We start from the raw sequence: 117,156 nt of genomic DNA, 5'->3' as shown, positions 1-117,156 counted from the left end.
CTGTTGCTTTGTCATAAACTTGCCTATTGAAATTTACAAATTGTATGCTGTATTTTTTTGTGTTTGTTTTATTTCGTGTGAAATACTTTTTGCTTGGAAGCTCCATTAAAATAATAAGTTATATTACAATTATAAAAAGAAATACTTTGTAAAAGGCATATTAATAACATATACATATCAGGAAGTATGAATGTACATATTTAAGAAATACTTTGTACAAGGCATAGACTTATAGAGCGCTTTTCACAAACCCAAGGACACTTTACAAAGGGGGCACACAAAACCATACTAATAAATAACACAGAGGAGAAACTATAGCTAAGTAATTAAAAGAGTAATGTGTAGGAAGAGTCAGCTGAGATCATAGGCCTTGATGAACAGGTGGTGTTTGAGGTGTTTTTTGAAAATGTCCAGGGATGAAGCATTTCTTATTTCAGGAGGGAGAGTTCCAGGGGAACATATACAGGCATATTAAGAACATATACAGTATATACAGTATAAGATATATTTTTGTGTGAGAAGGTGTCGTATGAATATCTATTTAAAAGTCTTATGGCCTGGGGGAAAAAACTGTTCCTCAGTCTGCTGGTGAGAGTCCTGGGGGTCCTGTATCTTCTACCAGAGGGCAAGAGTGAGAGCAGGCTGTTGAGGGGGTGTGTGATGTCCTTAATGACCCTCAGGGACTTCCTGAGGCACCGCTGGGTGTACAGCTCCTGCAGGCTGGGCAGCTCGCACCTGGTGATGTGTTGGGTGTGTGTCACTCAGTAAGCCATCAGTCATATTGTGTTGACCTGGAGTAAAATACTGATACAATTCTTTATTCTACTGGGCTTGGCCCGTTGAAATGGCTCCAACAGTTGGGTACAAAGAGGCAAGTAAGCGTTACAGCTAAAATCTAATAACTAATTTCTTCATCTACTATGAAAATCACTGTTCTATACTTTTTTTGCATTGTGCTTTATGAACCTAACATACTACACATGCATGTATCAAATACTAGAAATTAGGCATTAACGCAACTTGCAATTTTTAGGTTGTAGCGGGTTCTGTTTCAAAGCTAGCGTGAAGATACTGGTATCATATGAAACTAACTAGAAAATCTAAGGAATCCATTAGTACCAACCGTGTCATACTATCTTGTCGCAAACGAAGCACAATAACGCTCCAAACGTACGTTCAATTTTAGTGAGGAAAAACTGTCATGGCCATTTTCAAAGGCCTTGAAAGGTTCTATGGGTACCCACGAGTCTCCCCTTTACAGACATGCCCACTTTATGATAATCACATGCAGTTTGGGGCAAGTCATAGTCAAGTCAGCACACTGATACACTGACAGCTGTTGTTGTCTGTTGGGCTTCAGTTTGCCATGTTATGATTTGAGCATATTCTTTTATGCTAAATGCAGTACCTGTGAGGGTTTCTGGACAATAGTTTTCATTGGTTTGTGTTGTTAATTGATTTCCAATAATAAATATATACATACATTTGCATAAAGCAGCATATTTGCCCACCCCCATGTTGATAAGAGTGTTACTTACTTGACAAATCTCCCTTTAAGGTACATTTTGAACAGATAAAAATGTGTGACTAATTTGTGATTAATCGTAATTAACTACGGACAATCATGCGATTAATTGGGATTCAATATTTCAGTCGATTGACAGCCCTACTAGAGTAGTAGTAGTAGAATAGTAGTAGTGGTATATTATGTGGAAAACTACAATTTCTCAGCTCTCAGCTGAGCATAAGCTGTGATACATCAGCTCGTTCATTTGTCTGTCACCCAGTGACACTGCTGAGTGGACTCTTTTGACAGATTGATCCATCAAACCACTGTGCTTTGTCCTTTTCAAAACCAAGTCGTTATTCTCAAAGGGGTGCCTCATTCATCCCAACATGATTGTGAACAAAAAATCAGTTAACAATTAAAATAAATCTTGTCACAATTCAATTTCAATAAACCTGAAAAACTGAAAATTACATTGCAGAACATAAGAAAATTGATGATCAAAACTTAAGTATTTATTAACACTGACATCACAAAACATTTCTATAAGGATAGAGTATGTCATCTCCATTAGAGTGTTAAACTGGCTCAGTATTTTTAAAATCACATTGTTATAAATGAAAAACAATCTCAAATCTGTCTTGTTGTTAAAAGAAAAACACACCGTTACACAGTAGTGGTTAGTACTGAAAAAGAAAATAAAGGATCAATATGCACTGTCAAAGCAATTTCCCATGTTTCACAGTAACTCGGGTCGTTGTTGTTGACCGGGGTTGGTAGTCCTCAGAAGTAACATGTTTCCATGGTAACTGGGGACTAAAGTTCTTTGAAGGATTGAGGATTTACATAATGCCCCTGAACACATGCAAGATGATAAACCTGCCCAAGAGCAAGGTAGAAACCGAGGGTATGTGACCAGGCACTGTCCATAGTTTAGTTCATAGTTTAGTTTTCACTTTCACTCCAAGTCGTAGTTATCATATGACAGCCGCTCCAAATGTGTGATACTATCTGAAATAAAATCACAAAAAAGAGAGAAACAATTAATAGTTGCATAATTAAGGAATTTAGCATTTAACACAGAGATTGGTAGTAAATATCTTACCCAGCACCCACTGCTCAGACAGGATCCTGCATCCCTCTGGTCTCCTGCCACCGTACTTCCCGATGCAGATACCCGCCTGCCGCACGGTTTTGCAGACTGTTCCTCCACAGAGCTGGATCAGCTCCAGCAGACTCTGAGTGGGTGGCTGGGAGTGCTGGGACACAAACATGGCTGGCTGGCCTTGGAACAGGTCCTGCTGATGCTCCCCGGCAGACAGGTGCCTCTGGAGACGACAGATCTGGGAGGAGAAACTTGACAGTTAACGACCGGTTCAGAGAGGTACAATCAGGACACGGCGATGCAGGTGGTGTTTTTCTCTGTTCAAGAAAAACACCAGAAAAAATGACAACACCTCAACATGCTTCCTTAAAAGATCATCTGAAAACTGCTTTTTAAAACAAACACATGATAACGTTTGCCTAGTCACAGTTTCCAGAATAGTTTAGCATTTTGGAAAATGCACCTTTTTTTTTACTTTCTTGAAAAACGTAGAAGAAGGTCCGCACACTGTAGTGTGACTGTAGTCTTCTACTGGTCCAGCACCGGCCTACTACGGTTTTGGATGTGCGCGACCACCTTACATTGTTTGTCGTATCTTTTTTACTTTCTTGCCTGAAGTTGATTGATGCCACTCTTATGTCTGTACGCTAAATACTGCCTGAAGTTGGTCAGCTTAGCTTAGCATAAGGACTCAAAACTGTCCAAAGGTTAAAAAATTACCCCACAAGCACCTCTAAAGCTCACTAATTAAAACACTGTGTCTCATTTGTTTAATCTGTACTAAAAACACAGTGTACAGTAGAAACAGTAATTTGCTGTTTTATGTGCCAGACTATTTCTTGGCCAGAACCAGTTGCTGAGCAACCAGCAGAGACACCAAGAAGGTATACTGGTCCAAGAATGAATTCAGTTAAATCATCTTTTTTTTCTATTAAGTCATTGTAGTTTCAAGTCAAGTTAAAATTTCCAGTTACAACATTCAGAATCAGTTAAACCCACTCAGATGTTTTCATTTCCTCTGATTATACACCTACAGTCAGGGTTGAAGCTGAACGCTGGAAATTACATAATTACCAAACTATGAATGAATAACAATAGGCATTTTTCTCTGCAGACATTTTGACATGTCATAGTAGGAAAAGCACAGGTGTTACCAATAAGATTAATGATAGCTCATTCAAGTATCCCAGACAGTGTGAGGATGAGCCAGCATGCACAATGCCAGGACCCTGGAACTGAAGCAGCTGAATGGAAATTCAGCCATCATCAATTCTATTATTTACACCTGTGCTTTTCCTGCTGCGACTTGTCAAAATGTCCTGTCAAAATGTCCTGTCAAAATGTCCTGTCAAAATGTCCTTCTGTAAAAAAAGGCCTGTGATAATGGTCAAAAAAATCTCCCCCTACCAGTGCAACAAAGGGAGAGTGAGGGAGCTGTCAGTCCAGTGCAGTACAGTATATACACGGCCACACAGAAGAGGTCTAATCAGGCAACACAAGTGAAAACACCTGTGTGAACAAGTATTAATCCATATATTAAATATTTATCAGCATGTGTTGCTATGGAACATACATTACACATTATACATTACACGCTTCATGGTGTTTTTGAAACAAAATGTTGGATATGATCATAATGCCAAACACCAGGGTGGGGTAACTGGAATAAGATTATAAAGTGTAGCAGCCCATGTGACCTTTAAGATTTCTTTACATTGTAATTACTGTAACATATGTATATTCATTTCTGTTTTAATTACCATGTTTTTTTTATTTACATGCATAATCATTTGATGGTATACTGTATTTGCTGCCAAGACTGACCATTTTATTAATATGTAATGTTTGTTATAATTGGAAAACCCCAATAAAAATATTGTTTGAAAAGGGTGTGAAGGGACTTTAAGAACTTACTGAACTTACTAAGTGAATTATGAGTTGAGTCAACCTCTTGCTAACCTCGTCAAAACAAGTTTGTTTTGAGACATTGTTGGGTTATTGGCATATTTCCCAGCATTCATCGTGTGTTTGGGTTTTCAAGGTACTTTTCTCTCTTGTAGTTCATCAAGGTTTGAAATGGAAACCCTCACATGTTTCATGGATGTGTCTCATGTGAGTCACAGGTCTTTTCTCTCATAAACATTACAATAATACCAACCGTGGTGATATCATCAACCTGCAGGACACTAACCTGGCACATTTACACCATATTGATATTGATTAATGTGTGCTGTCTCTAAAAATTACGTATGCACATTAACCCAGAAGAAGCACATTAGCAAGTCATCACAGCCACAAATTTGAAACTGTGATTCAATACTGAAACTGGCCTGAAGGTGGCTGCTAGAGATGCAGCAGAAGCTGTGTGAATTTGGCTTTGAGGCACATGAAAAACAGCCACTACAGCAAGATTAAATGCACCATTAAAGCCAATTTAAATAGCACGTAAACTTGAGTAAACGTTTCAAGTAATTGCTGAGGTTACTACATTTTACTACAGTAGAATAACAAACTTTGAACAAACTATTCAGCACTATTTTAGTTAACTTACAACTTTAAGGCAGCCTCATATTTTTAAATTGAATTAACTACAAATCCCATCAGATTCACATTAATTAAGACAACTCCTCGCTCCCTGTTAAACTCTAAGTGGCATTAAAGGGAGCTACAATGACATCTCATGTGCCCGCTTTCATTTCGGCAGCCCACATTGTTAATAAGAGGATTGTCAGCACTGTCTGAGTAAATGAGCGCATGTGAATCTCTTTGAGGTTGTGTTTCTTTTTGGGTTTGTTGATTGACGCTCTGAGCTCTCACTGTGGGCCCGCTATGTATCCAGCAGGGGTCAGCTGCTAAACTGAAGGGGACAATCTGCTCTATTCTGAAGTTGAATGCCAGGAAACAAGCTTTAAGGCTTTCGGTCTTTTGTCAATGTTCACACAGGTTTCACTTTACGTCAAGTAATCATGGAGTGGTCAGAGGGTTGAGAGACAGGGTCAGGTTAAGATTAACCCACATTGTGCACTTTAAAGGGAATGATTGAAGGCTATATGTAAGGTCTATAGTGGGAGAGACAGTCCAACACAAAAGGGAAACATGAAAAAGAGCTAAAGAAAAAAATGCTTACATAAGAAGTACCTAGTACAGTAGACGAATAGGATACTATATTAAAAGGTCTTATTGATAACATTTTTGTGTAGACAAATATTCTTTTTCAAATTATACATCCACAGAGCTTTTAGAAAAGTACAGAATAAAAGTATGGCTTTTCCTGAAAAAAAAAAGAATATTATGACTGTGAATTAATAATTTAAAAAATGTTTCTGGGTCCAAAATTAATGTTTTGTTTATATTTGTGGAAGATATCCGACGTTTGGTTCCCACTTCTAACAAGGCTTGTGAGCCAATAGTAAAAGCGTTGGTATCACGTGGTATCTCTGGGTCGTCAGTTAGTGTGGAAAAAACGGATAAATGACTGAGATTGATGGTAAGTGCCTGGCAACGACTTGTTGTGAAGTAATTGCAATGGAACGTGGGAGGGAGAATGCGACATCTAGTGGCTGAATGTTATCAATATTATCAATAGCACCTTTAAGCCTCAGGAAACCCAGTGTAAATAACCACACAGACATGGACGTGGTGTCACCAAACAAATTGTCAACGTTGAGTACTTTGACATTTACTTTCTGCGGTTTGTTCAACAGCAGTTTGGATTTGCATAAATTTAATCTCATATCGAGTATACTGATGCATTAAAGATACATTTTTCATGACCCACATCCCTGAATTAAATATTCGTCTGTAAACTAGCAGCAAGCTGAAGCCTGGTTGTTGCATGTGTCAAAATCACAGCGCTGAATTTTTCAAATCTCTAGAGGACGGGTCATAGAGATGCCAGTGGTAACAAGCTTTCTCCGATAAACACTTGAAATTGTTACAACATGGATAAGTTGCATTGTAAAGTGCCAACAGAAATCTATTTATTCTTCACATGGGAAATGCTGCCTCCTTACTCTGACAAACCCAGTCAATATCTTTGCAGCCACCAATTTACAGTTACATTTTTTCTTGTTGTGCACAACGAGTCTGCAGAGAGACATACAGCTTGTGCAGCTCCGTAACAACCAATACCAGGCAGGAATAAATTAACAGCCACGTATAACGAGAGACAGCGTGTGCTAGATAGTTCAGCAGAAGTCACATTGTGTGCTCGTAGCATGAAAGCACGTTTAGTGTGTGGGATATTCCCTCCCCTGTGTGTTCAATAACTGTTGCCTTTTAAGTTTGAGTGATTCAGCCTGAACACCTGAAAAAAGTCGATGTTTTTGCAATGACGACAAGTCCTTCCTCTTTGGTAATGTGCCTTAAATATGTTGCATTTCCCTTATACAGTAACTATTACATCAGCCTACTTCCTACAATTCTGTTCTATCCAAATGCGGAGGGCAAATCTAAGGCTTTCCTGTCAAAGAATGAAAAATGGTGCAGTTGAACACTAAATTGTGGATATGCCTAGGTGAACCGACTATTCACTACACAATATAAAGCTCAGCTTATCAAGAATGATTTTGCAGACTGTTAAAGATGGACCAAGGTCTGTCTGTTTTTCAAAGATTTTACTGTTAGAGGGAGTAAAGACACTGAATCAATAGGAGAGCGTCTTTGATGGAGGCACATTCCTGCAGTGTAAGACAAAACATCCTCCTATGTCAATGCCTTTCCTGCGCTACACACCTGCACTCTGTCCCCCACTGTGACAAGATAGCCGTCAGACAGACTTCAGCAAAACCTTTTTTCAGGTTGGAATAATGCTGCAATTACGAGAAAAGACCCCACTCTTTCCATTTGTGTCTTACAGGATAATCATTATAAAACGTACAAGTTGTGTATGGTTGTATCATTATATGTTATGGGGAGCCAGTCCCCTAGTTTTCTAGAGAATCTAACCCAGGTGTGATTCACACAAAACTATTGTTCTTTAAGCCACAGAAAAACAAATAACTCACTCAAGCATGTTTTTCACAGAGGATATCTGAAAATGCTCCAGTCTTTTTAACAACATCAGAGCATGCCAAAAAATGACAATGCTGCCTTTAATAGGTCTGGGAAACGTCCAATCTTTTTTGAGAATCTAAATTAGTATTCAGTCTGATCATTTATAGTATTTACAGTTACGCACACACTTAAAATTAAACGCAAAATAGTTACTCTGAGTGGGATGACATTTTGTCGTGCTATTTCAAGCTAGTGTAGATATGAACGTTTGGGACAGGATATAGAAAAACACCCACAACTTGCCCACATAACCAAAAGCTGACAAAAATCTACAATTTAACAAGCTAGCCTACACTTAAAAAAAATGTTTTCTTGTAAGAGAGAACAAAGAAAGTGATCTGAATGGGTATGAGCAAATAAGGCTTCATTATACTTATGACTCAGGGAGAGATCTGCCAAGTACATTTCATCTGAATTGTGCATAAATCTACCCTGAAGCAGAGGCAAATAAAAAAGGCATGACTATTTTGCGGTCAGAGGTCATCAAGTGGCAACTTAAGCTTGTACCAATAACAAATTATATGAGACTTTATGGACCCTGAGACCCAAAGGAAAATCTGGGAATTTTGGATTGTTTTATAACATTGTGAACTTGTAAAGTAAACAAAAAAAAAAAAAAGGAGAGGGAAATCAGTAGATTTCAGTGGATTTTGCTTTTAGCATCTGCTAAGAACAAAGTAGGAAAACACGTGGAAACAATAAGAGTCATGTCATTAAAAGAAGGCTTCTTCCTTTGAATCTCCCATTCAAAGATGCAAGCGTGTTTGTCGTAGGCCGGGAAACATTTTTCAATGAATGGGATGTACGCTGCTACTATCACAGCTGCATCCTGGGTAGCTGTTCAACTAAAGAAGAAAAAAACATGTGGGTATTACAGAGGATATAGTGAAACGTGTGTAGTTTAGTGCATCTGCTCCGTGCGTACTGAAAGGAATCTCCACTTCGTTGCTCTTCACAGTGACTGGTTACAGTGAGGGAGGGGGGGAGTGGTTTAAACTCACAGTTAGCTAATCAGAGAGGCCAGGGCAGCTCAAACAAGTGGTTGGGGGCTCGATGAAAAGCGAGCACATGCAGTCTGGCACCGGTAACCTAAAGGGAATGACACACTACCTCTAATTCCTGATGGCTTATTCTCCTCTTACAACTTAGAAGTGATTAAAAGGAATCTGCAGAAACCTGAAGAGGATTGTTTACACTTGGATGCTGCCGGGGAAAGACATCCAGGCACTGAGAGAAGATTAAGGCCAACCTAAAAACTTTATTTTAAGGTAAATAACTCTACTATGAAGATGCTGAATGTGCTAGTTTTAAGTTTCTGCCTTGGTCTGGGGACAGGATACAGTGCTTTAGGTAAGAGACAATATCAGATCCAAAACGGGCCGTGCAGCTACACCTTTCTGCTGCCTGAGCAGGAAAACTGCCAAACGCAGAGCAGCAACTATCCGGTTCAAGAGGATGGACCTGTGGACAACGAGGAGTCGGCTCAGAGGCTGGAACAACTGGAGATCATCATGGAGAACAACACACAGTGGCTGCTTAAGGTAAAGTTGTGTCAAGCCCATATGATATCACATCAATACATGAGACTGTGAGTGATAGTTTCAGAGGAAAAGAGGATATTTAGGTATCTGAGACAGACCTTTATGATGTGTAAGAGAACAAAATGTGCTGAAGAGCTACACTGTCTCAAAACAGGTGTCACTGGAGACATCAATACATCCTTTCCAATTGTCTGGAAAGGAAAGAAGGTATCATTTTTAAGAAAATCAAACACCTAGTGAGGAGCATAAGGATAATTTTGATTTTTTTTGGATGATAATTAGATTGAGGATGTGAAACATCAGCAAATTTTAATATCCAGGATTGTTCTTACTCACAAAAATTAAAGGATAACAGCTGCTTTTGTTTTCATGCCATGAGCAGATGATTCAGGCTCATACTAAACCACAAACTCGTTCTTAAGTGCCACACTAACATGAGTAAGGCTTCGCCAATACCACAAAATAAAATAGTGATAAAACTGCTCCATTAAACAAGAGACATGACAAAATCAATTTAAAACAAGAAAAGGTTTACATCAACGACAACAATTTTGTCTAAATGTGTGGTTATGTCATAGTTGTAACACATAAAAAAAAAACACGGCATTACCAGCATTTTTGTTTTTAAAAAAAGCTCTTTTCTCTTCTTTGGGAATCTATCCTCATTTAGCAGACGTGGAACATAAAAACATAACAAATGTGCTGAGTTTCTGTGAGACACTTTCATTCAGTGCAAAGGGACATAATGGGTTTGATGGCTCACAAAGACTCAACACAGGTGTCCACACGAGGGACACATACTTCCCTTTCAGCTTGCTGAGCCATTACTTGTGCGAGTGAAAGAAGTGAACGGCCTCTTGTCTAATTCCCTCTCTTCTCCCTCTTCAGAGTGTGGTTACTGATCAGAACTATACAAGACGAGCCAGACAAGACGAGAACGCAGCACAGCTTGATCACACAATCCCTGTCTCGTAACATAAAACAGGCTCTGATCTGTTCCACAGGAGAGCTCAGAGGGCACAGAGGCTCAAGTGCTGCTTCAGAAATCAAAGCCCGCTCGCAACACCAGTGAACACTTCACAAAGTCCGACGGCACATAGGTTATTTCTTACAAACAAAGAAGCATTGCTGATTAATGATGTGTCACCTAAGATTTTGTTGTATCAACATACTTACTTAATCTTCTGTTGTGTGACTTCCCCAAATTGATTTGCGTGAGAAGATAAATATAGGAGAAGAAATCTCAGCTACTGTGAGGTGTGATGGTTAAAGTTTTACAACACAAATGTTCTTTCCTAAAATTCACTTACTTTGCCATAAAGAACTGATTTGCAAGAACTATAACACCCAAATATAATACATATTCTCACTATTAAATATTATACCTAACTGTATTAACAAAGTGGAAGAATTAGACTTTGTAAACGTCTATCAGGAGGCGTAGGTGCTACGGACATTACTAGCTTTGTGACCCTGAAAAAATATGTGAAAAAAAAGCTGGTAAGTGTGGTAGAGAGGTGAGGAGTTCCACAGCTTCATCATCACAGATAAAAAAAAAAAAGACACATTTCTCCTGCAGCTAGACAGTAAAAGAAAAAAAAAAACACTGCAGTAACTGTAAGCCTTCTACCTTGAGTGCAACCTTAATTAATTTAAAATTATATATGGGAGTGTTCAAATAATGAAATTCTACTTTTGATTAAAAGGCGCATTGGGTAAAATGTACCCACTCCATGTTGTGAAAGGTTTCAGCTCCCCAGGACCCTGAAGAGTAACAGGCAGGTAAAGGAAACAGAGGCATTGATGGATGGATGGATGGATGATATATAACTTTACTTATTCAGGGAAGTGCCTCACTGAGGTTATAAACCTCTTTTACAGGAGTGGCTTGATGGATGGAAGAGGTTATTGTTAATAATTTGAGAAAACAACTAAGCGCCACTTAATTTAGAGCAACCAGACTGTCACTTAAAAGCCTAAATAGCTTCACACTGCTGTCTAGTGGCAGTTCAACAAGCCTATGGTTCGGTTTGTATTGCGGTTTTTGGGTCACGGTTTCAGTTTGTTTTGCACATTAGGGAGAAGAAAAATATAACCATTTCCAATTTGTTTGATCTCCAAACTATATAAATAGATACTGTAGATTGATTGATAGTAATCAATGGTATTTCTATATTATATGAAACCAAAACACAGATTTTATACTTGAAATAAGGCGGGCTACTTAATGGTAAAGTAGGCCTTTGTTCAGATAATTGCCTCTTCTATGTCTCCGGCACCTCATCAAATAATTAGCAGGCCTGTATTTAATAGTGGTGCAACGGCTCGGTTTTGCATCCCCACTGCGGCTACATAAACATATTCAGGATGTCTACAGAAAGTATTCTTCATACGATCCACAAGCATGCTTCTTCTGCGCTTTATGTTGAAAAAACTTTTCCAAATCAGTACACAGTAGAGACTTCCATCAGGCGTGATTTAGGTATTTAAAACAGTCACTTGATTTCTCAAATTCCTATTCACGCCGCACCGGCTGATGACATCTGAGGAAAACAATTTGTTGCGGAACACAGTCATCCCTTACTGACGCCTTTGAGGCGCACGGACTAAACAACTGATTTGATCATCGACTGTAAATGGGACATCCTGCCAACATTTCAAATGACAGCCTTCCACCTACCACACATCCCTTTGTGTCTCCAAGAACATAAACAAAGTGGACGTCATGAGAGGAAGACAAACAAAATTAGCACTAATTGCAGATGTTACTGGTATTTTCCATAAGAAAAAAATAATAATAGAATTGGCTATTTGGGGCTGCATTGCTGACTGATGAGTAAACAACAAAAGTGATTATGCAAACTTACTGTAGATATTCAACGGACGCCGGTTTCCAGTTGCACACGCACATGTCACACTGTCATGAAGGATGTAACTCCTCACTCAACACTTCCATCCTGTTTACGAGTCGTGTGACCTGATTGCCACTCAGGAACACAACGCAGGAAATAACTTAATGATTGGTCTCGGTCTAAATATGGCAATACTGTAAGGTAGATAAGGACACATCTCGTAAAGATGAAACATTGACCTTTTCCCACTCTGAGGGCATCGATGCTCATTGTATTATTCCTATGAGTAAGAGGTTTGATATGGTCAAGGATACATCAGAAATGGAAATGTTTTTAACATCTTGAGTCAAGATGATCTAAAAAAATAAAATAAAAATGAATAAACTCAAGCTTCTTATTTGCTAAGAAAACATTACAATCTCGTACTTTGCACATTTTGACCTTTAGGACGAAACAATGATTTTTTTATGTTTCAATTCAAAGAAGCTTCTAAAATATTTGAAACTATATAATAAAAACAATTTAAAATACTTTGTCGTGTGACAGTTCTGTTCAACATCATCCCTATAACTCTCCTTGACTAACGGAAAAAGATGCTTCATCATAAATCTCTAATAAAGCATCATCAATCTATCTCCGAAATAGGTTGTTAAATGCATATTCTCAATCAGTAATAGCATAAAAGTAGAGGAAAATTGATGGCAATACAGATTTTTCAAATCACCAAATCACCATCGTTGCCAGAATATTATGTGGAGACCATGTGATGATGTGTGAGTCAGACAGAAGGGAAAATGGTAAACTACAGTATTCCAACAAGATCATAAGGTTGGTGTGTAATACAACAATGTTATATACAAAGTTTCTACCATACATATTAAGATCAGAAACTTTGAACACATTTTTTCTTAACTTCATGGCTACACATCATAGTCTGTATATAAGAAGTAGACATGCTCACTGTGACGTCACCCATTGGTTTGAGGACTACAGTTATGAAGCCTTGAGTTTGGAATTTTTTTTTTTTTAGGCGACCAAAAAGGTTATAATTAACTTTCATGAACTAAAAACACACTGTGAAAGGGTTAAAGTTGGGAGTTTAAACTCCCAGTCCGGACAATGCCGTAGTAGCGATCTGTCAATCACAAGGTAGCCACGCCCTAAAGCATACCCTGCTTTATGCTCTATTTGACTCTAAATGGGACCATAATTTACTAAATGAATATCATGCTGTATTGAAGAAGACTTTAAACTAGCGATTGAGACCATAAACTCATGTTTACAATGTTTAATGAGGTAATAAATCAAGTGAGAAGTAGGGTCATTTTCTAATTGACTTCTATACAATCAGACTTCTTTTTGCAACCAGAGGAGTCGCCCCCTGCTGGCTGTTAGAAAGAATGCAAGTTTAAGGCACTTCGTATTGGCTCTACTTTTTCAGACATGGAAGTTGCCGCCTGCTACACACCCGATAATAATACACAGTTTGTCTTTTATCATACAGTAAACTGTCAATACTTCACTCTCAATGGTGTCAACTGCACTCCAGTCAGTGTCAATGAACACTCAAAAGAAGTCCTTGAAACAACACGGTGAATCTGAACAAGAAAAAAAAAAACAAGTGACGACAAGGACGGAGGTTGCTCAAGAGCGCAAGCAAGAAACAGAGCTGCTCTGTGTCCAACAGTACAGAAGCAGACTGTAATGAGCAGCACCCAGCTGTTAATCTGTGAACTACCCTATGAGTGCAATACAGGATTGTGGATGCACAACAAAACCACTGGTTAATGATACTATTCAATGACTCTTAAAAACTGTCTCAAGCTAATTGTCTTTCTTCTGTGCTGCAGCTGGAGAACTACATACAGGACAGCATGAAGCAGGACATGGTCCAAATCCAACAGACTGCTGTACACAATCACACGGCTACCATGATTGAAATCGGAACAAACCTGCTGAGTCAAACCGCAGAGCAAACAAGGAAACTGACCAATGTGGAGGCACAGGTGAGGCTGTACTGCTCGCTATGTTAAACATATAGAAGTACACAACACTAAAAAGTGCACACATGCTCTGCAAAAGAACAGAGAATGTCAAAACTGTTTACATATAAGCATAATAGGGTTCCTAACAGGATAACATGCTAATGAAAATGTGGTGCAAGTTGTTTTTTAATGACATGAATACATTAACATACTTGCTTTCCATTCAAAGATGCAAGCCTAAGCAGTGTGATACACTGCATTAAATAATGTAAAAAGAAAATAAGCAGAGGGGAAAACAGGCATAACTGCGTCAGTTTATTATTGTGGCTACACGTCAATGACCTTATGTGAGCCAACTGTACAGCATTTCCTGTTATTAGCACACTCGTATTCCCACAGAAAGGGTCTATCAGTTTGTCACAATCAGACATCCGTCTGTTCAAAGGCATCAACAGCTCCATTGGAGACACATAGCTCGGATCCATGTAAACAACCTGCTTTTTGCTGAGTTCAGTTCCTCCGAACTGGGAAATTAGAGGCAAGGTCCCCAACCCCAGAGTTTAGTTCAATACGTCGGCCTGTGGAAATAGGTGGATTTTGAACGTTTCCCTTGTTCAGGTACGTCTGCTGTATTGGAATTTGGTCGTTGTTTCCTGTCATGGTTTTTCCATTTCGCAAATGGCTGTTTGTTCACTCCAGAAGTGCAAACAGGGCTGGTATTAAACTTGATCCACTACTAGAAGACATAACTTATTATCCAAATCATTTTGAGAAAATGCATTTTAGGATTGTTATGTCATTTAGGATTTTCATACACGTTATTCATTGCTCCTTTGCCATATGTTCTCATATGTTACATGCTTTTTTACTTTCTTTTTTCTGCTGCAAGTCATGTTGTTATTTGCATACTGTATTAAACATTGAAATGGGGAAATGTCAGATGCATCTGCATGATTTCAAAGTAAAATGGCAAAAGTAGAACACAACCTGTTTGCAGTTATGAGTTAAACTTGGGACCACGCTGTGTTTTGTGGAGAAACAATTATGGCATAATTGGAGGATCTAGAGCCCTTCTTGAAGCTAATGTGAAGTACAAAGCATTTAGTTCATAGTTAAAAACATTTAAAAATCTTCTGATAGATGAATGGACGATTTCACAAGCTATCTCTTGGACACAGCCCAACTGAACTGCTTCTCTTGTTCTTTTGTTTTCAGGTAATTCGTCACACAACTCGACTTGAGCGTCAACTTCTTGAAAATTCCTTGTCAACCAACACGTTGGAAAAACAACTAATCATCCAAACAAATGACATCAGCAAGCTGAATGACAAAAACAGGTGAGGACATCACGTGTCATAAAGTCACAGATAACACTCATTTTCAGCATCACCGACGGTACAGCTTCGTGCTAATGTGGTAAGCAAAGCTGCTGAACTTGTTGCCTGCTTCTCCTCAGCTTTCTGGAGAAAAAGGTGGACGAGTTGGCGGAGCAGAGGCAGGTGGAGCTGAAGATGCTGCGAGATGAAAAAGACCAGCTTCAGACTCTGATACTGAGGCAGACAGCCATCATAGGCGAGTTGGAGCAGCAGCTGCTCAAAGTCTCCTCCAACAACACCGTACTGCAGCGTCAGCAGCAGGAGCTACTAGACACCGTGAACAACCTCATTCACACCATCTCTGCTGGGTCAGCGCGGGGTGAGTTTGCACTTCAAGTCAACATAATCTCATTGATGCACTATTAAGTTTTATATTTGTAAAACATATCCACGCTTGGGTGATGCCAGTCTGCTGTAGTCACTGGAAATCAATCTAACACCTGCACAAACTAATCCAATCAAATGGCCCTGCAACAAATACAACCTATGTTTCATTTCTGTGTGTGTGGTTGTTCTGTCGTATTGGATTGCACAAAAGAAAGGCCACCTAACTTTAATTACCACATGCCTCACTGTAAAAACACTGAAGCAATGAATGTGACCTTTTTTCTTCTCAGAAGATGTGAACTTATCAAAGGAGGACGGTGAAATGCCAGGTACAATAGTGTGGTGTCAAATTAACAAGGCTGATTTCCTCTGCAGAGAGCAAAACTGTCATGATGCAGGACACTCCTACCACGTTCATGGACTGTGCTGCTGTCTTCAAGTCAGGAAACACCCAAAGTGGAGTCTACACTCTCACATTACCCAACACTACAATAGAGGTTAAGGTAAAGTAAGCCTGTTTAATTGATTCACACTGAGCATGCACTGACCCACCAACACTTGCACAACCTTGTGAATCACACCTCTGGAAGTGCTCAGTAAACAGTGTAGTTCAATTAAAACCTTCTCAGACTTTATTAATGATGTGGATGCTTGAGCTGAAACTGTGATCTCCTTAGAAACTTGTCAGCGAACAAGACTTCAATTCTGTATCGCTTCCCTGGCTGCAACCTAACATTTGTTTTGACCAAACTCAAATAAGACGGCATTGTCAAATTATAAATGAGCATGGATTCTTTACAGAGCATTAATCTTGAATTATTAATTGCAGCAACTCCTTTTTCCCTTGTGTTTGAAGGCTTTCTGTGACATGGAGACAGAAGGAGGTGGGTGGACAGTACTACAAAAACGCTTTGACGGCCATGTTGACTTTCACCGTACGTGGCAGGAGTACAAAAAGGTAAAAGCTATCAAGAAGAAATTCCTCCCTTAAAAAAATACAACCTAGGCTACGGTTTCCATTCTGAATGCACAATACAGTGAGCAGATTTGGTTGTGGCCATCGACTGAAAGCGATTTAAAAGGCCTGGTGGTGATTCTGCTCTGTTAGAAGCAACTACAAACACAGAGATCCTAAGTGATCACCATTCATGAAAATAATGCCAGCTGGGCATCACCAACATTTGGAAATCACTATAATTTGCCACCTTTCAAGCACCAGTTCAATCACAGCACATCTTATACTTCTGATTCCCAAAAATAGACCAGCATTGCCAATGCCGAGTAGGAGATAAATGGGCCGACACTGTGCCAAAAAGAATCTTAAGTCCCTACAGAGCAATCATGACAGAGGAAAGCATTCATGCCATTTCCTTTATCCCTACCACAATGCAAGCTCACTTTAAACTGGCATACTTCCTTATTAATATCTCATTGTGAATGTGAATATTTGTGGTTGCTGTGCGTAACTGCTGAAAGTATTTGAAGTAGGGCTGTCAATCTATTCAAATATTTAAACGTGATTAATTGCATGATTGTCCATAGTTAATCGCGATTAATCGCAAATTAATCACACTTTTTTATCTGTTCAAAATGGATCTTAAAGGGAGATTTGTCAAGTATTTAATACTCTTATTAACATGGGAGTGGGCAAATATGCTTGATTTATGCAAATAAATGTATATATTTATTATTAGAAATCAATTAACAACACAAAACAATGACAAATATTGTCCAGAAACCCTCACAGGTACTGCGTTTAGCATAAAAAATATGCTCAAATCATAACTCAAACTGCAGCCCAACAGGCAACAACAGCTGTCAGTGTGTCAGTGTGCTTACTTGATATGACTTGCCCCAAACTGCATGTGATTATCATAAAGTGGGCATGTCTGTAAAGGGGGGACTCGTGGGTACCCATAGAACCCATTTTCATCGACATGTCATGAGATCAGAGGTCAAGGGACCCCTTTGAAAATGGCCATCCCAGTTTTTCCTACTATTATGACATGGTTGGTACCATTGGATTCCTTAGGTTTTCTAGTTTCAAATGATGTCAGGATCTTCACTCTAGCTTTAAAACTGAGCCCGCTACAACCTAACAAACTGAGTTGCGTTTATAAGTTAAAGAAATTAGTGGTGTTAAAACGAATTTGCGTTAACGCGTTATTATTGTGTTAACTTTCACAGCCCTGATTTGAAGTATTCTGATGAAATATTACAGTTCCAGGGAAAATAACTTTCAGTGTAATAGCCAATAAATGTACATGGTGGTCCTCTGTCTGTTTGCTGTTTTGCAAATGGAAAAAAGCAACCTACAAGCCCCTCCTGCAGGGGTTTAACAAGGTTTAATTACATTTCTTTTCTGTCTTTTCAGGGGTTTGGAGACCCTTCGGGTGAATTCTGGTTAGGAAATGAATTTGTCTCCAGACTGACAATTCAACAGTCCTACAAACTGAGGATCCAGCTGAGCGACTGGGAGGGAAACTCTGAATTCTCACAATATGACCAATTTTCTCTCAACAATGAAGCACAAAATTACAGGTACGTTGTACTGACAACATCAAAGAAACAAGTGTGTCACATGCTTGGTGGCAATTACTGAACATTTTGTTTAATTTTTGTTAAGCCAATATTTTATTATTTAGTTATTAAGGGCAAAGAAGCCCACCAGCAAATAACACTTCTCTCTTACAACAGTGCTTTTTGAAGTCTGTAATCTTGAACACAAACCGAAAACTGGTGCCAATTTTCAAGGAGCACAACTAAAGCACAGCCTCGAAACTCAAAGCCTTGCAATTATTATGAAGAGATTAACAACTAACTATGTTAGTGATATCATACAGCGGTGCATCCTTGAGCAAATAAAAAGCATCTCTGAAGCACCAACTTTAGAAGAACTCACATGTAGTGTAATGGCCATCTATTTCATTCATGAATATCTTCCCAAAGCTAAAAGCATAATGGCTGTAATTATCTTATCATACAAATTTTTTACTAGCCTGGATCTGAATAATCACCCACATCTGGGTTTTTTAAGCAATTCAAATAAATTGAATAATGAAGTGAAACGATTCAGTCTGATCATCAGACTAATTCTCCACAGTTGGTTCATTGACAGTGAAGATGAGACCACGCTAATGGACACATGGGCAGTGCTTGTGGGGATTTTCCACTGAATTTGCTCTGGTTGTTAACTCCGAGCACTAATGTGCAAGAAGGATTAATTCTACACTCTTGATTGATAATTTATTCTGACACAGTGACCCTGCCTGGAACGCATCACGCATATATTTATCTCCTGAAATCTACTTTAAAAAAAAAAAACAGCTCACAACTGCTGACCTCCTACTTTTATTTAAAAGCAAAACACATTATAGAAATTCCTCTGGATGGTGGTTCTTTGCTGTATACGATATCTACTTCCTCATACTGACGTACTGGCGTCAGCCCAAAGAAAATGTAATAAAACAGGTCAGTGTTTGAAAAATAGGAAATACATTAAATGTCTTGGATTTCAAACATTCGGTCTGCACTTCTTGGCAATAACACAACCGTCAGAAGTATTTTACTTCCTTTGAATTTGACAAACAGACCTTGAAATGCTCCAATTCAACAGTTCTTTTCAGGTCTTAAGTCTACTTGACTATGACCAATCTCCAGTTAGTTGGCTCAGTAATTCCAAATAACTCCTACAAAGAAACTGCACAACTGCACAACGCAAATCCTTAATTTGGCAAAAAAATTAAAATAGCATGACAACATATGAAATCACCAAGCTGCTTGTGAAAATCACAAAGAGGACAAAACTGTGATGCAAATAGCACACACTTTAATCCTTATTATAGATCCAGCACTAGTGACGCCGCGACCTGAACTGTACAAGTGAGTTGGACGTTGCCTTTTGAGGAACAGCAATCACAGACTTCCTCCTCCTCTTCCTTCATTTTTCCTTTTCCATCCTACAGGATACACCTTAAAGGCTTCGGTGGAACAGCAGGCAAAATAAGCAGCATCGGGCAGCCAGGAAGTGATTTCAGTACAAAGGATGCAGACAACGACAAATGTGTTTGCAAATGTTCACAACTGACAACAGGAGGTGAGAAACACATTTTTGTAAATAACTTCTGGATATTAGTGTGCTCGTCAGGCAAATACGATAATCACGTAGATTTGTGATGCCACTTGTTGTGGAACAAATTCCCACCCACCCAACTCTTGGCACTTACCCTAAAAATCTTCAAGAGCATTTTAAGGGCTCCCGGACTTTTGTAGCCAGGTCAAAGAGCACAATTAGCTCAGAGTTAATCACTGATCAACTCATTGGGGAATTCAGCCCCTACAATGGCTGACATTAATAGCCTGGGAACAGAGCTGTTCCCTCTCTCCTCTCGTAGCTTAAAGGTCCTCCTCCATTCCCTTGAAAGTGACTCCGCTGCCAGAAGTTTGTCTCCCTCTGTATCGGGGTCTGCCAAGTGAGCATGAAAGCATGAAAACTCTAACCCTCTCTCTTTTTTCCCATGAGGGGTCTCTCACTGGGGACTCCATATGCACATTATGCACAATCATGACTGGGTGGCACTGACCCAGTAAAAAGTGTAAAGCAGGATCTGCCGTTACAAATATGAAGCTACTAAATCTGTATAAAACCATATAAATTATGCAAAACCATATTACGAGCCCAGTTATTACTGCGGAACAAAACACAAAATCCAGAGTCTTAAACATATAGACCAAGATACCATCCAGTCTCTTCCCAGCACACACTGATGAAAACTTAAAACTGGGACCTAAAACAAAAGGGGTGTGTCCAAGATAAGTGTCAGTCTCTATGACAACATCTCCACATAAGAGCAGTAGCAATTTTACTGTCACATCCAGTTAGATGCTGCCAAACGTGAAACGCCTGCCTTGACACCATGAAACGTACAGACGAGTGTGTACAGACACTTTTTAACAAGGAGCTTCTCTGCTCATATGGAGTAAATGGTACAGCTTGTTCACCTCAAACGTTCAGGTTTTACAGGAGTATAGGCAGTCTCCAGATGGCACCGTTTACAAAGCCTGCACATATATACAGTTTTAATTTAGTTAGAGTTCTAGTGTGTGACGATGGTTGTGTATAAATGGACTGAAAACCACCACAAGATGACATAAAGATGGTTTAATTTTGAAAGGAGCTTTACAGTTTGTAATATTCGCTTTTATTCAATAGCTTTGCCATGTGACCATGAAACATTTACACACATCGGGTCACACGTGTGGAACAGTGAAAGTTTTCAGTCCACCAAACTAGCACTTTCTTAAAGGACCAATGTGTAACAATTAGGGGGATAATTACTATTAACTAATAATCTATTGGCAGAAATGGAATATAATATTAAGTATTAGTATTGAGTTGTGTTTTCGTTAGCTCAGAATGAGCCATTTATGAACCGGCCGTCATGTTTGTACAGTAACTCAGAATGGACAAACCACTGTGTTAACTTTTCCTGCTTGGGCCGGAGTCGATAACGTTACTCGCTCTCGCTTCACTCAGTCGCCGGGAAACAAGACTCAGGAAACCTCTGTTGGTCTTGAGGAGCTGCAGCATTTATTTCTGCACAAACTGCAACTTCCACTGTACATTCACTTGATATTCTCAAAGCTAAACTAACTCTGTCTTCTGCTCCACTGCACACATTCGCCGCCGCTGTCTCTCTCTTGCTTCACCACTCACCTTCCACATCCGCACACACTCTACATACTGGCTCTGCTATTCTCAAAATGACCTACGCTACTCTTACAACAGCTCTAGATAGGGCCATTCATGTCTTAACGCCGGCCACCGTAGCAATCCTACATGCTTGGCACGCGGGAGAGGCTTCAGTCTGCAACCTCACCGCTAGATGCCACCAGGTGTTACACATTGTCCCTTTAAAACAGGCAACTATACCATACTGTAGAAAAGAGAGCAAACACCACCCCTGTCCTACACAGAGTTGCATGCATTATCCTCTTTGACAACATTACATCTAAATTTAAGTTTGTTTTCATGTTCTAGGTTGGTGGTTTGATGCCTGTGGTCCGTCCAATTTGAACGGGATGTATTACCAGCAAGGCCAAAACTCAAATCGCTTCAATGGCATCAAATGGTACTACTGGAAAGGCTCGGGCTACTCACTGAAGTCCACTACAATGATGATCAGACCAGCAGACTTCTCGGGTTCCCTTTGAACTGTCTCTCTCAGATTAAACAGTGGGAAAAGGAAATTCTGCACGACAAACAGCAACAAACAACAAAACCAAAAATAAAAAGTATCAAGGGAACCAAAGCACTTTTTTTTATTTTTACATACCTTTGGAAAGACATATTTTGTGCATGTTTATGTGTTTAATAGTTTGAATCAAATGGGTTGTTGCAAGAAATTGTGAAATATGGACTGTCAAAATGGCAAATATCTATACTGAAGTACTTATAACTGTGGAATACTGTATGTATAGATAACTATAGGTATAGTGATTACATTGAGATTAATCTAATTTCTTTAAAGATTTTAATTTAGTTCAAACATCCATTTAACTATGTTTTGAATAATAGCTGCCTATGTCATTGGGAAAAAGAGACTATGGTACAACAAGCAGGTAAACAACTGGCTCAAAGGGATTGCTATGTTTCTGCTGAATGCCTAAAATGTAAATGAAAATGTAAAAATGCCACAGAAAATGTTTCTCTTAAGATAACCGTGTTTTTCTCCTGAGAATGTATGTACATTTGTTGTTTAATTTATATGTAGATTTTAAGTTTGATATTTAACACAATTATATATGATGGAGATTTGTTACAGATCTTAGAGTCCTATCTAGTTAACGATTTCATTGCACAAACACTAAGAGGAAAATAATTCTGCAGTACCTTCCAACACACTTTAGGGAATGTATTTTTTTTATTTATGTAATGTTTCTTTTAAAGCTTCAACAAGCTAAATTTATGAGAAAGTTGTACAAGTGAGGTAGCTGAATCTCTTACAAGTAAACACTGGCTTTAGATTTTCTCAAAGTGTTTGACTGTAATGCTCTACCAGCTGTTATATACCTGAAGTTGAATATTGAACACTAAGGAAAAGAGACGTAAGCCTAAACTCGAAAGTCATTTTCCACAATAGTCCTGCTCTATACTATAACAATGAATAGCCTGGTGAATGCACAATTGCCAGATCACTACAACTTTTTCAACAATGTTTTATAATTTCAAGTACAAAATAAAAATTCTAAATGCTCAAAAGTTTCATTTTTTATTGTTGCTTTTATAAAGGACCAATATGTAATATACAGTTTTTACTGTAATAAATCATTAAATGACCATGATATGTCATCAGAGATTAAGGAAACATGCTTGGTGCTCTGGCTTCTCCGACAACAATGCTACAGCCAGTATGTTCTCCTTTGACATTTACATTCCAGTCCTGAAAGTCTGTTTTTGTTTTGGCCGGTGTGATCCCATCCACTGCCCATTTCAACACCTCGTTGACACATATGAAACAAATTGGCACGCGAACACAGCCTTCTGCAGCTATGGAAGCAAGCAATCAAACTGGACCAACAGAGATAACGTTAACGTTAGATTCTACTGACCTGAGAGGCTAACATATGTCTAGAAGGTAACCCTCAAATTGCGAAAAACGTGCGCTAACTGCCATCAGTCACACCGGAGGAGCGGACAGGCCACGGCTCCAATGTTTTGAATTTGGACTACAGTACCCATTTTAAAACCCAAGCTGTCAGTCCTACATATTGGTCCTTTAAGGTGACTAATCAGTTTAACTACTCATTCAGATTTAATCCCCAAATCTTCAGAAGAGCGATATGGGCATAGCTAATAGTGGGCAACATGGAAAGAATCATTTATAAGTTTATGTAATTTTAATGTGAGATATTGATATATGTTGTGACAGTCAATTTGGGCTTGTTTAAGAATAAAATAGCCACATGGGAATGTATTGTTTTTTGGCAAATTCAACAAATTAAGTACCTGACAAATCAAGGAACATTACTTCATCAGATTAATATAAAGATCAGTCCAATATAGCCATAAAGGAGTCCTGAACATTGATTTGTAACATTTCCCGTAATGGTCTAATGCAAGGGTATAAAGGCGTAGTTACAGTAGAACCATCATGGTCACAAAAGTTAATATGGCAAGACTGCTTCACACATTAGCCTCATGTGACAAGTCAGTCTTTTAATCTTACTGCCAATTCACTGAGGTCATGCATCATTATTTGAATTGAGGTATATCATTTTATTACATTTATTTATCCACGATAGTCTCATTGAGATGTGAATACAATTTCACTGTGAAAACTGTCTGTTTAGACAGTAGTTTCTATTACTGATAAAACTGAAGGCAACATCGCGCTCCACAGGGCACAGGAACTGGATAAAAGAGGCAAGCATGTGTTTTGCCAAACGCTGGATGCGTCCGTAAGTGTAACGGAATGACAAACGGCCATGGGGACTTAAAAAATATTTTGTCTGTCGCAACAAAAGCCATCATGCAATTTCAAGAGGAAATGTGTTGACATTTGTCTGCATCAAGACCCCACGTCTTCCCTCGCAGTGGCAGGGGCGGACAGTGATTCATGAATGACGAGTTCAGGAAGAGGCAACATTCACAGTTCACACAGGATGCTTCAGGAAAAACAAGCCAACTGAAAATGGATGACTGGCAATAAAAATTAGCAGGTTTCCGTCCAACTTCCTTGGCTTTGGTTTTACGAGCCTTTATTAGTTTTGAGTGTCAAAAAGGGGCGTTGCGAAGATGATTTATATTGTATATAGAAAATGATTTATATAGAGGAAAATAATTATAAAATTGAAAAAATAAAACATGAATGTAGCATTTCTGTTAAAGTATATTTGTGCAGCTCTAATGAAAGCTTTTACTAAATAGCCGGATCACATTATTAAAATGAATATATTCAGTATATTCAGTACATATACAGTATATAGGCAAAGGCATAAACTACCTTACTTACTATCTGTTAATTTAATGTTGCTCAATATTAACGAGTATTGAAATATAGGGCCATTAAAATAACAATAAAAAATATCTGATTGTTTGCACAAATGGGAAACATAATGAAGTTTACAGTGACATTTAAAGCTTTGTTTATATTCGCGTGAGGCACCGTGGCGCGGGTCGCGATTTACGAGCATGCACGAAATCATTTAAGCTCAACACATTGTTCTTTGCAATTTTCGCCAAAACGCCAGAGTGCATACAAACAAATTATTCTGTGAAGAAGCAAGAAGTGAACACTCATGAACATACTTTAACACCTTTCTACAATCCCTGTAAGGAAAAGCGTCAAGTATTAAATGTGTTATAATGATATGAAGGTTGAAAGGTTTAACATCCTGTAAAATAGAGATCTCCTGCTTTTAAAGCATTTAAAAAAATAATTGTCCGTCTTTCGAATTCATTATTTTACTTCTTAATTTAAGTTAGTTGCTTTTATCTTACTATGGTAATCATGTCTGAAAAGCTCCTGCTGGCAAGGCTGTGGAGAGGTAGGAACACTTATGTACCTGTTGTGGCATTGCCCACCAGTGTGGAGCTTTTGGAGTAGGGTCATTTCTTTTTTTTTTTTTGGGGTGATTTTTAAGCATTTGCTGATAGGACAGTGGATAGAGTGTTGGAAAGGGGGAGAGAGAGAAATGACATGCAGAAAGGACCACAGGCCGGATTCGAACCCGGGTCCACCGCTGCTAGGACTGAGCCTTGGCAATACATGGGCGCTCGCTCTACCGACTGAGCTAACCAGCCGCCCGAGTAGGGTCATTTTAAGATTATCTTCTATTCTGGATGTGAAAATACCCCAATGTCTTTTAGTCTGCCTCCTTGGCACAAGGGTAGAAAATTTAAAGTCAAAGCTCACGCACCGCATCATAGCATTGGCTTTTTTGTCAGTTAAATTATTATTATGATGAATTGGAAAATTCTCATCTGTTGTGTCCTGTTTGATTTTGTATTGTACATGGTGTTGTACACTATTGTTTATGCTTTAGCGTTGTCTAACAGTACGTATATGTAGTGTGTCAGCATTTTGTCCCTTGAAAAATAATTCAGAGGTGCAGGACTAAGCACTTTTACAATTTGCGGAGCCTTCACGCTTTATGCACAATGCGTGATTGCGCACCCTCACGCCAGGAACACTACAGCGAGCTTAAACCCCGCTTAATGCTGGTAGTGCTTGTGTGGTGAACACTTTTATTATTCCTACTAGACTAGTGTTGGTACTCACCTGTGCTGCACGAAATTGGTCTGAAAGTTCATATGGTTCCTCTGGAATCCACTGCCTTTGCTCCAAACACCACAGGATCTACTCAGGAAAAACAAAAATACAAGATAGTTCAACACTTCATCATCATTTTAAATAATATCATGTAATGGCTTTGTTCGGAACATATATGAACTACATACCCATTCAAAAGATAGGATCCAGCAGCCACGAGCTATGCCCAACAGAATATTGAGAGTCCGCCGGTGACTCCCAGACACTACGTGAGTTGTGCTCTCACAAACCCGGTCAACGATTGAAAAACCACCCAGTGTCGTCACCACCTGAACCAATGTGTGCTGCTTCCTACAAAAGGTGAGTAGAGTTGAAAGCATCAAACACAAATGATTATGAGAGACATATTTTTTACCACTTTACCGCTTTCCCACTAGTGCATTAAAAGTGTTGTGAGCAATCTGTAGCTGGTGACATTTATCTTAAGACAGTTTTACATGTTAGTACTTACTCAGTGGGCAAGCTCGTCATGACCAACGTTCTCATAGCCTGAAACAATGATGAATACACAAAATATATGACAGGGATAAAACATTTTCTTAACCAATTTTTTCTTTACTTAAAGGTCCAGTGTGTAGGATCTGGTGGTATCTAGCGGTGAGGTTGCAGATTGCAACTTCCAACTGAAGCTTCTCCCGTGTGCCAAGTATGTTGGAGATCTACAGTGGCTGACGTGAAAACGTGAATGGCTCTAGAGCCAGTTGTTGTAAGAGTAGCGTAGGTTATTTGGAGCAGAGCCAGTGCGTAGCGTGTGTGTGTGTACAAGGGAAGTGAGTGGTGAAGCAAGAGCGAGAGAGCGGCGGCGATGGTAGTGAGTAACATTATCGACTCCTGCCCAAAACAAGGTGGGCTACTGTAGAAACATGGCAGTGCAACATAGCGGCCTCCCTGAAGACCACCCGCTCCCTATGTAGATATAAACATCTCCTTCTAAGCTGACGAAAACACGATTATTTTCAGGTGATTATACACTAATGAAAACATACTTTGCATTTCTGCCAATAGATCCCCCTAAATGTTAGACACTGTTGCTTTAAATGGTCATGGAGACTTGTATAAACTAATACTGTGTACACTTTGTGTAATAGTAATTACACAAAGTGTAGAAGTGAAATCAAATCAAACAATTATACAATTTGTTCTTGATGATAAATTAGTGAAGGTCTGTGTTCAATGCTTTCACACCTATTTTACTTTTGGGAAGTAGTTCTCATAGTGCATTCAAGGACACATTGTATTGTGTCACAATATCCACATATTTGGCACACAATTAAATATAAGTGGAGCAGCTACAGAGCACAGATTTGGCTTGATTTGTTTCTTGGCGTATGTTTGTAAGAGCAAAAGTAACAGAAAATAGGAGAGAAATCTGTGTCTCTATATAGAACAAACCAACACTATAATGTAGCCAATAATGCAGTATATATATATAAATAAAAAATGTCTCAAAAGACACTGGGAAATATAATGCATTTATGTTTCTTTTTTGGTGTAAGTACTGTGAGCTGATACAGCCCTGAACAGGTAAAATGATCATTATTTAACAGCCAGACAGGCCGTGCACTTTCAATAACCCTGCCGGATATATAGCTGCGTAGAGACCGAAGAGGAAATCAAACACCAAGGCCATGAGTGGAGAAAAACATACTCAGAGCCACTGAAGCGGAACTGTAAATTTGTAACCTGACGACTGCGCTCCATCCAGCCTCGTACTTTGGCCCCATTGCAGCGAGCTATCATCGACACAAACACCTGAGCAGCAGTTACAAACAGGACCACCGGGCCCTTTCCTGTCACTCTCTGATATCTGGTCCCCCAGCTGGAAGTCAGGGGTTAAGGCCTGCTGCACACAGTGGTGCCAAAACGGTGCGACGGTCCCTCCCACACCGGTCACACATCACATTATCCCCGATAAGCAAGTTGTGAAGTCATTGCGTTGGTAACCATTACCCCATGACTGCTACTCCTCAGACAGAAGTTTTCTTCAAGTGAAAATGTTTTGATTCAACTTTGTTAAAGATCTCTTCTAAACACTTCAGCACTTCCAAAAGGTGGTGAGAAAACTCGTTTTGAGGTCTTTCAAAGTCAGTCAAACAACTCAAAACATGGGCAGCTATTCTAAAGGTCTTTGGCTTATCTTATGCAGTGGACATGTTCTGGCAGCAGCACAATAAAACAGGCACTGACGAATGAGTTGCACATAATGAGCCTCTGACAAAGAGCTGGTGTGAACTGCAGCACGGCCTCTGAGCATAAGCTCTCCCAGCACAAATGAAGGAAATTCTTCACTGTATGAGTGGGCCTCCTTGATGGCTGCTACTCGGCGCAAAATGAAAACCAGGCTATTCAGAAAATCAAAGAGAGATGAGGTCTCTGCAAAGACCGAGGTCAACTGAAGCTGTGAGAGCCAATTACAAATAGCAGATAACCACTTGTCACAACTGAAGAGCACTGAACGTAAACATTGACTGAATACCATGGGCACATACAGTAGCTCATATCAGTTAACATGTTTTGTGAACACACTCAAAGCCACTTCTTCTGGCTCTCGGCTATTATTGAAATAATCTTACACTTGAAAGGATTTATAAAAAAAACACTTTGAGTTTACCTTCAAACCAAAGTTCATCAGAAGTTTAGGGACTCCAATAGTTTGCTTAAGTTGATACATTTATAGAAATCATAATGAGGGTGAGAGAATTAATCAGTGCCGGCTTAAGGTATAGGCCATATAGGTGGTCGCCTAGGGCGCCACCTACTGCTGGTCGCCCTCAAAAAATTTAAAAAAATGCGGGTGGGCGCCTTTCCTCATTTTCTGCATTGAGGTAACAAAAGAGCAAATAAATAAATACAGAAGGAAATACACTTTTACACCTGCACCTCTCTTTCTCACACTTTTTCATCTGCCCGTTTGCACGTATTTGTTAATAAAAGTGTAATTTGTAGTGAAACTGACTAAACACTTTTAAGCCAACAATATCAGGGACCAATTGTTTATTTATATAAAAATAAAATACAGTTATTTATGAATTTCCCTAGGGCACCAAAAGGGCTAGAGCCGGCCCTGGGATTAACAGTAGAGAGTAGGGGTGTAAAGCACAAGTTTCATCTTGATACAATATTATATTCACTCTTTGGATAACAATATGATATTATATTGATTCTTTGGATAACAGTACGATATTTGCTGATATCACAAAGTCAACAATTTCGTATAGATTCAATTCAGGAGCCTGTGATCGATATGAGACGATGCCATATGCCTATTTAACACAATCAGTTACATTTATATAGAGCTGCAACTAATGATTATTTTCATTATCAATTAATCTGTCAATTATTTTCTTGATTAATCGATTAGTTGTTTGGTTTTGAAATGTCAGAAAATGGTGAAAAATGTTTATCAGGGTTCCCCAAAGCCCACAATGACGTCCTCAAATGTCTTGCTTTGTCCACAACTCAAAGATATTCAGTTTACTGTCACAGAGGAGTAAAGAAACCAGAAGATATTCACATTTAAGAAGCTGGAATCAGAGAAGTTTGACTTTTTTTCTTAAATAATTACTCAAACTGATTAATCGATTATCAAAAAAGTTGGCGATTAATTTAATAATTGACAACTAATCGTTTAATTGTTGCAGCTCTACATTTATATAAACTCACAAAAAGCAAACTAAAATATGAGTTGACAATTTCATTACTAGGCTCTGTAGGAAGGAGGGGTGCTTGGATGGAAATGGTGACACAGATGTGCTATGGAAATTTCAAAATAAAAGTGTCTCTGAAAGATGCTAAAAACGAACAAAATGAGCCTAAATTATTCTGTTAATATTTGAAATAATTACATGTAATCTGATGATATTTTGAGTTTTTCAAAGTTACTTTTTTTTTTGTCTAACAGTCTCAACGGCAAAAGTACGTTTGCTCTGTATTCACCCAAAGTCAAACAAATTCATCATTGCTTTCCATCTGCACATACAAAGATTGGTGAGCCATGCAGGTGTGACCTCCAAGATCTTGATGAATGTGTTTATCAATACTGCCTCACATTTAAACATTAATCTACTACCAACATCTTTACAGAACTAAGAGAACAACTACAACCACCTCTGTAATCAGGCTACAATAAAGTCAACCCATAACAGATCCCTGGGGGAAGATGACGTCATGTTTGGCTTTTTTCAGCGACAGCTTGTTGAGGTTACCAGCGTAACGAAAACAGAGCCCAGGTGCATTTCACAGGCAAGGAAGTTGTACGCTACCATCACAGAGGCAAAACACAGGAAACCCTCAGGACCAGACAGAACCTCTTGACTAGATGCGTCAAACGCCTGCAACTATGGAAGTGTGTGACCTTATGGAGGAAACACTCAAAAAGGAATGATACACACACACACTACTGATGTTTCGTTTACTTCCTCAACTTCCGATATTACAGAAAACCATGAATGTCAGCAATTGTGTCATATTCTGCAGCTGCAATATTTGGATGATAAATAAAGGACAAACTCAAGTAAATAAAGAGTGTGAAGAACAGAGAGAAAATGCATCAAAGTCAACTGCAATTTAGCTGGTACCAAAGCACAACGGTGGACAGAGGAAGTATATAAATTAGCAAATGGGAGAATGTCATTTTTAGTTTTTAGGAAAACTTAAAAAAAAAAAAAAGTCTTCAAATTTCAATCTTCACAATTTACACTCAATATTAAAAACAATCAAGGCGTCTTCTTACCTTTGTTTTGTTAACCGTGTTCTGAAGACTCAAGCTGGCTTGCTTATTGTGATTTTCTTCTTCGTCTTCAGAGGGGATCTCTGTTAAACCAGCTGCAACTGTACGTGCATTTCCTCTACCTACAGTTGAAAACAAGACAAACAATTGAAAACAGTGTGGGGGGATGTCACTCAAGCTATCATACAGCGGGCAATGTTTTTATAGCGTGTGTGTGTGTGAATTCATGCGAGTGCATCTCTTATCTCTCCATTTACACCGGGGTGAAAACAGTCCCATTAAATTGTAAATTGCAACATTTTTAATTGGATTACTACAACCTCACTACTACCAGATAAGTAACTGTTCAAATTATAAATCAAATACACTCAAATCAATCATTATTTTAAAGAATAAAGATGTAGACTCAAATATTCACGTGTCATATATTGTTCAAGATAAACACATTTTCAATAAATGTTATGTCCTTTGCTCAATTAGACAGGTTGTTTAATACACAATATAACATTAAATCTAAGTTATTCATGTTTTCTGATACTATAAGCTTATTTTACATCAGTCATATTTTTAAAAAGAAGTCTTAAATTTCAATTATGATCCGTTGAGAAACATAGTCAGTGCTTATTTTCCATCTCTAACTGTCCAGTTCAAAGCTACTTCTGTTCAGGATGTTGGGGGACTCAGGCCTCAGCATACTTTGGGTGAGATGTGAGGTACACACCCTGGACAGCTCGTCAGTCTATCACATACTGACAAACAAATGCACATCTTGTATGTCTTCTGATTTTTCGGGAAAACACAGAGACATAGGAGAAACTCAAACTCTTTCTTACATCAAATTTGTGATCTAAATTACAAATTCAGTCTTCAAAAGACAAACAAACACAGAATATTGTGAGAATATTCATATGAAAAGGCCTCATTTATTTACATTGAAGTTATTTCTTTATTCTTCTCTTGAAAATGGGACATAAATAAACATTCACCTAGCTGGATTGAATCAGTATTCCTTGAAAGAATAATTATGTTGCAAACCTTTTGAAACCACATGCATGACCCAGGGATTACAGACAATTTTAACCTCCACTATTGTGAAAGGTCAAACACCATTGGTAACATTTTATTTTGTTCAGTTCATAATGATGAAGATAATAGAGGAAATGTGTTATTAATATACACTCTCTAGCCTTACTACTCACTTTCCAAGGTATGAGAAACATTGACAGAGTTTTGCTGCAGCTCCGATATTGTGTTAGCCTCTGTTGACATTGTTGGTTGTACTGATGTAGATGCTCTTCTCTGTCTCACTGCCTCACTTGTAGTTGAGCTGGTGCTTGTAAATGGCAACGTGCTTTGTCTTCGCCTTTTTACCGCGAGTGTTACATCGGCACTTGGACTCTCCAATGCAGGCAGAGATTCTTTAACATCCTGTTGTGGATGACTTTGAGGCTCATTGCTTGCATCAGACTGCTGATTTTTTTCCAGTATCTTCTTCTTTTTACTGTTAGTTTCAGATCCAATGCTTTCACTTCTTCTTAGTTTTCTCTTCTTCGGGACAGAGTCCAACACAAAAGGAATCTGAATGTCTCTCTCAAAAGGTAGATTAGGCAAAGGAGGTCTTTTTGATCTAGGGAGGTGGTTAGCTGGGGAGAAATAGTCCTCAAACACATTATCGTCTCCATCAGTGGAACATGAGGCAACATTTTTAGGGTCTCTGGATACAGTGAGAGATTGTACCGAGCTAGAACGTGACGGTCTGGCTCGTTTGGGTATTTTCTGTAATGATTTAACAGTTTTTTTTGTCAGTTCAACTGCAGCGTCACCTAATTTGGCTGGTGACGAGAGGCAGCTAGAAGAGTTCGCAGCGTCAGAACAAAAATGGGTCTTAGTCTCTGAAAAGGATTTAGCTGCTTTAATTTTTCCCTTTCCCTTTTCAGTTTTGTTAGGTGATGGACTTGATGATTTTATCTGTGAACGCCTTCTTTCTTTATGAAAGTCCTTGCCCTTATCAGATCTCCTATCCTCGCAGAGACTTTCTGATAAACCTACGGATTTGTGTTTCTCTGCCTTTTTTTTTCTGACTGAGGTCTTTCTTGACTTCTTTTGTCCAGTCCCTTCTTCTTCGTCCTTGAAGTCAAGACATTTCACAAGACTCGCAGGACTTGAAATACATTTTGGCACATCGTGGCAGAGTGAGAGCCGTGGCCTTTTGGAATCTTTCCTGTGGCGTTGTTCGTCATGGTCAGTGACATCAATATGTGTTCTCCCTTCTTCCTTGTCAGGTGAGTAAGCAGGTTCGGCGACAGAAACACTGGAATCATCATCCGACTGGTCATCTATATATATAAAGAAAGAAAATTAATAATTAAGGGGTTTTGCGCATCGTTTAGCCACTTTCTGTTCATTGTTTTTGTTTGCCAGTGTGTTTAGCTGGATTTGTAACGGCTCTCAATGGCCCTCACTATATAAAACCACAAGCAGCTACCTCCACTTCACATTGTTCTTCATTTCACAAATGCAGAAACCTGAAGTTAACAAGAGGCTGGTGAGGAACTGCTCTCATAGCAAGTTAAAGAGGCCACGCGCAGAAACCCTTTGGCGCCGCTACTCTATGTTTCAAAGTGTTTTTATTGTAATTTTACCGTTTTCAAACATTCACCTCATTATTTCACGAGCTTGAGCAAAAACAAATACGTAGGAGGATGATGTACACCACAAGAGCAGAGATACGACTTCAAGAAGCACTTGCCAAGGTACAAGTGCTATCTTGGATTTCAACACGTGGCTTCATTTTGTTGCAGCTACTGGAAACATGTTTGTAATGCATATTCAAAAATATGTAGCCACTTTGAAAACAAACTAGACATCTTTATATCATATTAACTATTGCAATACAAATCAAATATGGTATCAGGAAGTCCCCAGCATTCCCCTCCCTATATTTAGAAACTGATCTTGGGGGTAAGGAAAGACAAAAACCACAATACTATTTTCCTGAACAGTAACACCAAAATGTTCTTACACATTAGTTTGAAGACGCTTGGTGTGCTCCCAAGAGAAGGCTTCAGGCCAGTGGGTGAGCAGGATTCAACCATTTGTGAAGCTGAAAGACAGTGACATATATGTGAATTTCTGGTGTTTTGACCTTGTCAGTACATCAGCCTGTACACTGCCGCGCATACCTGTGGGTGAGAGGTTTTCCCGTTTCTCTTTCATGTCTTTCAAACGTTGTGCCATATAAGCGGATCTTTTCAAAGCAGGGCTGTAGACTATTCCATTCTCCTCATCAATAATGATGGGCGACACATCCGTAACTGTGGGTAAAAACAAATCAATGGATGTAGTCGTTTTTCCATTTAACAATTGTTTTTGAAAAGTTTCTAAAAATGTAATAATCTCTTACCGAGAGGTTGTTTTGGAGCGAGGTCTTTCATCATCTTGTCTAATTTTTTCCTCATGCGTCTGTCGTTTTCAGGTGTCCTCTCTGGAGAATCTTTTGGCTGCATGCAACGATGCTACGTGAATCAAACACAAAAACACGTTTTGAATAGGAAGTAAATAAATGCACGTTTGTATACTTTTAAGGTCATTTCACTTATACTTGTTTTTGAAACTGTTCACATTCATTTATATATTTATTACTTCTCATTACACACATACATTTTCTACATCCCTGTTTACATTAGTTTATTAATTTTGCAATTACTGTCAACCACAAATACTCATTTTATTTTATATTTTAAATGTTATATTGTATTCCTACATTTTAACTTCTGCATTATTTTTTATGTCTTAGATTTTCATTTTTACTTGTGTGTTTTTCCTTTTCATACAAACATTAAATGAGCATTGTTGGAGAGAGCCTGAGATCTAAGATTTTCGTTGCCAACGACTGCTTCTCTGTCATTGTTGTGCATATGACAATAAAGAACTTGAAACTTGAAGATCAAAATCACTTAAATTCGCAGCTATGAAATATCACAAATTTTAGGATTTATTTTTAGAGGCTCGCGAGGTGATTAGTTGAGAGGAGCAAAATAATAATAAAATAATAGCTTACATTCACAAGCTGTTTGTCTACATACATACTTGTCCCAGTAAATTCAATTTGATAGATAATTTATCAATAAAACACTAACTTCCTTTAGTGCAAAATATCAAGGAAAGTGAGACTACATTTTGCACAGTGTGACAGTGAAGTGTAAAAAGAGGTGGAATAGAATAAAAACACTGAAGAAAAGACCTCAGTGACCCAAAATCAGCACAAAGTATGGCTTGACAAACAGTGGTCCAACATTGATTTACAATGACGGCTTAAACTGTGACACCAACATAAACATCCCATATAAATCTGACTCTACTCACTCTCTTGTTCTTCAACACAGGATTGCTGTCATCATTAAAGGCTGGAAACAACTCCTCATCCACACGCACACCATCATCGTGACATCTGGAGTCATTTCACCAAAAATAAGCCACATTAAGATTCAAGTAATGACTGACAATAGCATCTTGTAACAACTTGTGACAATACAATAAAAAATATCATAGAATTGTTGAAGTTAAAAAGTATACAACTCTCAGTGTTATTCTTACCTGCCTACCCAGAGAACAGAGACAAGCCTTACATCCCTTTTCTTGGCTTTCCTCCATGTAGCTGGGTGACCGTTGTTGAAGACTACATGTGTGACTTGTTTATTGAATGCTTTTGATACCTGTAAAAGAAAGGGCATTTAGGTTTTGCAAAGTATACATATTTAATGTCTGTAAATACAGTCAAAGGTGTACAATATAGTGCTAATGTGTCTATGTGCCCTGGGGTCTCACCTGAGCTCCCATTTCCAGCAGCTGCTGAACGAATGGTTTAGAATAGTTTGCTGTTTTGTCTGATGACCACACATCAACATAGGCAACGACATCTGCAGACACATTGAACATACATTTACACCATAAGCCATAATGTTCAGCTTAGATTAACTGCAGTGAAACTAAGATGATGTACAATACCTTTAAGAACTGAGCAGTTGTTGCTTGTGGTCATTACTGGTCTCTTTAGCTTCACCTAAACAAAATCAATAAAGACGTTTTTTGAGTTGGAAGATCAGCTTTCACAATGAAGCACAGGGATTTTACTCGCTGTGACCCCCCTGGTCCATAGTGCTGATTAAACCAATCAGGGCAACAATGCAAAAAAAACTGACAGTCAATTAATACCAAGATCAGGGCTGCAACTCAGGATTATTTTCACTTTCATTATATATTTAATCAACTGAATAATTAATCCTACAAGTGTAAAAAGTAATGACAATACCCAAAAGTTACCACAGCCAAAAATGACACTCTTGACATTGTCTGACCATCAGGCAAAAATAGTAATATTTTTCTAAGGTTATCATATCGTGACATTTGTGAAACTGTATTTTTTGCCTCAGAAGGGTGAATATACTTTATGTCAATGTACCAATCACTTATTGACTAATCATATAAAACCAATGAAGACACAAGTTTCTGATTTAAAGCTGTGCTGCCACATCAACATGTAATGCCACAGCACTGGAAATTGGCAGTCTAGTCTTTAGTACTAGTCTAGTCTCAACTTGTACTGGTCTAGTCTAGACTTGTACTAGTCTAGTCTCTACTTGTACTAGTCTAGTCTCTACTTGTACTAGTCTAGTCTCTACTTGTACTAGTCTAGTCTTTACTTATACTAGTCTAGTCTCTACTTGTACTAGTCTAGTCTTTACTTGTACTAGTCTAGTCTCTACTTGTACTAGTCTAGTCTTTACTTATACTAGTCTAGTCTCTACTTGTACTAGTCTAGTCTCTACTTGTACTAGTCTAGTCTCTACTTGTACTAGTCTAGTCTTTACTTATACTAGTCTAGTCTCTACTTGTACTAGTCTAGTCTTTACTTGTACTAGTCTAGTCTCTACTTGTACTAGTCTTTAGTCTCTACTTGAACTAGTTTAGTCTCTACTTGTAGTAGTCTAGTACACTAGTATAGTCTCTTCTTGTACTAGTCTAGTACACTAGTATAGTCTCTACTTGTACTAGTCTAGTCTCTACTTGTACTAGTCTAGTCTCTACTTGTACTAGTCTAGTCTCTACTTGTACTAGTCTAGTCACTACTTGTACTAGTCTAGTACTAGTCTAGTCTAGTCACTAGTCTAGTCTCTACTTGTACTAGTCTAGTCTCTACTTGTACTAGTCTAGTACTAGTCTAGTCTCTACTTGTACTAGTCTAGTCTCTACTTGTACTAGTCTAGTCTCTACTTGTACTAGTCTAGTACTAGTCTAGTCTCTACTTGTACTAGTCTAGTCTCTACTTGTACTAGTCTAGTACTAGTCTAGTCTCTACTTGTACTAGTCTAGTCTCTACTTGTACTAGTCTAGTCTCTACTTGTACTAGTCTAGTCTCTACTTGTACTAGTCTAGTACTAGTCTAGTCTCTACTTGTACTAGTCTAGTCTCTACTTGTACTAGTCTAGTACTAGTCTAGTCTCTACTTGTACTAGTCTAGTCACTAGTCTTGTCTCTACTTGTACTAGTCTAGTACACTAGTCTAGTCTGTACTTGTACTAGTCTAGTCTCTACTTGTACTAGTCTAATCTCTAGGGGGTCCATACGACATGTGTCTACCGAGCTGACCTCTAGCTACCTGCATTATTAAATCACATTACCTCTGTATTGTGGTCCATTGTAGATCCAATCACTTAGTGTTAACATTTGCTAACTAAACAACCTAATGATAGCCAGCTAACTTAACGTTATCTACTATATATGTATGTATATAGCTATATGACGTCAACGCTACATGTTTGAACACTAACAGATGTCTAACTCTATTGCCATGGTAACAAGGCTAACTAACGTTCTGTTGCTAACCTAGAGAACTAACTACCTTAGTAACGCATTCTCAGCATTTACTCAGGCGTGGCTAACTCGAGTTAACACTTCCGTAATATGCTGACACACGTATTACACATATTGTTAACTCTTGGCAGTACAAAGGTTATGAATACAGATAGTTTTTAGTTTTAATTAAACTTACTTTATGCGACAGGAAGGTTTAAACTGCGTAGATTACAACATTTACCTAACTACGGAGCACATAGTTCGCGCGTGCAGTTTGTATTGCAATGCATTCTGGGATAAGCGTCGTCATTTGCTGATAGCCTATCAGTGACAGGTAAACAAACGTCACTTCCTGCAAAGGGAACAAGGTAGCATCTCCCTGAGAAGTGCCCTAAGAAGTCTACTTTAAACTTAGACCGTGAACTAATGAACCTTTTTAGAAGTGTTAGTGTTACTTCTTTGGTCTCTTTTGACCATCACTACTCTACTTTGTAAGAATGACTTAATTTACAGTCAAAAGTGGTGGAAAAATAGTTATATTATATATAAAATAAAATATTATATTTGGTTGCTATGATTACAGTGACAAAGACAGTAATGCATTTTTTTTCTTATTAATTTAATTTAAATTCACAAGTGTTCCACATTCACAAGTGTAAATTTACCCCCAAAAAAAGCCTAACTTCTTTGTATTTATGAAAGAAATGGAATTATATCTGTCAACAATTTCTTCCTCACAAAACAAAAAAGCAATGAAAACAATGAATGTATGCAATATCTTTCAAGTTTTTAAGTGAAATTATTGTCATACTCTCGCGTGGTCTTTCTTTTTTCTTTTTTTTTTCTTTTATGTTGGTTTTGTTTCATTTCTGCACACAAAATCATGCTAATAAATAAAACAGAGGAGAAACTATAGCTAAGTAATCAAAAATATCTAGATCAATCAAAGGCTCATAGGACAAAAGATGGTGTTTAGCCTATATTTTTCATGTTCAACAACCTTCTGTCACATATTTAAACCAAAGTCAAACCCATGTAAATGTTTTTCAGGTGACGTTTCACATGCAAATTCCAGAGCTGGTGTAGGACTATATCTCAACAAGCTACCCTCACTGAGGCTGTGCAAGCTCAAGCAGACACGACTGTCCTGGAATGAGGTTGAACTGGTTGACTATGGTAGCAAGGTCTACCATACAGACATTTTCAAATAACCTTTTAAAATTCTTTGGTTTTCAGGTGCAATTCATGTTTTTAAAAACAACAAGTTAGGTTGATGTGAACCATAAAACAGCCTAGTGTTCATTGGTCGTCCTTGTACCTGTTACCTCAAAGTATTTCATAAACGAAGGCCTACCTCTTATTGTTTTTGCAGACACAGACTGCCTCAGACAATGCAATAGCCTATGCATTTGACATTTGTCTTTACAGGTTGGATAGCTACATTATTTTGGAGAATAATGCATTTGACATAGCCCTGTAGTTTAAAACTATATACAGCATATGGTAGTCCCACTAATTTGATTATTAAACCAGGCACATATACATGAATACATTGACCTACAGTCTCAAAGAGTAGATGCACAGTCATACACTGTATATAAGTATGTAATAATAATGTATAAATCACAAAATAGCCCATGAAATAAGGAATAATCCCACAACGTTATTCATTATTCATATTCAACATTAATTATTATTAGCTATTCTCAGACGGATATCACTGATTGTTGTGTGTAGAGGTGTGTGTGTATGTGTGTGTGTGTGTGTGTGTGTGCGTGTGTGTGTGTGTGTGTGTGTACAGTAGTGCAGCAGCAGTGTTGTCCCGGGTACTGAAACAGGGAGAGATGGAGACAGACAGACAGAAGAACATGTCAGTCTGCCGCGCTGTGCTGCGTTGCAAAACTTCAAAACTTTGAATATTTCTTACCGAAACTTTGAAGCCCAAAAAATGGTATTCGAGACAGCTCTACACAGCCATAAGCAAGCATTTGGGTTACGTAGATAGACAATGGTATGTAATCTTTATATATACAGGTCATGGAAGATATTTGAGAGCTTCTCCATATCCATCCTTCCCTGTGCCAAAATAGTACACAATTTCATATACATTGAAAGCCAAGTGTAAACCCATTTTATGTTATTTGTATATTTATTTAACTTATCTAAATCAAATTAATAATTTAACGATATTATAAACTATTACATTTTAAATCTATGAGTCACATTAATCACAAAAATTGCACCTTGTGTTTTTCTTCACTGTAGAAGCTCAAACATCTATTTCACAGCACAAATGCCATCAATACAAAATAAGTAATAAAATGTAAGAAATACAACAGCAGCACTTTACAAAAACCAACATATAGGAAAGTCTCTTAATAGTTTTTTGGTCCACCACAAGCCTCGAGGACAGCTTCGGCCTCTGAGGAATGGAGGGGATGAACACCTTTATCCCTTTTGTTGGTGTTTTGATGATTGTGGTGGGTCAGCAGCTCTCTAAAGTCACAGTTTAATTGACGTCCAACGGGGCACACACGTTTGATCAGTTCCTGTTAGTATAAAATGGTCAAATATGTTGATTTTCTTGTATACTTACTGCAAAAAAAAAGCGGTATACTGTATACAAGTAGTATGAAGCATCTAATTGGGACGCAGCAACCGATTAGTTGGAAATGATACATTCTTTTGAAACAGTTTTTTTTTTTTACATCAATGCGCTCCTTACTTCTTCTACTGCAGAATAAGATAAACCAACATTGTAGGTTACTGCACACGTCACTTCAAACCACTGACAAAAATGTTGCACTTTAAAGCACTGCCAAAACTATTGTCATTAAAGGTAGAACAAACAGCAGAAGTAAGTCCTACAACTGTACAGTTTATGTGACTATATCCTACTACAGCAGTATCCTTCAGGTTGTGTATATATATATATATAAAGTCAAACAGAGTCGCTCCTGCAGCTGACAGGCACGGAGATGTGGGACACTTCCATGTGCACAGTGGACATGGGGAAATGCTCACACTCTTCCTCTAGTGAGCTACAGCGGCAGTGCAGGAGCACCTCTCTCACCTCCTGCCGAAAGTTGGAGTTGAGGAAGCCGTAGATGATGGGGTTGATGCAAGTGGAGGACATGGCCAGCAGGTGGCAGAGGGAGAACAGCAGGTTGTGGTGGCAAATGGGCAAAGCCTCCTGGTTCCAGTCTGACACCACGTTGAAAATGGTGAGTGGCAGCCAGCAGAGAGCGAAGGCTGTTATGAGGGCGACCAGCATGATGTTAATGCGGCGGCTGTGGGCCATGCGTTGGCTCTCCGGGGTCCTGGCCCGGTCCAGCATGTCTTTTCGGTGGCGAAGGCGCACAAAAACTCTAACATAACAGAGCAGGACCAACATTAGTGGACCGCAGTACTGGAACAGCAGGAGCCACGTGGTGAAAGCGAGCCTGTGCTGCTGGGATGGCCATTGCTCTAGACAGGCCTCCATATGTGGAGAGGTGGGGACATAAGAGAAGAGGGTGCGGTATGAATTTGGATGAGATGAGTTTTTGTATGTGTAGGAGACAGGTTGAGATGGAGATACATTGAGATAAGCCTGAGGAGAGGCTTGGTGATAGAGTGCAGACTGGGGCAGGAGTACATTGGCGTAGGGCTCACTTGTGAGGAGCTGAAAGGCCAAGAAAGGTGAGGAGGTGAAGCAGGCCAGAATCCAGATGAGAACGACCACCACGTAGGCCTGAGGAATGCTTGGTTTCCATCCAGCGGGGTTAATGATGAGCTGATGTCTTTCCATAGCGATAAACACCAGAGACAGCACAGACACAGTCACAGACACACACTGGATGAACGGCACCAGCCGGCACAACAGCGACCCAAACACCCAATGGTCCATTAGCGTGTATATGACAGTGAAGGGGAGGCAGAAGACACACACCAGGATGTCAGAGAACGACAGGTTGCAGATGAAAATGCCGGTGACATTGACTTTTTCCCTGCGACGGGCGATGATGCAGATGAGGCCGATGTTCCCCACCAGCCCCAGCACCATTGTCATGCTGTACCAGACGACTAGGCACGCTGTGAGAACAGAAGACATGGGGCACTGCTCATCGTGACCGAGAACAGCGAGGTCTGAGAGGAGCTGGGTGTTATTCCCCAACCACTCCTGCACAGACTCGTAAGTAGTCCTTCCCTCCTCCCATGGTAGGGAACGTGGAGAGGTGGAGCTGTTGAAGGGCAGAGGCAGAGCTGTCGTCGACGGAGAAGACTGGCTCTCATTACCACTCAAGGACATCTCACCAGGACTTCAGTGTCGCCAGCCCCCAGGATCAAACTGTCCATCCCAGCCCTCTTAAAACAGGCATCTGAGACAAAAGAGACAGAAAGCACAGAGAGGAGACAGAAAAAGAAACAGTAATCACTTGCAAGCAATCCCTCTTAATGGTCAAAGGATTTGTTCATGTGGAAGTAATATTGTTGTTTTGAGAGAAGCAGAGAGTGAAGGAAAGGCAAGAAGTGGATCCTGTGGCTGAGGAGGAATAAAGCTTGGGAAAGATGCTATGTGTGAGGACTTCTTTCTATTTAAGTCACAGTGAGATTAGGTTCAAGAAAGCATTGTCATTAAAACATGCCCTTATGTTCTATCTTTAACCGTGCTAGTGGCGTGGCTGTTGTGGTGGCAATGTCAGTTTTACCACCCGGTTGCGGACTGTTATCAGGCCATTAAATAGGCGTTATCGGTTGCTATAAGCACCGTAGATGTGGGTCAATAGGGGCTGTTGAGACAACACTGGTTTATCTCAACAGCCGTTTAATGGATTGCCATGGAATTGTATTTTATTAGTTATTCATGGTTGCCAGAGGATGAATTGTAAACATTGTAAACATGAGTTTATGGTCTCAATTGCTAGTTTCAAGTCTTCTTAACTGCAGCATGATGTTCATTTAGTAAAGTATGGTCCCATTTACAGTCAAATAAACCATAAAGCAGGGGATGCTGTAAAGTCTTGTATACTTGTAGTTGGTCTAATTTTGTGTGTTTCTTGTCCACAAAATACATCAATGCAATAATGTCACACGCCGTAACGAGGTAGATTATTAGACACTTTCAACTTTTTACGCAGTTTATAATGTGTCAAATGTGATTATAATGTACACAAGGTAATTTTTTTGCTATAGTTTTAGTATTTTGTACTGAGCAATACTGCAGTTGCACAGAGTAGTTTCAGTTCTTGGTCTTAACAATAATTCTCTTTCTCTTCTTCTTTACACATCTTAAGATCTCAGACTTGTCAGTTCTCCACCCACAAATGAATCCTCCAGTCAGGTTTCAACACTGAACATAATAGCTTAATGACAATAAAATTGCTATGCATACATTTTGAGCGGTTATGTATGTTCAAGTGAAAGGGCACGACATTGTCACAATCCTAAAAATGGATTGGAGCTCTCTCCCCTGAAACCTCTCCCGTGTGCTGTGAAAACCAGCATCGCGAAGAAAATGAGCCTGTCATTTTCCATTAACGGCACACACACACTTAGCTATCAGTCACTTCACACTGCATCATTACTAACCTACTCTGTCAGTGTGTTGAGTGAGCTGCAGGCAGGGTGCTACAGCATTGATCATCCTTTGTTCAGGGAAGGGAGGCAAGTGCAATGTCACCAGTAACCAGATGTAACAAACAGCTGTAACAGAGCGGAGGGACCACAAACACCAGCAGGAGAAAAGGGAGAAATGTCCCTTTAATAAGCATTATGTTGCAATGATGTGACACTGTAAGATGCACATCCAGTGAGTAGGCGTGTAGTTATATGATTGTTCTCTTTCCAAAGCAATAATCTCTGCAGGATAAATAACACCGTGACCTGGCACCGCTCTGTCCATCATATTCTTCTTTTCTGCCTCAGAGAAGTGTCCTCCATCTCTGAGAAAAAAGTGACAGTGTCTCTGACAGTGAAATGAGAGACTAGCTGACTGTCATTTTTCCTTGAACCAGACTCACCTCTCTTTTGTGTTTTTCTGAGAGCAGTCGTGATGGGTAACAATGCATTTCCATTTATTCACCTACACTGTCAGCAATGTCTCTGTGGTAGCTTTTGATTTTGCCACACTGCATGACAATTTCACTTACTCTTTATTTGCCAAAGATTCTCTGTAGCAATACCATGCCATGTTAAGATGCATCTCACACAAGTTTCCTTGTAAAATATGTTTTTGTTTTAGGTTTGGAAACTTCATGAGTAGAATATAAAGGTCTGTACTGTAGGTACAGTATGAGCAATCCTGGAGCGTGTGACAAGAGGATTTGCTGGTAATGAATTCAACAATTATACTATAAATAAACATGTGAAAATGCAAATCACAAGGAGACAGCTTGCACATATGTGCTTGACAGAGAATCAAAGAGAAAACCTCTAAATCCCCTTCTGTGCTGTCACTGGTTGAAATCTATTCATATAAAATGGGTATTTTAAAAGATGCTTCCTGTATTATAAATAAAATCCCCCTTTTTGTTATAGCTTTACAGCAACCCACCAGTTAAGATGACCACTTACTGGAATATTCAGAATCAATTTTCTCTCCTCCTGCCTGTGGAGGAGCAGGATAACAGGCGCTGTATTGTGCTCAACCTGACATGATGACCCAAGCCTCATTATTGCTGGGAGTATCAAGAATTGTGGGTGATACCTCCCAAGACATTACGACTATGAATACAGTCATGAGATGGGACTTCCACACAGTGTGAAATGTTAATGCATGCATTTCCATCTTTTTTTCTCTCAGTTTTCCTGCTGAAATTGGATGCATATTCGCAGAGATGCCATCTGTAGACTGCTATTTCAAAAAACATTTGCAATGGTAGAAAAATACAGAACACCTGCATATCTGTGGACACTCATCTACAAGCTGACAACATGCTGTATCATTAATTTTATAACTGATAACTAATAAAAGGCAGACTTTCCCTGACAAAGATCATTATTGTGTGTATAAAATAAAGCACTCACGTGGTGGGTTGTCTCTGTGATGCAAAGGGGACAGAGGAAACGATGCTCTGACCAGGTGTGAATCCACAGAGAGGAGAGTTGGAGAAGGAGCTGAACATCACAACCACCCAGAATGTTTCTGTCATAGACAACAGGCTGAGGGGAGCACCACCGCCGTTATTATTAGGCTGTTAGAGTCCTTTGGGTGCCAGAGACCCTCTGCCTGCTGGGCTCTGCTGTCACGCAGTGGTGGTTTTATTCAATTACATGCTGGAAATGACACAAGTGCTGTTACAGAAACACGAAGCAGGCAAGAAGAAAACAGCCGGAGAAGTTTTTTTTAGGTTTTATCTTTATTGCCGGGGACATTTAAAACATGACAAGCAGGTTGATTAGTGTGTGTTTACTGGTAATTTATTGTATGTGCACATCCTGAACTAGTTGATGAAATATGAAACATAAAAACAACCAGTTTGGACATCAGTTGTCATGAACAAGTATAGGGGTCAATTTGTGGTGAGTTCAGATGGGGTTACACTCTTTGGTCTTGTCTGACTTCATCACCATCTTGGCAGAGCAGGCCTCCTTATTTACAACCAGCTCACAGTCGTCAGGAACGTCTACTGTGTTCGCATCAGGGATCCTGAGAGATAAAAAGAAAAAAATGAAAAGTAAAACCAAACAATCTGCTTAAAATGGCTTTGCACAAATTAGGGACTGTAGACAAATTATAAGGGATGGATAGAGGGTCAGAAAAGGGGCCGGGTATTGATATTATTTGTTATCATGCATGACAGGTGTTGGTTTAATTATAATAGACATATGATGAACATAAGGTTTCCAATAATTTTCATACATTCCTTAGAGAGCTTGAAAATAAAAGGTGTAATGTGATAAATCAAATCGTGAAAATCTTACTTGCTACAGCAGCTCAAGCCCTCCGTCGTACAAGAGCAATCCATGCAGTCTCTGACCCAATCAGCGCCAAAGTCATGCTGCTTTCCATCCTTATCCACACACCCTGTATGTAAAGAAATACAACCACGGTTCAGAGGAGCTGTTGAGCCACTTGTCACGCTCTGATAGGCAGTGGCCGATTGGGTGTGAGTGTGTATCGATGTGTGTATAGGTGTGGTTTTGATGACTTTTGAGTCAGCTGGCAGGTGTTAAACAAACACACAGCAGCTGGATGATGCATGATGGAAATGGACTCACCTTTTGGAGGGTTGTTCAGATCTTTCATCACCATCTCCTGGAAGTAGCAGTCAGAGTGACACAGGACAACCAGTCCCAGCAGACACACAAACACATGGAGAGAAGCCTGAAAGAGAAAAGACATCTTTAAACATGGTGTATATTTTACAGTCTCTGTAGTCAGTACATTTATGCACTCATCATCCTTTTAAGATCTTCTAAACATTGAAAAGAAATAAGTAGCTTTTATTCATGCCTCTTTTGTCTCATAATGGTCACACAAACAACACCCATCCCTTTTATGTGAACAAGTCTAAAAGCTCTAAAAGGAAGAAAATGAAGGTCTTTGCACGTACAGTATGTTAAGTGATTAGTCATTGCTCCAAATGGTCCAGTTTTACACAAAAGGGCACTTTTCTGTTTACATTTTCAATGCAAAATACATTTCGTCTGCAGCATACTGCATGTAAAAATAATGTAATTTAGTCTGCAGAACATAGATTTGTAAGGATTCACAGTTTACATTAAGTAAGACTAATTAGTCTTTAAGGCGAGACACTACAGGTAAAAACATGGTTTTTCATGCACTGGTAAATTTTGAGATTTTGGGCTATTTTGCTTCCATAATGTCTTCTTTCAGATTAGTGGAAAGAAAACAACTAAAATACACATTTAGGTGCTTATTTTACTACACTTTGTCTATTTACGTTTGTAGATTTCTCCTAAATTCACCCAAGGGTAACATTAGATAATGCCTCATTTGCATATTTAAACATAACATTTCAGAAAACGTAATATTAAAAATAATTCATAAATGTAAATAATGAACTGGGGAAGTTTCATGGAGGTATCACCTGGAGTGTCTCCCCTTAAATTATTTTGCACCTTCTCTGCAGTATTTGTGTAATAATCTTAATCATTATGTGAAGAGGAATCACCATTGACATTATTTACTAATGCACCACTTCTGTTGTTGATCTTACTTGCTGATTTATCTTTTACCACCACCACAACTACTACTATAAACAATAACAATAATATTAATAATAATATAATAAATGGTGCAGTGGAACTAAAATTGAATCCTGTAGGAATTTGAAGGTAATAAAGCTTAACTGCACTCTTATAAAGTACACTCTGACAGCAATGATGTCTTTAAAGTCTAATGTATTCATATCTACATTTATGTAGCACTTTGTTTAATTAAAAAAAGAAAGTCAATCACAATTCAAGACCCGAGTCTATAAATATAAGACTGTGTCTTTATTCCCAAGCTCTACATGTTCATAGCTCTCCTAATTTAAAAGTGTAAAATACGTACCATCCTCAGATGTGACGGAAGCTGATGTGTGTGAGAACTCTCTAATGGAGGCTTTATATTAAGGTGTGTACCGCTGCGTATCTGTATTGATAAGATTTGAATAGTGATGTGATCATCATCAAATATTTGTTTAAAGGTGGGGAAGAGTAGCAGGTAGGTAGGTTATGTTAACATTAAAGCCACACCTCAATGAATCATTCCATTTTCACCACGATAGATACTGTATGTCGTTTTTACAAACTCACAAGAAATCTGGATTTCTAATAATGTTTAAAATTGATTTTATTCAACAAATGCAAAACGAAAAACATTAGTTAAAAAGCAGCCAAGGAAACAGTCTAAAATATAAACACTGTTTTCCTCATCTGTAAACTTTTATTGCTGAGCCAAAAGGCAGAGATAGATTACTTGCATTGCAAATAAAGCCACAAATTGTAAACAATTATTAGTTTGGATCAACCATGACGTAGTAAACAATATACTTTTTGAAATTTATTATCCAAAAAGCCATTCTTTGTACTGTGCAACAGAGGGAAAACTCTGGACAATAACACTTTGACAAAATCCATCTCCATACATTTCTATACTCACATAATTAACAATCTATAAAAAAAAGAAACAAAGTATCAAATTAGGATAAAGAAAAATTAGGCTAAAAAATTGAACATTGCAATAAATGTTCAGATATTTGGTTGAGTGGTGACATTATCAAATACAACAAAGCTGTAGAGTTCACTTTATAAAGTGTAAATAAAAAGAAAAACAGTGACTGAGAGAGAGCTCTTTCAGTAGAGAACAGGAAGTGTTTTCTAAAGAAGCAGTTGCTCCTTTGGTAGTAGTTACCAAACAGGTGTCAAATCTACTTTGCAGCAAAACAACGTGTAAACTGTCACCAAGATGACACACAAAAAGTGACAACTACGGTATCAACCTGCATCACAGCTGAGTGAAGCCTGATCAGGTTTCTACTGTAGATGTTAAGTGAGACTAACAACCCAAACAACCAGTGAACCTTAAACATCCCCGAAGTGGAACGATAAAAGTGATAAAATCAAAGACAAATAAATCTCCAAGAAAAGTATCCGTACCTGCAGCTCTTAATGTAGGCCCCATAATAACCCACATTTCTTTGTTTTACCTGTCAGCATTGTGCAATTAAATTTAAAGGAATTGTTCAACATTTTGGGTAAGAAGCTTATTTGCTTTCTCATCTAATTTTCAGCAAGAAAGCAACTGAGCATATTTCTCAAAAATCTATTCCTTTAAGCATGAGATTAGTTGACGAAATAAAAATCCTTCATTTATACAAATGAGGGAGAAAAAACTCCCACATAATAAACTTAAAACCATCCAAAGATAAGAAGCCCCATCTCAAGTAAAAAGTTTCTCATTCAGGCTTTAGTGTTACAGTCCATGCGTGTTGCAGCTGCTGATCTTTGAAGCGTACTCTTCTATCCAATCAGACTCTTCATGAAGGCCGGTTTGCTGAAGGGCCAGTGATACTGGTTGGGGACGGGCCCGTTCACATTGCACTCAAAGAAGGAGAACATTGGGAACCAAATGCGCGCCCTCCGGCTGTGCTGGTAGGCACGGGTGTTGGCTAAGGTGTGGTAGTAGAGGAAGAGGCGGGTGGTGATGTAGAAGGCGATGAACACGTCGATGGAGTAGTGCTCGTGAGCCGCCAAGATGAAGAAAATCCCAAACAGGTTTAACACCCAGGAGATGGTGTGGATCAGATTCCAGGTCCGTGGAGTGTCTGAAAGGAATCATTAAAAGGATAAATATAGTGATAAATATGTTTTTCTTATTGTCAACAAATCTCATGAAAAGACCAAAACCAACAGTGAATTGTTCCCACTAACAAGTATTATTTGTGTCCGTCCTGCTGCTGTAAATACTGACTTGTGCAGCAAATGTGTATTAATCCATGACTGAAAGTAGTCCCCAACAAATGCTCTATTTAGTCACTAGAAATTACAGTGTGCAGCATATCCAAAGTCTGATACAGCTAATTCTTCTGTGTCATCCAAAAACACATCAGTGAGCCACATTGTTCCTCTGTTATGATGAACATGGGTGCTCCTTAGTACACCAAATGTGCATTAATCTGCAGCTGAAAATAGTCCCAAACAAATGCACTATTTACTCTTGTTTGCATAATATTTGCTAAAATCTACAGTGCCCAGCTGTTTATGGAAATTACTGAGCCTGTTTTTAAGCCTTCGCGCTGGCGACAGCCGAGGCATTTGGGATTGTCCATCTGTCCCATCCTGTGAATGCAATATCTCAAGAACACGTGGAGGGAATTTCTTGAAATTTGGCACAAATGTCCATTTGGACTCAAGGATGAACTATTTAGATTTTGGTGGTCAAAGTTCACTGTGAACTCACGTCCGTCCCATTCTCGTGAACATGATATCTCAGGAACACCTAGAGGAAGTTTCTTCAATTTGGCACAAACATCCACTTATATTCAAGGATGAACTGATTAGATTTTGGAGGTCAAAGGTCACTGTGACCTCACAAAACACATTTTTGGCCATAAGTCAAGAATTCATCTGCTAATTATGACAATTTCACACACATGTCTAACATGATAAAATGATGAAGTGATGACATTTTGGACAGACATGGATGTAAACTGCAACTTGACTGGTTGTCGGAGGCATACAACCGTGAGGCGGTAATTCTACTTTAAAAATGAAACCATACATTAGTGAACAATTTTTAAAGATTTCTTCCAAAATGGAACCAATGGAATTGGGTCTGAGAGCTGCAGACAGAAGAGGGAAGTCAGAAAGTCTCGAGAAACGGACTAAAACATTATTGGTTTTGATCTTTTCATGGGATTTGTTGACAATAAGAAAGAAAATAGCACAATGTCAGCTTTATCCTTTGACAAATATCACACACACATTCTGCAGTTGAAGGCAAACAATAGTATTTACACTCACATTCAGTCACAAAAAAGTTGAGCAATGTGATGACAACAGTGTGTCCACTGAACATGTAGTCTCCACACGTTTGGACGCCAGTCAGAGTCATCCCAAACCCACTCCAGATCAGCAGCGCCCTCTGTATCTTTCCCCAGGAATCACCGTACGTCTGAGGAAACAAAAGACACTCGTAATCAGTCACGCTGTGAATCACAGTGGCAGCTGTTCATCAGTTATCAGATGGGAATGCTGAGTCAAGAATAAACTGCAAGGCTGCCAACGGCAACAAGAATTGCAGGCTGCTCCAGAGCTCAAAATGACAAACTTTATCTAATCTGCACATAATCACATGAGTCCTTCCCACCTTACTGGCACACTTGAGATGCTGCCCAGGCACAGAGAGCGAGGTGACAAACATGGTGCAGCAACGAAGCAAAAACACAGTTCCCATCAAAGAACACAGCCGTCTGAAGAGAATGGACCTGAAATAGAGACAAACATCCACAATTCATTCTTTCATAACCTCCATGCATTCTGATAAACCATGTATTTTTGCTGTGATGTTGATGACGGGGGACTACCTGTGTTTGTGGAGGAGCAGGATCAACAGAAACATGTAACACAGGATGAGGCCACAGGCTTCAGCCATCGCAAAAGCCCATGGGATTCTGGGAACACTGTCAGAGTACAAAAACATGTGTATCAGCGTGCAGATTAGATATGAGTGCAGGAGAGTATGAGTGTACATGAACTATGGAGTCTGCTCAACATGCATTTATACCTGTCCAGGAATATATCAGGCAGTGGTGGGTACGTCCTCATGTCAGGGACACGCTCATGCACGATGACCATGACAAAAGATGTGAATCCAAACACTAAAAACACATACATGGAGCTCATGATCGTCTTCCACACCTCCGGGTCCAATCTGCCAGCCAGGTGCTGCCTGTACCTCCCGTTGGAGTGTGTGTGAAATACTGCAGCTCCTGAGCTGAATCCAGATCGGTCACCGCTCCTCAGCCTCAGCTCAGTCCCGTTACACAAGCGATCACCTCCGTTATACCTCCTGTCGGCTCCATCACGGCTCCACTCGCCCCCTGCGGCGTCCAGCGAGAGCCTGTCTGTAGGCCGGAGACCCAACTCCTCCAGCTGGGCCTGGTTCTGTCTCTGGAGCCGGCAGAGGGCTATGGTCAGCCTCTTGATGTCTCCCAGCACGGTGAGGCCCAGTGGAGGCCGACGCAGGTCGGCCTCGGTCAGAGAGAGCAGGCTGGGGCCGTCCAGGCGGTGCTTGGCGCACAGTAACTCCACATACTCCCCAAAACCTTGCTCCTTCAGCCATTGGGCCACCTGCTTACAGCTCCAGGTGCTCACTCTGTCCTCTGGTGTCGCCATGCCCCTGCAGATACAGACAGGTATAGTATTAGGTCATGTAGAGCTGGAAGAAGATGGAAATCACTTCTTTCTCCACTTTTCACCTCTTGATTTCATCACTGTCTTTATAAGTCCTGTTGTTTGAATGTAAAACTGCCTGAAAGTTACCTATATGCAAATTGTATGTGGTACTATACAATTTGCATTCTATCGATCACAACCATTTGCCCCAGGGCCACGACTAATGATTGTTGAGTCCAAGATGACATCTTTAAATACCTTGTTTTATTAAAAAAGAAAACTGTTTACACGGTGATATAAAACAGAGAAAAGCAGAGCAACTCATCACACTGAAAGAGCAGGAACAACCACATTTCTGGCATTTTTGCTTGAAAAAGGAGCAAACATTTAATCAGTTATCGAGATGGTTGCCGATTAATTTTCTGTCAATCAACTAATCAATGAATTGACTAATCGTTTCAGCTCTAAAATGACCTATACTGTCATTTGTGTGTAACTTATTTACTCACAGCCACCGTGTGTATCTTCAAACTCCCTGTATACAGTACTAGTATACAACTAAACAACAGCATACATCCACAAAGGATTTGAGTTATTTCTTCAACAGGCTGCAACAAATGATTATTTTCATTATTGATTGGTCTGTCAGTTATCTTTAAAAACTAATTGAGTAATAATCATTTAGTCAAAATGATCACAATTTCCTAGAGCCCAAACTGATGTCTTCATCCAACAGTCCTTAAACTAAAAAGTATAAAATCTTCAATATTGAAAGGATTGTCAGGAAATATATCTGCAAGTATTTTGATAATCAATTAATAATTTTAGTCATTTTCAAGCCAAAACTCCTAGCAATCTATTGTTTAAGCTTCTAAAACGTGCTTGTTTGTGCCATTATTTGACGTTGTTATTACATCCCTGACAATGACTGTCAGTGTTAAGAATGCACTGACATCCTGATCCACATAAAGCCGGCCTGACTCACAACCAAAACAGGAATCCAACCTAACCTGAGTGTGAACATCCTACCATAGGTGTCATTTCATAATAAACAAAAAACAGTGAGTCACTAACCATCCACAAAACAAGCAGTGTGAGTAAGTTCCTCTCCCACAGACAGACAGACTCAGGTGCTGATCGAACACTCTTCTTTGCTCTGTCTTTTCCTCGTTTTTGCCCTTTGACCCTCCGATAAGCTCGCCACAGCGCTGCTCTCCCCGTCCTCCTCACTGCTCCAAAGGTCTGAGAGGCTCAACCAACACGACTGTCAAGTGCTGAACGTGAGCGATAGTCTACAAACATGCTGACTGGACAGCAGATATAGACTTAAAATTACCCAAGTAAGCAGCAGTAGGTTTATAGGGAGGTATTAAGAACTACGATGAGATATCAATAAATGCTCATACAAAAGGAGCCAGTATTTTCATAGCATGGTTAGTATTTAAACAGTTACAGTAATTGAGTGAACAGAATTAAAGACTAGGTCTCGTCTGTGATTACTTTCTACATCTGAGAACTGTATTCAATTTTAGGGCAGCAAATAATGATTATTTTCTCAATGAATCGATTATTCATTCGGTCTGTAAAACCTAAGGATCACAATATCCTAGACCCAGAGGTGATGTCTTTAAATTGCATTTTATTTTCCAACCAACTGTCCAAAACCTCAAAATATTCAGTTTACTTCAGATAAGCAGATAATCCTCATTAGAGCTGAAATGATCAGTTGATTAATCGATTACCAGATGGTTAAAAAACTATTCTGATCATCGATTAAACCATTTATTCGAGTGAAAATGTCAAATATTTGATGGTTTCAGCTTTTCCAAAGTGAGAATCTGCTGTTTTTTGTTGTCTTGTTTTAAATTAAACTGATTAATAGATGAATAAAAAATTCAAAAGAGCAGATTAATCGATCATTTTTAGTCCTGATCCTCATATTTTAAAAGATGGAACCATCAATGAATAATTACTTCAACAATTTTCTGTTTATCGACTAAATCAATTAACTGTTTATGCTTTATTCAAAGTATTGTCAGTATTGTGATACAAGACCAAAACTATAAGCTGAAATGTTAACACTATAATATTATCATACATCTTAAACATTGTATTACAGTCAAAGATTTAGATATGAGTTAAGTTTTATTGTAACTTATTTGAATGTATTTAAGTTGTTTCTCTTGTCATTCCCACATTACTAATTTTTTCTGAGTGTCATCCTTAGTCACACCAAAGATGACATCACATGATTGATGGCAAAACACTGGAAATTACATTTTGTCAATAACCTCCCAATGATCATCACACCAATTAAAGTTATACCATCCATTATGCAGATCATATAGTGGCTGGCTGCCAGTGAGGAGTCCCTACGCCTAACAGGACAATCAAATCCAGCTAATCAGCTGATCAATATTAAATATTTACACGTCTGAAACCTAAAGCAACTCACCTGGGTAGCTGCTGCTTCGTTCCCTCAGAGAGAAACAGGTTATTTTTAACTGGCCTCTAGATTTTACTGGCAACATCCTGCAGCTTCTCTGGGCCGAGGCTTTACTTGGGGATTCATAAGTGCTGTGTCAGCTAGTTTGGCTGGCTTACAGTGACACACAGCTGTGAGAGAGAGAAAGCCCTTCAGTGTGTGTGTGTGTGTGAGAGACACTGTTTGACAAAGGGCTCATAGTCTGATCACCACAGGACCATAAAGCCACTAGGCTGCTACATTTCAGCATTATTTCAACTCTGAGCCATTAAATCACATTTCTATGGTGGTGTGGAAAAGTTTCAACACTATTTTCTACACATAAACAAGAAGTAGAGGGGCACATGTGGACAAAAACAACTCACATGAAGTACATTTAGTAGTTTAAAACTTACTTTAAAGGATGATATGAAAGAGCAGTTGCCTTTCTTACCATAAATCCACTGTCACTGTGCTGGCAGTGGGCGTAGATGAGCTGTCTGTCTGGGGTGTTTCATGGTCAACATGCTTCTGACAACTAGGCAACACCTAACAGGAAGAGACCATGATAAACAACACCAGTAAAGAAGAGCTGGTGGGCTCATGTAGTGCTGCTGGTGAAAGCACACTGACATCTGCTGGACATGTTCGGGTAAAACTAGGATCTGTTTACAGGTTTCTCTAGATTTAAAGAAGAAAAAAAAGTGGATTTCATGAACTATTTGGTTTGAAATTGAAAGCACAAACAGAAGCAGTGATTTTCAAACCCGTTATGTAATTATAACCACATTTCCATGAGTGAGTGAGAGTCTGTGCCAAACTGCTTCCACCTGTTTACGTCAGTCAGAGGCTGCAGAAACCAGAGCATAGGCAGCAGACAGCAGCGTGATTTAGTTTTAGGGGAATAACAGAGTTCATTACACCTTATAATCTTAGAAATGGCAGACAGACAACCAATCTCTGAGGTGAGAGGTGAAGAGCAGAGAAACGTCAGCGACACAGACCCAGAAGAGGAGGAAAAGTGCACAAAGGATCCAAAGTGGGAGATCCCGTCTCTCCAGGAGCTGGAGGAGGTTTTACATTCAGCTCCACGCTCCTGTCGCCACGGAGATGAGGTGTGGCCCAACCTGTATCTGGGGGACATGTGAGTCTCTTATCTCTCTCTTAATCCTCAATTAAGTTCATCTATATATGTGTCTGAATTGTGCATCAAATGTTGTAATGTGTGTCAGGTTCATGTCTCACGACAAGCTCGGGCTCTGGCAGCTGGGCATCACTCATGTGCTGAACGCAGCGCACGGGAAACTGTGCTGTAAGGGCAGCGATGATTTTTACGGAACCACGGTGAAATACTACGGCGTCCCGGCAAGTGACCTGCCGACATTTGACCTTTCACCTTTTTTCTACCCTGCTGCTGAGTTCATCCACCAGGCGCTGACGTCAGGAGGTACCCTTAAGCTGCCACATTAATGTTTTCAGAAGTGACATATCTGTATTTTCAGTGTCTTTGTTTGTGTCTTTTATGATGTCCAGCAATGAAAAGCATAGAACGACTTTAGCTCCCTTTATGTGCAATTTATTGGCAAACCTTAGTGACGTTTTGACCACAAGCTCGTCTTCAGACTTAATGTTTCATAAATTCATTAAGTCTGAAGAAGAGCTTGTGCTCAAGATGTCACTAACTAAGATGTGCCAATAAATTGCACTTAAAGGGAGCTAAAGTGTGCGGACCTTCTCCTATGTTTTTCATTGCTGTCTTCTACTGGTCCAGCACCGGCCTTCCATTGTTTGTTTTATGATGTCCAGGAAAGCTGCTTGTGCACTGTGCTGTGGGCGTGAGTCGCTCGGCTGCGTTGGTCCTAGCCTACCTGATGATTCACCACCACCTCAGTCTTCTGTCCTCTACGCGCTGTGTGCAACAGAAACGCTGGATTTTCCCAAACAGAGGCTTCCAGCGACAGCTTATAGCCCTGGACCGAAAACTGCGGGACGTAGAAGGGTTGAATGAGCCATAATAAAACAAAGCGAGGACTAATAAATGCATGGAATTGTCCTCCCTTAGTCTGCAGAGGTCAACGTCCTCATTCACACCAAGCAAGGCTGTCTCCATTTGTACCATTTACTGCATGTATACAGTTCAACTGTGTCCACCCGTCCCCTCCCTTGCCCTCTCCTAATGTGACCTCAGCGGTGACAGAGGAAGTCCCTGTCTGTCTTTTTCCTGCTTGACCTTTTGACATCCGTGAACAGAACAATCAATGCAACAGCAATGTTAAATAACTCTACATCCACTCAAGAGAGGACTCTCTGAACACAGAGAGCTAATTTTAGGAGTCAAGCGGCATTCAAACAGCCACCTGCTGTCGTCTCTCACTGAGCTGCAGACTCTGGTGGTGGCGAGAGGACGGACGGTGGACACAGACAGACAGTTTGTTGGAGGAGCTCTCTGTGTCGGAGAATGTCAGGAAGCAACCAGCTACCGGACCTGGTTGTCATTAAAGAACTGGAGCTCATCTTGGATTCCTGCACGCTGGATCTCACACCAGTGGATGAAGTCTGGCCCAACCTGTACATAGGAAATCTGTAAGTGTCTTGTGTTTGTAGAGTCTGTTGCAGAGACCTTCATGAGCTCTGCAAGAGAGAAATGTATCTGTTTTATTAGCTTGTTAAAGTACAGAACCTGTGTAACCTCTTTATCCCCTCGTTCGTCTCTCTTTTATGTTTTTTAGGGCCGTGGCACAGAACAGAAAGAAATTACAGAAGCTCGGCATCACTCACGTCCTGAACGCAGCGCACTCCAAGCAGGGCAGCATCGGTGACCAGAGTTTTTACGGGAACACCTGCGTGTACTTTGGCATCCCAGCAGAGGATTCAGCACGCTTTGACCTCAGCCAGTACTTAAAAGCTGCAGCTGACTTCATACATAAAGCCCTGAAGAGCAAAGATGGTACAGTATAAGAATGTGACACCCATCGTCTAATTTATGTTTTAGCTGTTTTTATATTTTCTGTTTCCTCTCTCATTCTCCATCCTGCTCTACAGGGAAAGTGCTGGTGCACTGCATCATGGGCATGAGTCGATCGGCCACTTTGGTCCTGGCTTACTTCATGTTACGACAGCGTCTCCCACTCAGAGACGCTCTGAGGCGCGTCGTCCAAAAACGAGCCATTTACCCCAACAGGAACTTCCTGTCTCTCCTCCTCAAGCTGGATGAACAGCTGACATTCAAACGGAGATTGTGTCCTCTCCTCTGACATCTCTCTTTTCACCTCCTCTAAACCTTCTTCATCACATTAGACCTCTCTCTCTTTCCATGTGTTACACTCCACTCTAATCAGTATGCACAATATCTGTAAATAATACTATCAGAATGGGTATGATGTAGTCAGAGGTGTGAGTTTGACGGTGGTGAACATTTAAAGTCCAGCTTTTTATTCCTAAGGTTGTCCACTTTTCATTCAGCAACGGTCATATTTTGTAAATATCTCAGTGTTCTATGTCATATCTGTATTCAACTGTTACCAGTCTGTGCTTTGTAAATATAGCTTTATCACTTGTTGTGAATATCCATTAAAGACATTTTATGATATTTCCTATTTCACCTCATTTTTCTCGCAAGCCAATCAGAGCAGACTGGGTTTTTTCGGGAGGGGTCTCAAAGAGACAGCCGCTAAAATGGAGCGTTTCAGGCAGAGGCTGAACACAAGTATATTCAGACAGACAGTATGAGAAAAATAATGTGTTTTTTGAACATTAAAGCTTTTTTACATGTTCTAATAAACACCCAAAATACAAGTATGAACCCGGAAATGAGCATGATATGTCACCTTTAAACCAGAGAATTTTTCTTTCAGCCAAATTGTATTCCATTAACAAACACGTCTTCTCTGATCGACTCTTTTAACTATTTTCATTTGAGATCTTACTAACTATTGCCATACCATTCTGATGAAAACAAGAATTAGATTGATATATATATTATTAAAATTACATTTTCACAAAAAAAACTTTGATAAAGCAAATAATTAGACATATTTTAAACTGATAAGCCAAAGTGGGATAATATATTTTGACTGACCAAAACATAAAAGACTACAATAAAAAATAATGTAATTAATTGAGTTTTAAATGAATAACATTAAAGAAATAACAAAAGAAATGTGGCTTGAAGATTTCTCTCAACCTGCAGCTGACGTCACGTTAACTGTCACTTTAAAATGCAATGAGTATAACTTACATTTTTGATGTATGGTAAATATTTCAGTATGATGTAAACAACAAATGCAGCTGAAGTTAACACCTCACTGGTGAATGTTATTCACGTCCTCGATCATATTTCTTAAAGGAGCATAGCAGCAGGCGTTACTCTGCAACACAGAGACTCATACAGCACAGCGATGTATCACATAACAGCCGGCGGTCATGGAAACTAAGCAAGTGAGCTAATGTTAAAGTTCACATTGTTGTCCATAAGAATGACACTACAGGCGTGTAGTCAAAATGGGTTAAATGGGTTTTAAAGTGCTTGAACTGCTGATACATTCTGCAGGATGTTCTGCCACTAATGAGTGTATGATTACAGAGTTATAAAAGGAAACAGTCATGTGTGGTTGTGAGTGTTTATAGCGAAATAAGAGCGAGCACAGTAGGAGAAGCACTGCCTTGAAGTGAGGTAAATTCATACGGGATAATTCAGAGTGGAAACAGGTTAGTTTAAAGATCTTTAGGGACTGTAATCTCTGGATTTACCACTGAATTGCATGCCTTAAGGTTTCTAAGAAAAGGTCTAGTAGCTATGTGCTTTTTGTGTGTGCCAGTATGTCTCTTAGGGATCCGCCGTATGAACCTCCTTCTGTCTCAGAGCTGCAGGAGTTCTTGCTGGCAGACAGACGACCTACAGGACACGTCAATCAAGTCTGGCCTAACCTTTTCATTGGCAACGAGTAGGTTTTCATGCACGCATACGTCTACATGAACATCCTTCACTCACACAGGAGTGAATGTGTGATTGTGTTTCAGGGTGACGGCTCGTGACAAGGACGCTCTCCACAGTCTGGGCATAACTCACATTGTAAATGCTGCTCACCGACCCCCCAACCCCGGCCCCGGCCCCTTTTTCTGCGTCAACACCGGCCCGCGTTTCTACAGGGACATGACGGTGGATTATTACGGGGTGGAGGCTAATGACGCAATAGAGTTCATGCTTAGTCCTTTCTTTTACCCGACAGCACGATACATCAGAGCTGCACTGGCCACGGGAGGCAAGTCAGACACACTGACATCATCTTAGTGTGTGTGGTCGGATTTAATCAGAGTGGCCACTTTATTAGGTACACCTGTACAATCTAATGCAATACAATACAACTCTTCTGCCATTAAGTCTAATTTTATGATGCCTATAATGTTCTTTATAATGAGTATAATGAGTTCATTGTTTGTTAACAGTAAAATAACTATTAACTATGTTTAATTAACTATCAATTTACTATTTATTAATGATGGTTATTATAAAGTGTTACCGTTCTTTTTTTTTGTAATTTCAGTCATTAGTGATGATGTTGTGTTGGACTGCATTATACTGAGAGGTGTTTCTAATATTCTGCCCCCCTCACGTATGTAGGAAGGACAAAAAGTAAGAAACATCTCTCAATATAATGTAGTCCAGTATAACAACACTTTTCACTATGATCTCAGTAATTGAATTGAATTTACACATTTCCGAAAACACAAACTGAACATTATGAGCTTTGTAAAGATAGATGTTACTGTTATATTGAATTGCACTAGATTGTGCAGGTGTACCTAATGAAGTGCATATTTTTCTGCATACCTGGTGCTGAAGGTAACAGCGAATGTCCCCTTGTCCCAGGACGGGTGTTTGTCCATTGTCTGATGGGCGTGAGCCGTTCTGCCACATTGGTGCTGGCCTTCCTGATGATTGTTGAAGGCCTGAAGCTGCAGGAGGCGGTGGCCGCCGTCAGACCGCACAGAGACATATGTCCCAACTCAGGCTTCCTGCTGCAGCTCCGCAGCCTCGACAAGAGCCTGGAGAGGGAGAGGAGGAGGCGACGACAGGCCCAAACACTGTAAAGACACACACAGACACACACAACGCCATACACATCAACATATGCACACAGACACACACATGTTTATTGCTGCAGAGGTCACTCCCAGGAGGAGGCCATGCCACCCCTGACAGAGCTGAGGCAAATTCTCTGGAAGGACAGGAAGCCAGTGGCGCCTGTCAATCAAGTCTGGCCCAATCTGTACATCGGAGATGAGTGAGTAGAAGTATCCCAACCAGCAGCTTGAAATGTTGTGAAAAGATATTAGAATGAATCAGGTTGTGTGTGATGGGTGTCTGCAGGTCTGTGGCGCGAGATAAAACCACACTCTCGTCTCTGGGTGTGACTCACATACTGAATGCTGCAGCAGGTCGGCACCGGATCAACACGGGTCAAGAGTTCTACAGTGGCCTTGAAGTGGAATACCACGGTGTTGAAGCTGCAGACCATCCGGAGTTCAACCTCCGACCTTTCTTCAGCCCGGCTGCACAGTTCATAGACAGAGCTCTGAAGAAAAATGGTCAGTGTGCAAATAGAAGCCAATTCATAATGTGAACAAGCTTAGTTCCTGCTTTAGTTGTGGGTATACTAACTTATTTAAAGGTTAACTTCTGTATTTTTCAACCTGGACCCTATTTTCCCATGTTTTATGTAATTTATTGTAATTGTAATTCATTTTTTCACTACAAATTTAATAGATTTTCTGCCAACTTTAGTTCGTTAAATTTGTCAGATAAAATTTTGGTAAATAAAATAAAGATATAAGCAAATAAATAATAAATAAAAAATAATTTAAATTGAAAGCCAGCAATTATCATTAACTCCATGTTAGCTGTCAAATAATCTATAAGGGTATGTATAGTTTGAATGCATCAGACAGCTGTACCAATTTTGTAGAGTTTTTGTGCAGTAGACCCTTTTCACAGACATTTTGACATGTAACAGCAGGAGAAGCACAGGTGTAAATAATACTATTAATGATGGTTGAATTCCATTTAGCTGCTTCAGTTTCAGATGACTTCATGGTTTACTGGGACACTTGAATGGAACAGAGTCATCTTTAACGTCATTAGAAACATCTGTGCTTCTCCTACTTTGAGGCTACCAAGGCCGATGACAAATTTGACTAATTATTTAGTAAAAGTTATCAACTCTACTAACCCATGCATCTTCCAGGGAAGGTGTTTGTGCACTGTGCCATGGGCATCAGCCGCTCTGGAGCGCTGGTTCTTGCGTATCTGTTGATCTGCCAGGGCCTGTCGTTGGTGGAGGCCATCATTGCCGTGCGTCTGAACCGAGACATCGGACCCAACTCTGGGTTTCTGGAGCAGCTGAGGCAGCTGGAGCTGAGCCTCGGTCCACAGAGCAGACAGATCACAGAGGAGGAGCACGCCGACGCTGACACATCATGACGGAGCATTGCCCTTTGACCCTTGATTCCACATTTTCTGTAACAATCAAATCTGATGAATAGAAATGTCATCTGTGTGTCATCTCAGTCTCACATATTATCAGTAGAATATAACAGCTAAATTCTTGAAATTTCATGTCTCCAGAAATAACTCTCCTCACACCTGTCCATACATTCTTCTTATAACGACGACAATGCAACATGCCACTCTTACTAAACTAAGTTTTATGGCTTTGTTTCTCATGATTCAGTGTGTCTATTTACCATACAGGCTCATGGAAAGTAATCTCTGTCTCATTAGTTCACATTAGAGGAATCAGATCACATTATGAAGGCTGTGAGAAAGGATTTGTGTGTGTGTGTGTGTGTGTGTGTGTGTGTGTGTGTGTGTCACGTTGTGGAGGTCAGGTGTTGTAGCCCAGCAGCCTAAAAATATCATGTTAAACACAGAGCCAGAGAGAGCAGCTACCATTCCTGATCTGTATTTCAGCCTTCATGCTTACTGCAGAGGGAGGTCTCTGTTGACACACACACACACACACGGTTCACACATGTCCACTGAGGAAACGTTGAAACGCTGCTGGTCTGCGATCCTGCTCAGGAACGGATTTAAAGCTTTAAACAGTTACAAGAAAGAGGTAAGAGTAATTTCCTTCTACCATAGTACTTTATCATAACAACCAGCCTGTAGAGTAGGAGAACACTGAACAAGCTATCAGTGTATTTTTCTCTTTAAACAGCGAGTATCATGAGTAGATCATCACACCTGAAGTGATCATCAACACTGTTTTACTCCAAACCTCTCAATCTGAGAATGATGTACATTAAAGGTCTGATGGAAAAAAGGAGCATGAAAGTGCAGCAGAAATGTACAATTAAACTTTGGAGGATCTATTTATATTTGTAAATGGACATTAGTTGATATAAATGAGGAGTAAACTGAGAGATTCATGAAAGAAAAGTTCAAAGTTGAATCCATTAATTAAAAAGCTCAAAATAGAAATGACAATTTAATAGGGATTTATGAAAATAAATCTAAATAATATTTTTTTTCAAAATCAAAGAAATTAATATGAATTAAAACAGATTAATTATTAACATGTACATTTGTCGATTAATTTTACAATAGATTTCTTAATAAGTAAAATAGATTTTGACAATTTGTATTTTGTTTTATCATCTGGTTCCCCATTACTCATGTACTGTTTCATCTATTATTACTATTTCAAATCTATTTTTATTTAAGTGATAAAACGGTACTGATCTTTAAAATAACTCTGCCTCTCACTTGAACTTGTTTGTCGTGGCAACAAATAAGTCATGACATCTGTTCTACTTATGTCCAACAGCTGATAAGTGAAGTTTTGCCCCCAGAGCACCATATAAGTGACAACAGAAGGGTTGAATGGAAATGTATGTGTGATACCAATTAAAATGAATTCCCTTTACAAAAAATATTTTAAACTTTAGTGTAATTTCAGCTATTTATTCCCTCTATTGTCACGCTGGTTTACAAGTTATGTATCTAAGAAAAATTTAATTTTAATACGTTCAATTCAACATATACATATGGTATTGTTTTATTTATTTATGTATAAATCCCTAATAAATTAATATATGCATAAATCAATTAATTTATCAATTATTTTAAGAATTAAATATAAGTCAATGAAATGCATTATAAACATTGGATAGCTCCCTACAACCTCCATACATCTGCCATAGGTAGGTGGCATACTGTATAGGGCTGCAATTAACAATTATTTTCATTATTGATTAATCTGCCGATTATTTTCTTGATTGATTGTTCGATCTATAAAATGGCAGAACACAGTGAAAACGTTTCTTCTGACTAATACGAGTCCAAAACCCAAATAAATCCAGTTTAATGTCAAAAAGAAAACCAGTGCAGGTGTTCACTTTGAACTTTGAGACTTGAACCAGTGAATTTTTGGAATTATGGTTTATAACGATTAATCATAGAAATAGTTGCCGATTCATTTTCTATTGATTGACTAATCGATTAATTGACAAATGGTTGCAGCTCTAAGACTCTAGCCTATATCAAAATATCAAAGGTGTATAATAATGACAATAATAATTTGTAATAATAATACTTAATCTTGCATCGTAACAGCTTAAGATGCAGAAAACAAAAAATGTTCTGTGTGTGTGTTTTCTGGGGCAGCAGAGGTGAGCTATGTCCTCCGGTGTAGTGAAGTCCAGAAGCAGGAACCCGTACACAGCGGTGCAGGTGGACCCAGACAGTGACTACATCACACCCGGAACATTAGACCTGGAGCAGCTGTTCTGGACCGGCACCGGGGCCGAGTATGCACATGTCAACCAGGTCTGGCCCAATGTCTACATCGGGGACGAGTGAGTAAATGCACACAGAGATGGTTCTGATGGGTTCTAATGACACCTTCATTCATACTGAGTCTGTGTGTTAACAGGAAGACAGCTCTGGAGCGGCCCGGCCTGAGGGATCTGGGTATTACACATGTCCTTAATGCAGCAGAGGGGAAGTGGAACAATGTGCTGACTGGCGTTGAGTACTACACTGACATGGACATCCAGTACTACGGTGTGGAGGCTGATGACAAACCCACCTTCAACATCTCCCAGTACTTCTGCTGTGCAACCCAGTTCATCCACGAGGCCCTCAGTCACCCGCAGAGTAAGTCCTGGAAGAAATCAAAACTTTTAATGGAGATAATTCTCTGGAGAAGAAGCTTGTATGTTTCATTATGTTTCTAATGACTCCATCTATCTTCTATCATTTTGTTTTCTAGACAAGGTGCTGGTGCACTGTGTGATGGGTCGGAGCAGGTCAGCGACCCTGGTCTTGGCGTACCTGATGATGGAACGCGGGTTAACCGTGGTGGATGCTGCTGAGCATGTGCGACAGCGGCGCTGCATCCTGCCCAACCACGGCTTCCTGAAACAGCTCAGAGCCCTGGACATCACGCTACAAGAGGAGAGGCTGAGACAGAAAAGAGAGATGCAACACCAATAGTTCACAATAGATAAATAATACGCATCTGTTTACTACTTCCATTTGTCTTCTGAATCCATCTCAGGCATACAAAAATGTTCTTTATGTTTCTCTAACTATTGTATCATTAAATTGTTTTGTTTTTCACAGCTGTGTCATGTCAGTCTCAGAGTTCAAATGTAAAATTGAAGCATGGGTGCTTAGTGATGATTCAATAGAGTGTGTGTATACTCTGAGTGTATGAACTAGGGCTGTGTATTGTGCAAGAATCTGGCGATACGATATGTATCATGATACAGAGGTTACGATTCATTATATTGCGATATAGTAAGCAAGATGATATATTGCGATTTTTTAAAAACAAATTTTAAGAAAACTTTCATAGTATTAAGAACACACCATATATGCATAAAATCTGAGTAAAAAAAGTTGACTTGCTGTAGATCTCATACTAAGAATTATTTTTGATAAAAAAATTAAAAAAACTTTGAGGGATTAAAAAAAAATCTAATTAAATACTCAAACAGAAAAATGAATAAGCAAAAAGATCATCGTTGTACAGTTTATTCTTGAATTTTAGGCATCGCAGTCAAGCACAGAGATGGGCAACTTGAGTGCAACTGAGACCAGGAATACATCGTACCTTAAGGCTTTTTGGTGCATTTTAACATAAAAAAAACACCTATTTAACACAGGGACAATGCTATCAGATATCAGTTTCAAAACAACTCTCGTAGTATTCAGAAAACCTACTTCTTGCTCATCATCATGAAATTTGATCCATATTCAGAATAATTGTGTTCAAGTATTCAGTGTTGCGTAGACCACAAACTCAGGTTAATACAGATGGTTTGAAATGTTTGACCCCATATCACAAGTGTGGCCTGTGCCTGAATTTAGCTGTTCTGCATTTGTTTCCCCCATTTCTTTAATATCTTGGCAATAAAAATATCAAGATCTGATTATGTGAAAATGTATATTTCTATTCCATTAACATCTGATTTAGCAAAGCGGACGGTCCAAAAGTTTGTTTACATATTCTGTCTGGTGAAAAAGTCAGTTTTAATACCCACTGTATTCCTTTGACAGAGAACATTAAAATGTAATATGTTTCTATCTTGCATGCATTTTAGAGATGTTGTATGTCCATTTCCACCCACACAAGCCACCAGTTGCCCATCACTGGTCTAGTTTGCAAGTTTCCCTGCAGATTTTGTAACATTGACAGAGAAAGGAAGGAAAAAAGGCACTCGTTACTGGAAGCACCTGCCCAAAAAACAAACTTCCACGATGGTGAAGTTGAAGGTAACTTCTGAACATCACTGACACAGTGAAGCTGACATTTAACATCACAGGCCTCAGTGGGCAGAGGCTTTAACACAATTAAAAAGTGTGCACTTAAAAAGAAAAACATTTGGTTTCATAACTGGCCTGTTAAATTAAATCTAGACAAGTATAAACTCATGATCTAGAATAATTAATGTTTAAAAAAAATAAAAGTCAAAAACAAATCACTACTGCATATTTCAGTGCAGTATCCAGAACCTCTATTGACTGATATTTTATTCATTATTCTTCTGTGTATAATGTGTCCTTCCGTTGTGGAGTTAACTTCTGGTGCTTTGACTCGGTCTCCAAGGGGAAGAAACAACAGACTTGTGTGATGTCAACACGAGCGCTCGCAGCTTGCAGAGTCTGATGGGCGTCAGTGTAGCCGGATGTTGGCAGTGTCAAAGCCAAAAAAAAACATTTAGAAACAAAAACAACTGTACATGAAAACAAGATTTCCCATTAAGATCCTTTGTATAAATTAAAATAATCACATCCGTGATTTTATCATGATTCCTTTAGGTCATTTATGTATAAACAAATCTTCTTGGCTCTTGGCTGGAGGCACCCAACTAACAATTGGAAGGAAGTTATGAGCGGATTAATTGAAAAACAACATGGACGGGTGGCTGATAGTATTTGTAGAAATTAGTGGAAGTTATGGGAGTTGCAGCTGAGTATGAGGTTTCAGACGGAAGGACATGTTGTCCGGGAATCCCTCAGTTGAAGTTGGGTTTTTCTGGGAAGGTGCAACCTGCTCGTCTGATGATGACGTTGGCGGCGTGGTGTGCCGCCTTCACGCACTGATCCAGCGGTTTCTCCTGCACCAGCTCAGACAGGAAACCTGCAATACAGAGAAGAACAGAAACTTTAACAGAAATCCACAGAAAATTACAGGAAAGAACAAAAAGCAAACCCATAAATGTATCAAATGAAAACAGAGGGAAATCGTACCTCCTACAAAGGCATCGCCTGCACCGTTTGTGTCAACGATGTCCTTGGAGGCAATCTTCAGTACTGGGAATGTCTCGAACTTGTCACCTGAACAGACACGTGAGGAAAAATTATACGTCTGCAGCATAACACAAGAGACTGAAGGGAAATGAGAGTAACATAAAGACAGAAACAGACAAATCAATTAGAAAATCTTACTTTGCGCCATAACGGTTTCATCCTTCCCTTGGGTCAACACTACAACCCTCTGTCTCTTTTTGTTGTGTTTGGGCAAAGCCTGGGCTTTCTTGGCAATTTCCTTAATGTCCTCAGTCTACAGACAAAATACACATTAACACAAACCAGTTAACAATGCACAAAATACAAAAAAAATGCAGCACTTATCATTTGCAAATGCTAAAAGAGACTCAGTCAGTCCACTCACCTCGAAGTCTTGCTCTTTAGCAAATGCAGCTGCCTCCTGAAGAACAAAAACAAAACATTGTGTTACACAAAAATATGTGCTAAACATCAACATCTGGTGGACACAAAGCGCTGCACAAGCACATGCAGACAATATGAAGAGCATCTGAAGAATGTGCTGTGAAAGTTGGGCTTACCGTCTCATTGCCGAACAGAACATCGACGTAGGGCATAACCTGCATGAGGTTGTCCTTGAAGAACTGGCAGATGAAGGGTGCAGAGAGGTTCAGGCAAAACAGCTTGTTGTTTTCAGACGCGTGCTTCGCCACTTTCAGCATGGACTCCACAGAGACGGTCAGGAAGAAACCCTGGAGGCAAACGGTGACATTTGGTCAGGACTGATGTGCTTTTTATATCTTGATGGGCTCTAATGGATCACATGATGTAAGGTCATGAACAAAGACTGCACCAATATGTTCGGAAATTCCTCCTCTGGTGGTTAACCTCAAGTACAACGGTGAAGTGACAGTACATGAATTGACCTGAATATCAGAAGTAAATGACACAACACACCATATAGTAGTGTGTTTTTTTAGGAGAGAGAGCTAACTGGTTGCTCTGTGTGTTTGTGTCTTAACCAGACGGAAGATTTTTGGATCCATCGACTGAATGCGTTAAAGTATCCTGGTCTCAATGAGGATATAGACTTGACATGTTTTCTGTAATATATTTTTCTTTCTCTATATAGACTTCCCTGTTAAAACCTATATATAAGTACCTCTCTTCCATTTATGATGTATATAATAAATCCCTTTTTCCTGTGTCGTATCTCATGTTATATCGTATTTTCAATATTTTTAGGGCTGTCAAAGTTAACGCAAATCCCTTTTAACACCACTAATTTCTTTAACGCAACTTGTAATTTTTAGGTTGTAGCGGGCTCAGTTTCGAAGCTAGAGTGAAAATACCGATAGCATGTAAACTAGACAACCTAAGGAACCCATTGGTACCAACCATACTAGCTTGTCACAAGGTAAGCTAAATAACGCTCCAAACTTGTGCTAAATTTTGGCGAGGAAAAACGGTCATGACCATTTTCAAAGGGGTCCCTTAACCTCTGACCTCAAGATATGTGAATGAAAATGGGTTCTATGGGTACCCACGAGTCTCCCCTTTACAGACATGCCCACTTTATGATAAATCACATGCAGTTTTGGGGCAAGTCATAGTCAAGTCAGCACACTGACAGCTGTTGTTGCCTGTTGGGCTGCAGTTTGCTTTGAGTTGTTTATGCTAAATGCAGTACCTGTGAGGGTTTCTGGACAATATTTGTCATTGTTTTGTGTTGTTAATTGATTTCCAATAATAAATATATACATACATTTGCATAAAGCAGCATATTTGCCCTCTCCCATGTTGATAACAGTATTAAATATTTGACAAAGCTCCCTTTAAGGTACATTTTGAACAGATAAAAAATGTGATTAATTTGCGATTTACTATGGACAATCATGCGATTAATAGCAAGTAAGTATTTTAATCGATTGACGGCCCTAATTTTCTTTTCTCTGTAACTTCCCTAGTTTTCTTACATGTTAAAACCTATATATGGGTACCTATCTTCCATTTATGATGTACATAAATAACTTTTTTTTAATCTTATCTCATGTTATTTCGTTGTTTTTTTTATTTTCATTTTGTTTCAACTGCCATGGTTATTATCCGGGTCATGTGATTGCCTCCCACTGGTTGCTGATACTATATAGGTGAGGTCACACCTGTTTTGTCTGTTTGTTAAATGCCCCGACGAAGCCCAACAGTGGTTGAAACCATGTTGACTTTTATAATTTGGAGTGCCTGGATTGTCTTTCTGTTTACACAATATAGTAGTTTGGTAACTACTTACAGCGATGTAGTAGACTTTAGCTTTCTCCACCAGCTTCCAGTTTTCTTCCAGGTCTAGATGTTTGTCCTTCTTATAACAGTTAGCAGCAGCTAGGTTGGCTACCAGAGACCTGAGAGGAGGAAGCAAAAACAGAGATGAAGAGTTATAGAAAGATGAGGTTAAAATGAATTAACGTGTGCTTATTATTATTATTATTGTTATAATGACCCACCGGTTATCTCCGGTGATGCAAGCCGCACAACTCCCGGTGGGCTCTTCGTCTTGCTCGTAGTAGTGGGCATCGACATGGGCCTCCTCAGCCTTCTGCTTCAGGATGTTGCCAAACTTGTCTTTGCCGATGCAGCCAAAGAACGTGCCCACATGATGGGGTTCTTGGATCATCCACTACAGACAGTGACAACAGCTCTGATCAGCATCAGACAATTAACTCACCGCCGCCAACATTAACAGTAAGAACTCAGAGCATTGATGTAGTGACCAAACAGAAAGTGAGGTAGTTTGTGTGTGACTGACTGACCTGGGCGATCTTTATAGAGTTCTGTGTGGCTCCTCCAGCGTGGTACTCAACTTTGAACTTCTTCACTAGCTCCTCAAATCTACACACAGAGACAAACATGTCATTCAAGAGAAGATTCAAAGCCATGCATAACATTTGTTCACTTCTCATTCACCTAAAATATCTTTCTTTGTGGTGCTGGCTAAGTGCTAGACAAATGCAAAGCTCCCAACCTCACCACACACAAAGTATCAATTATGGCTGAACATGTTTTTTGAATACTAGTAGGTGGATGTTTTCAAACTTTGGACAGGCTAGCTGTTACCAAACATTATGTTAAGCTAAGCGTCTCTTGGCTATAGCTTCATATTTAATATACAGCCATGAGACTGGTGTCAATCTTCTCAACTAAAGGCCTTTACACACCGGGGACGTGACGAATAAACAACATAAAAATGCAAAATACTCACTTGTGAATATTATACGTATAGGGCTTTTATTGTGAAAGGGAAGAACGGAGGGAGTGGATCAGGTATGTGCTGCCTTTGTCGAGGCTGAAATGGGTAATAAAGTTTGCCGTCTTGTTTCGGACTACGGAGCCTTTGTGTTGTTGTTTCATAAATATAGGCGGAATTCAACCCGTTCTGCACAACATGATTGGTTGATGTCTTTGTTTGTGGTGTGAAAGCTCAGAAAAATCAACTTTGTTCCAAAAAAAAGTATGTTTCTTCTTTGACCGCATAATATTTGCATTATGTATTCCTGACAAAAACAGTTTGAAAAAAAATATTGACGTGCAATTAATTGCACGTCAATATATTTTTTCAAACTGTGATTCAGTTAATTAATTAATTGCACGAAAAAACACGCCCTAAGGCCTTCACTCTCAGCAAGAAAGCGTATTCATAAGAATGAGTATATTTCCCAAAATGTCAAACTATTCCTTTAAGTCTTACTTACTTTTTTTTTTTTTTAAAATCAGACATCGTCACATTTAAATCATTAATTGCATTTGAACAACTTTAACATTAAAATCTTAAGAGTTTTAGTGTTCATTATATGACTATTCTACTGGTTTGCATGACATTGTTGCTTTTATTGTGTCTGTCCACCCCTGTGGTGTGCATGGTGGTGGACGTGACTTGACGGCCAGTAACCTCATCTGGTGTTGGAGTGTACTCTCTGCAGAAGGCATATCTCTTCCAGGTAAATACAATACATGCATGACTGATCACTGACTATACTATCTGAACCATTTATTCCAGTTACGTAACACAAACACTGAAGCAGCGCTTTGCTGTTCAGCTTAGGGCTAAAGCATCTCTAATTTGCCATGTTATTCAGTCTAAATATAGCAGTCGCATAAACTTACACACAGATATTTCCTTGTGTGGTTTATGTGAGTGTAAGACAAAGTTTAACAGGCCGACTGCTGTTAAAGGTCCTGAGACTGAACCAGAGGTTGCACTGGGGGAGACATTCTTGGAGATGGAGAGAGACGTGGAGCGGTGGGGGTGACGCTCTATTTAATTATCTCACTTTCCTTTTACGCTTACAGTCTGTTGTGTCACTTAAGTATCTTCCCCTGGGGGGAATCTCAAACATATTAGCACCCTACCCCGGAGCACTAAAACAAGAAAGGCCTGAAACACCAGAATCGACAGGTAAACATGTGTGGACTTGCACCTTCATACATAACAAGTGACCAAAAGGCTTCTCTATTAACCCACCCTTCACTCATTGAGCTCCTGACAACATCGCTGACTCCAAATTTGGGAATCATGAGTACAAATCTTCCCTGACAGAGATGTAACCGTCTTTAGTGGTTGCATAAAAGTCTGGCTATATCTGTCATTCATCCTCAAAACCATTTATAGTGTAAATGTCATAATGATAACTGTGGAGAGTGAGAATACATCAGTTTAATCGCCTCTCTCACACAGTCACACACGACTTATCTCCTGCTGTTAAATGTTTGCTTACTGGCTCTGGTCTCAGAGGGACGGGGAGGTGAAGTGTCCTGCTTTGCTATTGGCTCAGAGTGTCTCTCTGTGCTGGATCTGCTGCTCTGCCATTGGCTGTCTTTAAAGATACGGAGGTCAATCGTGGTGATTTCTGGTGTGTGCCTGTTTTGACTGGCCTGCTCCAGAGCAGAGAGGAGCAAACTCAGTATGTATTCAGATATATGTCCTCCCTGTACAGACTACAAACCACAGCCTATATTGAGAGAGAAATGTTGCAATAGAGGAGATACTAACAGTGCTTTGTGTTTGTCCTCTGCCAGGATCTGGTCATTGGGTTTCAGGGTGTACCTGCAAATAATTAAAGGAGAAAAAAAGAAGCATTAGAACAACGAAATACACAAGCTCAACACATGTACGGAAAAAACACACAATAATCATCTCCATTATGATTATGTGGATAAGCATTGCAGACACAATGATCGTGCTGCCAAATGGTTGTTCCCTCCAATGGAAAATGTGATTAATGAAATCATTAAGTCATAGGCAGAGAGGCTTTGAGAAAACTCTGTGAAAGTGCAAGTGTTACTACTACCCATCTCCACTCAGTCCAAATCAATATGTTGGTCAATAAAGCGAAACAGAGCCGGCCAGTTCCCTCAAAACACAAAGGTAGGTAGGGGATTAAGGTGCAGCTTTAGTCCTGCTTTATTCTATGTGACTGAATTAGAACTGTGGTTTGTTGGTTTAGCTCTAATCCTGGCGTTTACGCAAGGTGGTTGAGAGTGGACTCAGAGCTGGAACCCAAAGGAGCCCTTTGCCCTGGTCAACTTATTGTGACAGAGCGTGGACAGACCAGAACAATGCTGCTCTGACTGCGTAGGTTTCTGCTGATGGCTCCCACGATTTCAAAGAATACACACTAAATAAACAAATGAATAAGTTACTAAAATCTCTAAATCATTACTGCTTTTGCAGGAACCTCATAACCCGAGACGTCAACTTAAAAAGGTGAATTGCTGAGTCACACATATTTTTGTGCTCTGCTAACTGCTTTAAGGCTTTGCCATTGTGATTTAACTGCATAGATTAATAATGCGAACATGATCGCAAAACAGAGAGAGGCATTGATTGTTTGTTGCACTCAGCTAGAACAGTCCATTATGTATCAACTCACTGCAATGATACACTGTCTCATTTCAGGATATATTAAAGCAATACAGCTGTCAGATCTGTTTTTTCCTGTGCTCTGCTCTGTATAATCCTTATCTTGTATCTCCATTGATCAAATTACATTATAGGACCTCCTTCTCTTATGGTCAGCCTGTCGCTGGAGTGACCTCACTGACACCGAACGTCTATATTTCACCTGACGTGAATTTGACTGTGCTTTACGGAGATTCTACAGCAGCAAAAAGATGAACTTTAGGCTCCTCGTCTTTCAGAAAACAAGAGTTCATTAAACACTGGAATAAAATATAATTAGAATATTTGTTATTTCTTTGCGTTTATTAATTATTGAGGAATCCAGGACTAGAAGCACTGCTGACAACACCTTCTTTAGGTTACTACATTGTTTTAACTTACTTGTCCAAGAAGTCTTTGTCCACAACAGCAGAGATGTCCAGTAAGGGGTTTCCCATCCCAAAGAGTGAATTGGGGCTGAAACATAAAGACGAAACGTTAAAACAAAAAAAAGCTCCACATGGCTTGGGTTTAACATGACGACAGCACTTCCTTCTTTACTTTATTTATTTTTTTTTTTTTTACAATAACTCTAGCTCTACAGCTTTTTTATCAATTAAAAGAGCAGACAGCCCTCCTCCAGCGTATTTTAGAAAAGGAAATTTCAATTTCAAATTTGTTTTGCACTCCACTGAATGAGCTTGGTTGACCACACATTTACAAAAAACACAGTTTTGTTTTCATGTGATTTCAAGCACATGACTTAAAAAATCTTCCACTTTCACAAACAGAGAGAAGCAGAACTAGTCAATGTCTGAGAAAGATAGTTTGGGAACATGCATGACTCGTCAGCAAACATTACAAAATAATTTGAATGAGGTGGTGCGGTGTTGAGGACCCTGTCAGTTATTCATGTAACCATGTTATGACATTCACAGCAAGGGAACATCAGGACAGCTGTAGGCTGTGTGTGTCTCTCTGCGTTTGTACATCTCGTTCTGCCTGCCCTGTCCTGAGGCGAACAACTGCAGACAGCGGTTGATACCAAAAATTATCATTTTAAAACAGCACAGCAACCCTCTCTTTGTGGCAGACCCACTGGAACTTGGTTACACATCAGTAACCATTAGCCAGATGGGTTAAGCTGTAACTTTAGCTTTTTCTGTAAACAAGTACTGAATGATTTACACTCAATAAAGCAAAAGCACAAAGGGATTGTGGCAGCATGTCAATATGTGTGTCTTGGTGTCATCTTCTCTCTTGAATGCTTCTTGATGACACCACAATCTTGTCAGCGTGTCGGGGAAAACCCCAGATGGAGAAAGTCTCTGAACACAGACCCTGACATATGCCACCTCCACATGAACATGTGCTACAACATTTTCCCCATCGAGCCCTTTCTTTCTACATTCAAGATTTACCGTTGCAAAAACAGCAACATTGCAGAATAGGGAGACGTAGTTAAGCAGGTTTCTGTCACTGGAAAATGCATCTACCCAGCAGATGCCACACCTTTACTATCATTTCCAACATCACATACATATGCCAGTGTGCAATCAGATGATTACTGGGCTAGTGCAGCCAATTAACACCGAACAACAACCCATATGCCTGCCATTGGATCAATGCTCTCTATGGCAACGTGTTCTTACCTTGCAGAAGACATGGCGGCTCTCTCTCTGTGTAACCTAGACACTAACAGACCTGTTGAGCAACCTAGAACCGGCTCAGAAAGAGCTAAGCATTCAAAAACTTCACAATTTCAGCTCCAGTGAGAGGGGTAGATCGATGTTCACCCTGCAACCACAGCTCCTCCTACTCAGGACTGACTGATTGGAGGCATCTAGAAGGAGGAAGGGCCAAAGCTCTGTCTCTTGTCTGCTGATTGGCTTGTCTGGCTTCAATCCCCACTCTGCTCTTCTTGAAGCTAACAGCAGAGTTGAGCTGAATAGGGGGAAATTGCAGGGTAGATGCACCGTGCAAGTGCAGATCTATTCAGGGGGAAAAATCATCAAAACATTGCATATTCACCACCATGTGACTAGGTCATTGTTTTGGGAGCTGGTGCATGCTGGCTCAGACATGCTTTTCTCTGCAGTAATCAATGCTACACCAAAGCAGTGGAGCCAATTCTTGGCACTGAATGAACTGAATGTCCCACATCAGTCCACGTATTTCTCTTTCTGCAGCTTCCTAAACAGTTGAGCTGAATAGGGGAGTAGATGCACCGTGCAAGTGCAGATTTATTCAGGAGGAAAAAAGCATCAAAACTTTGCATATTCACCACCATGTGACTAGGTCATTGTTTTGGGAGCTGGTGCATGCTGGCTCAGACATGCTTTTCTCTGCAGTAATCAATGCTACACCAAAGCAGCAGAGCCAATCCTTGTTGGCACTGAATGAACTGAATGAACTAAATCAGTCCAAGTATTTCTTTCTGCAGCTTCCTAAACAGTTGAGTAGATGCACTGTGCAAGTGCAGATTTATTCAGGGGGGAAAGCATCAAAACATTGCATATTCACCACCATGTGACTAGGTCATTGTTTTGGGAGCTGTTGCATGGTGCAGCTCAGACATGCTTTCTCTGCAGTAATCAATGCTACACCAAAGCAACAGAGCCAAAACCTTGGCACTGAATGAACTGCATGTCCCACATCAGTCCAAGTATTTCTCTTTCTGCAGCTTCCTAAACAGTTGAGCTGAATAGGGGAGTAAATGCACCGTGCAAGTGCAGATTTATGCAGGGAAAAAGCATCAAAACATTGCATATTCACCACCATGTGACTAGGTTGCAATTCATTGTTGTGGGAGCTGGTGCATGGTGCAGCTCAGACATGCTTTCTCTGCAGTAATCAATGCTACACCAAAGCAATGTATGAAAGCATGAACTGAATGTCCCACATCAGTCCAAGTATTTCTTTCTGCAGCTTCCTAAACAGCTGAGCTGAATAGGGGAGTAGATGCACCGTGCAAGTGCAGATTCATTCAGGGGGGAAAAAGCATCAAAACATTGCATATTCACAACCATGTGGCTAGGTCATTGTTTTGGGAGCTGGTGCAGACATGCTTTCTCTGCAGAAATCAATGCTACACCATGCAGCAGTGGAGCCAATCCTTGGCTCACTGAACTGAATGTCCCACATCAGTCCAAGTATTTCTTTCTGCAGCTTCCTAAACATGCAGGGACAGGTGGTGCACAACTTAATTAGATACTGGCACACATGCTGTTGAGTTGCAGACCTTGCTGTTGGACTTTACACTGAGGTCGTTATCAATGTCGACCTCTTCTCACCACCGTGGTGGTTCATACAGAAAGAAACACACAATGTTCAACCTCATGCATGCATAATGTGGCTTCAGGCTCACTTTGTAAACTAAATATTTGTTAGCATGCAAACAAGCCAGAGCTGAGGGTCGTGCAGGTTGTTAGCTTTTTATTGTTAAGCTTTTTATTGTTAAACTTTCGGTCACCTTAGTTTCGTGGGAGTCTTTTTGGTCGGAGACTCTGTCTTCTTCTCTTCTGAGAGTCTTTGTTTCTTTGCTTTAGGTTCTTCTGAAGCCATGGCTGTATGTGTGCACGCTGTAATCACGTTAACCGGTGTGAATAAACGTGGTTGAGCTAACTCGTGCTAACAGTCAAGTGGGCGTTAGGTACCCTGAGTCAGGCCTCGCAGGCAGTGGGACGTCATCACAGAGCTCCACCAATCAGAAGCCTTACATTGAGGTTTTTCTGGAAATGTGACACCCACTTTTTTTTTTAGCGCTCATAAATAATACACAGAATTAAATAATACTACTTGAAATGTTTTTTTGTGTTTTTTTTAGAATATTTCATTTTCAAATTTTTTAATATACAAAACATACAAAACACAAACATGGCTCGCGTAAGATACATGGGAGAAGTCTACCCTCAGGGCTCTCTGTCAGAAATCTTCTTAGGTTTAGGCAACAAAGCTACTTGGCTACATTTAGGAAAAGATAATGGTTTAGGTTCAAATTAACCTTTTCTGGCAGAAAGCCTGCACGGTGGTGCAGGGGTTAGCACTGTCGCCTCACAGCAGGAGGGTCGCAGGTTCAAAATCGGCTTGGGGCCCTTCTGTGTGGAGTTTGCATGTTCTCCCCATGTTAGTGTGGGTTTTCTCCGGTTTCCTCCCACAGTCCAAAGACATGCAAGTTAGGTTAATTGTTGACTCTAAATTGCCCGTAGATGTGAATGTGTGCGTGAATGGTTGTCTGTCTCTATGTGTCAACCCTGCGATAGGCTGGCGACCTGTCCAGGGTGCACCCCGCCTTCACCCCAGTGTCAGTAGGGATCGGCTCCAGCCCCTCCGTAACCCCTAACGGGATAAGCGGTTGCAGATGATGGATGGCAGAAGGCCTTTAAACGTCTCCCATATGCCAGTACAGTATTATACCAGCAGAGTATTTCCAAATGAAGTTGAAATACTAGACAATTTGTTTAACTTTTTTTTGAGCAATGAAAACAATGAATGTATGCAATATCTTTAAAGTTTTTAAGTGAAATTATTGTCATTCTCTCGTGTGGTCTTTTTTAAAACATTTTAATTTGATGTTGGTTTTGTTTCATTTATGTTGTCCTTTTATGTTTGGCACAGCTCTTTGTTTATGTTTTCGCGCTATGCTTCTTCAGTATGTAAATGTTTTTAATATTTCTGCTGTTACTATGTATACTGTCATTTTGAAATAATAAAAAAAAAAAAAAAGTTGTGCTATAGGAAGCTTTGTAGTATTCAGATTTTGAGAGGAGGACCTGCACCTGGAAGTTATCGCTCAGGGCAACAAAATACCAAATCCAGTATTAGCTGTCGGCAAATGTTGCCTGATTAAAAAGCCCGAAACTTTGCTCTGAAAGTTTTAATCAAATTGACACTAGAGTTTATTTGTATTTAAACCATCCGAACGCTTTATTTACACTATTTTTTCCTTATTATTTTGATTTATCTGCATGTACTGGTGACTTCGTTGTGTTTACGTGTGCATAGATCTGCAGGCGTCTCCTCAGACAACTCACACAAAGTCTTCCATCCTGGCAACGCAGTAACAATCAGCCGGAGTTAGCAGGTAAAACTTTATAGAATCTGTGAAACATTGTAACATTACGTTCTATTTAGAATCGCTGTTAACTCGAACTAAACAAAGGTTACATCAACATTAAGAAACAGATGGTAGAAATGTTGCTAATCCCAGTTTGCTAGTTAATTTACCTGAAGTTAGTTTGACAGAGTGACAGCAGGTAAATGTTATTAACAAGTGACTCTTAATATTTGCTTTGTTTTGATTTGGGTTCAGTCAAAGTTGTTTAAAACTGTTTTATTCTCTCCATCAAGGCAAGGCAAGGCAGCTTTATTTGTAGAGCACATTTCAGCAACAGGGCAATTCAAAGTGCTTTCCATAAACATTCAAGAACATTGTGCAAAAGACCATGAAGACATAATTAAAACAGTTATAAAAACATTAAAGATTAGAAAATTGTTTTTTTTACTGATAGATGCTAACTGTAACTTACTTAAAACCTATTTGTATTGTTTACAACTTCCAGAACACACATTTTATTCTTATTTTATTGTTGATAATTGGTGCTTTCTATATATATTTTATAATATTTATATACACACATATCTTGTCACTACTTGTGTACATAACAGTCCTGTCTGTTCCTTACCTTTGTTTGTCCAGATGTATTGTCCTTGTCCCTACATATTATGTCTGTGTCTGTGTAAGGCAAGGCAGCTTTATTTGTAGAGCACATTTCAGCAACAGGGCAATTCAAAGTGCTTTACATAAACATTCAAGAACATTGTGCAAAAGAACATTAAGACATAATTAAAACAGTTATAAAAACATTAAAGATTAGAAAATAAAAACAAGCTAAAAATAAAAGCTAGGATAGAAACTAAAATAGAGTATAACGCACAAGAGTAAAAGCTCTAGTGCAGTATAAGATCATTATCTGGTTTAATAAAAGCCAGCAGCAGCAAACAGGAAAGTTTTAAGCTTTGATTTAAAAGAACTCAGAGTTGGAGTTGGTCCTGCAGGTTTCTGAGAGCTTGCTCCAAATATTTGGTGCATAAAAACTGAACGCTGCTTCTTCTGCATGTTTAGTTCTGACTTTGGGGACACTAAGCAGACCTAATCCAGATGACCTGAGAGGTCTGGATGGTTCATAACATAGCAGAAGATCAGAAATGTATTTTGTGATATATGTATATCCATTACTCTAATAACACTCTACTGCTGAAAACTCCGGACACTGAGCACAAATATAATATCAATATCATGTGCAATACTACTTTTTACATTCTCATGTGCATTATCACTGTTCATTGTGTGCAATATTAATGTCCAACATGTGCAATATTAGTTATTTTTTCTGTTTGTTAGCTTACTTTACCTTTTTTATTTTACTTATCTTATCTTATTTACTAATTTTACTAAATGTATCTTACTTAATTGTTATTCTATTAGGCACTAGTGCTAGAAATAGTACTTTTTTTATTTTATACACTTGAACTTGTTGTAATTTTGTTGTATTTTTGTAGCAATCTCTGGCACAAGAATTTCCTTCGGGATTAATAAAGTTCTATCTTATCTTATCTTACTAACAACCTCCTCATTGTTGCAGCTGAGATGATCCACAGTCTGTTCCTGATCAATCACTCGGGAGACATCTTCCTGGAGAAACACTGGAAGAGTGTCATCAGCCGCAGTGTGTGTGATTACTTCTTCGAGGCGAAGGAGAAGGCGGTGGAGCCGGAGAATGTGGCCCCCGTCCTGCAGACCCCACACCACTACCTTATCTCTGTCTACAGGGGAAAGCTCTTCTTCCTGTCTGTCATCCAGACTGAAGTCCCTCCACTGTTTGTCATCGAGTTCCTGCACAGAGTGGCAGACACAGTTCAGGTGGGATTATATATTTAATTTATAAATCAGACTTGTTATGTCTAGATGTAGTTTAGATAAAAAATGAATCTCAAGTGATCAGCTTTCACTTCCCTGAAAAGATTTTATTGCTGCTGGATACAAAGACAGTATACATAAGCTCGTGACCAAACAGGTAGGGAAATTCCATGCTTATTTTGTAGCTTGACAGCTTAAAAAACACTAAACACACTGTATCCCACTATTTGCAAGGTTTGTTGTGTTATACACGCACTACATAGTTTGACAAGACAGTCCAAATGTGGACTAACTCGGCACAACTGAGTAGCTGCCGGGTGTCTACCATGTTTTTTTTATGGTACAATATACTCTTTTATCACCCAAGATCCATTTTAGTGTGGAGTATAAACAGGAGCAGAGGCCTAATCCCATACTGCATACTACATAATAAATCTAAGAAGAATCTTTTTTTTAAACAAGTGTATTTATTGAGTTTTCAACATAACTCCTCCAGTAGTTCAACAAACAATCGGACAAACAAACAAGTATGGTGCACTTATTAACATTCACATCAAGGCGCTATCTAATTATACTATGCTTTGACAGGATAATACATATATTACTAAGTACAAAAGAGATAAAAAGAAAAAAATGACCTATGTAAATATAAGTAAATCAATAAAACAAAAATAATGCACAGCAAATATTCAAGGCAAACAGGCTTCTGCAGATTTCTCCCCCTCTAGAAACTCCATAGAAGATCTCCATATTTTCTCAAAGGTAGAGTATTTTCCCTTAATTGTCAGTGTAGGTTTTTCAAGAGCAAGAGAGTGTAATAGACCCTCGAGCCAGATCTGTAGGCTTGGTCTGTTAACTGATTTACAAAATTTGGCTATAGTATCTTTATCTTGTTTTTGTCGACAGGACTACTTTGGGGAGTGCTCAGAAAGTGTCATCATGGACAATGTGGTGACGGTGTACGAGCTGTTGGAGGAGATGCTGGACAACGGCTTCCCTCTAGCAACAGAGTCCAACGTCCTCAAAGAGATGATCAAGCCTCCCACCATCCTGCGATCAGTTGTCAATACGCTCACAGGTAAACGGAGGTTACATTGGTGTTAAAAGGTCAATCTAAACTGTACCCAAAAATGCACAGCTTTGTGATGAAAAAAGGTAAACAAAGAGGACGGCACGTGTGTGTTCAGTCTGACATATTAAATGTACACAGAAACATAAACATTAAGGATTTAAGATGGTACATGAAATACACATGTAATCAGAGGAATACAAGTGACTATATTACACACCTGGTTTATTCATTAACCACTTCTTTTAATTTTGCTTAATGATGCTGTTTTGACAAAAACTAGTACTTTGATTATTTGACTCTAAAAAAAACCCAGTCCTCTCCTCTTGTAGGGCAAGCCTGGAAGATGTTCAAATCAGGTAGTAAAAAATGCAAAATAAAAACCCACAATTGGCGTCGTCAAGTGCTGTCCTATTCGTATTTATACCATTTCAAGCCCTGCAGCCTCTCACACTCAACCACTTACCAGGTGTCAGTTAAGTCCCGGAGGGTTCAGGGCTTAAGGCAGACTTTATCAATTGGCAACCCGTGGGCTCAATCCGGCCCTTTTACAACCTCAAACCGTCCCTTTGATCATTTATAAATATGAAAAAAGTATTTTTAAAAAATTATAATTTCTTCCAATAAGAGTTTATTCCTGTTCTTCAACATTACCACTCACGCTTTTGACTGTTAAAAGCAATATCATTGTGTTTTTATTTGTTTACATTGTTTGATTATTAGATCATCTTTTTATTAGTAGGCTAATTAGCCCATTCATTAGTTATGTCTTGTTAAGCACAGAAATACTTATTTTGTTAAAAAGTTTTAACCCAGGCTGTAAAGCAGAGGGAATTTAGGAGTCAAACTGAATAAAAAAAGATGTGATGTACAACATTGTGTTTATTAAAATAATAATCTAATAAGATTAAAAAGGTGTATTGTTTACACATTTAAATTCCTAGCTTTGCAGATCAGACAGGAAATGTAAATGTCCGTCCCCGTAGCACTTCACTGTTTTTCAAATGTGGCCCTCCTAAAAAAGTAATTGAAAAGGCCAGGCTAAAGGCCTTAGGGGGGACATTGGGATTGGGCCTTTGTCTACATATCTTAACAGCATTGGGCGGAGGACAGGGGAAAAGTGGTAGAACAGCAATCAAAGACATTCAGTTTAACTGTCAACTGGGTTTTTATTTACCCTAACCCAAAGTCTTACAAACTCAACAGAAAGTCTTGCTCCACTAGCCGACTTACCGGTTCAAAATGCAACAAACGTTTGCTCTGGATATCTCTCTGATTGTCCTTTAGTCTCCCATGAGGAGGAGATCAGCTCCAGGTGTGTGACTTCCCACACCTGCTCCCAACCTGTCATATGTGGGTGGGTGCCTCTAATGACCCTGCCCCTCTGCCTCTTACATTATCTACAATATTTATGTGTACATTTATGTTTGTGCCTTTCTTTTATGTGTTTTCCAGGAAGTAGTAATGTTGGAGACACATTACCAACAGGCCAATTGTCCAACATCCCATGGAGGCGGGCTGGCGTTAAATACACCAATAATGAGGCATATTTTGATGTGATAGAAGAAATAGACGCCATTCTGGACAAATCAGGTACAAACAAGCACTTGTTTGATCACCATAGATGAAGAGTTTATCCGTAGCATTTAGAAGTTTTGACTTTTTCCCAGAAGATTATATAATTAAATGTGGTTAAACATGCTTGCATCGTTGTTATTCAGGTACGACAGTATTTGCAGAGATCCAGGGTGTAATTGAAGCCTGTGTGAGGCTCACTGGGATGCCCGACCTGACTCTGTCCTTTATGGTGGGTTCATTTCCTCTCAGCTCTGTGTTTTTTTTCTCTATGTGCTTTCATGTAAAATTCACTCGCCATCTTTGTCGTTTTCGATGACAGAATCCTCGTCTTCTCGATGACGTGAGCTTCCACCCGTGTGTGAGGTTCAAGCGCTGGGAGGCGGAGCGCGCCCTCTCTTTCATCCCGCCCGATGGAAACTTCACACTCATGAACTATCATGTCAGCTCCCAAAAGTAAGCATAGGCACATCTGTATGTCTCATTTAAAATTAATTAAAAAATGTGTGTAAATATGTGATCTGCTGGTCTTCTAGCAACAATAAAATCTTTGTTGTGTTGTTTTCTTCGGGTTTCGGTGTGGAGGAATGGATCGAAAATTAGGATTCACAATCCACCCTTGTTACCGTGTTTACTTGTAAACACAAGCTGGTCGCTGTCTGCCTGCTGAACCTGAACTGTTTATTGTCATCGTGGTCAATTGTGTCTGTGTCCTCCCTCAGTCTCGTGGCCATTCCAGTGTACGTGAAGCAGAGCATCAGTTTCTTTGAGACGGGACCTTGTGGTCGCCTGGACATCACCATTGGGCCCAAGCAGACCATGGGGAAGACGGTGGAGGCCTTGATGGTCACTATCCACATGCCTAAAGCTGTGCTCAGTACCAACCTCACGGCCACACAGGGAAACTACACCTACGACATCGCTACCAAGGTAACCAACTGTTTACAAGGCCGTCCTAAACAGTGGTCAGTCAGTCAGTGTCCATCATGCTGCTCAGTTTTTGTCGATCTAGTCAAATGCTTCACTTTAAAGCTATTTGCCTACCTCAAAGGTGCTAAATTTATGGCCAAATTAACATTAAAACTACCCATTAAAGGCATGAGATTTCCTTTTCTTTAAGACACACTTATGGACTAGAGTTTTTGTAGCTCTACAATGAAGTAACTGATGTAATCTTGGTCAGAACTGGTGGTGTTGTAGAGAAAATAAAACTCTAAAGTAAAAGCATTTTTGTTTGATTTGTCCTGTGTGTGTTTTGATAGGTGTTGGTTTGGGACATTGGGAAACTGAACCCCCAGAAGCTTCCAAACTTGCGAGGCAGTCTGAGTCTGCAGGCCGGAGCCCCCAAACCTGAAGATAATCCGTCACTCAACATTGACCTGAAGATTCAGCAGGTGGCCATATCAGGTAGTCCTCGCTACATGACCTCTTAATCTTTTAACTGGGCCAAAGTTTAAAGTCCATTTTCAGTCAGTGCTCACTATGCTTCTCTCCCCTCTATGCAGGCCTCAAGGTGAATCGTCTTGACATGTTTGGTGAGAAGTACAAGCCGTTTAAAGGGGTCAAATATGTGACTAAAGCGGGTAAATTCCAAGTGCGGACCTGAGTAAAGCCTGTCAAAGGTCAACAATCCAATGTGCCAAAAATAGGAGGGTTACCAGCTCTCCAATATGTCTTACATATCCTCATTGTTATTAATTAACAGTTATTTATTATGTGTTCTGTATTACATATATAAGACTGGGTGGTATTTGTGGTCTGTAAAGGGAAGCCTTAATAATCAATGTGACCTTGTTGAAGTGCTATCCAGTTTAAATGTGCTGCATTATATGAACCATTCCTCCTTTCTTTTTTTACTATTTCTTTCTTTTATTAACACCTTCTGAGTGTTGCCAAAGGGGGATATTTCAGTTAGAAAAGGGACACTCGCAGCTACACTCACTATGTCATCACACCTATACAATCTTACTTGCATGCTGCCTGAAAGTAAGCAGCCATGCCTTTAAAAACCTTTTTACATATAAGGTAGCAAGTTTTATACTTGTATAAATGCTTATTTTTGAAAAATCTATATCTATCTACTTCCTGAGTAGCTGCAGTGTGTTTTTAGTGCAGGTGTTTTTTGCACACATTCACTCTTTAATGTGGCCTTGTATGGTAGGTTTAGGTGTTTTGTAACACACTAAAGCACATAAACTGCATTTTTTGGAGGCCCGAGGGGAAGTTTATTTAAAAAAAATATATCTTTATATCTAAGGTACATTGAGGGAGTACAACTATCTGCAGGGTCTAGATACAGATGTGTAAAAAGCACTCGTAAATCTACAAAATCTTCACATAATCTTGAATGCAACGTCTTCGCTCAGCACAAGATTTGCACAATCAATTGTCTAAGTGGAAAATACTACTTAAAGCTCCTGTATGAAGTTGAATCTGTAATTCAGTGTATAAGATGTCTTATAAAAGCTTTAAAATAATGTGTTCATGTGTGCTCTTTTTGCCACGCTAGCAGTAATAATGCTAGTTAAGTCTTTCTCTTATTTTATGTTGTGTTAGTGACCCTTTCCCAGAAGGACGTTTACTCAAGTGTGCTATCGTATACTTCTTTTGAACTTAAAAAAAGAGTATACTTTCAGTTTACTTTTTATATACTTACCAGAGATGTACTTAAAAAAAGTATACTTAAGTATACTTGGCTTATACTGACAAGTATACAGAAAAGTCTAAGTATACTTGGTTTATAGGCCCTTAATCTTCTGATCAAGGTATAGGCCTACTTAAGAAAAGTATAATTAAGTATTCTTGCCTTATAGGCCTTCAGAAAAGAATACTTGGCTTGTAGTTGTGCTTACTTTTTTTTGATAGAGTAGCCTATTAAAGTGTGAGAGTTTGTAAAAGAATGTTTTTATATGAATTTTCTTAAATTCATTACGTTTTTGGATTAACCGTTCCCCCTAGAGGCATGCAAGAACAACATTAATTTTTTTTAATCTCATCACAAATCATCAAGTCAAATAGCAAAAGGAACAAGTCTCTTTATGTAATACACAAATCATTGGCTAAGTTATATAAGTTAAAGTATACAAAGTATACTTTCATGAACTAAAAAGCAGAGATGCTCACAAGTCATTTTTTTTTTCAAGTCCAGGTCAAGTTTCAAGTCTTACGAAAGCGAATTAAGAGGCTGACTCCAGTCGTCATTATTATACTCTTTTATTCTTCCAAGGCACAGCAGATGTGTTGGCAGGGCGAGAAGCTATCAGAAATACATTCAGGGTGTGAATGAACACATCAAGTACACACAGAAGTACACCCTGTCGCTCTCAGTGAGAGGCCAGTGACTGCTACATGCTCCGTAAGCCCAAATAAAGATGAAAATGCGGTTAACATTTAGAGCTCTGTCTCTAACCATCATGGGGACGGCGCACTAATACTGATTAAGTGAAGAGGCTTCACACATACACACACACACACATACATACAGATTCCCCATTTAGTAGTTACATTTGCCCAGCCATTGTAAAAAATGTGTAATGAAACTTGATGAAATACTGTTAAGGGAATGAACGTATGTTTTCGTTGATCTGATTGCATTTATTATTGATATTGAGCCTTAAACTGCTGCGTAATTACTCCAGACAAAAAACACCTACACCTAGAAGAACCTAGACTGGCATCAACGCCTGATATCACATAAAGAGGTCGTCTTTATCCTCAAACCACCGGGGTCGTCTAGAAAATCTGTGCATCAGAGCATTCAGACTGGGACCGCTGAGCTCACACATGGAGAAATGCTGAATGGCGGTCTAAAATCATTGGTTTTGATCAATTTTGAATAAAATATCCAAACAGTTCAACTGTTACAGAAATAGTGCAGAAATAAAGCACTACAATTAAAAAAAGATCGAACATTCTCTCTTTTTTTTGCTAAAAAAATAACAGACCTCAAAAAGTACTCTAAAGAAAATAGTCTGTCTCATTGTTTGTAATAACCTGGATTCTAAGTGTTAAGATGAAGTTTACAGTAACGTAAAACAAATCCTTTGGCATTGTTCAATGTTAAAGTTAAATAAAGTTACAACGAAGAGTTCAAAGCACCCGTTAACATCATCTCAACTCTCCTCGACTTTTACCTGTCACTCATACTGCAATGTGAAACCCTCTCATCTCTTAACTTTCCTGCCATCAACATTATTCATTATTTATTGACAATCGTACATTTTTTTTTAAAAATAATACAATCACGTTTGACTATCATTTGCCTATAAGTCCTAACACTTTTAATCCAGAAGACCTTTTAGTTCTTCAAGTATAAACATCACCAGACAGCAGTGATGACCTATCACCTTTGAATTCATAGATCTTCAGTTAAGAGCAGTGTTATTACTAAAAGTAAACATGAAGAGAGGAGAGCTCGTCAGCCCACACAAGACTCCACACTTTAGTGTCAAACTCCGTGTATAAAGCTCATAGATGAGTGTCAAATAATTACTGTATATACAATAGACATAAGAAACTCACTGAAAAAAAACTGAATTAAAAGTAAATGTTCTCTAGGAGATAATGTCATAATTTGCCTTTTAGAAAATAGAAAACAAATTTCATGCAAAAAATATATACCTGGGATTTGGATAAACTCTTGAAACACAACATACCAAAAATATATATTAAAAACTGTCTCAGATTAGCCTGTTACAGATAAAGAGAACTGGAGAGCAAAGCTGAACTCACTCCAATAAATGAAACCTGCTTGGTACAATGGTTCTAATGTGGTTAACACCACGTCACCATCGGTTTCCTCTTCGAAGAAGTGCACATGTTTACTCATGATGAGTTTGCACATTGCTACTTTTACCCGAGGTGTGTGCTATCGGTGCAAAGTGAAGAGTGTTACTGGTTTCAGTTTATTGGTACCAGGGGGTCTTGCGCACCCAGCGGAGGGTGCATCCCGAGTCTGTGCGGATCTTGATGGAGGCTGCTTCTGCTTCTCTGACGGTCTCCTTCACCGACTGCATCAGATTCTGGGCGTTATGGACCAACATGTCTGTGGCCTGGGCAGGGAAACATTTATTAGTGACGCAGTCAGAGATCGGACAAAATGAAGACAAGTTATCAGGATGAAGTATTCAGCAGTGGTGGAAAGTACATTTACTCAAATACTGTACTCAGATACTTGTGCTTTACTTGAGTATTTCTATTTTCTCCTACTTTATACTTCTACTCCACAACAATTCAGAGGGAAATATTGTACTTTGTGCTCCACTACATTAATTTAGTACCTTTAGTTACTTTGCAGATTCTGATTAATAATACAAAATATAACCAACAAATAAATGATGTATATGCATTATTATTATCGGTTAAGATAAGACTTTCACAAGCTACCCAGCAGTTTATGAAGTAGTTAAAAGTAGCCCCACTTTACCTTTACTAGCTGCAACATTAACAAAGTGATGAACACATTAATGCATCAATAATTATTGTAATCCAATAATATAATATATATTATTCTGAAATGGGCCAATCTGCATAATGAGTACTTTTGCTACTTTAAGTATATTGATGCTAATACTTTTACAAAAGTTTTTAGGGATGCACTTTGGGATAGGGAGAGACTTTGACTCATTTTAAAATTCAGTGTTACATCAGTTGCATTCATTTGTCACCATAGGCCACCACCTCAGTTATCAGTGCAACACCATCCCTAGCCTCATGTTACCCGACATGGTTCCAATGAGTACAGTGTGGTATACAGACTTTAAAGGGGACATATCATGCACATTTTCAGGTTCATACTTGTATTTTGGGCTTCTACTAGAACATGTTTACATGCTTTAATGTTCAAAAAACACTTTATTTTTCTCATACTGTCTGTCTGAACATACATTTATTCACCTTCTGTCTGAAATGCTCCGTTTTAGCGCCTGTCTCTGTATGACCACCTCCCCCAGTCTGCTCTGATTGGCTTGTGAGCAAAGTTTGGCATACCTTTTGCAAAGGTAGTTCTCATACTATGGGCGGTATATTCTAATGAGCCTGCAAGTGACATATGAATGGGAGCCAAATCTGAATGGCTTGTTGAATCACATGATTTCTGATCTAGGCAGTCCACAAAAAACTGACTGGGTTGTCTTATTTCACAATTTGTGGGTTGGTAGGCACTCCAGATACTCAAATGTATGTGCGCAAGCATTGAAAAGTGAGTTTTTCATGTTATGTACCCTTTAAATTTGGCAAAAAGAGATCGCTAGTATTGAATTGGTACTGGATATTGTGTGTTATTTTGGGAGTTTACCTGCTCCGACTCCTCTTCACTAATGTTTGTTCGTCCCAGCATGGTGGCTTTGACAGTGGAGAGGATCTTCAGCTGAGTGCTGATGGTAGGGATTCGTTCACACACCTTTGGAAGGAGCAAAAAACATTTAATTGTTTTCTCTACAAGACATAGAGGACTTTTCAGTATGTGTCTGTATGAGTATGAGCTTACCTGCAGCAGGTTAGTTCTGATGCGTCTGTCAGTGCACTGCTTGGCCACTTCCTTTGCCAGTCTCGTCACCTCATCTGAGGCCTTGGCGATGTCCTTAGCACACTGAATCAGCGCTCGCTTGTTCCCGCTTCCACCGCGCACCAGCCGAGACATTTCTGCCATCAGCAGAGCCATCCGCTTGGCTGCTGCTATGATGTCATTACCCTGTGAAGAGGGAGGAGGAGGAGGAGGAAGCGGTAAGAGCTGTGAGCAGGATGCTGTAGACGAGCTTTGTATAAGAGATGCAATGGAAACATATCTTATGAGTCATGTTTCCATACATTGTTCTGATAATAATCAAAATGTAGGATACTTGAAAATAGCGTTATCAAACAATAAAAGAATGCTGGTGCTTTGTGTGAATGAATTTGAAATACAAAAGCAAAACAGGAGCAGAAAGCTGCATGCAGTGTCAGTGCAAGTTAGCACATATTCTTCAACCCTCATTGAAGAAGATAATTCTCAAATTGTATATCCGTTGTTTTGGAGGGAAACAGTGTTCACCGTCTCCCTCACATCACAGTCAATGTGAGGTTAGTACCCATGAGGTGATGTTCACAGTGTTGGAGCGATGAGTACACACCTTGAGACTAATAAGAGGCAGAAGCAGGTGATCATACCAGGCAAGCAGGCAATCTAACGTCAAAACTACATCACCCAGAAGTCTTTGGGAAACTGTCATCCTTGGCTCTACAGGTTGGCCAGACAACAAGTGACTTACAGAAGCGAGACCGAGTGCCTGGCTCCTCCTTTTAACTACAAATCATGAACATATAGGACTTGTGGAGCAAGTGGTAGTTTTTCCTGATGGTGCAACAAACAAACCTTAACTTTTAGTACAACCTCAGCGTGATGTCAGCATAACCGTGTATCAACCGTGTCTGAGTGTGATGCAACAACAGCCACAGCCGGTTGGAGGATTCCATGGTAGTGGCAGATGCAGAGCTCATCGTTTGCACAGCCACAGTGACCTTCAGCTAGCACTCCAAAGTCTTTGTCCTGCGGGGCTTTCTTTGTGTGGTGCATTTATCTAGTTTGCATGCTTGTGTGTGTGTTGGGGGTCAAACAGGTGTATGATCCTCCCAGCAGCTCAAAACACTGGGAGCAAAACACTATCTGACCCACGGCTGGTTGTGTGTGCACTCATGTGCATGTGTGCGCAGACCTTGCTGGACCACTTTCGCGCCTCCTGGTGGAGAGCCTGGGCAGCTGCCAGAATGGGTTGATTGACAGGCTGGTTGGAGGGCATCATCAGCAGTTCTGGCTCATAGTCATCCTCACCATCAGTAAACTCATCTTCATCATCTACCTCTCTCTCCTCTACTGCCTCCTCATCCTCATGCTGGGTGGGCTTTGGGGGGGACTGTTGTTGTTGGTGGTGGTGGTGGTGGTTGGAGGATCAATTGGGATGGGAAGGAAAGGAAGGGAGGGAAGCAAAGAAGGGAGGAGGAGGAGGAGGAGGAGGAGGAGGAAAGAAAGAGGAGAAAGCCAGGGACGGCAGGAGGGAAGGAAGCATGGGAAAAGGAGGCATTTAGTACAGTATGAGAGGCACTGGATGGAAGAACAGAGGACAGGAGATAGGAGGGAGGAGGAGCGAATACAAGCACTGTGCAGGAGCAGGGAGAGGGGAGGTGAAACTGTGCGCGCAAGCAAAGATGGGGGAAAAAAAAGAGGAAAGAGGAGCTGGTTTGGGCAGGTAGCAGGTGGATGAAGTATCTTATTCTGAGGCAGTGGCTGAGTTGACAGTTTGTAAAGCATTTGCATTATCAAACAAGGTCTAACTATAGCCAAAACCAGTGGTTGGCATCCTTCTAGTGTATGTAGGAGTCTATAGCAGTGAGCTGGGAAACTGAGTGTGACCCAATGCCGTAAAAGATATTTTGTGCCTGGTTTCCAAAGACACCTCTGATGCATAGATCATTACACAGGTGTGGGAAAACTGTCAGGAGAGCTATAGAGGGGGCGAGAGGGCATTATTCCTGCATAACCAAGGGTTATTTACACAGTTCCTCCACACAAATACACTTGGACACACACATACAGAACATATAGACACTAATAGGGATAATGACCATTGTTCTTATATTTACTCAGTGTACACAAGTGTGTACATTAACAACCGTACATGCAAACACCTCGAACAGATGACAGTTTCCAGTTTCCCCTCTGAAATTGGAATTGAGCCACTGATCTCCACATTTCAGCATCACCGTCACTTCAGGAAAAAGCTTGATTTCAGGATATTCACAGTATACGAGAGGGCACTTCATTGTCGGACAAGTGTTTTATGGCCAACAGAGAGAAAAAGTAAAATCACTTTTAACCAGCTAGCTTATATCAGCCGATATCAGTATGCTGATTTTGATGGGGTGGATATGCAAATTTTATATTTCTGTTTGTGTGAACTGACCTTGCTTGACCACTTGCGTGCTTCGTCGTGCAGCTGCCTGGCCGCCACCATCATGGGCTCGCTAAGCACCTCTCCGACCTTCTGCTCTGGGAACTCTTCGTCCTTCTCCTCTGGAGGAGGGGGCCGAGGCGGGGGCACCTCGCCCTCTGGCAAGGGGGGCTTGGGTGGCGCCTGCTCATCAGCAACCTGGAAAATATGCATAATGTTACTTATACATACAGTACGTGGTTTAGGAACAAAGGGGGGTGTGACTTTTGCACCATCCAGTGGTTTGTATCAATAAAGACATCTGAAGTTTTCATACTGGGGCTTTAAATAGTAGGCTGACAAGCAGAGTTTTGCTGCCCTCTCTGGTTGAAAGTTTCAGGCTCGTTTCACCTCTGACCACATGTTAATGTGCTCTGTTGCACCTGTAACCACACCCATCAGTGATGTCATGGGGTCCTGGGGTATTTTGGTTTTGGTATAACCTCCTAGGCTATTCTGCTTGTCCCAATATTGCCCTTTTTCAATACATTTGATTGCTTAAATTAAAAATTTCAGACAGAGAGCATGCGATACCCATCATTACTTATATTATAATGAAACCCCCTGATTAACTGGTTTTAAATCTGAAGTATTTCTCTATAACACAAAATATTCTAGACTAGTTTAACACTCAAAAACTGTGTGATTGTGGACTAATTAGATTTGAATGACAGTGGACATACAATCCAACAACTGTCATCAGGTGTTACTAAATCCTGATTGGTGCACCGAAGTATGTGACATCACCTATTTCCATCTGAGCCCCGCACACATGTGAAAGTGAGTCCAGAAATCTCTCATGTGAAATGACCAAAACTGTTATAAATTATTAAAATGGTCACAATTACTCAGAGTAAGAAGCTGATTGAGAAAATAGGTGTTCAGGGCCTTTAAAGTGTGTTTGTCACTTGGTCAAACAGGCCTGCAGTTTGAGGTAATTGTTTACATTTTATTCATTCTTTATGTAATCTTCCACAGAAATGTAAGTGAGTATGTACTCTGCAACACCCAGCTTCACATTAACAGTTACCCCTGAGGGCTCACCACTCTAACCTGCTTTCTGCAGTAGGACACTGAGCAGCTCCACTGGAGCAGTGGGCAATTCAATGTCACTGCTACCAAAGCAAAAAAAAATGACTTTCCCCATGCATTCATTTTTAGTAAGTGGTGGTGGGAAAGTGGTGGGTAATTCATTTACTGTGGATAATACTGTAGGAACTATGTGTGTTTGAATGTGCCTACATGGAGCTGGAGCTGGTCCAGGTCAGGTGGTGGAGGAGGGAAGTCGGGCTCCTGAGGTTGGAAGGCTTCTCTAACTTTTCCGACTGCACCCAGGATCCTCAGACACGAGTCCAAATAGGCCTTCTGCAGAGCTGTGGGAGAGAGGGGTAAAGAGAGATAATATAGTGAATTGAACACAGTATATTGAACATGTGTTTGCGTAGTGTATTCCTGTACCTTTATCCTGTATGTTCCCAGCCACAGCTTTAGCATCCATCACCATGGGGGAGATGGTGTGGGAGAGGCTGTCTGACGCGTTTTTCACTGTGTCTCTGAACCGCGGATCTTCAGAGTTCTCCACTTCCCTCTTAGCCACCAACAGGACCCGATTGGCTCGTCTCGCTATGCTCGTCGCCCCGGCAACAAGCATTTGGGGCTGAACATTCGCCATGGCAACTCGGCACTTGTCGATGTCTTTCTTTATAGCCTCCTCGGAGGCATCTAACAGAGATTTGGTGTCGATGGCTTCGTCCACCAGACCTGAGGCACACACAGATTAACCTCTGTTATCACATCTCATCTGCAGTATGTTAATGTTGTTTTGGGATGTATTTGTTGCAGCCTGCTGTGACACTGCAACTACTTTGAAATGTAAAAACTGTCAATAGAAAAATCCTCACCAGTGAGTTTCTCCACATTGTCAATCCACTGGTTCTTCATGGTGTCAAAGTGCTCGTACGCTGCTTTATTTCCAGGATTCTTCAACAAGATCCGAGCAGCAGAGGTCACCTGGAAATTAACAAACATTGTCACACTGTGTACAACAGCTTCATGTTTCTATCAGTGTATGCAATCGTGCAACACAGGGACGCCAAAACAAACATGAGCACCTGTGGTGTGAGATCCCTGGCATGTTTCACAGCAACATGTATCCCCTCTACTGTGGTCTTATTGGCCGATCCCACTGCAGCAGCCTTCTCCGCGGTCGCCCCCAGCCGGCCTGCGTGGGCCTCGAAGTTCCCTGCACGCTCATCAAAAACCTACAACAAACAATAATACTGGTTTAGTCAGAGTGCAGACATCCTCTTTCATTCTTTACACACACACATAACATCTGGATTAATGAGAATCAGCACAGATTTGTGTACGTTACTGACCTCCTCTCTGTTGGGGGCATCGGCGGGAGCAGTTGCAGCCACAGCCAGCAGTTTGATAGGCGTGGTGGTGTCACTGAAAACATCGGATACTTCCTGGGTCATCACCTCCTGCATGTGCTGCCTCAGGTCCTGGTGGAAGCAGAGAGTGTTATATATCAGTCCACTAGGTGGAGCTCTGCACCAATACTTTAAATAATAATGACCATGCATGCATCCTCTATATACAAGACTCCAAGTTTTTTTTTATGGATGCACCCTTCGATCAAATTGAAATACTCTACATGTCTTGTGGATTATTTTATTCACTGATATATTTGAAAAAGGTTGTGATTATTTAAAATAACCCCTGTGGGTTTGTGGGTTTGAACAATGTTTGGCTGCACAGCACAAGTTTTGTAATGACAGTGGAGTGATTCATTCGTAAATGAATGTGTGTGTTTGTGAGAGCTACCTTAAGGCTGTCCTGCAGTTGTGCGGCTGTAGCTCGTGCATGAGGAGCCTCAGCCTCGCCCCTGTTGGCCATGTCTGCCAAGGATGTCATTAGGAACTCTGCCCGGTCGCAGCGTCCAATCATATCCTGCCGATACGGGCCTAACAGGCCTCCTGCCAGCCGCTTCCCTTCTCCAACCATCCCTCTGATTGCTGCCTGACCTGGGGAGAGACAAAGTCATTCCCTCATCACATCTGGATACACAATATCTCCTCTGTTTTCAATTAAAACCAAGATACAATGATTACAAGTCCTTATTTAGACATGAAGCATCTAAGTACTAGGAATGACTGTGGTTCACATATCTTTTCTTGTAAATTAGAGATATAAAGTTTGTAGGAAGTCATTATGTGATTAATATCTATAGCATTTGGTTGTATCCTCTAAGAAAGCATATCGTGGGCCGGTACCTTGGTTCCACTGTAGTATCTCACACTCTGCTCCCAAAGGGAAGCATGGGAGGAAATAGGAAACAATCAAATGACAAAACATTGACACAGCAACAGACATCAAACAAAGCATTAAAAACAACACAATGCTTCCTAAATGACGACATAAGTTCAGTTAGTCATTCAGTGAGTCACTGTGGGCATTTAAGGAAATGGCATCAGTCACCAGCACATGTCATGTCTGTTGAAAATGAGACACTTTGCGTCCTCGTGGACCATAAACACCTCACATCTTTCAGTATCCCATTTACTGCGAATCACGCAGAGTCCTGGGTGCTGCCTTGACCACTTTCACACACTCCCTCATCCACAAAAGGCGCGCAAGGTCAGAGCGTTTATTTTTAAACTACTACTACATCATCCCTCCCTTGAGCCGTCATCCAAGCCCGCTCACCTACTCCTCTGTCGTCCACTCCGGGGTTGTTCACCCAGCGGAGGGCCTGCTCCATCTTGCCCTCCAAGGTGACGGCAGGTTTGGTCGGTCTCATGTTGGCCACGGCCCGGTTGGTTTTGGACTGCAGTGTCAGCAGCGCCCCGCCGATCTGCTTTGCCAGCGCACGAGCCTCCGGGCTGTCACCTTTACCCCTGAGGCAGTAACAGATGGAGACATGATGTGAGGGGGAAACAAAAAGGTGTAAAAGCCACGTAGTGTAGAAATTAGATACAGACTTGAAACCCACCAGATGTGTCACCATAGCCCTGTTAGACACCACCTTAAAGGGAAATACTGTAAAAGGCTGATGCCACTTTTTCATCTGTTTTTGTCAACATCAATTTTTGTCTTGTGCAGCCAGAAATAAATATAAATAAAGGTACAAGTTCTGATCCAGGACAATAATTCTTCTAGAACAGTTCAAGGAAATATATACTGAGTTACATTATTATTGACAGATCTAAGGCCAGAAGAATAAACAAGACATCCCAACTCGTCACATACCGCCGCTTTGTCACGCCCCTTGGCGTTACTTTATTTTCGCCATCAAAACCTCTATAGTTACCATTGGCGTAACTTTAGAATTAATCAACAAAACCACTATAGTTTTTGGTTTAGAAAAGAACTGCATGGTTGGGCTTAAAACTACTACGTTTGTACAGTGCGTTTCATAACGACGCTAAAGAGTGCCGTGTGTGGCGGTACCGAACGTCGAAGGCCGTGACACAGCCTCGGTATTTGACACCCTGGGAATGAGAACGAGCTGGAATAAAATGTTATTTATACAGTTCATTTGTTTGAAATATTAACAAACTTTATATGTGTAGTATTTCTTTTAAGGCCATGTACAGTCAGTCCTTGTTTCTGAATCTAAATAGCCACATATTATATAAGTACTACCTTTCATAGACATGGAAATGTATGACGATCCATAAATCTTTCTGTGCACTAGCACGGTAAAAATGTTTTCCTTTAAAAGTTCAGATCCAAAGTTTTTGTGTGGATCTCTATGACAGCTGGGCTGTTTGATTTACTTTGTCATATCTCTGGTTTCCTTTTATGGTCAGTACATGCAGTGGAAGTGCAGAAAATATAATCGTAATAGTGACTCATCATGCCGTGATTCACTGAACTACAGAAACATTTCATAAATGAACTGTTCCAAACTCAACGAACTGGCCATCCGACTGCATTTTGAAATTTGTTGTTTCAAATATGAAATTAAGTGGCATGAACCTTGAATCGAGTGGTATTTCCCTTTAAGGCCTACAAAGTTTTGATCCTCAGACTGTTAACCCTCCGTATAAACACCATAGCTCCATCTGTTCCACCACATATTCAAACAGTTAGAAACCTTATCGTAGGACTGATGCCCAGGGTTGACAGGCAACAACATATTTTCCAGGCAGGTAAAACATGCCACCTATTGGTGATGTGAGGTTGCAGTTTGAGCCTAGAAAAAGAGGGTCTAAGAATTACATAAAGTCACAAAACATCACAGGTCGTGCAAGTGTCAGAAGAAGGAAAGCGTACTGTCTGCGTAGCTCCATGAGTCTGGCGGTGAGGCCTGCGATCTCGCCGATGGAGCGCAGGATGTCGCCCCTCTCTTTGGGGTCTTCACATAGATCGGCGATGCGTTTGGCCTCTGCTAGTAGCGCTCTGATGTTCTCCTCCCCCTCAGGACCGCCGTTAGGATCGGCCAGCCAGGCCTAAAAAATGCACATATGTGGCTTAGTCTCATCTGATGAAACATAAATCTGTATCTTCAAGGAAAAGAAGACAAGTTCACTAAACATTGTATATTTATTAGGGCTGTCAAAGTGAAACTAGAAAAATGGGTTCTTTGGTTACCCAGGAGTAACTATTTAGATGTTGCTCTTATCCACATTAGCTTATATCTAAAATTATTCACTAAATATTACAATCAAATAGAACAAAGGAGACAGAAATAGTATACATATAATGCAGAGAGGAGGTATCATTCACTGGGGAGAGGGTTAACATGGATTACTGTGTAGTTGTTGTTTTATCTGACCTGTGCAGCGTCCAGCCTCCTGGCGATGGCCTGCTTGGCATTGATTAGAGCCTCCAATCTGCGAGCAGCACCGTCCACTTTGCCAAACAACAAGTCTAAGCCCTGCGAGCACTGGCCTGCCCGCTGCACACACCCCGGGGTCGGGCCCTGGCCTCTGTCACGAAAGAAAAACACACACAGCTAACACAAGATGACAAAATAAAAACGGTTTAACTCACATTCTCTCATACAAACACACACTACCTGGCTCGTAGATCTGCAATCTGGTCAGTCATTTGTCCCAGAGCCTTGGTGGTTGCCAGTATATCTTTCCTCTCCTTCCCAGCACACAGCTCGCCCACCTTACCAGCTTCGTCCAGTATCACACGCAGGGCGACCTCGCCGGGGTCTCCTGGGGGGCAACGACACACCACACATTGTGGAATAACATCTAAAAAGCTGATTGAGTGTTTTAGTAGAAAGCATAAATAATCCAGTCACCTGGTTGTCCATGTGGGTCTTTGAGCCAGCTTTTAGCCTGTGCCATCTTAGACTCAATCAAAGCCAGATATCTCTTCAAAGCCTCCATATCCTGAGGGAAAGAGAAAAAGCAGCATTGAGTATAGCAGTGGGTATTTAATGGGTATTAAGTGGATATTAAATAACAAGGCGCCGCTTTATATTATGGCATACTGTAAATAAAGAGTTGTCAATAATGCCTTTAGTAGTAATTTTCTAAAACAGCTGGGCACTGTCACTTTTAGCAAACGCTACTCAGACAAGAATAAGTAGTTCTTTTGTTGGGGACTACTTTCAGTTGCAGATTAATACACATTTGCTCTGCAAGTGTGTATTTACAGCAGCAGGACGGTGTAGATGAGATTGTTTCAATATAAATTACAGTGCTGGTGTTCAGCTCTCATGTTTATACTTTATCAGGTTTTGGCTACACAAATAAAAACCTGTTAGTAGGGGTGTAACGATACATCGATCTGGATCTATATATGGATTCAATGATCAACGATCCAGTATCATCGATGCAAAATGAAAACATCAATACATATCGTCATCTAAGATATGCCTTTATTTTGAAATTCTCAACTGATAAAAAAACATTTGCAATTAAACATGAGAAATGTGGCACTTTATAGTGAAGTCATTCAACAGGAGGTCTATTTTTATTCTTTTAATTAAAAAGAATAGTTTTTCATTTAAATGTTTGGAAGAGCCCAGTATTAAAATTGCTCAATCATATTTCAGTTGCTTTTTGCGAGTTGATATAAATGTAACTGCTGTGTTTAATGGGCATATGATATCGTCTCATATTGATCGCAGGCCCCTGAATTGGATCGGATCGAAATCGTGTCTTTGCTGACTTTGTGATATCGGCAAATATTGTATCGTAAATCGTAATCACAAGTCTTTATGTTGCATTTTCAGAACTTCTGTATAGCCCAATTAATGAACTGATATGTTGTTAAAATAATAATTACTAATGAAAGAGAGGATAATGAGACATTTAAGGGAGGATAACCTCAAACTCTTTGCTTTATAACAGGTGGAGCGATAAAAAGCCTTTTTCCAGCTGAGAGGAGAATGAACCTACTAAGTGGAAGCGTTCAATACAACCCATCTATTATGGATGTGTCTGGACACCAACCAGCTTGTTTCTATAATTCATGACTTGAGTGGATGACCGTCGTCATCGTGTGCCGGCGGTTCCCCCACACACCGACAGTATAAGTGCTTATCACAGCTCATACACAGAGTATGCTGACAGCAAACACACACACACAAAAACACAAACAGACAGATACTTGTCTGAGGTAGCTGTGTGCAGAGAAACATGCAGGGTTACAGGTTAGACTAGTGAAACAGATCTCGTGGCACAGTCTCTAAAGAAAACATTTCCAAGAGAGAATATTCTGCTTCAAAAACAGCATCTTATTATGCTACTGACAGCTCCATCACACAGTAAACATCAGCAGCAGGAGAAGGAAAATACCATGATTGAACATGGACTGATTTTCTGAAGCCGTTATTGTTAAAAAAGCTTAAAATAACTGTCATCTGTTTCAAGCCATTTGACTCAAATGGACATCTAGAGACAAACAGATGCACAATATAGTGACAATAGTGACAATATAGATCACGTCAGCTAACAGTCAGTGGACTAAAACACATGGCACACTTACTGCTAAATACCAGCATGACAGATACATAATGTAAGCATGAGGACATGTTTCCTTCTCTCTCACACAGACACACTTGCATGCTGGAAACTGCAGAGGGGGAGAGAAACAGGCTTACCTTCTACAGGGAGGAAAAGAATGGAGGAGGAAGGTAAAGAAAGAAAAGAAAAAGAAAAACCAGGAGTTATACTACCGAGCAAAAAGAAAAAGTGGAGACAGAAAGTAAAGAGTGAATTTTTTTTTTTTTTTGGAAGATGCTCTCTGCAGCACAGAGGGATGTGTGGACAGAGTGTGTGGCTATGTGTGTGCAAACAGGCACTCCAAAGCAAAAGTGAATATCTGATTTAGGTATGTAAGTAGTTTTTGGGGGGTATAAAATGAAGAAATCAGAGCTCAAATGTGCAGCACAGGTCATACCTTATTGGCCCAGGCATCCTCATCCCACGTGGTGAGCTGTAAGACTCTTATGATCTCGTTGATCTCAGCGCTCATCTTCTCAAAGGTGAACTTCCTGTTCCTCTCGGCCTCCTCAACGCCGGCACCTCGACTGCTCTTGGTTGCGACAAAAATCTTGATGGCTGAGGACAGAAACATGAGTATTTATGATTGTAGTCATACAGGAGCATATATGCATCACAAAAGATGTAACTATTTATTTGAAAATCCCCCACTCGTAGTATAAAAAAGACACTGTGGCAAAACCCCAAAAAGAGTTTTCTCCAGAAACGTCAAAATACCCAACAAACAAAAACTACCATCAGAGTAATGTGAAGCATACTATAATATATTAATCACTAAATTATAGAGGCATTTCAGCTGTATTTGCTATATTTTTGGTCACTTGGGGGATAAACAACCTTTTAAGTTGCTGCAAACTGCAAAAACTTACAAAATGCCGATGATCTATCCTAACCTTAACTATTCGAGATCAAAGCCTAACCTTAGCTATTCGAGGTAAATGCCTAACCTTAACTATTCCAGGTCAGTGTCTAACTTTAACTATTCAAGGTCAATGTCTAACCTTAACTATTCAAGGTCAATGCCTAATCATAGCTATTCGAGGTCAATGCCTAACCTTAAACATCTTGCGAGAGTTTTGCAATTTGCGTGTTACCTTTGAGACACGACCAGAAACTTGTGAGCAAAATATTGCTGATTTATATGTCCAGCAGATACAAAGCAACATTATCATTCATTTAGAGTCGTGTTTCTGGCCACTTGACGAATATAAGTCCAATATTCAAACTCCTTTTAGCTTTGTTTTTGGTCTCCACCGTCTCTTTAGCTGCTAAATGCTCTATTGTCTTCACCATTTGGTCGCTAACTTAATCTCTCTGGTGCTGCATGTAGCGTACAGTGGGGTTTGTCAGAGCTTTTTCAAAAAGGCCACTGATGAGAGCCGTGAGAGTGAACCAACACATTAAAGTTGTGGGTCAGAAAAAAAAACAGAAAACAATGAGCTGAAAGATGCTAAAACACGCCATAGAGCTGAGGGGAGCTGCAAAGTCAGGTGATATTTATCTGCAGATAGGTAGTTATGTGATCTATTTTTAATGTGAAAATATTGATTATAGACACTTAAAGTTGCAAAATGGATCTTGATCTTGCACGACCAAACTATGAGTCCAAACTTTTTTGACATTACATCCACAGTGAATGTGCAGCTCTAACAGTGTCTCTCTTTGTGGCTGGTGCAGTGTACAGTATGAGAGACGATGTGTGTGTAGTCAGTCTGGCATCCCCAGCAGCTAATGACTGTAATTATCAGCGTTGCTATGACAACTGTTGGATGCTCAGTGACCTGCGCTGTCATTTGCCCACACAGTCGCGCATACCTACCCGATATAAGAACAGGCAGCAGCTCTTTGACAGTGTTCATGGCGTTGACGAGCATCTGTCTGTGTTCTTGGTGCGTCAGCTCCTGCTGCCTCTCCTCAATCATCTTTGACATTTTGGTCATCCCTGAGGAAAAGAAAGAAAAAATGGGGAGAATACTGTATATTGTCCAAAATCAAACCAATCAGCAGGTAGAATGCAGCAAATGTTTGTGATCTTGAGTTTGTTCACAGTTTTAAGCTCTAACAATCAGAGGCCGAGGGAATCCTCCGGCGTATTCACCAACTGAGTAGCTCCAACACATCCAAACAGATCATTACTTCACGAACGGCTGATCTCGTACAATGACGGCATCAGTCACATGTGAGAAAACCTTGGCATCAGATTTCCTCCAACTCATTATGCCACAGCGCTCCGACAACTCAATTGACCTTTTACCTCTGATAATAAATAGGCTGTTTATGGTCCTCCTCTCCTGCCAGTGAAAACACTCTGATCCTTAATCACAGCATCAGTCGGTAGTTCATTTTGCTTTTCATCATGACAGATAGATCTTTAACTGACAGAATAGTCTAAGATGATTGCACCGTTAATGTTTTAGTGGTGGCCCTTGTAAAACATCGCCACAAATACCGAATATTATGATGCACAGTAATTATCTATACAGTTTACTGAGTGTATACAGATTTTAATAAAGACTCATAGGACTCGAATTTCGGGATTTCAAAATTTGTTATTGATGTTAACAAATATTATGCTTAACCCAAGTTGTCCTTGAGTCCCAGTGTAACTAGAACAGGGCTGCAACTAACCATTCTTCAATATAAATCCATCTGCATTTCTGAGATACTTAATATGAAAGCTATAAAGATCTCATTCTTATGAATTATTTTCTTCTTTTTTTAATATGGAAGTCCCTTGCAACATGCCCTGTCTGACTCTGGCTGACGACCTTTGCTGCACGCTCCATCTCTCCTCGTAGTTCCACACTTTTGCTACCATCAACTATTGAATAAAGACATAAATGCCCAGGAATAATCTTTCAATATTTTACAACGTATATGCTCAAACTAATTTTGGATGGGGGCTCTTCTATAAGGACTATGTGATTCTCAGTTTCAGTCATGAAACTTTACCTCTAAAGTGACATTTAAAGATCCTCATGGTGTGGTTGCAAATTGCAACCAACTGAATACACCTACGCTCACTACTCCCTTTCCAAATGCTGCGGTAATGTGAGTCGCTTCGCTCAGAGGCCATCCTTACCATAATAACACTTGAGAAGCAACAAATCAGACGGTGGCTGGCGGTAACACAATTAAACGTGTCGGAGAATTACGGTGGCCTTCAGGTAACGTGAAAGTGTTTGGTTTGTCCGTTCTGGACTAGTGTAGAAACATGGCGGAGCAACATGCCGGACTCCGTGAAGAGGACCTGCTCCCTATGTAGATATGAAGGACTCATTCTAAGCTAACAAATTGTAATATTGTATTCTATTTCTGCTAATAGATCCCCCAAAATGTTGCACACTGTTCCTTTAAAACTGCACTTTTTTTCTTTTAAAGGAAGCTCCTGCTGACCTGGTCCCAGGTTCTTGGTGTAAGTGATGAGGTCCTCCATGGTCTCCACCACCTCCGCTACTGTCAGATACTCTAGGATACCTTTACACACTCGAATTATCTTACGCACCTAAGACACAACACAGACATAATCACAAGCAGGTCATGTATTCAGGCATTAAATCAAGATGATTAGAGACAAACTTATTATGAGAACAAAATTCAATGTGTGCATGAGTTTGTTTTATACAACAAAGTTATCATGTTCTTTGTGTGGTGTCTGTGTGTGTTGGTGTGTCTACAGTCTTGTGATGTGCGTCTTGTGACTGTGGGAAGTTGCTCTTAAATGAGGCCAGTGATGAGACGTGGTGATCACGTGCCCAATGTGATTCCACTTATCAGACACACACACACACACACACACACACACATGCCATGCGGGCTGGTACATACCATATCCTCACTAACTCCCACCACACACACACAAATACACATCATGAGTTATGACAGAGGGAAGTCATTTGATCTCTGTGATTAGATCTGGCTGCATTTGAGACTCCATTACAGAATTGCTCTAAGCTGAGTTTCTCCTTCCTGCAGCTATATAAAGCTTTATTTCCCTGAAAGATGCCACACCTATGAAGTAAGAGTGATTCTCAGGTCACACACACATTGATACGAGGAGGCAAACACACACTAACACACACACACCTCTGCCTCGTCAAAGGTAAGGAGCAGGTCGGACGTTCCAGACAGTATCCCTCTGGATCCGTCGATCAGGTAATCTCGTGCTGGAACAGAGTATGGATCTGCCTTTAGCATCTGAGCCGCCTGGACGAGCTTAGAGCTCGAGTTCTCCACCCTGAAAACACACAGACGTGCAGCATATATACATTTACCAATCAGAGGAATTTAACGCCTTGTAAATCAAACGGATCAGATCTCATGTCTAGAAAAGAAAACCACCTGTCACTCGCTTAAAGAAGCTGCTCTCCACAGATGGTAACAAGGTGCACACATAGGAAAGTGCACCAAGTTTGAAGAGATTTTTTTGTTTAGTTCTGACATTTGAAAGATTGTATTTGAATGAACTGTAATCAAATCTGGGATTCAGAGTTTGCTGTGTTTGCAATAACCTTTAATTCAGTTAAATCTGACAATTTGTCATTAACTAATAAAGTTTGGGGGCTTTTCTTACTTGAAATGCCTATTCCTTAGAGATTAATGATTAGCTTAACCTGGAGATGGGTTTTAAGAGCACTTGAATGAAGCCAAGTTCCTCCTCTTTGTGACCCCCATTGGTCAGGGTATCCGTGGCTGCTGGTTCATCTATATTTAGGCTGGTTCACATTCCCGACGCCCCTTTCTAAGCCCTGTGAGTGAGATTTATGGGGTAGTGCCCCGTGCATGTGCGAGCGGGCTTGAGAGAGCAGCGTGTTGACCTTTTTTTGATTTTGGAAATTAAAAAACAATCAACAACAGACAAGGAAATCAGGGAGAGAACAAACTGGAAATCGAGTATATCATATGCACAATAAAAGCACATACAAAATGCATCACACACAGGCGAGCAAACACAGCCAGATGTCTAAAGTTGCAGGATTGCTGAGTAGCAGCTCTCAGAGTTCATGTCAGCTCTTTGGATGCAAGCTGGAAAACAACAAGCAGCCTCTCAGTGGTCTGGATGCAGGGAGCCGGACGGCCGCCCAGGTGAGGGCCTCAGAAGTGGCTCTTTGTTGCAGCTGGGAACGCAGCCACGTTTCCTGACATTAAATCGTCTGGAATCCTCTTTTTAACAAGTTCTCTGTCTCTACCGAGATAAAAGTGGATCATTTCCATAAGTTTGTCACTGGGTATTTCTGTGAGTGACTGTGGGCCAGAGAGGGACAGAGGGAGGCATTCAAAGAAACAAGAGCAGTGCTTTTTCTTGCACAGTGCTTCAGAGACAGACTTACTTAATGAACGCAGGAGGCATGTCTCTCTTCATCACCTGGTCCTCGGTGGTTTGAACAGTCTCCTTCCCCACCTGCAACACACACACACACACAGATGGACCATTTATTCTATTATCATTAGCTGCAGCACGACAGGAAATACTATTCAAGTGAGCACTATTAATAGTCTGAAGGGTGAACGGGTGTGTATCAATTCACACCTATTTCAACCATGTGTGCATGTCATATCGTTCAAGCTTCGAGGGACGTCTGTTATTCTCCATGAGGGCGGGTGGGGAAAAGACGTTTACGCTGCTCTCCTTTAGGTCTGTAGAGTCATCAGTACAACATCAACGATGCAGGAAATGTTTGCTACATGTAGGAGACTTATCATTTTCCACATTAAATCAGGCACAAATGATATTCAGGGCCTGATAAATGTAAACGTATACGCTCTGTTTTCACTGAACAAATCAAACTTGACAGTCGCAAATGCGAGTATTGATTTTTCTATTAGAGCTGCTACGTCTGTACCCCACCATGTTTTCTTTCTGAATGTGGTTCAAACTAAAAAACGTTGACGTTTTCATGCCAAAAGAAATATTTTTCTTATAGATTTGGTTGAAGGGCTGCACGGGGGTGCAGTGGTTAGCACTGTCGCCTCACAGCAAGAGAGCCGCAGGTTCAAACCCGGCTTGTGGAGTTTGCATGTTCTCCCCGTGTTAGCGTGGGTTTTCTCTGAGTTCTCCGGTTTCCACCCACAGTCCAAAGAAATGCAGGTTAGGTTCACTGTTGACTCTAATTTCCCCGTAGGTGTGAATGGTTGTCTGTCTCTGTGATAGTCTGTGATGTACCCTGCCTTCGCCCAATGTCATCAGGATCGGCTCCAGTAGATTACAGATAATGGATGGATAGATTGGTTGCACACAATAAATATTCTCGCTCAACAAATGCGTGAATAATGTAAATACATATGAGTTTCTATTTTGGAGTCAAACATTTCAACGTCACTGACAAACACAAATACGCATTCATGTCCTGCTGCGCATGTTATTGAATTAAGCAATTTTCCTTAATATTTTGATAATTGCACAGATTGCACACACCTCCACATTGACTATATTCAGGTGGTTTCAATATGAATAACTATTTTTTCCCTGTTTTGTACTGAAATTACATAACTCACTTGCATACAGACACAGAGTCACAGTGCATAACGCATATGTGCACACACACACACACACACACACACACACGCACTTGAGATGCAATTACAGTGAGATGATGACATCAGTCTCTTGCTGCTGCGTCGATGAAAGTCAGTTAATAGACTTTCTGGCTCCAGAGACTCGGGAGGCAGCCATCACACAAACAACACAGATTCACCTACACTACACTGAACCTCTTTGCAATTATAGACATTTCTGCTGCTGTCGACTATTCTGGTCATACACTAAAATATAGCTACTCTAGTTTGTGCAAGTAATGCATCGATAACTAATGCCATTATCAGTGGTTGTATTTTATGAATCAGTGTTTTCATCTCAGTGTAACTCATTTGTGCAACTCAAAATAACTCTTTCTTACTTTGAAAGGACCAGTCCAGCTAAAGTTTTTAAGCATGAACTTGAACTAAACAACAATGAACCTTTAACCTATAGACACCACCAACATGCAATGATAGTACTGAGAGGATGAACTTTATGACGACCCCCTCTGCCCTGACTGTTGCTTGGCTTGTGTGACTGCTGTCTTGGAGATGGGCGTGGCAGAGGGTCATCAGTGAAATGGCAATACCTGGGCCCTGTGTGCCAGTGCTCCTTTAAAAACCCTGTTGGAGCTCAGTTTATGGTTCCCTCTCCTTCCTGAAACACCCATTTGGCTTAGGGTTAGCGTTATGGTTTGTGTTGCCGCACCATACAACATTGCACTCACACACACTGCTGAATTTACTGATTCCACACACCACTATTAGTTTAAGTGTTCCTCTTATTTTTTCTTTGAATTAATAATTTAACTGGCTTTGTTGTGTGCATCTCCCTCTTTTGTCATGGCCATGCGGCCTGGTTTGTGACAACTTTTACACATAAATAAGATGTGTTTCATGATCATTCTAGCCTTTCTAAATTAAATGTATACTTTGGCATATAGTCACCTTCCCCGTCGTTTTAAATTAATTTAGATCTAAATCTGTATGATACTTTGTCTGGCAGTGCAAAATGAATCGACACAAACACGATCAAAACATCTGAAGGGTTACGGTAAATGTATCTTGGTGAATTTCCTTGTTTATAAAAGGCAGGGAGTTTGCCAACTCTAAACTGAGAGGAATGCAGCTCTACAGGTAGAGCGCGCCCGGATGAAACCCTCCGGACGAAGTCACGCCAGGTGACTGATCAAAGAAGAGCTGTGTGAGCTCCTGAGTTTCCTGTAAGCAGCAAAGCTCGGTATCGATTATTCAATACATAATTAATGAGAAGTTAAGAGGTTTGCTGGACGCACTGACATTGGGATGTGTGTGTGGCTGATCAGCAGGAAACAGACAGCTGCTGTCAATCAAAGCTGACACAATACAATACAGTCTCATCTCAGATCCACAGACATCAGCTCTGATGTGGGTGCAGCATTCATACACTCTTTTTATTAACATATTTAACATATCTAACAGTCCAGTCAAATCAAAGAGTGATGGCAAAAGTCAATTCCCGCAAGTATGATTAGCAATTCTTTAATTAGAAAATGTCTTGGTCTATTTTAGTCTCTTCCAACTCCTCAGGGAAATATCTGGTTCTTAAGCTGCTTAATGCTTCAACATGTTCATCAACTAGTTTCTAACTTTGTCTTTCTGCTGTTTGGCGCTGAGCTGGTAGAGTACAGCTGCCTGCTAAGCTGGAAACAAAGCTGATGAGAGCTGTGAGAGCGAGCAAAAACATTAACGGTGCTAAATACGAGATTGTGAGTATTTCTATTCCATCTCAACGGCTCTCAACATGGTTAAAGCGAGCCGCAGCTTGGAGCTAACAGTGCAAACAACGGCGAACGTGCTGACGGAGATAACAGTGTTTACCTGAGGGGGAAATGGAGGCTGGGTGCTACGCTTCCGCGACAATGCCGTCGGTCGGGACGGCGTTATCGGCTGTAACCGCTCTGTGAGAGCAGTGCAGAGCAACGGCGGTGAGCTAGCCAGTGGGGCAAGCTCACATGCATTAAAGGCATGCACGGCCGGCCCGGCGATGTCAACAAAGCAAGGAGAAGCTCGGATTTCAACACACACAGAGGGAGTGCGACTTAATTCTCTGCTCAGGTAGACATTACTCCTCTATATCTTTAAATCTATATCTTGGAAGTAACAAGAAAATATTGATAAAAATGCATGTGAATTGAAAAATAGAGCTGTAAAAAAGGATGTGGAATGAATGTGATACATTTCTGTTTCAAATAAAATGTCTCATAAAAGTTTATCAGATCAATTGACAATTTATCCCTATTTTTTAAATTCACATGCATTTTCAGCACTTTCATTATTAATTCGTAAGCATTTATCACTTCCCTTTTCTTCAGTTATTTTTGTTACTTCCACCCTTGAGGCCACTTTCCTTAAATGATAGATTGCAATTTTGTGTTGTGAATGATGAATGTTGAATGTAGGACGGGGAAAATGATGAAACATGGCTCTGTTTTCATCATATCACGACTGTTTAAGTCAAATCACTTGATAATTTATTTCATTTCACATGCATCTTCATTACCTCCATTTTTATCAATTAATTTTCAACTAACTATTTCAGCACTTGATAACACAATAAAAATGGATATAATCCTGCTATATAATATAAGCCAGGAGTAGATTTAAGGCAGACTGAGAAGCAGAGGGGAAGTGTGGACACACAGCCGGAAATTAAGACTCATCCTGGGTCTGCCAACGAACAAGAAGAGATGGCTCATATTTACATGATGGAGCGGGCTGAGGACAGTTGGTTTGTGTGTGTGTGTGTGTATGGAGGTGGGAGGGTGGACTATGAGGCTTGGCAGTGTCTGGTTTGAAGACGCCAGAGACACTATCCCTCCCTCACAGGCTGCCGGTGTCCGACTGAAAGTAGCTATTTCTCCATCCCTCCTCTTCTTTCCTCCTTCTGCATCACGCTGTTCAGACAGTTTCACTCGGCACTCCTCGCATCCCTCCTCTTTCTCTCCCTCTTCCTCTCTTTCTCCCTCCAGTGTGTGGTTACTTCACTCAACGGTAAATCTATTTATTCCTTCCTCCCCCTCCCCCAGTACATACTCAGGATCTATGTTGACTCCTTCAGGAGCAGCAGATATACTTCACAACCACCACCGAGGCAGCTCTCTCTCTCTTTCTCTCTCTCTCTCTGTCATCAGCACAACTTCAACACTTTCAACCAAACACACCAACAGCATCCTTCAGATCTTTAGTCGAATCAGCATCAGCCCACGCACCACCTCTGACAGATTGAGACTGACACCATCTTATGTGTGTGTGTGTGTGTGTCTAAGTGTCTCAGTGACCTAGATTTTAAGTACCCCCCACAGCCAGCCGGCCCACCCTGGACGGGCCGGTAATTGTATCAGTGTGCAGTGGCACTTGTGTGTGTGTGTGTGTGTGTGTGTTATATCTTAGCTCAAACTGTGTTGGAGTGAATCAGCTTTCTATAATAAAGCACATGCGCTCAGACGTGTGTGTATTTGAGCTTTAGGTGTCTTTTACATCCAATTAAGTTTATCTACACACCAACCAGTGCTGATATTACAATCTCTGTTCTCAAGCACCTTTTGTGCTCTCTTTCAGCACCTTCTTGTCACCCACTTCTTACCTCTCACTCCTCTATCAGTGGACTACACGATACTCATCATTTCAACTGCATGTAGCTATAGGCATTTAGCTGTGTTGTGTCTCTTGAGTACAAAACACTAAATAGGAAAAGACAGGATCTGAGGAGAGGTAGCGGCATTTTTTACTTTTTTATTACATCCCACTTTCCCTCTATTGCGTTAATACTTTTATCCCTCCATCCAAACAGCATTTCCTCTGTCCGACACCTCCCAGTGTTACTGTGTCCTCGGCCCTTATCTCTCCCTGTAGCCTCACATCTCCATCATCCGAGACCCAGCGACATGCCCCAGGCTGCCATTAGCCTCCTTCTGCTCTCTGTCTGGTTGGATCAACTGAACGGATCAACGAGGACAAGCAGAGAAAAGAGAGAGAGAGATGGAGGAGAGGTGTGCCGGGTGGACATGAAGGACTCAGTGCAACTGGATGGTATCGCATAAAAGGCGGATTTTTCATTAAGACACGCCACTGTGTTTGAGTTCACACTGAATAGCCCTTTTTCATTATCAGTTAATGAGATATTTATCTAAATGATCTTATGTGTCCTTGCACAGGGAAGCAGCAGCTGAATGTGGAGACTATTCAAAACTTTGACAAACTACAACCACACTCCATTTTGTGTTGGTCCTGTGATAATCAATTGGTTTGCTACCTCATTTCATTTTATTTTAAAACAAAAGTGTAACTTGCACACTTTGTTAATACATAGTATGTCATTGCACACTTTGCTATAGTATGTTATTGTTATTCTATGTTCATATTTTATATTTTCTAAGCTAGTTGTATAGTAGTCTGGTATATTTATAGTGTATTCTAATATATTCTTTATATTGTAGTATAGATATTATCTCTAGTGTTGATGTGTATATTTACTGTTCCTGTGCAATGCCTAGATAACCTGCTGCTGTTATACAATCATTTCCCAATTTGGGATCAATAAAGTACATCTATCTATCTATCTATCTATAAGAACAATGAAATATGCCTTATTCATTAAAAAACTAAAAGTAAATTAATTACCTTAAAGGAACAATTCATACAACAAATATATCTGAATGGATAGATCACTCTGAGTACAGGCACTGTAATTCGTATCCCACAAAATCAATTTGTATGTAATCCATGTAATGGTGAACCAGGAAGTATAAAGTGAGGTGAAAGCCACGTAGGGAGGAGGTCGGTGTGGATGGGTAGCTCAAAAAACTCTAAACTTTCGCCCAGGAGACCGGTGTTCGTGTCCTGTGTGAAACCAAGTCATCGTTGATTTATTTGTCACGTAACTTATGTACTTGAGTAACACCACTTCCCTGGTTATTGTAAGCCAGACCATGATCTTTTCCTAAACCTAACTAAGTCGTGTTTTTGCCGAGTCCTAAGGACGTTGATTATTGTGAAGGCGGAAGTTTATTTTGAAAAGACAGTATGCATGTAAAAAGCGTAAACTGACCTGGTGGACGTTCGTAGGAAAGAAAAAGCAGGAAAAACTTTTTCGTAAGATAAAAACCGTTGTATAGTAAGTTTGTGTGTTTGAGTGAACTGTCCCTCTAAATTGCATGACTAATCATTTTAATTTAGTGTGCAGTTTGTACTCAAAGGCTTTCCAGGGTAGCCTTTTTAATAACATGTCATAAATTGAAGTTAAATGGCTTGATTTAATATGTTTTCACACTTAGGATGATGCTCCACTTTAACTGGGAAAACAATGGAAAAGTGAAGGTGGACACTGACTGTGCAGAATATTAATGACCTTCCCAGTATGGCTTTTCATAATACAAATGTATTTGACTTACTTCAAAATGCTTCTGGCATATGAGCCACAAAATGCAGTCAGCCAGTATTATATATTTTTGGATTTAGCCAGCAGTTTAGTCATTTCCGGATGAGAAATCATGGTACCCGGCTGCATCCCAGTATCATATCATAATTACAATTTCAAACTTTACTTCAAAAAGGCAGTCCTGGTGGAAACAAGTGTGGAGAAGCCACTACCAGAGAAGCAGCACTAAGGTGATGTGCTTCAGCAATATGCAGTAAAAATACAATACAAACGTACATAGGTGAGAGCCAAATACAACTGTCAAGATGCCCAAAGCCTGTTTAAATCTTGACAAGCCTGAGCATACAGCTCCTCAGTCTGCCATATAACCTGCATTAACAGTCAGAAGTCTGCTCCACCAGGTGTGTCCTCCCACACTGTGAGACACATCTAGGCTCAGACTAACACGGCACCAGTTTCTTTTCATACTTAAAGCGTGAACGGGTGAGTGTTTCCTTCTGTCTGCTGCTGATTTCTCCTGAGTGAGTGAAGCCTGGCGGTTGCCCCTGCGACAATAACAGTGACCCGGATCAGCATTAATGATGTGGCCTGTATTGATTTTTCCAGTCAGTGCATACAGAGGAGACATCATCGTCTGACCCAAGCTTGCCTCATTCTGTACAAAATGACCACACTCAAGGTAGACAGAGAAGAAGCGAGACAGAGGAGGTGAAATGAGTTCAAAGGAGAGAACAGGGAAGAGAAGTGTAAGAGTTACTATGAAGGGAAGAGGGGGGAGTCTGATAAATGGCCAAAGAGTGCAGCCCATCTATTCTCTATGGAGGTTATTACTAACTGGGGCGCGGTAGCTCAGTCTGTGGGGACTTGGCCTTGAAGGATCGCCAGTTTAAGGCCCTGCACGGACCAAGTAAGGAGTGCATACTAGTAGCTGGAGCCAATTCGCCTCCTGGTTCGCCGAGGTGCCCTTGAGCAAGACCCCCCACACTGTAAACGCAAATTCAGCACTTGATATCTTTTGTAATTGGTTATATTGTGACCAATACAGTGAAACAGCAATGACTGACAAAATTAACAACCTTATGGATTTTTAGCCATGCTAGTCGTGTGTCTCTATAGGGATAGCAATGTCAGTCTGTCGGTCGGTCCACCACTTTGTTCCAGACTGAAATATCTTTATTATTAGATGGAGTGCCATGACATTTTGCACTAGACATTCATGGTCCCCAGAGGATAAAGCCCAATGACTTTGGTCATCCCTTTACGTTTCTTCTATTGCAAGACATGAGGTTGACATTTGTGGTTTTGAGTGAAAAGTTTCAACTATATGTGACTGGTTGTCATGAAATTTGGATTCACACATTTGTTCCCCTCACGATGAATTATAATAACTTGATTGATCCCCTGACTTTTCTTCTATAGCACCATCATGAATGTAAGGTTATCAAACACTTTTGGTTTATGACCTGCAAAACGAATGCTCCCAGATGTCCCCAGTTTCCGAAATTCATTGTTCTATAAACGGCAAAATCCTGCAATAACTCAGTTTAATGAAGCCTATGGCACCAGTGACATTTCCCTCTCTAATGATCACAGTGTGCGAGTGTGTGTGTGAGTGTGTGTGAGAGAGAGAAACAGCATCCTGTTAATTCAATCAGCACTCGTTTCTTCTGCCCCACAAACTTCATTGAGCTCATCTGTTCACCTCTCATGGTATAAAGTTTGACATGTGTGTGCGCACAGGAGCTCGTGAAACACACATGAGCGTCAGCTGTGTGTGTGTGACACATTTTATGGAGAGCAAAGATCAAGATGGGATTGCAATAAATTTATCTGGAAGCCACATTGATTTTTTCCTTCTACTGCTCCATGTGCAGGGAGGGCAGTGTGATGACCTACTATTGTAATCATGTATGATTGATTGAATGAACAGTCGCTGCACCAGTCAGGTCTTTACAAATGAAGTTTGGATGAAACTGGATGCAGACACCAGTGAATTAAATATACACATAATATATATATATAACAATACCTATCAGGGTAAAGTTTGACATGCATGAGCGTCAGCTGTGTGTGTGTGTGTATGGCACTTTTATATCATTTTATGTAGAGCAAAGATCAAAGATGGGATTGCAATAAATTTATCTGGAAGCCACATTGATTTTTTTGTTTTTACTGCTCCATGTGCATGCACTGTAAACAATTGCTGTTAATTTACAGCAGGATTTTAACAGTATTAACCTGTTATTGCTAAAAACATTGCTTTACTGTTAATACAAAAGAAAACCTGTGAAATTACGCTCATTGGCCGTTTTTTAACTGAACTATAATGCATTCTTAAAAAACATTTAGCACTTTACTGCTGATCTAAAGTATCATCAGTAACAGTTTCATGCAGTATTTTTTTAATTCTGGGACCTGATCTGCACATGTGAGGCTTGTACATTGTACATGATTGTAAAATCAGTGAATTAGCTCTGTTCTTCACTCACATGTTGTTATGGTTTGCATTCTGTGCTTGTAGCCAGATATAGACAGACATTTTGGGAAAAGTGTCAACAAGTCTATTATAGCCTTTTCCTAACAAATGCTTTTAATTGTATTTATTGTAACTATTCCTATGTCTGTAACCTGCTAAGTCTATTCATCTAGGCAAAAAATAATGTTTATAAAAATGTATGTAGAAAATACAATCTAAATAGTGCATTAAAACAAATCAGTAAGACAATGTAAAAGAAATGTGAAAAAACAGCTATATAATGTATCTTTAAACAGTAAATTAACTGTAAAATACTGTGAAATTAATAAAGTTCAAACTGTATTTTTCATTAACAGTACAAAGCTGTAAATTTCAGCATTACAGTATAATAATGTTAATTTTACAGTAACATAAAGGCAACCCTGCTGCCAGTTCTTTACTGTTATTTTACTGGGAAATTCTTAACAGTGTGGCAGTGTGATGACCTACTATTGTAATCATGTATGGTTGATTAAATGACTGCACCAGTCATGTCTTAATAAATGAAGTTTGGATGAAACTGGATGCAGACACCAGTGCATTGAAGCCCTGCGTGGTTCAGACTCTGGACTCACCCGCACTAGGTTGCTGACCGCCGCCTGCACCGCAGCCACCGGCACCGTGAGGTCCGGGATGGCTTTACCGTCCACCTCACCTTCCTCGTGCATGATGACCAGGTGGGAGATCTGCTGGGCCACCGGCTCCAGGATACTCTCGATGGTCTTGGTATGAAACACCGGCATCGTGAACCACTTTTTACCGCAGCCCCTTGCAGAAGAAAAAGCTGCTGGGTCGCTCCAGCACTGAAGATCCTCTCTCCTCTTCCTCTCCTCTTCCTCTCTCCTCACCGTCAGACCAGACACCTCATGCGTCCACCTCTCCTGTGCACCGTCTCCTCTGGTGACTACCTCGGGTAAAAGGCTGCTGGACTCAGACGGTCGGTGTCCTCCGGATCGTGACAGACAGAAGGAATCACCGCCCTCCTCCGCCCAATCACAGCCGAGCAACACAGCTGCCAGGCGGGTTGGTGGTTGGTGCTGGTGCGCACTGACGCTCTCTCTGCACGCATACGCACACTTACGCATGCACACATCAAACACACACACAGCAAGTGAAAGCGCTTCCCAAATTACGTCATGCATGCCAGTGGCCCCCAAAAAAGGAAAAAGGGTATAACTCAATGGGAAGAAATTATGATTGCAAGATATGGCAGAGGAGGGAGGAATCAGGGAAAGGTTGTAACAGTGTTTGGAAACTGCTCTGTGCAGCCTGATAAAGGTCAACTTCACATCCATGAAACCACACTGCAGGATGTTTTCTGGAGCTGCACTAAACTAAAGCCTTTCTGGAATAATGTAAATGTAACTATTAATGACATTATGGGATATGCTATTCCAAACAATTGTGCTGTAATGTACCTAGGGAACATTGAAGAGGTTGTGCATGGAGCAGATAGATAGCCAGCAAAAAAGCTATAACCAGAAACTGGTATAAAGCGGAGCCTCCAGGGAAAGATCACTGGTTTGAGATTGTCTGTGATATGTTTTCAATGGAAGAGCTGACGTACCAACTAAAAACGAAAAGCAATATCTTTGACAAGAACTGGGAAAATGGATAATTTACATGCAACATGAAACATGAGACGTGTTGTTGGAGAATATATACATGTTTGACTGTCTTTGTTAAATGTTGTACTGTTAGCTGAATTTGTTAAGTGTTGTATTGTTTGTTGAATTCTGTATGGATGGTCATGATGTTCAACCCAGAGCTGAAAATGCAAAATAAAAATCAAAGTTTAAAAAAAAAAAGAAACCACACTGGAGGAGATGAGATCAGGAGCTACAACCCGATATGTTGGAGAAAACTGGTGGTATATGTTGTGTTTTAATGAAGCTTCAAAACCTTCATCTGACATTTGATCATGTGCTTATTAAAAGGTGTGTCAGGAGTTCATGTCTCCTAGGCCTAAATGTCCACATCTAAATAAAGACCAAGGATTCAACTTGCTGCTTGCTGGCTGCTGCAGCTCAAAGGAGGAGACAGTCCAGCAGAAGGAGACGTATACAGATCTTGCACCGCACCCATACACACACTGTTTCTCCAACTTCTTTATTTTCCTGGATGAGCAGCTGTCCCACTGCTTTAACACCCACCTGACAGGTTGCTCTTGATATTTTGCTTGCATTAAAGTGAAATAATCACATTTAACTGTAATGTATGGGTGTGTGTGGTTAGGGTTATGCCTCTGCTCCTCAGATGTGAATCTATGTTGGGGAAACTGGAGACCCTCCCAGCAGAAACATGGTATTTATACCCCTGAGACCCTGCGACCCGGTGCCCAACAAGCCTCCAGCCAAGAGACCAGAGACCCCCCTCAGTGTGTTTGTGTCTCAGTGGGTGTAGACAAGCGGCTGCTAACCAAACCAGAGAGACTGGACACTCTGGTCCACCTGGTTAGACCATACACCCTTTCCTCTTCTTTGCTTTCCTTTCCAATCCTCTCCTCTCCGTTCCTCTTCTCTCCTCTCTTCTTCTCTCTCCTCCTTTCTTATCGTCTCCTCACCTCTTCTATCCTTTCCTTTCCTCTTCTTTCCTTTCCTTCCTTTTCCTCTCTTATTCTCTCTCCTACTATATTCTCCTCTTCTCCTATCCTTTCCTTTCCTCTTCGTTGCTTATTCCTCTCCTCTCCTCTTCTTTCCTCTCCTTTCTTTTCCTTTCCATTTCTCTCTTCTCCTCTCCTTTCCTTTTTCTTTTCCTTTTATTTCCTTTCCTTTCCTCTCCTCTCTTCTCCTTTTCATTCCTCTCCTTTCCTTTCCTTTCCTTTCATCTCCTCTCCTCTCCTTTCCTTTCCTTTCCTCTACTCTTCTTTCCTTTCCTCTTCTCTTCGCCTCTCCTCTCCTCTTCCTAAGGAATTGTCCTTAAAGAGGAGTGAGACTCGTACTCGCAGCATCTCGGATCCATATATGGATGGAGTCAGAGTAGAGGAGCAGTAAAGTAAACTGCTCTCTGTGAGTAATTGAGGGCGAATAGGAGGAACTGTGACTGGGCTCCAGTAGCACTGCTGTGAACTATCTGTATATGTGGACTTGTCCAAACAGACTTTGATAGAAAGCATTGCAGCACGTTGCTTAGAGAGGTTTTGAAGTATGCTTTCAATAATGACGCGATGAGCAGCTGGATCGTGGTTATTCAGTGCAACAAAGTGTAGCTACTACAGTAAAAATGATCACACCACTATTCATCCTTCATCTCTTTGTGTTGCTGTTGTATATGTATCTGCATTGATTGATTGTTTGTCATGATTGGAGCAGAGATGCTCGGCGTTCCTGTGACATGTTTCTTTATTTGGGAGGGGTGTGGGTGTTGGAGGTATGGGGTATTAGAGAAGTGTGAGTCAGTGGACAACCGAGCACGTAAACACTCGCTGCTCCACACTGAGACTTTCCTGGGAATCATAAGTTGTCTGACAAGAGGTGCCGCTCTGCCTCCTCAGCATAACCATGTTTAGTAGAACTACTTCCATTAGTACCATGC

At 40.2% G+C, this 117,156-nt stretch overlaps 12 protein-coding genes and 1 long non-coding RNA gene across 26 annotated transcripts; 7 read left to right on the top strand and 6 right to left on the bottom strand.

Moving 5' to 3' along the window:
* Positions 1 to 2,000: 2,000 nt before the first annotated feature.
* Positions 2,001 to 37,973, bottom strand: mcph1 (microcephalin 1). 2 transcript variants are annotated; one of them, XM_037782300.1, is made up of 15 exons: positions 37,863 to 37,973; positions 35,819 to 35,873; positions 35,639 to 35,730; positions 35,408 to 35,526; positions 35,177 to 35,261; positions 34,215 to 34,326; positions 33,994 to 34,125; positions 33,834 to 33,914; positions 32,011 to 33,147; positions 30,815 to 30,933; positions 26,534 to 26,571; positions 26,211 to 26,373; positions 26,032 to 26,109; positions 2,613 to 2,850; positions 2,001 to 2,518 (listed from the first exon to the last, which is right to left on the bottom strand). In XM_037782300.1, the coding sequence occupies exons 2-15, from the start codon at positions 35,850 to 35,852 to the stop codon at positions 2,466 to 2,468; spliced, it is 2,481 nt and encodes an 826-aa protein (XP_037638228.1). In that variant the 5' UTR covers positions 35,853 to 35,873; positions 37,863 to 37,973; the 3' UTR covers positions 2,001 to 2,465. The 2 variants fall into 2 exon arrangements, with proteins under 2 accessions (XP_037638228.1, XP_037638227.1); XM_037782299.1 differs by having other exon boundaries at positions 2,001 to 2,514.
* Positions 6,142 to 23,033, top strand: angpt2a (angiopoietin 2a). Its single transcript, XM_037782335.1, has 9 exons — positions 6,142 to 9,208; positions 13,911 to 14,066; positions 15,261 to 15,382; positions 15,502 to 15,740; positions 16,124 to 16,251; positions 16,605 to 16,706; positions 18,123 to 18,289; positions 19,714 to 19,844; positions 21,789 to 23,033. Exons 1-9 carry the CDS (start codon positions 8,951 to 8,953, stop codon positions 21,959 to 21,961), a joined length of 1,476 nt encoding a protein of 491 aa, XP_037638263.1. The 5' UTR covers positions 6,142 to 8,950; the 3' UTR covers positions 21,962 to 23,033.
* On the top strand, positions 37,868 to 56,008 carry LOC119495671 (dual specificity protein phosphatase 13-like). Of its 2 annotated transcripts, XM_037782401.1 has the most exons (5): positions 37,868 to 38,000; positions 38,717 to 38,842; positions 54,897 to 55,104; positions 55,193 to 55,407; positions 55,767 to 56,008. In XM_037782401.1, exons 3-5 carry the CDS (start codon positions 54,899 to 54,901, stop codon positions 55,973 to 55,975), a joined length of 630 nt encoding a protein of 209 aa, XP_037638329.1. In that variant the 5' UTR covers positions 37,868 to 38,000; positions 38,717 to 38,842; positions 54,897 to 54,898; the 3' UTR covers positions 55,976 to 56,008. The 2 variants fall into 2 exon arrangements, with proteins under 2 accessions (XP_037638329.1, XP_037638330.1); XM_037782402.1 differs by lacking the exons at positions 37,868 to 38,000; positions 38,717 to 38,842 and having other exon boundaries at positions 54,685 to 55,104.
* npy4r (neuropeptide Y receptor Y4) lies at positions 39,671 to 44,800 on the bottom strand. The gene is made up of 2 exons (XM_037782339.1): positions 44,675 to 44,800; positions 39,671 to 42,027 (listed from the first exon to the last, which is right to left on the bottom strand). The coding sequence occupies exon 2, from the start codon at positions 41,955 to 41,957 to the stop codon at positions 40,608 to 40,610; it is 1,350 nt and encodes a 449-aa protein (XP_037638267.1). The 5' UTR covers positions 41,958 to 42,027; positions 44,675 to 44,800; the 3' UTR covers positions 39,671 to 40,607.
* Positions 44,985 to 47,206, bottom strand: LOC119495681 (beta-microseminoprotein). Its single transcript, XM_037782418.1, has 4 exons — positions 47,169 to 47,206; positions 45,869 to 45,974; positions 45,572 to 45,674; positions 44,985 to 45,296 (listed from the first exon to the last, which is right to left on the bottom strand). The coding sequence occupies exons 1-4, from the start codon at positions 47,169 to 47,171 to the stop codon at positions 45,176 to 45,178; spliced, it is 333 nt and encodes a 110-aa protein (XP_037638346.1). The 5' UTR covers positions 47,172 to 47,206; the 3' UTR covers positions 44,985 to 45,175.
* LOC119495640 (sphingomyelin synthase-related protein 1-like) lies at positions 47,426 to 54,545 on the bottom strand. 3 transcript variants are annotated; one of them, XM_037782348.1, is made up of 7 exons: positions 54,415 to 54,496; positions 53,952 to 54,112; positions 50,886 to 51,500; positions 50,686 to 50,781; positions 50,469 to 50,586; positions 50,123 to 50,273; positions 47,426 to 48,924 (listed from the first exon to the last, which is right to left on the bottom strand). In XM_037782348.1, the coding sequence occupies exons 3-7, from the start codon at positions 51,494 to 51,496 to the stop codon at positions 48,620 to 48,622; spliced, it is 1,281 nt and encodes a 426-aa protein (XP_037638276.1). In that variant the 5' UTR covers positions 51,497 to 51,500; positions 53,952 to 54,112; positions 54,415 to 54,496; the 3' UTR covers positions 47,426 to 48,619. The 3 variants fall into 3 exon arrangements, with proteins under 3 accessions (XP_037638276.1, XP_037638275.1, XP_037638274.1); XM_037782347.1 differs by lacking the exon at positions 53,952 to 54,112 and having other exon boundaries at positions 54,415 to 54,545; XM_037782346.1 differs by lacking the exon at positions 53,952 to 54,112 and having other exon boundaries at positions 54,377 to 54,515.
* A 377-nt stretch (positions 56,009 to 56,385) lies between the features above and the next one.
* Positions 56,386 to 57,549, top strand: zgc:153981 (dual specificity protein phosphatase family protein). Its single transcript, XM_037782405.1, has 3 exons — positions 56,386 to 56,543; positions 56,690 to 56,907; positions 57,003 to 57,549. Exons 1-3 carry the CDS (start codon positions 56,419 to 56,421, stop codon positions 57,212 to 57,214), a joined length of 555 nt encoding a protein of 184 aa, XP_037638333.1. The 5' UTR covers positions 56,386 to 56,418; the 3' UTR covers positions 57,215 to 57,549.
* A 951-nt stretch (positions 57,550 to 58,500) lies between these two features.
* LOC119495647 (dual specificity phosphatase DUPD1-like) lies at positions 58,501 to 61,671 on the top strand. The gene is made up of 7 exons (XM_037782357.1): positions 58,501 to 58,667; positions 58,778 to 58,903; positions 58,980 to 59,221; positions 59,830 to 60,046; positions 60,125 to 60,244; positions 60,331 to 60,548; positions 61,205 to 61,671. Exons 2-7 carry the CDS (start codon positions 58,779 to 58,781, stop codon positions 61,438 to 61,440), a joined length of 1,158 nt encoding a protein of 385 aa, XP_037638285.1. The 5' UTR covers positions 58,501 to 58,667; position 58,778; the 3' UTR covers positions 61,441 to 61,671.
* A 135-nt stretch (positions 61,672 to 61,806) lies between these two features.
* On the top strand, positions 61,807 to 64,584 carry LOC119495673 (dual specificity phosphatase DUPD1). 2 transcript variants are annotated; one of them, XM_037782403.1, is made up of 4 exons: positions 61,807 to 62,077; positions 63,631 to 63,818; positions 63,896 to 64,119; positions 64,235 to 64,584. In XM_037782403.1, exons 2-4 carry the CDS (start codon positions 63,640 to 63,642, stop codon positions 64,456 to 64,458), a joined length of 627 nt encoding a protein of 208 aa, XP_037638331.1. In that variant the 5' UTR covers positions 61,807 to 62,077; positions 63,631 to 63,639; the 3' UTR covers positions 64,459 to 64,584. The 2 variants fall into 2 exon arrangements, with proteins under 2 accessions (XP_037638331.1, XP_037638332.1); XM_037782404.1 differs by having other exon boundaries at positions 63,628 to 63,818.
* A 401-nt stretch (positions 64,585 to 64,985) lies between these two features.
* On the bottom strand, positions 64,986 to 76,391 carry adka (adenosine kinase a). 2 transcript variants are annotated; one of them, XM_037782360.1, is made up of 11 exons: positions 76,143 to 76,391; positions 73,073 to 73,147; positions 71,783 to 71,836; positions 69,546 to 69,624; positions 69,240 to 69,412; positions 69,029 to 69,137; positions 67,320 to 67,490; positions 67,145 to 67,180; positions 66,919 to 67,033; positions 66,721 to 66,807; positions 64,986 to 66,610 (listed from the first exon to the last, which is right to left on the bottom strand). In XM_037782360.1, the coding sequence occupies exons 1-11, from the start codon at positions 76,232 to 76,234 to the stop codon at positions 66,486 to 66,488; spliced, it is 1,116 nt and encodes a 371-aa protein (XP_037638288.1). In that variant the 5' UTR covers positions 76,235 to 76,391; the 3' UTR covers positions 64,986 to 66,485. The 2 variants fall into 2 exon arrangements, with proteins under 2 accessions (XP_037638288.1, XP_037638289.1); XM_037782361.1 differs by lacking the exon at positions 76,143 to 76,391 and adding an exon at positions 74,323 to 75,062.
* Positions 76,392 to 77,635: 1,244 nt separating this feature from the next.
* Positions 77,636 to 84,708, top strand: ap3m1 (adaptor related protein complex 3 subunit mu 1). Of its 2 annotated transcripts, none has more exons than XM_037782349.1 (9): positions 77,636 to 77,753; positions 79,315 to 79,592; positions 80,496 to 80,667; positions 82,114 to 82,251; positions 82,380 to 82,465; positions 82,556 to 82,689; positions 82,956 to 83,163; positions 83,496 to 83,640; positions 83,739 to 84,708. In XM_037782349.1, exons 2-9 carry the CDS (start codon positions 79,320 to 79,322, stop codon positions 83,837 to 83,839), a joined length of 1,257 nt encoding a protein of 418 aa, XP_037638277.1. In that variant the 5' UTR covers positions 77,636 to 77,753; positions 79,315 to 79,319; the 3' UTR covers positions 83,840 to 84,708. The 2 variants fall into 2 exon arrangements, with proteins under 2 accessions (XP_037638277.1, XP_037638278.1); XM_037782350.1 differs by lacking the exon at positions 77,636 to 77,753 and adding an exon at positions 77,773 to 77,925.
* A 542-nt stretch (positions 84,709 to 85,250) lies between these two features.
* On the top strand, positions 85,251 to 108,186 carry LOC119495688. The gene is made up of 3 exons (XR_005208535.1): positions 85,251 to 85,263; positions 92,067 to 92,073; positions 108,018 to 108,186. It is a non-coding gene; the product is annotated as an uncharacterized LOC119495688 (long non-coding RNA).
* LOC119495610 (vinculin-like) lies at positions 85,431 to 114,732 on the bottom strand. 7 transcript variants are annotated; one of them, XM_037782263.1, is made up of 24 exons: positions 114,198 to 114,732; positions 104,503 to 104,573; positions 103,259 to 103,409; positions 102,569 to 102,677; positions 100,992 to 101,114; positions 99,570 to 99,730; positions 99,271 to 99,273; positions 97,462 to 97,552; positions 97,225 to 97,372; positions 96,982 to 97,135; positions 96,480 to 96,655; positions 96,301 to 96,399; positions 94,908 to 95,098; positions 94,026 to 94,225; positions 93,575 to 93,703; positions 93,308 to 93,457; positions 93,098 to 93,206; positions 92,655 to 92,957; positions 92,439 to 92,569; positions 91,170 to 91,355; positions 89,925 to 90,122; positions 88,721 to 88,924; positions 88,529 to 88,633; positions 85,431 to 87,284 (listed from the first exon to the last, which is right to left on the bottom strand). In XM_037782263.1, the coding sequence occupies exons 1-24, from the start codon at positions 114,705 to 114,707 to the stop codon at positions 87,138 to 87,140; spliced, it is 3,849 nt and encodes a 1,282-aa protein (XP_037638191.1). In that variant the 5' UTR covers positions 114,708 to 114,732; the 3' UTR covers positions 85,431 to 87,137. The 7 variants fall into 7 exon arrangements, with proteins under 7 accessions (XP_037638191.1, XP_037638195.1, XP_037638193.1 ...); XM_037782267.1 differs by lacking the exon at positions 89,925 to 90,122; XM_037782265.1 differs by lacking the exon at positions 96,301 to 96,399 and having other exon boundaries at positions 87,138 to 87,284.
* Between the last annotated feature and the right edge of the window lie 2,424 nt (positions 114,733 to 117,156).

Source organism: Sebastes umbrosus, chromosome 10 (assembly GCF_015220745.1).
Source record: "Sebastes umbrosus isolate fSebUmb1 chromosome 10, fSebUmb1.pri, whole genome shotgun sequence".
NCBI classification, from domain to species: domain Eukaryota; kingdom Metazoa; phylum Chordata; class Actinopteri; order Perciformes; family Sebastidae; genus Sebastes; species Sebastes umbrosus.
The sequence above is the reverse complement of the archived record's forward strand: the minus strand, read 5'-3'. Positions and strand labels throughout refer to the sequence as shown.

What these genes read in the sequence shown, in the direction of transcription:
- LOC119495681 (XM_037782418.1), bottom strand. An exon ending in TCTGAACAACCCTCCAAAAG is followed by an intron (nt 45,675 to 45,868) that starts GTGAGTCCATTT and finishes CTTTACATACAG; the next exon opens with GGTGTGTGGATAAGGATGGA. An exon ending in GGCTTGAGCTGCTGTAGCAA is followed by an intron (nt 45,297 to 45,571) that starts GTAAGATTTTCA and finishes TTTATCTCTCAG; the next exon opens with GATCCCTGATGCGAACACAG.
- LOC119495671 (XM_037782401.1), top strand. Translation starts at nt 54,899, where the DNA reads ATGGCAGACAGACAACCAATCTCTGAGGTGAGAGGTGAAGAGCAGAGA. An exon ending in AACCTGTATCTGGGGGACAT is followed by an intron (nt 55,105 to 55,192) that starts GTGAGTCTCTTA and finishes AATGTGTGTCAG; the next exon opens with GTTCATGTCTCACGACAAGC. An exon ending in CCAGGCGCTGACGTCAGGAG is followed by an intron (nt 55,408 to 55,766) that starts GTACCCTTAAGC and finishes TATGATGTCCAG; the next exon opens with GAAAGCTGCTTGTGCACTGT.
- npy4r (XM_037782339.1), bottom strand. Translation starts at nt 41,957, where the DNA reads ATGTCCTTGAGTGGTAATGAGAGCCAGTCTTCTCCGTCGACGACAGCT.
- LOC119495673 (XM_037782403.1), top strand. Translation starts at nt 63,640, where the DNA reads ATGTCCTCCGGTGTAGTGAAGTCCAGAAGCAGGAACCCGTACACAGCG. An exon ending in AATGTCTACATCGGGGACGA is followed by an intron (nt 63,819 to 63,895) that starts GTGAGTAAATGC and finishes GTGTGTTAACAG; the next exon opens with GAAGACAGCTCTGGAGCGGC. An exon ending in GGCCCTCAGTCACCCGCAGA is followed by an intron (nt 64,120 to 64,234) that starts GTAAGTCCTGGA and finishes TTTGTTTTCTAG; the next exon opens with ACAAGGTGCTGGTGCACTGT.
- ap3m1 (XM_037782349.1), top strand. Translation starts at nt 79,320, where the DNA reads ATGATCCACAGTCTGTTCCTGATCAATCACTCGGGAGACATCTTCCTG. An exon ending in ACCTGACTCTGTCCTTTATG is followed by an intron (nt 82,466 to 82,555) that starts GTGGGTTCATTT and finishes TTTCGATGACAG; the next exon opens with AATCCTCGTCTTCTCGATGA. An exon ending in TATCATGTCAGCTCCCAAAA is followed by an intron (nt 82,690 to 82,955) that starts GTAAGCATAGGC and finishes GTCCTCCCTCAG; the next exon opens with TCTCGTGGCCATTCCAGTGT.
- zgc:153981 (XM_037782405.1), top strand. Translation starts at nt 56,419, where the DNA reads ATGTCAGGAAGCAACCAGCTACCGGACCTGGTTGTCATTAAAGAACTG. An exon ending in AACCTGTACATAGGAAATCT is followed by an intron (nt 56,544 to 56,689) that starts GTAAGTGTCTTG and finishes TATGTTTTTTAG; the next exon opens with GGCCGTGGCACAGAACAGAA. An exon ending in AGCCCTGAAGAGCAAAGATG is followed by an intron (nt 56,908 to 57,002) that starts GTACAGTATAAG and finishes CCTGCTCTACAG; the next exon opens with GGAAAGTGCTGGTGCACTGC.
- LOC119495610 (XM_037782263.1), bottom strand. Translation starts at nt 114,707, where the DNA reads ATGCGTAAGTGTGCGTATGCGTGCAGAGAGAGCGTCAGTGCGCACCAG. An exon ending in GGCATCAGTCCTACGATAAG is followed by an intron (nt 95,099 to 96,300) that starts GTTTCTAACTGT and finishes TTACTGCCTCAG; the next exon opens with GGGTAAAGGTGACAGCCCGG. An exon ending in CGCGAAAGTGGTCCAGCAAG is followed by an intron (nt 88,925 to 89,924) that starts GTCTGCGCACAC and finishes CCCTCTTCACAG; the next exon opens with GGTAATGACATCATAGCAGC.
- adka (XM_037782360.1), bottom strand. Translation starts at nt 76,234, where the DNA reads ATGGCTTCAGAAGAACCTAAAGCAAAGAAACAAAGACTCTCAGAAGAG. An exon ending in TGCATCACCGGAGATAACCG is followed by an intron (nt 69,138 to 69,239) that starts GTGGGTCATTAT and finishes TCCTCCTCTCAG; the next exon opens with GTCTCTGGTAGCCAACCTAG. An exon ending in TGAAACCGTTATGGCGCAAA is followed by an intron (nt 66,808 to 66,918) that starts GTAAGATTTTCT and finishes GTGTCTGTTCAG; the next exon opens with GTGACAAGTTCGAGACATTC.
- angpt2a (XM_037782335.1), top strand. Translation starts at nt 8,951, where the DNA reads ATGAAGATGCTGAATGTGCTAGTTTTAAGTTTCTGCCTTGGTCTGGGG. An exon ending in CTCTGCTGGGTCAGCGCGGG is followed by an intron (nt 15,741 to 16,123) that starts GTGAGTTTGCAC and finishes TTTCCTCTGCAG; the next exon opens with AGAGCAAAACTGTCATGATG. An exon ending in ACACTACAATAGAGGTTAAG is followed by an intron (nt 16,252 to 16,604) that starts GTAAAGTAAGCC and finishes TTGTGTTTGAAG; the next exon opens with GCTTTCTGTGACATGGAGAC.
- mcph1 (XM_037782299.1), bottom strand. Translation starts at nt 35,852, where the DNA reads ATGACCACAAGCAACAACTGCTCAGTTCTTAAAG. An exon ending in TGCTGGAAATGGGAGCTCAG is followed by an intron (nt 35,527 to 35,638) that starts GTGAGACCCCAG and finishes TTTCTTTTACAG; the next exon opens with GTATCAAAAGCATTCAATAA. An exon ending in TCTGTTCTCTGGGTAGGCAG is followed by an intron (nt 35,262 to 35,407) that starts GTAAGAATAACA and finishes AAATGACTCCAG; the next exon opens with ATGTCACGATGATGGTGTGC.
- LOC119495647 (XM_037782357.1), top strand. Translation starts at nt 58,779, where the DNA reads ATGTCTCTTAGGGATCCGCCGTATGAACCTCCTTCTGTCTCAGAGCTG. An exon ending in AACCTTTTCATTGGCAACGA is followed by an intron (nt 58,904 to 58,979) that starts GTAGGTTTTCAT and finishes ATTGTGTTTCAG; the next exon opens with GGTGACGGCTCGTGACAAGG. An exon ending in CGACGACAGGCCCAAACACT is followed by an intron (nt 60,047 to 60,124) that starts GTAAAGACACAC and finishes TTATTGCTGCAG; the next exon opens with AGGTCACTCCCAGGAGGAGG.
- LOC119495640 (XM_037782346.1), bottom strand. Translation starts at nt 54,417, where the DNA reads ATGGTAAGAAAGGCAACTGCTCTTTCATATCATCCTTTAAA. An exon ending in CTGCTCCTCCACAAACACAG is followed by an intron (nt 50,587 to 50,685) that starts GTAGTCCCCCGT and finishes TCTCTATTTCAG; the next exon opens with GTCCATTCTCTTCAGACGGC. An exon ending in CAACTTTTTTGTGACTGAAT is followed by an intron (nt 48,925 to 50,122) that starts GTGAGTGTAAAT and finishes GATTCCTTTCAG; the next exon opens with ACACTCCACGGACCTGGAAT.